Source organism: Mesoplodon densirostris, chromosome 1 (genome assembly GCF_025265405.1).
Source record: "Mesoplodon densirostris isolate mMesDen1 chromosome 1, mMesDen1 primary haplotype, whole genome shotgun sequence".
In the NCBI taxonomy this organism is placed as follows: domain Eukaryota; kingdom Metazoa; phylum Chordata; class Mammalia; order Artiodactyla; family Ziphiidae; genus Mesoplodon; species Mesoplodon densirostris.
This window is the reverse complement of record NC_082661.1, coordinates 74337118-74481296: the sequence shown is the minus strand read 5'-3', so window position 1 is coordinate 74481296 and position 144179 is coordinate 74337118. Positions and strand designations below refer to the sequence as shown.

The 144179-nt window shown below is 37.6% G+C and overlaps 1 protein-coding gene and 1 non-coding gene across 2 annotated transcripts; one reads left to right on the top strand and one right to left on the bottom strand.

The window, feature by feature from the left end:
• Nucleotides 1-25064: 25064 nt before the first annotated feature.
• On the top strand, nucleotides 25065-139059 carry DKK2 (dickkopf WNT signaling pathway inhibitor 2). The gene is made up of 4 exons (XM_060088377.1): nucleotides 25065-25286; nucleotides 133864-134014; nucleotides 135410-135565; nucleotides 137797-139059. Exons 1-4 carry the CDS (start codon nucleotides 25065-25067, stop codon nucleotides 138045-138047), a joined length of 780 nt encoding a protein of 259 aa, XP_059944360.1. The 3' UTR covers nucleotides 138048-139059.
• On the bottom strand, nucleotides 72292-72406 carry LOC132501224 (U5 spliceosomal RNA). The gene has a single exon (XR_009534197.1). It is a non-coding gene; the product is annotated as a U5 spliceosomal RNA (small nuclear RNA).
• Nucleotides 139060-144179: the final 5120 nt, after the last annotated feature.

Genomic DNA, 144179 nt, shown 5'->3' with positions numbered 1-144179 from the left:
CGTTGTTCCTCTGATAAATAAATTCAGCAAATACAGAAAGGCTGTTCTTTGGAATATTATGTACTATGTTTTTGTTTAACTACATTAATTTTTTTTGAAAAGATATAGCTGAGAATATATAAATTAATAACTGAATTTTGTTTATCTCTCTTCCTTATTTCCAACGTTTACTCTTTAATATTTTACTTTATAAATTCCCCAAAGTAACTGCATTAGAATGTTAATACTAAGTTTTTCCTATACTCATAAGAGAAAAAAGCAAGATACACACACACACACACACACATATATATATATGATTAATGGTATGACTGCATATTAATAACAACAGTAAAATAATTTTCTACATACAGTTTGGGCAAAAGGGAAAAATTGATTTTACTATAAAGAATTAAATTATTTTCTGAATAATAGCAAACAAGTGAGATAAACAAATATTTTAATATGTTTAAAATTATATTTAAAGTAAAATGATCTCTACATCCTGTTATATTACAGAGTTTAAAGGGACAGTCATGTTAGCTGTTGTTTTAAAGATGAGGTTAAGTTACTTGTCCAGGGTCACACACTAGTTAGTAGCAGAGTTCACCTGACTTGCAGACCAAGGTCTTGTTATTTTTAGGCAAATAAATCAGAAAGATACATTAGACCATGAACTGTCAATGCATTTCAGTTATCTCATTATTAACCATGACAACTACATAACATGCTATGTTTTGGTGCCCAATTTTTGTTAATTTTCAGTGCAAGGCCTACTAGAAATATGCAGAAAGTTACTGCTTTGTTTGTTTTTTCATTAAACATTTATTAAGCAGCATCAGTGTGCTGCATTGTGTTAGGCACTGAGGATACCAAGTGGCTGAAAACACACATGCCCTGAGAAGGCATGGTTACAGTAGAAGAGCCAGCCCTGTGAGCACATATTCTGAGTATTAAAAATCCTTTTTAATATTTGATGAAGAGTGCATTGGAGCAAGGACAAGTGATATTCTTGGAGTTGTCCAGGTTTAAGGAGATAAAACTTGCAGAGCAACATAACTGGACGTACCTGAAACCGTGAAATAAATCAGTCCGCACCTGAGATACTGTTTTCCTGGACTTGCTGCTCTACAGCCTCCTCTCATTTGTCCCTAGTAGATTCTGTGTTCTACACACTCAGGAATCCTGCCATGCACATTTGCAGCTCAGTGCCTTCGTTGTTCCTGTGGCCTCTGTCACCTTCCTCCAGTTCACGATTTCCTATTCATTCCTTAAATCTCAAGTCAAATAGCATCTCTGCTTGGAAGCATTTCTTGGCCCCCCAAAAGCTAAATTTATTACTCAGTCATTTGAAATGCTATATCTAGTTGAAGTGACCACTGTTATAAAACTCTGATATATCTACTTTGTTTTCTTGCGATTTTGCACTTTATTAATTAATTTCAATAAGAATGAATCCTAACGTTTTTCTAATCCTACAAATAACATGTATCTCTCTTTAGGAAAAAATATATTCTCTTCCTCAGAAATTGGATTGTAATAATTTAAACCGATGCTGGGTTGTTTCCTACAGTGATTATTTAAATACTCACCTCATAGTATGGAGAGATGGGTTGGTAAGAGTTTACTTCAGAGCTTCCTCAATTTTCTGACTTATTACAGGGGTGAGTCAATTCCTATCTCTCAATGTGGGCTCTGGGAGCCTTGATCTTTGTGTCACTGAGGAGATTGAGCATACAAAAGGCTGCAGGTAGAGAACAGAACATGTGCCTCATGGAATAAAAATTTTGAAGCTCCTTTAATCAATCTTTTTCTCAAATTTTTTTTCTGTGTTTAAACGTAAGCATAATTTCATGTTCAAATTGCTTTATTAATAAAATATTGTTATAATCACCTTTATAAGCTTGAAATACCACACAGTATAGGAACCCTAAAGTCACAGCAAGTATTGTACACTATATATTTTACATTGTTTATATTATTGACTGTTAATACGTCATCTGCCTCTTTCATCTCCTGAACTAATATCATTTACTCAATTGCCTCATCAGTACTCCTTTTAGTAGAGATTATTTCAATATGTCACACTTCAGAAAAAATATCAGACCTTTGAGAGCTTAGATTCTTTACTTTAGTTTCCTCCAAAATTGCTTTGTATATTAGGTCATAAAGATTTCCTAAAACTAAATCAGGCACATTTGATTTTATATGGTTACAATTTATTTGTTTTAGATAAATATTATAGATAGCTATATGAATATGTTTTGAATTATTTTATGATGTCTTGAGAAATTATATCCATTGTAACATCAGAAACAATTTTGACTTTTTCAGTTGATCTTACAGGTTAGTCGTTGATGTTTTTCCATTTCGTTTTTTCCTCCTGAACTTTCCAGTGAAACCAACATCTCTAAACAATTATCAGAGTGAATGTAATGTCTGGTTTGTTTCTAAAATCTTTATTTTGTTCTGAAATATATTTATACCACACACCTATGAATGTTATAGAAGTGATACTGTTGATTATAAACTTTATAAGACATAATGGACAGAATAATTTCAAACATGTCTAATCAAACTTCTAAGATACCTGTATTTTAGTTTACTCTTAATAGATACCAAAGTCCTCTGAATGGAACCCAAATCATGTAGTAGTACCCTTAAAGTATGAATTAATGATTCAAATCATTATTATTTCATAATGCTATGTCTCATAATTTTACCGTTTCCCCAATGAGAAGGAATATGTGTTTGCGTGGTAATCAGGATCATTTTTGTATTACTTTCAGCAACAGAAAAATTAACCCTTGCCTCCCTGTTCATATCCTTTCTGAAAAGTACCTGTGCCCATTGGAAGCTTCCATTATGGGGAATGGTGAACCTAGGTAGCTCCTTTGTACCAGGTGACTCTGCCCCTGAAGAGAACCAAGCAGATTCTTTTAGCCAGTAATTTGGAATTTAGAAAGATCAAACTGAGTGAATCATTCAGCTAAGAAAAATGGAGTACCAAGATAACAAAGAGGTATGACTGGAAGTTGGCTCTGAAAAAAGCCAAATCCAGCTACAGAGAGAGGACTGCCACAAGTCAGCAAAGAAGGGTGGTTTTCAGAAAGAAGCAGCCCAATGAAACAGAAGCACAAAGCTAGGCAAGAACAGGAAACGGGCAGTCCCATGAAAGGCAGAGGGAGTGGCCTGGTTCTCAGCTCTCAGGTCTGGGCTAGTGTGACCAAGCTGAGTTGTGCTTTTGTGTCTCACCCTCAGGTGCTATCAAGTTTCTTCTACCACGTGCTTCAGATTTTCTAATTGCAACCTAATAATCCTGAGAGGTATTTAAAAATCAAAAGGTATTTGTAAATTTAATAATACCTGAGAGGTATTATAAATCAAAAGAGTGGAAGAGATTCTCCTTACAGTTCCATTTCATATAAACTTACCAGATCCAAAGTGTGTGAATAATAAAATACATTTCAATCTGAAAAATAACTTTTTAATCTTAAGGTATATTTCCATATTAGGAAATCATAAGCAATTTTTTTCACATGGTATCTATCACACAAGCCTATCATGTCAGATGTTCTCTAGTAAATTCTCAAACATCTTCTTGGCCCCAGTCAAACCTGAACTCTAGCATGTGTTAAGCTTGAACTTAATGGACAGTATAGTTATTTGCTCAATTAACAAATGTCCTCTGTTTCTAGACTGGAATTTTTTCAACTTGTGTTCTTATTTATTCCAAATTCAGTATATTTTTATGTAGGACTCTTTTGACTCTGAGTGACAAGACCTCCTACCTTGAAATAGCTTAGACAAAAAGATAAACTTATTGGTTCTCATAATGGGATCCTCTAACATTAGATTTCAGGTTTGACTCAAACCATAACTAGTAATCTTTCTCTCTTTGTCTCTTAACTCTGCTTTCCCCTATACAGCCTACTTTCTTGAGTAGGTGCTCTCCTATCTTCCCTCCTGCCAGTTAAGAAATCTTGACAAAAGGAGAATGTCTCATTCTGAATGTTACCAGAGAATATGTGACCCCACTGCTAAGAATTTGCTTCTATGGTCAAGGATAGAATGCTCTGAGTTGCAAGGTCTGGGTCCTGTGTCTACTCTGAAGTCACATGAAGTAAGAATGGAGGAATGGGTAATTTCACCAAGGAAAACCAAGATGCTTTTACTATGAGAAGGACAGGTGGTGCTGGGAAACATAAGCAAAGATATCCCCTATATCTACCCAATATTTCCTATCTCTGTATTTATTCTGACTTTGCATTCCCACCCCAGTTATTATAGCTTTGTTCTTGTCAGTTATGGTCTGTTGACCTACACATTCTTATGCACTTGATAGTGCATTATCTTCCACATTGGATCCACCAATTCAAGAATCATTCATCCAGTGACAGTCTTAGGAGCTGAGACCTTTTATGTGATATGATTCAAAGAGTGCCTGGATATTTCCTTTTTTTCCCCAAATATTTCCTCCTACTACCTGACACAGAGATGTACTTTTTTGGATCCTAGGGGTCTTGGAGTTTTCCAGTTTTGTTTAAACACAAATATCCCCTTAGAGTAGTAGTAGCTTAAGCCACTCAGAGTTGGTGCTCTAGCAAGGATTAGCTGATGGCTAGTGATAAAAGTTTTCTGAGGGACAGTGTCTAAGGGAGATGGAATATTAGATGATTTTTGTTGGCACAGCATCAAAGATTTACTTGGTCTAACTTCACAATTTTCTTATGGTTATTCCAGCTCTAAGTCATCGTTTATACTTCTTCAACTCCAATGGAAAAATACAGATAAATTGTATCAGATGTAAGAGAAGAGAAAAAAAGTTACAAAAGCATTTATTATTCATAGATGTTTTTAAAAAATGAAGGGATTTCAAGTGCCAAACCACGAGGAAGACAAGACATGATAGCTATCCATCAGTGCTTGTGGAGTCAGATTCTGTGTCAAAGAAAGATTACGTTATTATCTTTGCAAGTTTTTCTGGTTAAAAAAAAAACTCATTCAATAACAGACGTTGAGATCATGAAAAATATTACTAAGTTCAAGTACAAAGCAATAATGTTTTATTGAATTGAACTGAAGAAGATTTAATTAACTCTTTTAACATTTAGTACCTTCCACATGCCAGACATTAATCTAGGTGTTTGGGCTACACTGATATGTAAAATAGACTGAAATCCTCACCTTCATTGAGCTTACATGTTAGTGGAGAACATAGACAGTAATCAACATAATAAATAAGTAAAATATGTAGGATAATAGAAACTTACAAATGCTATGGCAAAAATAAAATATAGAATAAATTAACAGAAATAAGGAAGGCTATGTGGCGGTAATGGTCCAGTTTTAAGTGGGGTAGACTTGACTGAGAAGATGACATTTGGGCAAAGACTTGAACCACTGAGGGAGTGAGCCATACGATGTTGGCAGGAGGAAGCAATGGGCAAAGGGAGCAGCCAGCGAGAAGCTCCTTGTGGGAATGTGTCTGGAAGGCTCAGCACCAAGCAGTGAGGCTGGTGTACTGGGAGTGAATGAACGAGGAGAAGAGTTGGGGGAGATGAGAACACAGAGGATATTATATATTTTCTACCAAAATGCTTGACTACAAATGGGTTGTATCCTCTGAGGTTCTAAAAGTTTAGCTATTACATTTTTAAATGTATTTTTCTCTGTAAATATGATTAGATTAACAAATTCTGAGCTATGGTCTCCTTTGGTTTGATGTTAGTTTTACCTATTTTAAATTTCTTCCATTTATAATCTCATTTTTTAAATAAATGTGAACTATTTCCTAAATTGGTGTTTCTCCTATGTATGTTAGTAGAGCATTCTCAAAAATGTGTTTTTTTGACCGGGCATGAGGGTGGGAAGCTGCCGTATGTGACTCTATGTAGCCACAGACTGGATGATGATAAAAAGGCCTTGCTGCAAAATATGCCTCAAAGTGGATAACTGCAAATAATCTCCCTCTCCCTCTAGTGTCCAAGAAGGAAAACGTGCAGACCTTAGCTGAGTGGAATTTGTTGGAAACAGAGCTTAAGTGAAGTCGAGATAAAGTTTAGTTTGGACCTGCCCACTGATGTGCTGGGCAACTGTGGACCAGTTATTGACCAAAATCTTAAATAAATGAAAAAGTCTGATGGCATCATTGTGAAGTAACTTAGTAGCTGATGAAATTTATTTGAGATTAGTTTTTACTATGTGTGTTTGGCATTTAGCAATTGTATATATAATCATTTCATAAGCATTTGTTAATATGAAACCCAGTGGATGGAGCTAAAGTATTTTGGAAAAAAATTACAAAACCAGAAGAGTCCCTACTCTTGATAACTATAATACATTTCGGATTTTCTGTCCTGAGTATTTATTCCCAGCCCTGCCTTTGCTACTAAATGATGCAATTTATGGCTTCTTTCTTCCAGGGACTGTGAATGCTTAGAGAAGAGCAATTTATTTAGTGTAAGCCTAAGTAAACACAAGAGAGCAGGTCTATGAAAGGAAATAAAATATTACATTCCAAAAATGGGTCTTATGCTTTTACTTGTTTCTTTTAGTGGTAAAGTTAAGAAATGATCATTTTTTTTTATTTGATAGAATTTTAGATCTTTTACTAATTGTTTTGAAGTAAAAAATGTTCCCCTTTAGGCCTTGAGTTCTTGCTCAGTGTTTCCTGGATATTAACAGTTATAAATTTTGTTTTTCTACCCATTTAAGTAATATGTGAATATAAGTATATCTTTACTCTTATGTAAACAAACAAAAAAAACAAATGAGCTATAAAAATTTTAAAAATATTGGAATGTATATAATAAAAAGTACCTTCACCAACCTATTTCCCTCAATCCTACTTCCCTTTCCATGGTGAAACCAACATATTAGGAGTATGTTTCATTTAAATGTTCAGCTTTTGTGCACACACACGAACAGAGTATGTTTTTCTGTATGTTATATGTTATATATGTTGGAGATATTTTTGTATGTGATAACTACTCATTTATCTCTATGGCTTTATCTCTATCTCTATATATCTATTTTTCTACTTATCCATCTATCCATCTATCCATTTGACTAATCTCTCATTTTTTTGTTTTTTAAATTTTATTTCTTTTTATATCTTTATTGGAGTATAATTGCTTTACAATGTTGTGTTAGTTTCTGTTGTACAACAAAGTGAATCAGCTACAAGTATACATATATCCCCATATCCCTTCCCTCTTGAGCCACCCTTCCTATCCCACCCCCCTAGGTTATCACAAAGCATCGAGCTGATCTCCCTGTGCGATGCAGCTGTTTCCCACTAGCTATCTATTTTACATTTGGTAGTGTATATATGTCAGTGCTACTCTCTCACTTCGTCCCAGCCTCCTCCTCCCACCCACACCCCCGTGTCCTCAAGTCCATTCTCTATGTCTGCATCTTTATTTCTGCCCTGCCACTAGGTTCATCAGTACCACATTTTTTAGATTCCATATATGTGTGTTAGCATATGGTATTTGTTTTTCTCTTTCTGACTTACTTCACTCTGTATGACAGACTCTAGGTCCATCCACCTCATTACATATAACTCAATTTTGTTCCTTTTTATGGCTGAGTAATATTCCATTGTATATATGTGCCACATCTTCTTTATCCATTCATCTGTTGATGGACACTTAGGTTGCTTCCATGTCCTGGCTATTGTAAATAGTGCTGCAATGAACATTGGGGTGCATGTGTCTTTTTGAATTATGGTTTTCTCAGGGTATATGCCCAGTAGTGGGATGACTGGGTCATATGGGAAAACTCTTAGAGGAAAACATAGGCAGAACACTCTTTGACTTAAATCATAGCAAGATCTTTTTTGACCCACTTTCTAGAGCAATGGAAGTAAAATAAAAAATAAACAAATGGGACCCAATGAAACTTAAAAGCTTTTGCACAGCAAAGGAAACCTAATCTCGCATTTTTAACATCACCTCGTAAGCCCCTTCTCTCCATCATTCGTCTCCACCTCTTTCTGCTCATCTGCATCAACCTCTCACCAAAGACTAACTTTCTTTCCTTCTTGTTCACAAGACAGAAAATATTACCCACAGATTCTGAGTTTGCATCTTCTTTATCAAGAACATGCATAAAGTTAGACTATTATTTTTAGTGTTAATTCCAAGTTTCACAGGGAAGTAAGGGGGTCACTGGCCCTATTAGATCAGATGTGACACCAAATCCAAGTACTGTGTGGCCAGAGAGGCAGATGGTGTTGTAGCAATATGACTGCCAGAAACCTTGTTCTGCAGCTGAAAGAAAGACAAATATTACATAATATCACTTACATGTGTAATCCAAAAAATAATACAAATGAATCTATATACAAAACAGAAACAGACTTACAGACATGGAAAACAAACTTACAGTTACCAAAGGGGAGAGGGAGAGGGGGAGGAAGAAATTAGGAGTGTGGGATTAACAGATACAAACTACTGTACATAAAATATATAAGTAATAAGGATTTACTCTGTAGCACAGGGAATTATATTCATTACCTTATAATAACGTATAATGGAAAAGAATCTGAAAAAAATATTTAACTGAATCATTTTACCATACACCTGAAATTAACACAATATTGTAAATCAGCTATACTTCAATAAAAAAAATTCACATACCATACAATACAAAAAAAAAAAAAAGAACTGTAGATGGGAGTCTGTTTTCAGAGAAAATGGTTCTCTGAGAAAGAGATGGGGGTCTAGGCATTCAATTCAATAAGTGACCACTCAGTGGACACTTAACTTCCTCTTAAAAAATTTAATTCAGGGGCTTCCCTGGTGGCGCAGTGGTTGAGAGTCTGCCTGCCGATGCAGGGCACACGGGTTCGTGCCCTGGTCTAGGGGGATCCCACATGCTGCGGAGTGGCTGGGCCTGTGACCCATGGCCGCTGAGCCTGCACGTCCGGAGCTTGTTTGCCGCAACCGGAGAGGCCACAACAGTGAGAGGCCCGCGTACCAAAAAAAAAAAAAAAAAAAATTCAGTTGTAAAACTTACCTCTCAAAGGTAAACTCTAGTATCAGTGGCATTATTTTGTATAGGAATTATCTTCTTATACAACTATTGATGGGACAGTCTCTTTTATTCTTCTCTAGCTTCTAAACCTGCATTACAGTTATCTATTCCATACTGTAAAATACAACACTTTGAGATCTGAATACACTGTTTGTTTTTTTTCCAAATTAAATCAGGAAACGTTGTCTGAAGTGTTATTATTGAAACAAAAAGTATTGTTGAAATTGGATGCCACCTAAAAAAAGTCAATACATGCTTATTTTAGATATATCTCCTGGTAAGAAATATAAATGGATAGTGGCACTGAAGCCAACTTGCCATGGCAGAAGCATTTAGAAGAGGTTAATTCCTCATGAGGACTTTAAGTTACATCTCTAATGTTTCAGTGTTTTCAGTTCTCTTGAAGAGTTTAGAAGAATATAAAATGATATAATCAATATTCATGAAGATACTTTGCCCCAAAGGCCACCTGCTTTTTTAATTGGAGATTTTGCCTTAAATTTTTTATTGCTGTTGCTGTTGTCACTTTTATTTATGGAAATTTTCAAAACTAAAAAAACAGAAGAGTATAATGAATTCATATACATACACCACTCAGTTTCAACAATTTCAAAACCCATCCCTGAGATTATTTTGAAGCAAATCCCAGACATAAAGCTATCTCATCTTGTAAATATTCTAGTGTGTATCTTTAAAAGATAAGGACTGTCTAAGAAAACTCATTTACAGAAACCATTATCACACCTTAAAGATTAACAGTAGCTCCTAGGGCTTCCCTGGTGGCGCAGTGGTTGAGAGTCCACCTGCCGATGCAGGGGACACGGGTTCGTGCCCCGGTCCGGGAAGATCCCACATGCCGCAGAGCGGCTGGGCCCGTGAGCCATGGCCGCTAAGCCTGTGCGTCCGGAGCCTGTGCTCTGCAACAGGAGAGTCCACCACAGTGAGAGGCCCACGTACCACAAAAGAAAAAAAAAAAAAAAGAAAAGCTCCTAAATTTATCAAGTATCCATCATATAATTTTTTCAATTTGTTTGCCTAAATCAGATCCAAATATCCATGCATTACGATTTTTTAATCTGTCTTAATTATCTTTCCTTTGTCATCCATTTTTCCTTGCATTTTGTTGTTGTTGTTGCTGTAGTTCATAAAAATTGAATCATTTGTTAAATAGAGTTTTGCACATGATCAGGATTTTACCGATTTCATCCCCGTGGTGCTATTTAATATGTTCCTCCATTCCCTATATATCTGAAAATTCATACTTCCATCTAGAGGCTTGATCGAATTCAGATTCAATTTTTTGGCAAGACAGCTTGTTAGGTGGTACAGCTGACCCTTGAGCAACTCCCGGGGTAGAGACACCAACCCTCTGCAGAGCTGAAGGTCCACATATAACTTTACAGTCAGCCCTCCTTATCCTTGGCTCTACATCTGTCAATTCAACCAAACTCAGATGGCGTAGCATCGTAGTATGTATTTATTGAAAAACTTTGTCTGTAAATGGATCTGTGCAGTTCAAACCCATGTTGTTCAAGGGTCAACTGTAATGTGTACTGCCATCAAGCAGCGTACCATATTTGGCTGTCTCAGTTTCTGTAATGTCAAACATTGATGATGATTGCCTAGATTCCATAACTCAGTAAGGATTACAATGATGATGATCTTCTAATTCTGTCATCATTTAACCCCTATATGAAGAAAATGTTTTGATAATTTATTTGGTTACCCTGAGGTATGGTGAGACTAGGAAAAGCAGAATAAATGCTTATTTTTTCTTTTTTTATCATTTTTAAAAACTATTAAGCTAGTTACTATGCATGGTCCCCTCCACCCTATTCCTGTCCTCCATTTTATATGTGTGGTGATTTGTCTTTATTATTTTTTAAATCATAAGCAAAGACAGATAGAGATACAGTTACAGATATATATTTTAACTACCCCTTCTTAATTAAATGATAGTACCCAATTTCCATCTTGCCTTTTTTCACTTAATGATACATCTTGGAGATCACTCCATTTAATATATTAAATATATTACTTATTCCTTTTTACAGATACATAGAACACTATTGTGGATATGTTCTGAGTTTATTCAACCAGTGCTCTACATATAGACATTTAGATTCTTTTCAAACCCTTGATATTACAGACAGTGCTACAGTAAACACCCTGTGTCAATGTATTTTTGCTAGCGTATCTTTCAAAAAGATTCCTAGAAGTGGGATTACTCACTAAGTCAAAGGTAAAATGCATGTGTAGTTTTACTAGATTGCCAAATTCCCCTCCATATGGGGTACTGTCATTTTGTATTCCCATCAACGTGGATGCTTGTTTTCTCACAGGCTTGCTGTACAGATATTATCAAACATTTGGATTTTTGCAGTCTTATAGATAAGAAATCATATATTTGTGTAGTTTTAACTTGTATTTCTCTTATTATGTGCAAGCACTTTTTCATATTTTCAAATGCCAATTGACTTTCTCTAAACTATGTTTGTATCTCTAGGCTATTTTTTTTGTAGAGTTGTTTGACTTTTACTTTTCCATCTTTTAGAAGCACTTTACACATTAGGGACAGTCACCATTTATCTCTGATATAAGATCCAATTACTTTTTCCTGTTTGTCATTAATATTTTATCTTTGTTTATAGTGATTTTTGCTATGAAAAAATGATCTTTATGAAATCAAATTTTCTAATCTTTTCCTTTATTACTTCTGGATTTTAAGTCAGAAGAGCATTTCCCTGGTTATGGAGGAATTCATCCATGTTTTCTTTTTACCTCTTGCATTATTTTATTTTATTTTTTTACATTTAAAATTTTGATCCATTTGGAATTTATCTGTGAGGGTGTAAAGAATAGATTCAGTTGTACCTTTTTAAAAATATATTATTATCTAGTTAAACTAATCATCTTTTAGCCCACCGATTTGGGGTGCTGCTTCTATCATATACTAAATGTCCATATGCAGTTGGGTATACTCCTGAGTTTTCTGTGGTATCATGTTGGTCTGTATGTCTGTTTATGTGCCAGTAACAAACCAATGCCTCTTTTAGAGGTTTTAATTTCTCGTAGATTTATCTCCGTCTCTCTAATCACTACTGTTCTTTTTCAGAGTTTTCCTGACCTTTCTTGTTTACTCTCTTGAAAGATTTTTAATCCAAAGAATTTTAAAAACAACTTTCAAAGAAACATGATGTATTTTTACTGAGATTATATTGTTTATTAATTCAGGCATACCTGACATCTTTATAATGTTGAGTCTTCTGCTCCAAGAATATTGTATTACTTTCCATTTGCTTAAGTCCACTTTTTTTTTTTATCTTTCAGGAGTGTTAGGTTTCAAAAATATATTTTTTGTACATATCAGGTTATGTTTAAACCTAAGAATTGTATGATTAGATTTTGGCAATTGACATGGGGTCTTCACTGCCTTTATAATGTCTAAACAATTTTTTCTTGTATATAAGGACTAGAGATGATTGAATATTAAATTTAAAAACTGATTCTTTAGTAAATTCCTTTTTTCTTTTTAGTTTTCCAGATATATACTTAACATTATCTGCAAATAGAGGTAGTTTTACTTTAACCTTTCCAGTTCTTATGGCTTATGCCTGATTGATTTCTGTTGCTCAACTGATGACTATTACCAATAGCACAGTGCTCAATAGTAGTGGAGATTGTGATCATCCTCGTCTTACTTCTGACTTTCTCATTTAAGCATCAAGTGATTCTATTAAGTAAAGATTCCAACTTTTGTAATGATATCTCTATCTCTATCCTTTTATCTAGACCTAAACCTATATATATACCTAGACCTAGACCTAGGCCTAGACTTAGACCTAGACAGTTGACCCTTGAACAAAGTAGAAGGGTTAGGGGCACTGACCATCTATGAAGTAAAAACTCTGTGCATAATGTCTAGTCAGCCCTCTGTATTCACAGTTCCTTTATATTCAAGGATTTAACCAACCAAGATCCTGTAGTACTATGGTATTTACTATTAGAAAAAGAATCCACGTATAAGTGGACCTGGGCAATTCAAACCTGTGTTGTTCAAGGGTCAACTGAATATATCTCCATAAATTCCCATTCTGTTGGGTAATTTTTAACATGAATAGTATTGATTATTGCCAGATGCTTTTTCTGCATCTATGGAGATGATTATATTAGTCTCTTAGCCCTATTACACTGATGGAGCATAAAAATGGATTTCCTAAGTACATTACATTTCTGAATAAACCCGCATTTAGTCATAGTATGTTGTTTAAAAGGACTGTTGAGTTTTGTTTACTACGACTATTGAAGATTTCTTCACATCCATATTCACAAGTGTTGTTCTCTCTCTCTCTCTTCTGTTACTTGTTACTGCATATAGCCATTATATAATACTGTGTGTCTCTCACTGAAGACCATCCTGTAGTCTAGGCTCTACAGGTAATTACATTTTTAGTACCACTCTTTATTTCAATATCTCCCCAGTCACTGTGGTTTTCTAAATCTTATTTTCTGGTAAATTTCTAAGGAAGGGCTTATGTGATAATATTCTCTGACCCGTCAGATTCACAAACCATTTTGTCTGGAACTTTTGTACATAAAGATCAGTTTACCTGGTTTCAAAACCCTTGGTTCACATTTTCTTTCTTTGAATATCTTAAATATGTTACTTAATTGTCTCCTAGTATAAAACATGGTTGATGAAAGTGACATGATCTTTTTGCCTACTGGCCAAAGGACTTTTTTTTTCAAGTTCAGTAGTTTAACTAGAATATGTTACAGGGTTGTCCATTCTGGGTTGACTTTCTCCTGTGTAACATTATCATATGTAATTTCAAATCTTTTGGTTCATGTTATTTTAGAACATTTTCTTAAATTATTTAGTGTTTGTTTTGTTACATTGCCTAGGATTCTTATTTGGGAAAACTATTATAAGTATGTTGAATCAGCTTTGCTATTTCTATATTTATTATTAGTTTTCTTGAACTCTTCTTTTTTCTTTCTTTCTTTTTCTTTTTTGGTCGCACTGCATGGCATGCAGGATCTTAGTTCCCAGACCAGGGATCAGATCTGAGACCCCTGATCAGATCTGAGCCCCCTGCAGTGGAAGCTCAGAGTCCTAACCACTGGACCACCAGGGAATTCCCCTTCTTGAACTCTTTTTATCTCTTATTTCTTGATTTATCTACGTCCCTCCTTTTCATCTGATATTTCTAAAGGTTCCCTTTAGGAGATTCATTCAGGCTTCATTTCTGAAATGAATTTTCTTGCTAAATATCTTTTCAAATCTTTCTTTTCTTGAAACATATTATTAGAGTTTTTCGAATTCTGACATATGATGTTCTTTGATAGCTTCAATTTTTTTCTTAATTTCCTTTAGTGTGTTCTGGAATATTAGGTTACTCTTTTTATGTGTTTACTGGGTATTGTTTTTGTTTGCTGGCTTGGTTTTTGGGTTTTGGTATTTTTTCTGCTTGAAGGTAGTGATGCTATTCCAATCCTTATTCTCTTTTTTTACATATTAAATTTATATAGGATTGGGCCACAGTCCCCTTTTGTTGCCCATTTTTAATTCAAATAAGTTTTTCTTTGCTCTTAGAGACAGGGTTGGGCCAAAATAACTTTTCTAGCTACATTGCTCCAGTACTCCCTCTTCGGTTGTTTTTACAGAGTGATTTAAAAAATGGCTTCATATTTTTGAGATCCATTTCCACCCTTTGCTCATTTTTATCTAGACTTTTTCTTTTGTCCTGATTGTTCTTGGCCTGCTCAATTTGGATTCTATTTCCAGAAGTTGCTTTTCATTGAGGAGCTTTGTTCCTTGATTTAGAGCCTGCAGAACCCATTCCCTCCTGGCTTTGTATACTATTTTCTGATTGGTTGATTTTTTTCCAATGAGGACCAGATAAAGATTTGAGGTTGTGCTTGTTCTTAGAGCTCCATTGCTTCCCCTCAATACAGTAAGTCCCCTAAATATAAACCTTCAAGTTGCAAACTTTCAAAGATGTGAATGTGCATTCAGAATGCAATCCAGTGCTACCGTGTCATCTATGACAAGAAAGAAAGAGCTGCTACCCAGACATCACTGGATGGTTTTTTCAAGAGGGTAGATAGAATTGAATCCAGCAAGGAACCAGACCCTGTGCCATCAGCATCAGGTGGGAGTGGAATTGCAGCTTGCCCTCCATCTCCTATTGCTGACGATCCTTCAGTTCTACCACCTCCCACCTTCTCCCTCCTCCAGTCAGTAACTCTTCTTTCCTGTTGAGTTACTGGATGGCAGCCCCTGTATGCCAGCTGTTGTACTGTACTACTGTACGTTTCAAGGTCCTGTACTGTAAGATTAAAAATGTTTTCTTTATTTTTTGTGTTTGTTTTTTATGTATTATTTGTGTGAAAAGTATGATAAACCTATTACAGTACTATATAGCCAATTGTGTTAGTTGGGTACCTAGGCTAACTTTGTTGGACTTATGAACAAATTGGACTTACGAACGTGCTCTTGGAACAGAACTCGTTCATATGTAGGGGACTTACTGTAATCTTTTTCACAGAAACTGATATTGTATGGGCCTTATAACTACTGATGATTTTGTTCACTCACCATGTTGCCTAATTATACTGTAGATGTTGTCTGTGTTTTTTGGTTTTGTTATCCTAGTATCTTTTTCTGGTTTTGTAAAGCAGGAGTTTAAAAACTATTCCATCATGTATTCCCAAACTCTACCTTCATAGTTTTACCTACAGACTTTTCAAATAACACTATCTACCCCCTTGTGTCAGGGGCTGCTTTATTTGGTGGATTATTGCAGGAAGTAGAACAAAGGGTAAAGTTAGGACAGAGGGAGTAAGGGGGGAAGCAGTTTGTTGAAATAATCTTTTAAAAAATCAAGACAAAAAGATGCAAATATTTTTACAGTGGTGAGCAGTCAAAGGAACTAACGGAGGGTTAAGTACTGAGGTCTTCAGATTTTGTTGCCTTTTTTTTTTTTTTTTTTTTTTTTTTTAGGTAGCCAGGGAAAGTTTGAGGATAAAGTGGTGGTAAGTGAGATTAAGCAGGTATTGTTTATTTCCAGTGCATTCTGCACATTCATGGGACTGCTAGCAACACTTTATTTGCCTTTGTTTCTGAGTGGTGTGGAAGAGTTTTTACAGCAGACTTCAATGTCACATGGGCAGCCTCTGAATAGGCCTTGACAAAGGAAGATGGCTCCTTGTGTATAGTTGGGTAAGGGGAAGATTTTTGATTTTATTTTTTTCAGTCTTGGCAATCTGAGATTTGAAAGGTATCACAACCTCTTCATTAGAGGGGTAGATGAATTCATTTGTCAGTTCTCTTCCATTTAATAATAGTGGTATAAGAATGGCCTTTAAAAGCGTTTCTCCAGGAAAGTTCCTTTGTAATAATCTCTAGCTCTTCATCTTTCTAACCATGGATATATGTGCGTTACTGCCCTCTGCTACATGAACTTAGACCTGTCTTAGTCTTGTAGACTAATAATAACTATGTAAGATCACTTATTTTTTTAAAGCCCATTTCTAACAGTTAACAGAAACTCTTATCAGAGAAAAATATCATGATGGGTTGCAATTTCCATCCCCCATATATATGGTCTCACTTAGAGGCACTACTTAGAGTGGTTTCCTTAAGGACATTTTAACATCAAATGGCCATTGGAAAAGAAATCAGTTGATCATGTGTGCTATATTCAGAAAGCGTGTAACAAATGAGTGACAGTGGACAAATTAACTTAAAATTAACAGTCTTAGATGTATCTACACTTGGCTAAAGAGAATTAACAGTGTTGGACTGTAACAAGAATAACTTTTGATCAGAACTTGTAACTGTGAGCATTTTTAATGAGTGAACTCCTAGAATTGTACAAACATATAGAAAAAAAATCATGTAATTCTGTGAACTTGAAAATGGTGCTTAAAAGATTATAAACCTATCTTGACTTTTCATGTTAGAAAGCGTCTCGGTTGGCATACCCCTGACTCCAGTGCTAGCTCCATTGTAAATTGGAAGGGGGAAAGTATTATAGAACAATAGGATAGCTTAAAATTTTGAATAATTCTATAACATGATAAGATTATATTTATATAATACATTTTGATACCTAAAAGGCAAACTGATCAAAGATTTAAGAATGTTATTTTCTTGTTAATTAAAATACACATTGGGGCCTCCCTGGTGGCGCAGTGGTTGAGAGTCCGCCTGCCGATGCAGGGGATACGGGTTCGTGCCCCGGTCTGGGAGGATCCCATATGCCGCGGAGCGGCTGGGCCCGTGAGCCATGGCCGCTGAGCCTGCGCGTCCGGAGCCTGTGCTCCGCAACGGGAGAGGCCACAACAGTGAGAGGCCCGCATACGACAAAAAAAAAAAAAAGAAAAAGAAAAAAAATACACATTGGTATTGGAGAACAAGGCTAACCCAATTTTAGAACATGAAAACAGTTGTTACATTCTAGGAGATATTATTTAATCTTAGGTATATACAAATCTGCACATATATTCTTGATACTAACAACCAAAATAGCGTTTTATGGATTTCAGGTGAGATCGAGCACATTCAGGGTTGTATGGCTGTAGACACATTTTATGGATTTCAGAAAGACCAACAACTAAAAACAAAAAACTAAATGACATTTGAACTTATTCTAACTCAGATTTCTTAATAATTTAAAACTAAGTGGTCAAAGTGCACATATATTAAAAAATGATTCCATGAGCAGTTTCAATGAAATTAGATATTCCCTCTGCTTCCACATATTTAGCACTGCCTTGAATTAATTAAAAGTACTGTGATTCCAAGTAACTATTAATTTACTGAGTAAATTGAACAAATCAAATTAAATAAATGGACAAATTAAGTTAGTAACAGAACAACTTGCTGATTGCTAGATCACTCTATTTTTGATGGCCGCTTCCTTTTTCTTTGATCTACAATTTCATTTTTGTATCATATATACTCCTGTATTTTATTGTTTCCATCTTTCATTAAAAAAGTGCTGTTTTTAAATGTAGAAATGATCTTATCTTCTTGGCAAATAGCTTGAATTTTTTGTGTTCTTTTTCAGGGCCCCAGTGGAAACTTGACAGTCACTTTCAGATGCAGTCAGCTGCATTCATATTTAGGCATAACACGCAGAAGAAGGTGAGGAAGTTAATATCATTAACACAGGTTAGAGGTAAAGTGGTAATAGGAAAATTTTTTAAATAACACTTTTAAGTGGACATATGACACATCTCCCACATTGTGTTCAGGAACTCTGGCAGAGTTCCAGAAATGTTACTCTTCCTCAAATGTTTTATATGCACTGTCTATAAATTCATCTATTATGGGCTGAATTGTGTGCCCCCTCCCCAAATTCATATGTTGAAACCCTAACCCCCAGTACCTCTGTATGAAACTGCATTTGGAGATAAGGTTTTTCAAAAGGTAATTTGGTTAAAATGCAGTCTTTAGGGTAGGCCCTAATCCAATATGACATGTATTCTTTTACTAAGAGAAAATTTGGACAAAGACAGACGGTCCGCCCCGTGAGATGAAGGCCATCTACAAGCCAAGGAAAAAGGCCTCAGAGGAAACCAAACCTGCTGACACCTTGATCTTGGACTTCCAGCTTCCAAAACTGTAAGAAAATACATTTCTGTTGTTTAAACCCCCCAGTCTCTAGTATTTTGTTATATCAGCCTGGGCAGGTGAGGACACCATCCTTATAGCAGAGAGTCTTTTTTTGGTTTTCTGCTCTATGATCATTCAACTTCCAAGAGGCTTTACTATATTGGTTGAAGCTGCAATATATGTACTCATCTACTTGTATTCTTGGTGTTATTTATAGCCCTTTATCAAGTGATTTATCTTGGCTCTTTTAGAGGAATCAGTGTTAAGTCCTGCTGCAGTGATGCAAAGCCACCTCCATTTTCTCTGGATGAATTCTTCTTTTCTTAGGTGCACTCCACATTGTTGCCATAACTGGGCATCTGTAAGTACAAATGAGGGCCTGCTGTGCTGCAAGTTACTCTTTGCTTAGTATTATTTTAATATTAGACATTGTTTTAAAGGCATGAACTAAGGCATACAAATAAGAGATAATACATGCAATACATGTAAAGTACCTAACAAGCTTAGCACAGAGTTAGCATTCAGTATATTTTGGTTATTATTATTTTTTTATTATTACTATATCTTCCAAGCCAGTTACCTTTAAAATTCCTTAAACTGATTGAAGTTTAATACTTTGAGTTTTTCATACCTCAAGATGTTTTTGAGCATTGGAGCCTATTCTCACAGTATCAAAATGTACGATCTATTGCAGAATGATCATTTGAAGATAAACTAAACACAATTTACATTCCCTGTTACCAAGCATGGTTATGCTTCAAACACAGATTTAAAATTGCCACTTAGGAACATATTTCCTTTGTTCGTGCCAATAGTTTTCCCATTATTTTTCAATCTGTGCCATAATTTGTTTTATAGTTGAAGTTTTTCTATGTTTACTACTCATAGTTTCAGATAACTGACCAGGAACAAACACATTTTACCATGACTGGATTAACTACCCTGCCCTTCTATTTTTTAATATGCCTTACTTCAAATGACCATATCTGACTAGAAAAATTGCCAGATTTTCAATAGTTTCCCCATTTGAGTAATGTTTGTTTTGGCAATAATCTGCAATAATAACAGGATAGAAATCAATCCATCTTGTTGGCAGGTTGAGTACTCATAGAGTATTTTGCCCAACTCATTGTTGCATCCAAATCTGTGTGGTTGATTAAAGCCAAAAAACCAACCAAAACAACCCTCCCCCAAATAAAAACAGTAACAAGATAGACACTTAAAAATTCATGTTGCAGGAGCCCTCTCCCATGAGGTCCTGTCAAAAATAACAGCAGTTCTAACTTCCTTGTCAGACTCCTACAGAACCCTGGAAATCTAAGGAAAAGAATTTGGAAACTACTGGTCTAGATTATCTACAGGTTGTGTGTTTTGTTGTTCAAGATGAGATTTCTTGCAATGAGCCTCTCTCAAGAATTAAACATACTTTCCAAACCACCAAGTATAGTACTCTTTCCAAAAATGAATCTTGGAACAGCCTGCCAGAGCTCAGCAGTAGGGGTATATGGACCACCAAGAAGGATATGCAGTGTATAGAAGAAGCAGAAACTGTGCATCATAAAGGGAAAGGTTTGGTGTTAAACGTTTGGGGATAATTTCTAATTTCAGTTCTACCTAAGGTCACCCATATGCACAAGAATCAACAGAAGTTTGTCTACCTGAGTTTCTGACTATATTCTTTGCATGCTTTTTATTAGTTGGGTTCAGTCTCTAAGGAAGGGATTTGTTTAGTAAGTTTCTGTCATTTGGGTGGCAGGTAAAGTATTGAGAAAATGACTGATGTGTCAAGGATCAAAAAACAAGCCATTGGCTAAGAAATTATGTTTCTGATTGATTTACTCTGAAATAACCTTGAACCATTTCACTTGTGCATGTTTGGGTCAAGCACAGCTAGCGCTTCAAATGTGAGTGACGAGGTCTTTTCTCATTCACTGGACCTGTTGTCCAGGAGATCAAGTCAGAAGAGAGTTAACAGGTGAAACTATGGCAGGGATAGAATAGGAGATGCAGTTTTTCATATCTGGTATGTAAATTAGTCCTATCGAGAGACACTAAAAATGTTCACAATACCAGTGCTAATACTCATTTATCACAAATTATTTAAAATGTAATTGATGCTAACACATGGTACTGTTTTTCCTTAGACAGTGAGAAACATAAAATTCTCATGTGATAAGATCCAAAGTGTGAGTCCTACTAGAATAGAAGACCAGGTAGGCTGGTTTACCATGGAGAGAGGAAACACACAAAACCATATATTCCAAATCCTTTAACACCGAAAAATGATGGAGATGTTTCATGTCCATCTTGTGTGAACAAGATGATTCGTGGGCCTATGGGACCTAATAAAAATTAATGTCCCTTCCCAAGTTTGCCAGAGTACTGTACTTCTTACTTATCTAAAATGACCCAAATGACCACATCTAGTGTCATTTCTCTGCATTTAACCACAAATGTGGGAATATTGTCTCCCTGTGTGCTGCTAAAACGTACATGTAACTTATGAGAAAAGGAAAGACCTGGGGGACATTCCTAATATTTTTATTCCCATAGTCATATGAATTCAATCCAGCTTGGAAGCTCCAGATACCCTGTGAGAGACTGAGATTGGAAGAATTCAGTGGTGGATGAGAACAGAGGAAGGCTAATAGCGGCAGCTCCTGAGAGGGGTAGAGGCAGATTTCAGTAAGTCAAGGCCTTCACAGTGGACCATAAGACTCACCATGGCCAAGGCCCTGACTTACTCGCTTTTGTATCCTCAAGGCCCTAAATTTAATAAATATACAGTGAATAAATGAACAACGGATAAATAGACTATTGTGGGAAGTGGTTACTAATGCAGGGAGAGAGAAAATAGGATGAAAAACAAGAATAAGGCAATGAGGTGTACACTTAGCTTACCTTGGCCCTAAGTATTCAGAAGGAAACCAGGACCCAGAAGAAACTGCTGAGTCAGCTGTGGTTTTTCTATGGAACCAAAATCACCCCACAGCTGAGGAGCAAAGAGAAGTGGGAAATTATGGCCAAAGGAGAAAGTGTCCACAGAGGCACTTTCTTCTGGACAGGAGGACCCTATCTTTACTTCTGTACAGTATTGCTTTTATTTATTTACTCCCTAATGATGTTTTGCAAAAGGCATAAAAAATCTATTTTTCCAAATAGAATATGAAGCTTGTATCTTCATACTTATGAAAACACACATGAGAAAACACATGTGGGATGAAAACAGTAATCCAAAGGATTATTTGCAGTTAGTTGATTTTGTGTACGCATACCTACTTGTCTGCATATGGGTTATGTGTGTCTGTTTCTGTCTTCTATACAATGTTACAGAGAGCATTTGGACCATGAATGAAATTAGTTCTTACCTCCTTTTTAGTCTAAGGTGTAGTTGTGTATGTTTTAGCATTTGATTTCGTAGTGTGATTTTGTTTTATATAAAAGGGACAATGTTTGTGAAAGTAACTTTCATGTGAACTTTGATTTTTAACCGTATTTGTAAAGTCTGCTTTTGGAACTTGTAGGGTCCTTTGTAAACCTCTGAGATAATCTCTTTATCCTGATATCTAGAGCTGAAGGGTTTCTTGAGAGTACATATACTGAATTGTACACTGTTCCTTTTTAGCATATGATAGGAGTTGGGTTCTGACTATGTGGTATCTTATTTTGGTTGGTGGTAAAGAAAGAGGGAACCAACAGAAACAGGCAAAGTATCTTCAGATTTTCTGTTGATTCATAGGAGTTTGTTCTTCAGCAGCTGGTGGATTCCCACACTCTTCAAGTGGAGGTAGAGTGATTTCTTGCTTACATATTTAGCTCTCTTTTCCTTTTGCTCTAAAATACTCTTGAAAAATATCCAAACCAGTAGGCTCCTAACTTAATTTTCTCCATTTCTCTCATGTTTTCTGTTTGGCAAATCACAATGAAGGCAAAAGATACACCTTTGTGTAAAGTCTAAGCATTGAATCCCAAGTACTTATCTGTAGAGTGTAAGTTAGTTTCCTTGCCCTCCACTAGTGCCTGGAATGCTTACAAATCCTTACAGATCCATTCCTGGGCATATTTTTAAAAAGTGAAAAAAAAATTTTTTTAACGTGAAAATCTCTACCCTGAGGAAGCACAAGGCAATCCAAAGATAAGAAAACATGCCTGAGGGTTCCTCAAGTTTTAATCACCTCTTGCTTGTGCATTCAAAAAGAAAAAAGTCATTCAGAAAATGAAGAATTCCTGGCAGACAGACAGAACAGGGCAGAGAAATATGCAAAGCTGGTGCAGCCTGCAGGAACCCAGCTACAAATTCACACTTTAGACCTACCTCAGCCCTTTTGGTGGAGAAGAAAGGAGTCACTAACGTTCTCCCCTAGCAACTGTTGACTGTATACAGCACTGTCCGTGCTGGTGTGTGCCAGGATCAGGTGTGAAAGCTGAGGAACTCAAGTCTGAAGATTCTAGAGCGTGTTTAGAAAGAACAGCCTCCTCCCCTAGCTATTAGGCATCAAGTTGTACTGCACAGCCTCGATTTCTCTGTGCACAGATGTTAGCGCACCAGAGAAGGAGAAATGCAACAAATTCCTAAGCGCTTCGGTTGCTTTGGAAGCCTTGGCTCTCTACTGCCGCCGAACTTCTCCAGTCCCAGAGATTGCCTGGGACAGCCCTCATCTCTGTCTACGGCAACGCTTCCTCGCCTTGCCCAGCGGCTGCCACTGGCGCCCCCAAGCGCCGCACACCCGCGCGCTCCAGCCCGTCTCTGAGCCTCTCTCCCACAGAAGCGAACCGGACCCGGGGAGCCTCGGGTCTCGCAGGAAAGGCTTCGCATGTCATTCCCAGAGGCTAAGGGGCAGAAAGCGGAACCTCCAAGACTCCCTTGCCGCCCCGTTCATTCCTGTCTGGGATTTCCTCTTTGCAAAGCGGGGAGTTGCCTGGGACAGTAAAGATGCCCGGTAGAGCTGTGAGATTCAAAGCTCGGAAGGTACTCAGGGGGCCCCCATTGCTCCCAGCTCCTCAGAGACGTAAACAAACGGTGCTTGTGTGGTGGGGAGGGGGACTGGAGGGTGAAGAGGAGACCAGAAAGTCCTAAACGCCTCTCAGAGGGGAAATAGGAGCATCTTTCCTCCTTCTCTGGTACTCTTCTTCCCAAAGCCCCATTTGGGTCGGTTGGGCACTCCCTGGCGCACCAATACAGTGCCAGTCTCACACATCCACTGGGAGGCACATGCTAAAACCCAACTTGAGCATACACAGACCATTAACGCCCAGATGCTCACTTCTTTCAGTCTTCTGTAGGGCTTTCCCAATGCTCCTCCAGGAGTCAGGGACTGGAGGTGGGTTGGCGAGGGGTGCTGGAGGTCCCGAAGCGAGGTGGCAGCTCGCCCCTCTCCACTTCCACATTTGCCATCCGTTTGTTTGCAAAGGTTCTAACATCTTCGGGAGTGGCTGGTTTTCAGGAATAATCAGAACCCGGCCTGTTCCTCTGGGGGTGAATCCCATTTCCTCAACTGCTGTCCGGTGGAAGGGCAGTGGGAGGGGGCGAGGGAGAAGCAGGAGGGGAAGCCGCAGGGAAAAGCGAAGACGGGCGGGAACGTGGGGGGTGATAGATACATTTTCACTCTTTGTCACTATTGAATTGGGGGCGGAGGAAAAAAAAAACATTGTGGGAAGCTATAAAAAGCAAAGGGGGCGGCGATGAGAGAGCAGACGCAGAGAGGGAGACCGCGTGGAGCACAAGACAGCTCCCAGGGCATCTAGGCGTCCCTGGCAGCGCTTGGCTGCTGCAGGGCTGTGAGCCGGAGAACAACGCTTCAGGGCGCCTGTGCGTGCGCGCGTGCGGGACCGTGGCTGGCCTCAGACCTCAAGGGTCTTGTCTGGGGGAGGTTCCTGATCCCTCATCTAGTGCCCGCTAACTTTGAAAAGGAGGACTTACGTCCTGCAAAGGTTGAGACGTAAGGGGTAGGGAAGGAAAAGAGGAGAGAAAACGCAACTGAGGCCGAAGGCGAAGGAACTAATGTGGACCTCTTGAGCAGTTGGGAGGAGGACTGGACCGCGGAGAACCGGGCGGGACCTCGGAGGTGCGGGGCAAGGAGCAACGAAAGCGGTGCGGGCCGTGGCGCTGGGGCTTCTTGCACCTCGGGTCACGCCTCCTTGGCAAGAAGGCGCCTCGCCTTTGATTGCTTCCAGTTACTGCAGAACTTCCTGCCCTGGCGGAGAAGCAGGTCTTGCTTGGGTCGCGCTCCCTCCCGGTCTGAGGCGTGAGACTGAGTTCACACGGTGCTGGGCCCCCAAAGCCAAGTGGGGTTGGGGGAAAACAGAGTCTCTTCGAGTCCCGGCTCCCCGCGCGTAGGGCCCCGTGTTGGGGTCCTCCCTCCCTCTGTACCCGCACCCTTGCGGGCTTTGCCCCTCCCTGGGGACCCCTCGCCAGGCGATGGCCGCGTTGATGCGGGGCAAGGACTCCTCCCGCTGCCTGCTCCTACTGGCCGCGGTGCTGATGGTGGAGAGCTCCCAGTTCGGCAGCTCGCGGGCCAAACTCAACTCCATCAAGTCCTCTCTGGGCGGGGAGACGCCAGCCCAGGCCGCCAATCGATCTGCGGGCACATACCAAGGACTGGCTTTCGGCGGCAGTAAGAAGGGCAAAAACCTGGGGCAGGTAGGAAAATACCCCCAATGCACTCTTCAGCCAGGAGAGGTAGGGACCGGCACGCTCGGACACTTCAGTTGCCTTTGCCCCCAAGTGCGCCCCCAGGTGTGGCGCGCAGGACGGCTGGGGAGGGGTTCGCAGATGCACGTCTACACGGGCGGGGGTGGCTGGGTGACTGCGAGTGCTGGCGGGTGTGGAGCGGGCGCGGGAGGGTACTTTTTCATCTTTGCTTGGGGATATAATGGGCATGTACGGAGATCTAGTGCGTACAGATGGGGGAAAGGGCCCGAATAGTCCTTCTCCACATTTAACACAGTGGATGTGGAGGATGATGTTAATAGCTAACACACAGCAACTGTTATGCGTCAGGTACTGTTCTAAGCGTTTTACATATGTTTAATCTTCACAATCCTATGAGCTGGGCGCTGTTTCTATCCCTATCCTGCAAATGAACAAACTTAGGCACCGAGTAGAAGCTCTTTGCCCACGGCACACAGTTAGTGTAAGTGGCAGAGCGGGATTTGAATCCGGACAGTCTGAGTCCAGTTTCTGGGCTCTTAACTGTTTCATTTCACAATCCGAAGCGGGAATTTACCGTTTTTCAGGTTCTCCTTCCTTCCCAGCCACTTTCTCATTTCCATGAAGTAAGGTCACATACAGAAAACTTCAATAAACGTGCATTTCTCACTCCTGGATATAAATCATCCCGGAGGAAACAAAATAACGAAGCGACAAAGGCAGTATCATAGTTACGGAGGACCAGGGTGCCTGGGACATAGCAAGGAAAACTCCCGAGGTTTATTTTCCAGAGGGAACTTTCCGCGAGCATCTTTGTTTCTCTGTCACACAGACAGATAGATTGACAGTCAGGCAAACAGTTACACAAACAGACACAGAGAGACACGAGTGCGCACACTCTGCACCCGTAGTGGCCAGCACACAGCGGCCAGGAGAGGGGGCCCTGCGGGCACTGGGAACCACTACAGCTCCCCCTTCCGCTCCTTTTTTGCGAAGCCAAAACCGAAAGCCAGTTTGCCAAGCAGCACGGGCACAGCCACAGCACAACTGTCAACCCGTAAAGGCGGCTCATTGCCCCACAGATCCTGGGTTTCCTTGTTTTATGAGAGGATCCTGCTGCAGCTGCTGTGCGCGCTCTTGGCGTCCTCCGCTGCCCCTGCCCCCAGTGCAGGCGGCAGAGCGAAGGTTGACAACCAAGGCCGTCCTGGATGGACAGCGAGGGAAGATTCTGCTCCGCTTGGCCCCCTAGTGCCCTCTCACGGGGAGAGTTTTGCTCGTTTTGCAGTTCCAGAATGCTTCCTGGGCTTTGAAATGTCAAACATTTCAGCTATCCTCTCAAAGGAATACAAAGCCTGCAACCACAGTAGTTCTTTTTTTTAAGTCTCAAGAGAAATAAACTATACATCTGCATACACACTACATGCATACATGTCCTGTGCATATTCTCACACATGTGTACATACCTCCATCCACACTTACAAGACCACTCTCATTCCGTTTTTCTCTTCCTTGGCAAACACCCTGCCATTTTCAATAGGAATGGACTTCTCTTAGAAGTCCATAATGTGCTGGGTCAAAGATTAGAATGAAAGGATGCTCTCAGTCCAAGTCATCAGATTTTTTTCTAAGGCTACTGACTTCAAATTCAACCTTGTCAGTTGCTGAAAAGAGCTGGGTTTAGTTTAGCCAAGAACAGAGGGATGGACCCAATAATCTTTGAGGTTCCTTTTGATTCTAATCCATGTACATTCTGTGAGTTTCTGCAAAGGGCTTTCTGTTTCCGTCACCACTGGGCCCTATAACACCTGATGTTCCTCAGTCAAGTTATCAGTTATGTCAGCACTGCCGCTAGCCATAGGGTTACATAGGTTAGACTGTGGGATGCATCCATCCCAGAACCTGGCTTATCCTTTATGTTTTGGTAGCATAGTTGCATATAAATATGTATAAAATATGTGTGCTTATTTTTCTATCTCTCCAAATATCTGCTCCTTAAAGAGGTTGTGACTCTGTTTCGCATGTCTTCAAATTGAAGATTGATTTATTTTATAAATGAGTTGAATTTTTCTTTTTTTTTTCTTTTTTGAGTTGAATGTCTTGTATGCTTTCCATAACTTAGTGGTCCTATGGAATATATTTCATTATATTTACTTAATTATAATACAGGATCCTTAAAATTTGACATTGGGTTTGTGAGAAAATTACAACTTATTAGAGACAATGTAACATAGAATTGAAACATTAGGTTGACTCACAGTAAGATAGCTGGAAAATAAAAGGATTATCTTTTGTATATTCTGGCTTCTCACTTGTTTATTGGGTGATCTAAAATGCGTACTATTATGAAGGAAGAAATAGAAAAAATCTTTCTTCTTTGAAGTAGAAAGAGGAATTGTTTGAATATTTATGGGTCTCTTTATCTTCTTTCTTCCACTAGTTAGGTGGTTACCAAAATTCTTAGTACTCTTATTTTCAATAATGGAATGGAAATTAGAAAGACTATTCAAAACAGAAGATGCCACATCCTTTTAAGGAGAAAAACTTTAGAAGCACAATGTAGCTGAACTGAATTTTTATCCATCATAACATGATTGATTGAGAAAATTTGTAAGTAAAATGCCAACTGATAATACTAGCTAATTATGTAGTGTCATCCTTAGGCCTAATAAGTCTGGTTGTCTCCCCGTCCCCAATCTTTGATTGATGATACTGAACTGTATGCATTTCAAAGGTACAGGAACCAGAGACTGTAAGATATAACTTCAAGTAGGCATATCAGAAACTTAGTCTTTGGTCTCCTTTTCCTTAAGTGAAAATGGAATAATGGTCTATTTTTCCTGATTTACTTTCAGAATAGAGAATTAAAATAAAAATTATATTGCAATTGCAGAAGAAATTACTGAATAAACTTAATAATTCATTAATCTACAAAAGTGAAAATGAGACTAAATTGGCGCCAAGGTTTTCTTGATTCACCATAGCTGATTTCATATGAAGAAAACATTCTAATTAGTAGGAATTCTACTTGTCCTGTCAGCAAGGTGAATCATTTGTAAATCACTTCTGGAGGAGTAGCCTTTGAATTTCAGGAAAGATTTAGAGGGTGCTCAAAGAAAATGAACTGTTCTCCAGGGTTGTTAAAATTCTCATTCTTAGGTTTGCTTTCAAAGATGCAGTTATGAGTTATGATTGGAAACTGACATCGAAAATTGAATTCATTCAGGTGAATCGATACAGAAGTAGCAAAAATTATTTTGCTGAATTATTCACATTAATATTTTAATTTGACTTTCCTTTTGCATCTATTATTAATGTTTTAAAATGTAGTGTGTGTATGTATATGGGATAAATTAGATTGTAGGACTGTTACTAACATATATATCAATATTTATATATCTCAATTTCTAAAGCAAATTTTCTAAATCAAAACTATTATTAAACAAAACATTCAATATTATGTGCTTAAATATATTCTGATTAAGTACACTGTTGTTCAACATCACCTCTGGAGCATGAGGTATCAAGTTTTACAGGCCACCTTAAAGACAGATTTTTAAAAAGTAAAGCAATTTATAAAATCAATTTACCCTTGAAATTAACAGTGATTTTTTTTTGAGAATGAAAAACCTTTGGAATGTGTTTGTAATAGCTTCTTTTAGTCTTTACTCCTTACTTTGTCTTAGACTGGCAGATTAATTTGAACACAATGCTGTATGATTTTGAAATATTTTTAAAAGTTAAGATGAGAACTGTGGAAAATAATTATATTTTAAAGGTAGATAGGCTTCCTGGCATGTGTCTCTAAAACGAAGGTGAAATTGGTAATGTAAATTCAGATTCCATTATTTTCTGATATAATTTTGATGCTTGAAGGACAGTGGTTTGGATGAAGTTATGTTGTGAGAAAAGAACGCTTGATATACATTGAAACAGAAGCTTGAGAACATTGGTTAGAGAACACTCATATTTGTATATTGCATTTTCTTTAATAAAAATGCTGTATCTATTTGTATGCACAAACACTCATAAATATGCTCATTGAAAAAACTATATACCCTATTTTCTGTAGGTGATTTCTTCACTTTCTAAAATTATCCATGGCTTTTTTTTTTTTTTAAACCCCAGTCCAACTTTCCCCTGCTAGAGGATAAATATTTGCTATCTCCTCTGGACATCAACTAATACTAAACATAACTAGGAAAGCAAATCAGTTTTTAAATTAAATTTTTCAAAATAAAAAATATTTGAAATAATCTACACTACACTACTTCTTTTCTTTCACTGTGGATAGTAGAGAATTGATGGTTGATACAAGTGAAAGTTACCTCGTGAATAGCAAGAAAAGTATTTTAATGATAATCTAAGTAGGGGCATCCATCATTTTATTTCTGTGCTAGAGGAGAGAGAGTAAAGGACAAGGTTACTTAAACTCACTCCAGCTGTGACTTTGACCCTACCATAGTCTTCTTTAGCACTCCCCTCTGATACATATTCCTTCCTGGGATGTTTCAAATCTTACAATTTTTAAAGTAGAGAAAGCAACGTAAGAGAAAGGTAACGTATATTCTGTTCTAGGAGAATATTGCCGCTTCCTCTTCTTTTCCCTGCACAATCGTTTTGTGTACATTAAAATGATCTGTTAAATTATAGAGGCCTTTATAATACTCAATATATTTACTATTTTAGACTCAGTCTCTTCTGGCTGTTCATTCTTTGGTATTGATGTAACATTGAAATGAATTACAATCTTATTTCTGTCTGTGACTACCTGAATGCCCTTTTAAGTCGTTTTATTTCATTATACCTCTAGTCACTTGTACTCATCCATGAAAAGGAGATAAAGCTGCTCCTAGTTTATTATTCAATCATTGAAAAGATTTATGCTATATTTATATTCCTCTTATTGAGTCATTTTTTAAAAAAATCTGAAGCAACCCTCAAAACAAAATTAATAATAATTAATAGATAGACTTTTGTGTTGTGTAGGATTGCTTTAAGATTACATAGAAAGATTAAATATGGAACGTATAAGAAAAGTTTAGTATTACTGTTTAAGGAAAGCAGAAGTTAATTGTTTTCTTTCTCTGTCCCCACTTTCTGGGAATGAGAGAACAACATATTTATCTCTAATTGTTGGGTTTTTTTTTTTTAGGATAAATATAAACCATTCTCCCAAACACAGAGGTCAACTGATATAAAATATGGGAGATTTTTTTTGATAGGAACATCTGTCCACAGGAGGAAAGTCACCATCCAAATATTTTAAATTGTGGCTTCCCAATGAGTCTCTCACGCTAACAATTTTGGGTTATTGCCCACTTCTTTGGGTTCGAAACAAGGAAGGAAAGCCATGAATAACACCAACATCTAATCAGGGTCCTCAGGGAGAGTTCATCCCATAAATCCTTGTCTTAGTAATGGTAAATTAAATCAGAAACCTTTAAGGTGGAAGGGATTTCAATATCAGATATAAATTGCTGTATTTTAATTCAGTTTATGCAGCACTAAAAACAGAATTATTATATTCTAACTTTTATCCACAACCAATGAACTTGAATAAGAGACTATATTTGTGGGATCTTAATACTAGCTTAGATTTATCCATGTGCTTCAAATAAATGTAGAAATAAAATCAGCAAAACACAAAAGTAGTAAATATTTTAAAAAGTTACTTATCTCTCTTCCATAGTTAGATAAAAGGGACAAATATGCATCAGATATCCTTTAAAATATATTACAGCATCTAATTTAATTGGTTGATTCTACTTATGTATTATAATTTGGCACACACAATAGCTCAAATTTAAATATTTCATTATCATGCAACATTTTAACTGTCCCAACCTGTCTAAAGCAAACAAATAAAATCAATGAATGAATAAGTACATTAAGTGGCAAAACAAAGCATCACAATTAGGGGGGAGAGACTTCTTAAAGTGGTGGATCCGTCCAAATATCTTCTAAAAAATGTTAGCTCTCCATATTATGCTTTACCATGTGGAATAATAATGTTCTTTCTTCCCAGGACTAGAAAAAAACAGTGATTTTCAGATATTATTTCCTTAAACTGGCTTGCAAATAGTTATAGCACACATCAAATTATAGTAAGAGGTTCCATTTATTGATTATTTACTCTGTGCCAGGCACTGCTCCAAATGCTTCATTTGAATTAATTTTTTAATTCTCTCGGCAGCCTTTGGAGCAAGTCCTAACATCATCCTTATTTTTATAAATGATAAAACAATAATTCTCCTTAGACACAGAGAGGTTATGCAATTTGTACAAGTCACACAGCAGTAAGTGGAGAAAGCCAGAATATGAACCTAAGCGATCTAGTGTCAGAGCCTGCATATTTAACTACCAGAGCATGCGCTACAATATGCTGCAATATACAATATGGATACAATATCCATACAGTGTGGACTTGAGAGGAAACATGGACCTTTATTTTATTCTTCTCTATTCTATTTTCTAATGACATGGATATAACTCTACATTCATTAAAACCATAGCAAAACCCAAACCCTGTGTTGATGCCAATTGCTACTCTGAGTAATCAAAGTATGATAGCAGTTCATGGGTACAAAAGCATGCACATAGTAGTACAGTAGTTTCATCTCTGCCTTTACTTGCCTCCCTGCCAGGGAGAATTCACTGTCAACAAGGAAAACACCCCTCTTTCTTTCTCTTACTCTTTCCCATTAAATTATTGCGTTGCCCCAAATAGAAGGGAATGCTATTGCATAGATCCTATTTTTCTCTTTTTTTCTCATGGTAACCACCATACAGTCCCCAGTACCCATCATCTTTCATCTAAATGATGCCACGTGCCCACTGACATCAGCAAAGTGGAGGCCTTCTCAATGGCTTCTCTCCAGTGGCTTGAAGTTGGTCTGGCTGGCATCCCTTACATTCTGATCAGATTGGGGGAAGCTGTCTAGGTTTAGAACCTGCTATTGCTTTTGTTTTTTCTTTACTTTTGACCCCTCCGAGCTGCCTTTCAGAGCATCAGTTGAACTGTAGCAACACTGCATCACTACAGCTTCCTAACAGAATTCCTAGGGGAATTTTTCCAAAGTTCAGCTGGCTAGCTTAATGTCTTTGGAAAAGCCATTTAACCTCTGGTCTTTTTTTAAAAATCTGTAAAATAGGATAACAGTAGCAACCATAATAGTAACAATACTCATGTTACTGGGCAACAGGGAGGAAGAGGAAAGTGCACTTAGTCATTGAACTGATGCCATTATTACTGTTACCATTACAGAAATAAGTAAGATCAAGTGCTCCTGCACGAAATAGAAAGTGGCTGCTTAATTTTCCCCAGCAAGATGGGAAGGAGTAACTAAATGAATGCATGTGATGTACATGAAGGAAACAAATGAACTCAGTTCTACCAAGGCCAAGAATTGTAAAACAGAACAAAGCAAGACAAAATACACACACACACAGACACACACACACTATCATGTTTCTTGCACTGATTGTTAGAATTTAAAGGGATGGTAAGTCAGTGCTGTCTTGTAAAACTTAAGCAAAATAGCACATAATTGAAAATTGATGAAATTGCACAGAAGCAAGAGTATAGCAGACTAAAAATACAACCATGGTAAGGAGAGGTCCTAAAAACTATGGCAATATTAGTTATTTAAACATGGGGACCAAAATAATTGAACAACATGTTATAGTCTGCTGCCAACAGCGTTCATTTGATATTCTCCAAAGTAAGACAGCCTATGCCAAGGCAAGCTTCTTGACACTTTCTGCACAGTGCTTGGAGCCCAAAGGGCTTGCTGAGAATTTGGAAGACTTATAACTCTCTTTGAGTGTCAGACTGTCCTGCTAAGAGGACTCAGAAATTTGGAGCTCATTATTCTCGTGCCATTCCCTTTACTTGTTTGTTTGTTTATTTGTTTTGAGTTCTTTTTTCATGATTCAGGTAATTTGGAAATATTTTAATAATGTTAAATTGAGAGTGAAAGTCATCTCATTGAAGTATGGGATAAAGTTCTTTTAACATACTGGATACAAACTGTTTGCCAATAAGAGTTTCTTTTTGGTAATGAACTAAAAAACTTCATTCAAGTGGGAGGATGGGGGAAATTGTCATTTAAAACCAACTGAAATGACAGCTCACGTTCAAATAATAGTCTTCACTTGCTCATTGTAACTTCATCTTAACCATTTGGAATTTGGCACTGTGAACAAGTGCTGTGTTAATTTGTCACTTGAAAGCCAAAGTCTTTTTTCCAGTAACCATCCTCTGTACTCTGTTGTCTTCTGTCTTTTATACCTAATATAGCCCCTTCCTTCTGTAATATTACATAGTTTTCTTTTCCTCTCTGGTTTGTTCCTCTTTATTTCTTTCACTGATTCCTCCACAACCTTCTGCCCATAAACGTGGGCATTCCTTCACATTCTCTCCCCAGTCCTCTTTTCTTTCTGTTCCGTGTTCTTTTCTTTGCTGATATTATTTCCTTCTTTGAAATCATTTGTCACATATGCAGATGTTCTTGGTAAAAACTCCTGAGCCCCCTTGCCTGCTCAACTGTTTTGAAGTCCTTGCAGAAACAAACAAAAAATCTCCATATCAAAAATTAAACCGTTTACGGTTAACTACAAATTGTCAGGAGTCAGGCAACAAAGTCTTTATGATTTCTCATTGCTATCAAAAAAGTCTGCTAAAAAGTGCCCCGGGTTAGACTAATGCAGGCCACAAGAATCAAGTCTGATTGCCCCAACTTCTCATGCTCTTTTCCCTTTCATCACTTACTGAACATGAAATAAACCTGTGTAGATTCCTATCAAGACAGGTGCTTTTGTTTCTTGAACCCTATTTATGTGAATGCTTTGGATGTAAAGGGCCTCCAGTTTTTTTTCTCTATGATGGACTTGTTACATCAACTAGTGTCTGATGAGAATATGAAAGTATCTATTATTTATGCTCATGAAATGTTACATATTATAATATGCAATACATATGTTAAGCAGTATATAATGTTTGTTTTTATAGCTTGAACTACGCACTAAAGAGTAATTTTTCCTACTTGCCATTTTATAAATAATTACTAATTTCTAGTGTAAAACGCTTCCTTAACATTTATTTACCACCTGATAGACTCTTAAAAGTGCTTGCCTCTTTAATAACTGAATAAGAGGATTCTTCAAATGTGCCTAATAATTATTAATCAAGAAGGAGAGCTTTATACAAAGAAACAAGAGAACCTTTTATCTACAAGTTTCAAGAACTTGTACGAGAGACTAAAGTGGGCATAGTTATAGCCGGGAGATACATTAGAAATCACCTAGTTTAACTCGCTCATTTTACATATGAGGGAACCAATTTAGGAGACAGTCATGATCTGCACAATGTACTACAAATAATGCCTGTGACAAAGGAACTTCTGCTGGAACTTGGATCTTCTGACTTCTAACACAAGCCTTTCGAATAATAACAAAGCTCTGTAGAAGAATTAAATTCAGTTGATTAAAAAACTGCTGGGAGATAAATTATAGGTAGAGCTCTTTTTTCAGCTCTAAATTTGTGTATGTCAAAATGTATTGGCAAAGAATACTATGTCATGATTCCAACGGTGTCAGTAGGATTTAAGCAAAATTAATGAAAGGATGTGGCTTTGACTATATTATCCTTGCTTGCTTTTTCATTCATAATACCTTAATAAGCCTGGCTAAAGAAAGTCTGTACCAAAGAAATATATTTTACATTGGATCAAGTACACATATGTATACACATACACACACACACACACCCTTGAAAAAAAAGTTTCAACAATAAATACTTTTAAGATGCAGTGAGTCTTTAAGTCCTTTCCTTCTATTCTACTCTGCACTCTTCTCTTGTTCTGTTCTCTTTGCTCTCTCTCTTTTAAATACTGGTCATTACTTATAGAAATGACGGATCAAAACCTGTAGTTTGAAAAACCACTGACTCATTTGCTACTGTCCTCACCCTGAGGGAACTCAGGGCATTATGCTCAGAGATTGGTAGTACTTGAGGAATCAGCCCCAGTGCAGGGAGATAGAAAGCGGAGGCAGGCGGGTTTTCATGGAGAGAAGCATCCACCATCTCAGACCTCTCCCACCTTCCCTTCTGCAACTGTCATGTCAGCCGCTGGCCTAGATGTGGTGGAACTCTTCATCTTGGGATGTGCCTAACCTCTGGCTCTCTCTCTACTTCCAGGAGTAACTGACTTATAACAATGCTGTGTTTGGTCCTTGAATGTTTCCTGTTAATTATTTTCCATGTTCATCTGTTATCCCACATTAGTATTGTTCTTTCTGGGTGTATGCCATGTGTATCATCATACTTTATTTCTAAGAATATGCAGTTGAAGATGGCTACAGTTTCTACATAATAGTGTCTTTCCCTATCTCTTTGCAAAAAACAAAATATTGTTTATTTGTATTACATCATTAGAGGTTATATTATGAAAAACAAAATTAAGGCCTTTCTACTCTGAATTTATGAAAGACAAATCTGAATTAGACAGAATCAACCCGAGAATGAGTTATTCGAGTTGGATTTTATGATTCTGGAATCATAAATTCAGTTTCTGTTTTGACAGATTGCCTTTATTTTTTTAGGGAAGAAAGACTGAAAGTGGAAGGTGTTTTTTGGTTTTGTTTCCTTTCTTTGCCTATTTGTCTTGATTTTCTTGTATTTCATCAAAAATTTCAGTACCAGTAGTAATTCTTCCACATTTCTTATTAGAACTTAGTGGTATTATTATAAGGATTATTATTTTTATTCTTGCAGGCTACAAACAGCCTGCTATTAGAATATCCTGCCTATAACATTCAAGAAGAGCCCTATGTGTTTTTATTCTATCATGTATGAGATGTGTTACTGTTTATATATTTTTAAAACATCTTGGAAAGGCATTATAAGGGCCTCAATAATAGAAGTAAATGTATCTTTAAAGCTCTAAAACTAAACTTGAGTGTCATATTTTGGGCACATTATAGGTTACAGGGTTCACAATGGATAAAGTTCAGAGAAATAGCCAATTATAAAGTCAAGCTGTATGGGTGTGAGATCACGTGAACTGTGACAGACAAAATATATTTTGCCACAAACTCTTCCAACAGGAAAGTGGGTATTTTTCAAAGCTGGTGAAAACATATTATTGTTTTCCTAAGTAGGCATTTCCTAATGAACAGTGTAGTAGTTCTGATCTTTCATGTTCCACGTGCAGGAATCTCACCCAAACATTTGTCCAAGCTAGAAACAGTCTAGGCTTCCGGCTTGCCATCCCTGCTCCTAGGCAATTATGCTCTAATTGATAGGATTCTACTTCTTTTTTAATATTGATCTCTTTTGTTGTTTTATTGTCATCCCAACTGCCATTGCCTTGATTCAGACCATTATCATTTCCCAGTGTAACATTACAATTTTGTGGTATTTTTGTGCTCCTCCAAACCATCATCCACACTACTTCTAAAGTGAGCTTTCTAAAGTAAAAATCCAATAAGGGTCCTCTAGAAATGTTCATTTCTAGAGAATGAAGTCTAAACTTCTCAACTTGGCACACAGTGTCATCAATTATCTTGTTTCTCTTACTTTGTCCCTGGGGCCACACAGCTGATGAGTGGCAGAGCTGGGATCTAAAGCCAAGCAGTCTTACTTGAGTCTGTCTACTTAATCATGCCATGCTGCATCCTCATGTAAACTAGAGGCCAGAGAATCCAGCTAGAGACTTTTTATTGGGATGTTTTAGAATTTAGATGTGATTAAGTTCTTCTGGTAAGCCAGTCAACTTGTTAATTGCTTACTTACTTCTTAGATGTATTAGATGCTATGATCACAGTCAGCAAACATTTATTAGACACATATGTTACGCTGGGCCCTTGGTATAAGTAGCCGTAAAAACAAGTGTAGTGTATTTGAGGAATCCAGTTGGAATTTTCAGGTTGAAAAGAGGATCCCAGATATTGTCCAGTTCAGGCCTCTATTTTCAATACAGTATGAGAGCTGAGCAATTTGGTGAGTTTTCCTTTTTTTAAAGATTTTTAAGGATGAATACTTGTATCTCTTAGTTATCTAGTTAACTTTAATTATGTTAAGAATGGGAACATTCTGCTCTCTGCTGTAAGTGAAGCATGGATAAAACAAAGCTGGCTATCAATCTCTAGGTAAAAACACTTCCTGGGCTTCCCTGGTGCGCAGTGGTTGAGAGTCCGCCTGCCGATGCAGGGGACACGGGTTCGTGCCACGGTCCGGGAAGATCCCACATGCCGCAGAGCGGCTGGGCCCGTGAGCCATGGCCGCTGAGCCTGCGCATCTGGAGCCTGTGCTTCGCAATGGGAGAGGCCACAACAGTGAGAGGCCCGCGTACCGCAAAAAAAAACCCCAAGACAACAACAACAAAAAACACTTCCTCATTAACAGAAAATGTAATCAAGCTATTTTAGTCATGTTTCATGGAGTATACTCTGGTTCCCTTGATGAACAGTCAGGATGCCCTGGAAGAGTAAGACTGTTTTCATCAGCAGTCAAGAAAAGGTCTGACATGCTAGACATTATGGTGATAATGTAAAGAGGTGGTGCCTGCCTTTTCTTTTCCAAATATTTTGGAAGGAATTAAATTTTGATTTTTTTTCCTTTGTAAATGCATCACTGCTCCCTGAGGAAGTCTGATCCTGGTTTCATTTACAAAGCACTAAGGAAACATAAGTGGAAAGAGGCAGGTTTACAAGGAATAAGAAGCATGGTAAGAAATAACAAGGTTGCACTAGTAGGAGGGTAGGAGTCTGGTGACTTCAGAACAGATGGTAGAGGGGTTGTATTAGGTAAAGTAGACAAGCTCTTCCTACAGGTAAGGCGGAGGAACAGAATAGAATGTGTGCTGAAATATATCAAAGCAAGAATGTGATAAATGTGCAAGTTTAAAATGATGTCATAGATTTTTTTAACAAGCATGCTCAAACATTATTTTTCCAAATTAGTCACTGCAGAAAACTCATTCCTCTGATATTGTCATTTAGACCTTTCTTTTGAAACTAATTCAGAAGCAGTTTACATGCTTATTTATTTTAGACCATAATTTTATGACCATAAACAAGATTATATATATTGACCAACACACCACATTCAAAATCCTTGGCTCTGAGTGGATTTGTGTTGTTTCCATAAACAAAATGTCCCACAGAAGGTGAGGACGTCAGTCAAAGAAATGTAGTGTACTTTCTGAAAACAATTCCGAAAAGTTCCAAAAGGCATTCTGAGTCACGGAGTCAGTATTGTGGTTATAATTATAAACGTTTCAGTGTTGATTGCTTTAAGGTGGTATACCCTCAGTTTGGTTGATAGTCTTAAAAAAAATCTGTAATATTATTTTGTAACCGGGTCCTCTCTATTAGAAGAACCTGGTCGAAATGTATGTAGCATGGTTACCGTTCCTCAGTAAACCATCATTTTCAGGAAGCAGTTAATGAGTGCAAACCAGTAGTACGTTCCCCACCCCAAACCCACTCTTCTCCTGAAAGAAGAGGCAGGAACAAATCATACTCAGTGCAATGCCATAGAGTCCAGTCTGGTGACACACATTACTTCATGTGCCACTTAGTAAAAATGCATGCACTGAGGCAAAAAAAAAAAAAAAAAAACTGTCATAAGTTATTTTTTTAATGCAAACATATCCTATTAAAGTTTCAGAGAAAAGGCTAAATGGCTTAACTCAGTAAAAATGTTTTGGCAATTGTTCAAAATTAATACAATGCTTCCAAAATGCTCTTTGGAAATCCTTGTAAATTTCCTTACTTGCCTATTTGCCCTACTGCTATCTTCCCAACACTCTTCAGAAGGAAATGGCTTCTTAACAAGAAAAATCTTCTTGAAATTACATTTCCAGTGGGGTCCTGGCCATACCAGCTGCAACACATTGTGACTAAATTTTAGTCTCTTTTGGTTCTCATTGTTAAAAACACAAGTGACCAACAGTCAGGTCTTGTGCCATAGCCACCCCAGTGATTGATTACAAATTGGACTGGAGTGTGTGTATTGGTAGAAAATATAAGCTTTTGACACAAAATAACAACTATATTTGATGTCCTGTCACTTAAAAAAATAAGACCAAAAAATATAATTCTGATTCTCAGTAGACATCAATAAAAAAAATTGTAGCCCAACCTCACCAGTAATTTTTTTTTTAAAAAAGTCCACTTCTGGGAGAGTCAGAGACTAGCTGGAGAAAATGCTCTGGGGGTGGGACCAAGATGTTCTTAATCTTCAAGGGCTATTTAAAATATCTTAGGGAATAAAGGCAGAGGGGCCAGAGCACCGGACAAATTATTGATTTCAAATCCCTGCTACCAGATTTAAGAATTGCACACTCAATGAAGAGCCAATAGCAATCACCATAATAAGATTTAATATAAGGATTTGAAGGAATGATAATCTGCAGCTAAGATGCATGGAAAGGAAAGGAAGAACATAACTGAGAGCTACTTGTGACTTAATCACAAGACCAAACAGGATAAACAGGCCAACCTCCAAATTGTATTCATTGCCTACCCATGGATAATGCAATCTGATATTATGTGTTGTGACTGTACACCTCCAGCACACTCCTACCAATATCCTACAGCCAGCATGAGAGTGGTTGGTACTGTGATTGGATATCTAGGCAATACAATGGGCCCTTGCTTCTAGAAGATAGTGCAACTAACATTTGTTGAAAACCTACTTTATGCCAAGAAATTTACATTAATTTCACTATATTAATAACATTAAATTAATTTTCTCAATACCCTATAGCATCTGTCATGTGCAGAGCACGCAGTAAATATTTGAGGTAGGCAGTTAGGCAGGAAGGAAGATGCTAGAAAAGTGACTCTATACATTATGAGCAAGCTCAATATTTGGTATCTGTGGTCCCGTGATAGATCAGCTTCAATAACTGTAGTTATTTGACTACAGTTTTAATATGGAAAAGTTTTACCTTGATGAGCAAAGTGGGGAGAACACTTAAGTTTCATTTTTTTTTTTTTTTGTAAAAGTGAGATTGTTTTTCCATACTGGCTTTTTTTTTTTTTGGAGTTTAACAACTTTATAGAACTGTGCATATAAACTCTGGAAACACTATTGAAGTCCTTGTTTTCTTATCTCTGAAGAAGAAACCAAAATTGCCACAAGCTTCAAGGGGAGTAGAGTATATATATTGATTAAAAGAAAAATAAACATTTTAAATATCTAATAATTAACTAATGGGACTTAAAGGTAACAATAAATTGCTAAATAAGGACCTAAAGATAAATTGTGGGAAATTCAGCCCCGCAAATTGCAAAGAAGTGAGTCTTACTTTATACTATTCTAGATGTCAGTTTTATTGGGGGGGGAAGACAATTAATACTAATTGTTCAATAGACTCTGGGTTGTCCACCATGTTTTCTCTGACCAGATTTTCATTAAAGATCAGGAAGTCAAGGTATGGGCCAAATGTCTCATTATGTCTTAAAGGGAATAGGGAAGAGAGATATTCCCTTGTTGGTCTGCTTGTTGCAAACCCAGTGACAAGAACATAGAGCATTTTTGGAATTTGCACATGCTTAACACCTGGAATATCCTGAGAGTTATGGTCATTCTTCATCAGTCACCAGAATGAAAAGCCAAATGCTGATCTGAAGGAGGACTTCTGAGGCAATTCTTCTGGAGCTAGCAGTATACCACACTTGTCATCTCTCAGACATAAGCCTTTAATCCCCTCTTCCTAAAATTGTTTATTTTAAAATGTGAGAAAGGCTAAGGATGTCACAGCTGAGTGGTGAGCTTTCTCTTTAAAGAATCCCATCCTTCAAACCCATCTTCGGCAAAGAAACTGGCATTTCATGTGCTGAGCAGACGGCGTCCTGCAGCTCTGGCCAGCCCGCATGTGTAGCTGGGCCTATCTGGCACACAGGTGTCCTGATTTGGACCTTCTTGAAATTCTGACACCACACTTTCCTCCATTGGGGAGTATGACTTGACCATGCTGTTTTCTAGTGACAACAGATATACTGGCCTAACAAGAACAGCTTCGACTAAGGTGATAACATAACCCTCTAACTCATATTTAGCTGAGACCCAGGGTACAAGGTTTGTTCTAGGAGTCTAGGCCAACTTTTTGGTTTTGATTTCCTTTTGTATATTGTGTTGTGTCATCCATATCTCCTCCTTTCACATCTTAGGATTTGGGGTACATCTCAGAAGGGTGAGAAAGTTTCTTAGAGAAGGAAAATACTGCTGTAATAAAGCTAAAAATTGTACATTATAAGGTAGTTTTCTAATAATAAATATTGAGCAACCACATTCCAATGTTAAGTAGTCTGCAAGGGTTTAAAATAAGCAAAGCTAGACAAATGCATTAAATTTTCATAGCATTTTACAAAAACTACTCTGAAAGTAAAAGATTTTTAAAATGCAGGCAACAAGGAAGAAATTTAGTTGCTGTCCCTTCTGCGTATTCTTTTGCATAATCATTTCAGTCACACCAAAAATATTTCTTAGTTCTGGGCAGAACCCAGATTTTTGTTTTTAATTTTGTTTATTTATTTTTGGCTGCGTTGGGTCTTCACTGTTGCACGCAGGCTTTCTCTAGTTGCGTCGAGCAGGGGCTATTCTTTGTTGCGGTGCACGTGTTCTCATTGTGGTGGCTTCTCTTGTTGCAGAGCACAGGCTCTAGGCACACAGGCTTCAGTAGTTGTGGCACGCGGGCTCAGTAGTTGTGGCTCACGGGCTCTACAGAGAGGCTCAGTAGTTGTGGCGCACAGGCTTAGTTGCTCCGTGGCATGTGGGATCTTCGCGGACCAGGGCTCGAATGTGTGTCCCCTGCATTGGCAGGTGGATTCTCAACCACTGCGTCACCAGGGAAGTCCAGAACACAGATGTTCTGAAGTTTTTTTTAATAAAGAAAGTGATATTTAAGAACTTTCCCATTCCTTTCCATCTTAGTAACAGCTGCCTCTAACACCTGCTTATAATGAATATGTCTGAGTCGGAAAAACATAAGGGGAAATAATGAGGGAAGTAGGTGGTATCATAATTTAGAGCTATAGATTGTGTTCTTGCCCTGACTCTAATTCTCTCTCACAAAACATAATTTTGAAACTGATATCTTATTTATTAAAAGCTACTCATTTTCACTCTAGTAGGTTCTACAAACTTGGTTGGGTCTGCATTTAGATAAGCAGATAAAATTACTCAGCTCAGCTCAAGAAGGATAAGTTTATTACCCAGAAGTGATTTTATCCCACTGTTTTAAGCTAATTCAATTATCACCAAGGATCTGAAAGGAATAATGTAATATGGAAGAGATATCCTGATTTTCAAAAAAGTGAAGGTTTATTCTATAGAATGATGATTGTGGACTACCTTACAAAGCAGATTATAAAATTAGGTACTTAGGGAAATAGATTTACCCAAGGAAAAAATACAGGTTTACTTAGAATAAATCACAACAAACTAATTTTATTATTTCTTCAGCATGGGAACTGGTCTAATACCAGTATGATGTTTAGTCCTTGCCATTTATAGCCATTTTCTTTGTGAGTTAATGACCTTTTGGCTTTAAATACCACTATATGCCAGTGACTCCCATATTTATATCTCTCAGCAATACTTCTCTCTTGAACTTCAGAATAATAAGAATAATGTGTTAACCTAACATTTCCACTAATAGATATTTCATACTGACCATATCAAAATCATCTTTTCCCTTTTCCAAACCTATTGCACCCATGGATTTCTTCATCTCATTTGATGGTAAGTCTCTTTTTCTAATTGCTCAACCAAAAAGGCTTGGATTCATCTGTAACTTCTCTCTTTCCCTTACACTCACATCCAGCCCCTCAGGAAAGCCCCTTAGCTCTGTCTTAAAAACATATCCATAGATCAATACAGGCATTTCTACAAAAGTATGAGTTGTCAGTAGCTCACAGAATAATGACTTAGGAATTTAACTGAGGCAGGACAAGATACATACAGGGCAGAACAGACCTTCCTAAGAAAATACCTTCATACAAACGTGAGAAACATTCATTTTATAGTCTAGGAAGTGTTTTATCTGTATACATCTAGAGTATTAAAAAATTTGGTATCCTAAAAACCAATTCAATCATCAAGTCTGCCATTGCCAGAGCAGGAAAAATTAATCAAGAAGCATTTATTGACCATACCCTATAAAAACAAAAGCATTTTGAAAATCCTATTATTTGTTAGACTGGATTCCTCAATCATTTTTTTAGTGACCAGACAACACCAACCCCATGTATTAGCTGTGCTTTCTTGATACTTTCCAAATGTTTTTTGGTTTTGGTTTTGGTTTTTTTCTTCCTTTTGGGGGGGGGTTCTTCTTTAATTTTTCTTTATGTTATAGTACATACATAGCTAGCAGATAAGGAGAATGATTTTTTAGATTGGCCATTATATTCTCTAATATCTTATATCGAGATGTGACTTAGTTTCCCAAACTCAAATTTTCAAATAACTTTGCTCTAACTTGACTCTTTGGAAGGGCAAGCTTTATTTATTGTTTAAAGGAAGGGGAAATGGGACTTCCCTGGTGGCACAGTGGTTAAGAATCCACCTGCCAATGCAGGGGACATGGGTTCAAGCCCTGGTCTGGGAAGATCCCACATGCCGCAGAGCAACTAACCTTGTGCGCCACAACTACTGAGCCTGTGCTCTAGAGCTCACGAGCCACAACTACTGAGCCCACATGCTGCAACTACTGGAACCCATGTGCCTAGAGCCTGTGCTCCGCAACAAGAGAAGCCACTGCAATGAGAAGCCTGTGCGCTGAAACGAATAGTAACCCCCACTCGCCACAACTAGAGAAAGCCCGCGTGCAGCAACAAAGACCCAATACAGCCAAAAAAATAAATTAAATTAAATAAAGTAAAATTAATTTAAAAAAGGAAGGGGAAATGATATCACACAAGAGGTATTATGATATTGTTATTATGCCATTTATCATGGTCTCAATTTTTATCATGAGTATTACATTTCTCTCTTTTGGTGTTTACTCATATTACCAATATGATTTATCTGTCATACTGGTACATAGACATTTGAGAAAAATTGTATTTTATTTTAGCTACTAAAAGTATTTTATTTTGCCAAAGTTTCAGGTTATTCTATAATCCCATTTACAGGACTTAATATTTATGTCTCAAGAGAGATGAAAAATATAAAGCTATATTAATTGATGCTGTGGTATTGACCAATTAACCAATGAAACAGACTAGAGAGCCAAAAAAAGATTGAGACATTGATCATTAAGAGAAGAAGGAACTGTTTAAAACCTGATGTTGGAAAAATTGAGTATCCATAAGGAAAAAACTGATATTGTAACACTACCTTACTATATACAAAGATCGATTCTAAATGAATTAGTGTTTTTATGCAAAAAGAAAAAAATTGAAAAACACTTAGAAGAAAATAAATAATATATATCTTTCAAATCTTGAGAAAGAAAAGATTTTTTAAGTAAGGCACCAACCAGAAAATAGATGATAAATTCGACTACATTTAAAGTAATACTGGCCTACCCAATGATACCATAAAGAAAGTAGAAAACAGGTCACTAACTGGGAGATGTACGCAGCACACGTAGCCAACACATATCTTTTTTTTTTTCTTTTTTTTTTTTTGCGGTACGCGGGCCTCTCACTGTTGTGGCCTCTCCCGTTGCGGAGTGCAGGCTCTGGATGCACAGGCTCAGCAGCCATGGCTCACGGGCCCAGCCGCTCCGTGGCATGTGGGATCCTCCTGGACCAGGGCACGAACCCGTGTCTCCTGCATCGGCAGGCGGACTCTCAACCACTGCGCCAGCAAGGAAGCCCCCAAATCTTTCATGACTAAGGATTAGTGTCCAGAATATTCAACAAATTCCTATGGATCAATAAGAAATTAAAACCAAAGTACACAATCCATAAAAATGGGGAAAAACACATGAACAGGTGCTTGACAGAAGAGTAATAAAATGGCCAATAAAACTTTGAATAGAGCTTCAGTATTAATTAGTAATTAAGAGAATGCAAATTAAGATATTGACTTTCCATTTTACACATATTGGATGATGAAAAATTAAGAACTTGATACTACCAAGTGTGTAAGAGAATATGTGGAATTTTAATATATTTTTTATGGGAGTGTAATTGCTACAACCACTTGACAATATCTTGTAATTCTGAACATTCCTATTTTCTCTGACCTAGCAATCCTACTCCTAAGGATATAACCCAGAGAAGTGTTTATTTACGTGTACCACAATATATGTATAAAAAGGGCTATAGCAGCATGGCTTGTAGTATAAAAAACCAGGAAACAACCTAGTTCATCAACAAAAGGACGTATATATAAATTATAGTAGAGTAATACTGTGGAGTGCTATGGAGCAGTGAAAAATAAGCTATAGCTAGAAGTGAGCACAAATAAAGCTTTGAAATGTAACAGTTATATTATTTATATATTATTTTCTTTAATACATGTTAATATTATATTTATAATATATAAATATTATGGAGGATACTGTTAATTTTAGAGGGAGTCAAGAGGGTTGGGATATAGGAGGTATACTAAATTGAGGCAAGTTATTGATATTGTTCTAGCTCTTGGGTTGGATGGTGGGTTCATAGTTGTGCTTGACAACTTTAAAATATTTAAATATATTTTGCATGTATCAAATATATTTTAGTACATTTAAAAAATAAAAATTAAAAGGTAATACAGAAGAGAGCTCTGAGAATCCTTGTATAGCTTAGGGATCATCCATTCAGGTGAGATATCTGCAGATGAGTGTTGAGAGAGAGGTAAATATCTCTCAGCATATCGTCTGAGATTATCATTTTAAAAATGATGTTTAGAGGCCGTATGTTGACACTGTGATAAACAGTATTAGGGAAAGTTGAGTAAAAGTAGGACTCAGACCTTAGAGAATGTAGTTAAAGCTTTTATGAGTTTCCTCCCTAACCAGTGATGAACCTCTTTCCCACTCTCACACATCCCCACCTTCCGGCATATTCCCTTGATCTATGAACCTGGATATCCCTCTGCTTACTCACCATCTCTGAAAATGTCAGATTTGGGGGTATTTTCTACCTAACCCTAATCTAGAAACATTTTTTTTCTTTTAGAAAAGCTTTCATGGCTTCAATAAGCAACCCCTTCTGCAAAACATGTCTCTATCTTGTTACTGTAACTTCCTAGGAGATTTGATAGAGATGAAATTACTTATTATAAATGAAGAGAATAATAATTTTAAGATCTCAACACTGAAGCTGACATAAATACTGGATGAATTTAATCACATTTACAGAAAATTTTTGCTGAACTGTTCTGCTGGGAATTTTATTAAATCTATTTGCTTTGTGGGTTCCTTGCTTGTAAAGTAGGTGATAATTCTTAAGCTGTACTAAAACAGGTGAAATATCTTTAAAATCTGTGTTTAAACAGCAATATTATTTATATGGGATATGAGATATTTCAGCCGTTCAGCTTTGGATGCATTTTGCCTGTTGCATTTGGAGAGTGTGATTAAAATGATTTTTATTATGTGAATGGTAAGTTATATCTGGTTAGCAACCTCCTGTTCTAAAGAGAATAAGGGTGGGTGCTGTAACTCTTTAAGAGCAAAAGAGAAAATTACTTTTTCTAATGTGTTGACATGAAAAATTGCCTTATGCCAGTGGTTATTAAAGTTTGGTCCATGGGGCTTCCCTGGTGGCGCAGTGGTTGAGAGTCCGCCTGCCGATGCATGGGACACGGGTTCGTGCCCCGGTCTGGGAAGATCCCACGTGCCGCGGAGCGGCTGGGCCCGTGAGCCATGGCCGCTGAGCCTGTGCGTCCGGAGCCTGTGCTCCGCAATGGGAGAGGCCACAACAGTGAGAGGCCCGCGTACCGCAAAAAAAAAAAAAAAAAAAAAAAATGTTTGGTCCATGAACTCTTGGGTATGTCCAGGACCCTTTCAAGAAGTCTAAAAAATCAAAACTCTTTTCATAGTAACACTAAGATGTTATTTGCCTTTCTTTTACTATGTTATCAGTGGTGCAGAAAACAATGGTGAGTAAAACTGCTGGTGCCTTAACATGAATCAGTGTAGTGGCACCAAACTGTGCTAGTAGCCATTGTATTCTTCACCAACATACTCTTAATAAAATTATACATACATACATATGTATGCCACTTTCCCTTAAGAGAGTCCTTGATGAAGCAGTAAAAGTTAATTAATTTAATTACATCTTGAGTACATATCTTTTAAGCATTCTGTAAAATGAAATAGAAAGTATGCATAAAGCACTTTTGTTGAATCTCATTATACGACTGCAATACTTGAGTTGCAAGTTGAATTTGCTGCTTTTTTTTCAGGGACAGCAGTTTTTTGTTGTTTTTTTTTTACCCAAAAGAATGACTGAAAAACAAGCTGTAGTTATTCAGACTTACCAAGTTATTTAGCAAGTGTTTTCTCAGAAAGAACAAAGTGAACCTGTTAGTTCAAGGAAAACAGTTCATGATATTTGTTGCCACGATAAGATATGAGCTTTCAAGGTCTATGTAACTCTACGAACCAACATTTCCTAAATTATCAATGGATGATGTTGCAGAATGATAGTGCAAAGTAGACCGAAGGTTTTTAATGTAATAGAGTATGAAAGTTTCATTAATATGGCTTTGGATTCTATACTGCAACTAACCTTTAAGAAACTACCATCTGTTGAGTTTTGTTGTAGTAATCAAAGAAGAATATTCACAATTATATGAAAAAGCTATTAAAATACTCCTCCCCTTTCAAACTACATACCTGTGTGAAGCCAGATTTTCTTTATCTAGTTCAATGAAAACAACATATCACAAGAGATTAAATGCAGAAGCAGATAAGAGAATCTAGCTGTCTTCTACTAAGTCAGACATTAAAGAGATTTTCAAAAATATAAAACAATTCCATGCTTCTCACTACATTTTTCTTCTGTTTTAGAAAATATAGTTATTTTTCAGAAAAATATAATGGGGTTATATTATTATTTTGTAATGAACTAATAAATATTATATTTTAAAAAGTTTTAACTTCTAATATGGTCATTATGGATAGATATCACAAACATAAAGAAAAGCTTTTGGGGGTCCCTCAATAGTTTTTAAAATTCTTATAGGGTCCTTAGACTCAAAAGTTTGAGGACAATTCTCTTTTGCAAATTCTTGGTCTTTCTCTTCCAGTGGTTAGGAGCAAGGTAAATAGAAAACTTTCAGGAGTTTTAGAACTTAACAGAACTAGAAAGGCAACTTGATCCACTCTCTTTAAGTTCTGAGACTTATCACCTCTTACTAAAATTGAACCCAACATTTATTCTCTTAACCAATATTTTTTGAGAGCATTTTATATGACAAGTATTGTCCTAGAACTGGGAATATAGAGAAAAGACAAATGCTCCTGTCCTCTCTTAGAAATGTTATTTAAATTAGATATTGGATTTAGCTTAAATTGATAACAGTGAAAGATTGTGTGAAAGTAGTGATGTGTATTTTGTCAACCGAAAAATAAGACCATTGCTGTAAGGCAACAAAAGCATTTATTTGGGGTCTTAAGAATTGCAATTCTGGAGACACAGAATCTGGTAGAAACCCAAATGTACTCTCAGGAGGGTTCAAAGGCGGAGGGTTCAAAGGCAAAGGGTTTTTAATGGAAAAAGCAGGAATCTGACATAAGTCATACTGCAAGAATTATGATTGGTGCTGGCCGACTGGAACCATTTTTGTCTATACTTGATTGGTTGCTAGAGTTGTTATTATTTGAGAGTCTGCTGTGTAAGTGTTCTTTCAGGATACTGTGGCCCAGTTCAAAGTTCATGTTCCATCCAGGTGGAGACATGCATAGGTCCACTTCCCAGTGGCCTCCTGGCTCCATTTTAGTGCTCTCTTGGCATTACAGGCTCCATTTTATTCATTACTTCACAGTTTAGTAGATATTTCAATTTTAAAAATAGGAATAGAAGTATTATGTATTTTTATTGCCTAATGACTCTCATATTTAGGTGTCTTAATACAGGGTTAACCTGTACTTGGAAAGGGAATCATTGGATAGTTTATAGTTTTTAGTTGATGAGGCTTTAACCAACTAAAAGCACACAAGTGAGTATAGATGTTGTGTCGTTATTTGTTTCCCACCTTGTAAGAAGGTAGCCTACTTGCAGGTAAATCAAGTCATTTAAATGGAAGGAAAAAAAATCTACAGGGTTTTTTCTTTGCTTTGCTTTGTGTGTGTGTGTGTATGTGTGTGTGTGTAAAAAACATCTCATTTAAAGCGATAAAGTGATGGTGCACTTCACAGATGGCAAAATGCTTTGGGATCCTTAGAGGAAAATAAATCCTTTTGAAGTACAAACTTGAAGAATTGAGGAACAGTCACCTGGGGCCAAAATCTTATTCTCTGTAATTCGAGAAGAATTCCCACAGAATTACAGAGATTTAGAAACTGGTTAGCAAGTACTCATTTAAAGAAAAATCTCTGTTATCCAAGGAGCCTAAAATTGTTTTTTTTTTGCATAACAAAATGTCTTAGTCCACTTTGATACTGATTCAAGAACGTCCCTTCCAATGCTGTCAAAGTGAGGGCTTGCATATTTTATTAAAGTGACTTACTTGAAAAATGTTGCTGTCCCTTTGCCCTCCCCCAGCTGCAAGATCCCCTGTTGAACCATGATTTCATAAAATTAATCTGAAATAAAATTTCTTTTTTCCTTTGCTCTACCCCTTCCAGCTGCAAACTCCTACCCTGCTTTGTGCAATAATTAACACATATGTTGAAAATAAGAACTCATCTTCACCCCTCTATCCTTCCAGCTGCAGATTTCTAGCCTTTTCTTGGTTTTTTCAGCTTTTTGTTTGTAGTAGTATCTCATAAATACAGAACAGGTTCAGATTCTCTGGTATGTCTTTCCAAACCCACACTGTTGTCCTGACTCAGTGGTTCTGATTGTTGCCAGTGGAGATTAGCCCAGGCCCTTCCTCAGTTGCAACATTGCTTTTCAATTCCACTATTTTTATTTTATTTTTGAATTCTCCAGTCCTGAAAACATTACTAAATGACCATTAGCCAAGGAAGGGCATGTTATAACTTTCTAGTATTGAAACTAAGGAGAATTTTTTTTCTATGCTTGAAGATGATAGACATCCTACCTTTTGAACTGATCCCTTAGTAGGTAATCTAGAATTCCTTCATGTTAAAAATGTTACATATATAAAAGCATTTCAGTTGTTGAGAAGATATATTTGGTTCTACTTTGATAATCCTTGATGTTCATGTTCATTTTCATTTATCAGATTGCGAACAGAAAATTCTCTGTTATTTGGCATTTTATGAGAATACATTACAAATAATCAAATATTCCTGATCACAGAGTAATGAATTGATATATCTGTCCAGTTTTGATTATATTTGTTCATCATCTTTCTAAACACTCTTGAAAATGTCTGTTTAGTAAAATATCAAGTCTAGGAAACCCTTCTATGTTATTACTACTAGTAACAATTTTATGTGACTTATAATTTTCTTAGACTACTAAACCCTCAAACTTGGAAACAACTATAAGTCTTACTTGACACTAAATAAATAACTTGAAGTGTAGAGAGTGTTCGGTTTGCACGTGTGTGTGTGTGTGTAAGATGTTGTTGTGTGTATGAGACATTACAGGAGCTTTGGCCTCTCCCTTTGTTCCTCCACGTTCTGGCTGGAGTGAGCTTTCAAAATTGCAAATCTGATGGTTTCTCTCCCTTTTAAGATAAAGTCTAACTGCTTTAACATGACTTACAAGTCCATGACTTATAAAAGTGCTTATCTTTGCCTAACACTTGGTGCTTCTTCTTTTTCCCATTACACATTTTACTTGGGTAACTCTTGCTCATCCTGCAGACTTTCCTGACCTTCTCAAGACAAACTAAGATTCCTACATGTTCCAATAGCACCCTGTATTTACTCTCATTATAATTGTTGCTACTGTGAATATTTTTGGTCAGTAGTACCCCTCAGTCCCCATTTCTACTCAAACTGAAAATCGTATTTTTCACCATTGTGTATCTAGTGTCTAGTACAGACACAGAGTAGACGTGTAGTAAATATTACTTTAATGAATGAATAAGTGTTGAATTATAAATCTTTTAAAGTGTCTCTCAAACATGAAACGTGATTCCATGTTGCTTTTTATGTAGTCTACTTAGTTTTTAATTAGTGGTAATTAGAGAATACCTATTTTCTTTTATCCTGTTTTATCAGAGGCTGAAACATAAGCAGGGCGATTACTAATAGAGAATATTGGAGTTGAATCAAACAAGGTGCAGCCAGGAAAGGAGTAAGGGTCAGGAGATGAGATGGGGGTCTAGTTGGGGAAGTTTCTCATTCTGAGAGTTGATGTTTCCCAAGGAATCAGCAAACCTGTATAATGACATGCAATCACCTCCCACTGTTTACCTGAGTCTTAGCAATATCAAGTATGTCATTATATGTCTATCCTTGCCGTACAGCATGACTTCATCAACTAGTATACCAACTCCTAAACTTAGCTACATACTAGAATTACCAGATGTCCCGGTTGCACCTCAGAACAATGAAATCTCCTGGTATAAAATCCAGGCATGGTTAGTTTTTAAAGCTCTTCAGGTGATTACAGTGTGCAGCCAACTTGAGATCCACTGACCTTGAAGGTGACAACAGAACTATTGATTTGGAACTATATTAAACTCCATGAGCATGCTCAAGGAAGGGCATCTTTGGGTTAGAAAATCACCTCAAGTTGTGAGCCATAGCACCACCATACTTCAGATATTTGATTTCTTCTCAAAACATTTCTTATTTTGTAGTGGTATAATTTAAAACTCTATTTAAAAATACTAATGGAGTCACTCTGATTATTTTCAGGAGTGCTGAAATAAATGGCTACTTTGACAAGAAAAGATCATTAGTACATATGAAAAAATAACCTGTTTTCTTAACTTTCTTAAGCCTCTGCTGAAAAAAAGAACTTAAATTTTTCATGATCATATAAAGAGAAAACAGAGCCTCTATTACTTTTGAGTCCATTGACACAGAGGGCATATTAAAGTTCCATGCAGGAGCTTAAATTTAAGCACAAACTTAAGGAAAAAAAAGCACAAATCTTCTGTCTTTTTAAAATGAATTCAGGATCATTCTATCATTCATTAACCTAAAAAAGCAAAGTTACTGTGTTAGTTGCTCTTTCAAGATATATGCATCCATTTATTTTATCCATTAGCTCTGAAAATTTGAAGTGAAGTTCTATTTTAAAGAATGTCTTCTCTTTACAACATCTAAAACACTATCCTTTTGAAAAGTTTTCACTGTTTGTCAATGTTTGATATATTTGTCTTATTAACACTCCTTATTTCCCTTCACTTTCTCCTCCAAAATAGCTGCATTTTACTTATAACCAAGGAAGGTTAAAATTTTGTTTCAGTTTGCTCTCAAAATACTATACTTCCCATTCAAAATTTGAGAACAATATTTTTGCCAAAAGGATCGTATGTAACAGTTGTATGTTTCCTTAATTTTCACTTGATTTGCTTTATACAGAAACAGGACACAAGCCAGAGATTGTCACCTGCCTTTTCACTTCTTTCACTGAAGTCAAATTGGAAGGTAGAGAGGGTAAGTGCAGGGGAGGGGATGAGCAGAGAGTAAACAGAAAAGGGGAAACCACCTGCCCTCAATTCGGCCATCAAATGAATCTCACAGAATTTAACACTTGACAAATACTGTGCACTTAACATGATCTTGGAGTCACTAAAGATTTCAACCAGACTCTAGAAATTTGATTCAGGCAAACAAACCTTCTTGGTTACCAAAAGATAGTTTGCTGAAGGTATTCTTTTTCCTACAACCAGGTGCTGCTAAGCATGGAAAGAGGAGCTGAGACCAGGGAGGACTCCCTCCCCGGGGTTTAGTTAGGTGTATAGAAGAGTGGACTGCTTTGAAACGTTGTTATGTTGGAATTCCTCCTTCCGAATCATGCTGTAACACCCTACCCACATTACCAAAATTATATATTGAGCCATGATGATCATTAATAACACAGAAAAAGCTGCTTGTTTTTTTAAGTCATTTTAATGCGAGCCCTCAAACCATTACCCTCCAGCCCTTTAATTTTTATTTCCGACATTTACCTTCCAGCTCATTAGCTACATTCTAGCTCTTTGATTACTTTCTTAGCTCTTTAGTTTTTATTTCCAACATTTTCTTAAATGGTGGAATTGTCTTTGAAGCCACGACTGAGTTTTACACAGAAGGGTGTTATTTATTTTAAATTCCCATTGGCATTACAATTCTAGTTTCTGTATAGTTATGCTGTTTTAAAACAGGAGACCATCGTCTTCTCTGAGGAGTCTACCCAGTGATTCTGGTAAGCTGCCAGATGTGGGAACTCACTGCTCTAGAAACAAAAGTATTTATTAAGTGAGACTGAAAAACTTCTTGTTAACTAGTGTAGCATAATCAGTGAAACTCTACTGGTAATTGTAAGATCATAATATAATTTGTCTAACAGTGTCTGAGCCCATTAGAAACTAAAACCAAAATAAAATAAAAATCTCTGCATTTTATCCTCCCACTTAAAAAATACTTGAAAACAGCTTCTACCTCTTAATTGAAAGTTCAGAATAATAATGCAAACAGGCTACAAGAGGTGTAGAGGTGAATTAAGGAATGGTGCACATCAGATACCATAGAAAAAACAAAGAATGCAATGATGTTAGAGCATCATCAAAATATCTCCATATATTTGGGGAGAACTGTGTTGAAGGCATCAAGAAGGAAGAAACAGATCTTCTAGGTCTTTCTGCCATTGCACATTTTTAAATTTTCTAATTTTTGTTTTCTCTTGCTGCCGTAACAAATTACCACAAACTTAGTGGTTTAAATCAATCAAATTAATTATTTTATAGATCTATATGTCAGCAGGTCAACACTGGTCTCATTGGGCTAAAATCAAGGTGTCAGCAGGTCTGAGTTCCTTTCTAGAGCTCTAGGGGAGAATCCATTTCCTGGACTTTTCCAGTTTCTAGAGGTTTCTCACATTCCTTGGCTCATTGGACCCCTTTCTTCCATCTTCAAAGCCAGAAACAGACGGTTAAATCCTTTCACATTGCATCACTCTGAAACCTTTTCCAGTTTTAAAGCTCTATGTAACTGGATTGGGCCGGCCCAGATATTCCTGAATAATCTCCCCATCCCAGGGTCTTTAGTATCTGCAAAGTCTCTTGTGTCATGTGAGATAACGTACTCAGAAGTCCCAGGTGTTATAGGATATGGACATCATTGGGGGGACATTATTCCTCCTATAACATGTGTGACCTTTAGGCAGTTCTTTTGTACACCCCATCTTCTATAAGTTTATTAAATTATAGTATTATATAGTGAGTGAGGTCAATTTTAAAACTTTAGTAAAAGAATTTGTTGGCAACTGCACATGACTTGTGGTTAATGGTAGAATAGATGTTAATAGATTCTTAATTGGAGCTTTGGTCTAAATCACCCTTGAAAATTTCTTAGGCAGACATCATTGTGAACCCTAGCATAGGTCTATCAATAAAAACCAATACAATCCATTTTTTTCTTCATTACTGGAAGTGATCACTAGAATTGTGATGTGTATGAGCATCAGATACAGTAGTTAATAGATGAAAGATGTATTTGTCTAAACCCTTGAATCACAGTGAAGTGAAATACCACGATATCACAATATAAGAAGCACTCTGAAACTGAGTAATTCAGTAGCATATTCATATACCCAATCCCTTACTCACTCTGTTATACAATTTGGAATGGTGGGCTTAATTAAAATTGGTCTCTCTCTTGCACTCTATTTTATAGATTCTTGCTCTCTCCCAATCCACATAGTATTATGAATATGTTATGCTGAACCATGTTGCTTCATCACTTCTAATTTTGACCATCTCTCATAAGAAAATAAATAAGTAAAACAAATAGGGAATATGAATTCCATCCCTATGCGTTTCCCACCCCCCCATCTTGCAGTTCAGTTTGGAATGCCAGACTTACACACACAACTTCTTAGAGCGGGTATCTCAAGTTATAATGTGCATACAGATTACCTGGGCATTTTATTAGACTGCAGTTTCTGCTTTAGCAAATCTGGGGTGGAGCCTAACATTTTGCATTTTAACAAGGTCCCAAGTGATGGGATGATGATGGACCTAGTCTGAGACAGCTTAGTTGTACCCTGCTGATGATTTGTTGTTGCCATGGTAACCCCACCAGCAGGAAAGGAAGCTGCTGGTTCAGGCATCTGGCATATATGCTTGGCCAAGAAGCCAAGGGGGCCAAGCTACTATCTGTGGAACTATGACTGAATGCCTCTAAGTCAGAATCCTGCCAAGGCCGAGCTTTAGGGCAGTGCCACCAAGCCTCGATCCTCCTATAGCCTTTGGCTCAATGACAATGAAGGCTGCTGGGCTGGGATCCCGAGGCCTCTCTAGCCAGCTACGGGAACACTGGGAACATGAGCACGTTTGTTAGGACTAGAATAATGGTAAACTATGCCTGGGCAGAATGAAGGAAACTCTGGTGGAGATCCATAGCTGTCCTGTGCAGAACCTTCTTCTGACTTGCCTGCAGGAGAGAAGGACTAAGCCGTCCAGGAGCTGGTTCCCTCTGAAGTTTCTGTCAGGGTAGCAGGCACACACGGCGTGTGCCATGTGAAGAGGAAGGCAGCAATCTATGAGCCAAGGACGGCTAAAGATTGTCAACAACCACCAGAAAAGACAAGGAACAAATTCTCCCTCAGCACCCTCAGAAGGTGCTCTCCGAACAGCCCCTACCTGTTAAGTAACAAGGTTTTAGTGGACTTGAGCTACGGAAGAGCTCACTATCAATCTATCCCTAATCCTGTAGGAGGTGGCATGAATTAGGTACTATTAATCATTTATGGAATGTAATAACTTATCTGACACTATGCTAAGCATTTTATTTATGTATCTAATTTAACCCTCACAATGGTGACAAGAGCTGGGTATTATCCCCATTTTACAGAAAAGGAAGTAAAAGCTGAGGAAAGTCAAATGATTTGTTCAAGATTACATAGTTTGTAAGTGGCACAGTTGAAGTCAAACACATCTACGTTATTCTAGATCCTGGAATTTTAATCACTGTGCTATGGTAACTATTTCAACAAGGAGTAGACCCAGAACCCCAGGTCCAGAGGTTAGACTATTAGAATGAGACTGATTTTTAATTTTTCATACCATTTTTAGGGCGTGCCAAATTTGCTTTTGACTCAACATTTATGTGATGACTAGTGGTTTTTCTCTTCCTTTTTCTCTCTTTCTTTTTTCTCTTCTTTTTCTTTTTGGCAGTAGAAGTCATTGAGCCAGCAAAGCAGAAGCATGTGAAGCCCTCCAGCAGATAAACATTTTCCATTCACATTTTGAAGAGAATAAAAAAACCAAATAAAAGAACCCAAATGGCAAACACTGTAAAGCCATTCCTTCATAAAAATAAATTTTTGGTGAAGAGGTCTTTCATTTGGAAATTAGATCCAGCTTCTGCTTATGGAAAAAGCAAGTAAAAGGCAGGGAGAAGAGCGGTAGGTCTGCTAACTATACAGCCACACGGTGATACTCTGAGTGCCAGGATACAAAAATGTAGACTTAAAAGATCTGAACAATTTGTTTGCATATCTATGCACTGTGAAATCAGGCATTGTGAAGAAACAGTGTCTTGTAGCTAGTTTAGAATGATATAATTCAGGACAGATTTTTTTTTCTCCAACACATGGTTTTGAAATCAAAGATTTTTTTTTTCTTTGAAGCAAGATGGAAAAGTCATTATGTACCGAGTGCAAAAAATTAAGTGCAGAGTAAGATTTTCATGGTAGGTAACATTTCACTTCCTGCTTATCTTTGATTGGGTGAGTATATTTCTTGTCAGCAAAGACCAGAGGGTTTTCCAGGGCTGAGGTCTGCAGTAATCCACTGAAAGTAATGATGTAATGATAAGGCTTTCACATTCCGAAGGACAATGATTTTTCTCTGTTGTGAATTAAAATGTTTATTTTTTCCTAACTGTTCCAGAAAATTTCTTTAATGCATTGTTATATGCCTTTCCTTATGGAAAACAAATAACTTTTCATTCCTTTAGGTTAAAAAAATAACAGTCCATTCTTTTGTAAACACAACATATTGTACTTTATGAGCAAGACAACGCACCAAATGGTGTGAAAGGTGGCAAGCCATGATTCTCTGCCCTGTGTGATCTTAAAACCTGCAGATAATCTGAGATAAGAAGGAAGAAAAAGAAAGAGAAGGTACGGTTCCTACTGAGCAAGAGATACCTCCCAGGTTAGGGGCTAAGAGCTTTAACGATATTATTTAATCTTCACAGCAATCAGTACCAGTTAATTTAAACCCCAGTTCTGTTGCCTTAAAAAACCTATTTCCAGGCTTCCCTGGTGGCGCAGTGATTGAGAGTCCGCCTGCCGATGCAGGGGACACGGGTTCGTGCCCTGGTCCGGGAAGATCCCACATGCCGCGGAGCAGCTGGGCCCGTGAGCCGTGGCCGCTGAGCCTGCGCGTCCGGAGCCTGTGCTCTGCAACGGGAGAGGCCACAACAGTGAGAGGCCCGCGTACCTCAAAAAAAAAAAACAAACAAAAAAACCCCCCAAAAAACCTATTTCCTTAATCTAGTCTTGAAAGTACGAATATCATCATATAAGAGTTAAGTTGCTTATTTAGAAAATTCTTAGAAAAGGAAAGCCTTTAGGATTACGAAGATCTCTATTAATTTCCTAGGGTGGCTTTAACAAAGTGAGTGGCTTAAAACAGCAGAAATTTATTCTCTCACAGGTCTGGATGGGAGATGCCTGAAACTGAGGTGCTGGCAGAACCATTCTGCCTCTGAGGGCTCTATAGGGAAGGATTCTTTCTCTTCTGATGGCTATTGGCAATCCTTGGCATTCCTTAGCTTTGTATGTTGTATAGATTTACAATGCTGGAGAGTTGTAAAGCCTGGTTGCACTGGGGCTTTATATTTCTAGACAGAGCATAGGTTTTTTGTTTTGTTTTGTTTTTAGAAGAGAGAAGAGCCCTGTCCATATGATATGGGGAAAAATCAAAAGAGGTCAGTCCTCAGACCAGTCATACTTGGGTTTTCTCTCTCAGGAAGCTTCAAATCTACGATCTTAGAACCAGCTGCAGTTAGTACATGTCAGGTAGTTGTGAAACGGAGAATAACTACTTACCTCAACTCTCACAGATTTTGAAGGTAGTGAGATCTAAACTTCCTAGCTGTATGGCCATGGACAAGAGACTGAATTCAAATTTCAGTTTCCTCATCTGTAAAACTGAGATAATATTCAGTGCAAGAGGATTTTATGAGACAGTACATTTGAAGAGTCTAGCAGATAATGGACCATTCATTATCTTTGTCCTTTGACTTATGTGGGTGCCCTCTATCTCAAAGGGGTCACAATTTAGGAAATCTGGTACAAGGCCGCCTCTGTTAGCATATGAAATAGGAAAAATAGTCAGATGAAAAAAGACTAGCATACAGAAAGACACCGAATAGTTACCAAATAAACTGAGGTACGCAGGTATAAACTGCCCTTTTTCTCCTTGAATAGAAGCCTCCATCCTGAGTCAAGTCTCAGGTGCTAAAAGCAGTTTAGTGTCCAGTGTTGCAAAATGGATGGTACAAGTTTTGCTTAGATTTAAAAATCCGTAATCATTTTGTCTAAATCTTATAAGCAGCATTCTTTATTCTAATTGAAATGAGTGCTATATTTTTGATGAATTAAACAGAAACACTGTAACTTAATCTCTAGCCATTAACATCACTTCAAAACTGTTAAACTGTGGTTTTCCAGTCTGTTAATGCTAGCAAAGAAAAATCCATAGTAAAAGCAAATATGCCATTAATCAAGGACCATTCTTCTTAAAAGTAAGAATTTATTAGATATACAGCAAATCTTAAGTCCAATAAGTAAGTTTTAGTGGGTTTTTATCTTTGATTATTTATAAAACTGTGCATTGTTTTAAAACATTTTGGCCTGTTGATGTTTATATTTTCATTTTATCACCCTTTACACACTTTCCTTTTCTGCAAATCTGTTTGCTCTTATCTCTTTATGTATTTCTTTTCATATTACATATTTCATTATCACGTTTATTCATTTTCATAGTGATAAGGTTTCAAAACATTCCCCTTCCTTTCATAGGCACACTTCTTTCTACCAGAATTATTGAAGAGCTGAACTCTTACCAATTGAAAATACTCCAGTTTATACTTAAAATTTACATTGTACATATGTCTATACACTATTAAAGTAAGAAGATGAAAAATATGAAAATTTGACTTAGATTTTTTTAACAAGCTATTTGTTTTTTATGTAGCCATATACTTTCGAACTAAAGAAATAAAGATTGAATTAGAAAAAGAAGTCCCCTAAAAAAAGATATATACATATATATGTATATACATACACATACACACATATATATATATATTTAAAGATTTTCTTTATAAAGTAGGATCACATCTAATGCATTCTTAAAACCCTAAAAGATGCAGTGACCCAGGCCTTGTGCTAGGTGATTTACGTATTTCAGTTGTGATTCTCATAGCAACTGTAGAAGGTAGGTTTAGGATTATCATCAGGGAAGTAAAGTAACTTGCCTAAGGACACAAAAGCTAAACTCTGAGGCCAGGTTATTAATCCAGGTCTTTCTGATTCCAAAGTTTGTATGCTTTCCCTGCAGCCAACTCCTGATTTTTTTACCCTAAAGAAACTTAAAGTGGATGGCTCTGAGGAGTTACTTTATGCATCTTGGTTAACTCAGTGACCCTCACTTTTAATGTTTCAGTTGTTCCTCTGAAAGTTTCTCTGATAGTATTCAGGAAGCTATTTTTATCAGCTGCAAAATCACATAATTATAATCAATTTATGTGATTATACTTTGGATTTATTGCCTCAAATGTAAGCTTTCTTATATGGTCATCAATTTGAAGTACTATTTAATGCTTTCTGTAATTAGTACAAATAAACAGATTTCTCTCTCTAAATAACACATTAGGACAGTTTTTCTGATTAGCTATAGCTATTTGTTTATGGCTCATCTTCCGAAAATTTGACAACAAATTTATTGAATATACACTTGTGAAAAGTATTATTCATATTTTGTAGAACTGTTCCCTTTACATGAGAATACACTGAAGATTTTCTTTTAAAATTACATCACTATTCTCTTTTGACTAGAGCTACTGTGTTAAACGAGACTTATTGTAAACTGCTTGGTGGCATCCATCTCAGAGAGCTGCCCTTTACTGGAATAAAGGAAGGGAGGTAAACATACCTTTATGCCCTTGCATAACCAAAGTGATTACAGTACTTTGTCAGAAAAATGTGGGTACACTTAATGTACTCTTCTTCCAGAAAAGATGCAAGCAAAATAACTTGTTTGTGGCCAGACAGAGGGCTACAACATTGTGAGACTGAAACAGAATGGACCAGAAAAACTCAGTACATTCAAAATAGATCAGAAAATATGATTCATTTATTTCATGGAAAAACAGGATGTCTTGATAGGTGAGAAGGAAAAAATGTCCTATTTGCTTAAATATTTCAAGTTCTCTCTGCCAGTTGTTTAGCATTCTCCTCCCTCACCTGCTTAAATGTTCACAAAAAGGGTGTTTCATATGCTGAACAATCTCTGGATCATCCTTGTTCTTGAACAGTCCTGACAGCTTTAAGACTGTAATTCTAGAAACAGGAGCCTGATATTAAGCCTCTGGACATGCTCTCCATTATTTCCTCCCAAAGAAAACAATAGCTCGGTAACATTACACTCTAATGGAATCCATTTTCACTAAATATGTACATTTAGTCAGATGCAGTTTGGTAGACCATAAAAGAGAAAAAGAAGAAACTATTTAACATGAGAAGGGCAAGTATTGATATAATGCCCATTAAAAAGTGTCTGAGTAACTGATTAAACATACATACGTAATTGCAGACATGAATATTTATTTCAATACACCTGAGTCTTGGAAAGTTTTGAGAAGAAATATCAGTATTTAGCTACCAGGACCTTTATAATGGATGTTTTGGTTTGTGGACTTGCTGTGTTCCTGTCGTCCAATAATTTTTTTCTGTATGAAATTACAAGGAAGATTTTTCATTGGCATGGTAAAGGAAGAATTGAACACTAAGGAAATTAAAAAATATATCTCTTGAGTGTCTGGATAGCTGATCGCCCCCAGATAAACTTGTTGATACTCTTGGTAATTTCCTATATTTCAGGAGGAATTGAATCTGTTTGCATATTGACATTATATGAAAAATATGATCTATATATTCCCACCAAAACATGTGGCATTTGGCTGATAAAAAATCTGAAAACCATTTCAGAGGATGAACAAATAAAATAATTGAAACTTTTAACCTGGAAAGAATGTCTAGCAATATTTTAAGTGCTGATATGGAGGTGCTACATGTCAGGACCCTGTGCTAGATGCTGAGGATACAGAAAGAGTTCTTGTATTATATAGCTAGTGTGATGGAAACAGTTATTCTTTGTAACTGAAAGAAATAACTGGGACTAATGGTTAGGTAGGCATTACAGAGATTAAACTTGAATTTTGTTTAAGGTAAAATTTTCTAAAAGTCGGAGATTTTACGAAAGTAAATGGGCTGTTTTGTGTTATAGAACTCTAGGAATGTTCTAAAGGTAATTGTGTGCCAATTTGTAGGAAATATTTAATATATATTAGTATATAAATATGACAAAACTTCCTACGTTTCCTCTCAACTCAATGATTCCTTTTCAAAATCATATGTAATTTATTATTAGTCAAAGTTAACTCAGAGTTAACCTTGGCCTACAGAAAAAAGCTAAACTAGATGTCAGACACTTTTCAGAGAAGCAGGGAAACCTACTAGTTGTGTTCCTGTCACAACTGCCTTAGAAAGGAGAGGGCCAATCTTGTGCAGCTGTTTTTCCTCATCTCACTGGTTTTTAGACTACAAAAAAACAGGCCACCGACGGACCTATGAAAACCTGTCTCCATCCCATGGCCCAGTAATTTTGTGTGTGAGGTTAATCACTAGATCCTGCCCTTTCTTTGATGTCTTGGAGGGTGAGGGTAGTTGTAGTTGTGGCCTCCAAGATCTGTCAACTTCAACATCCACCTGATTTTCATAATTTACCATAGAATTCTGGGCTCGAAAGAACTTCATTCAAAAACTTTTCTTGATAGCATATTAAATTTACAATCTTACAAACTTAAAATGAGAGGTGTTCAGTTACCTTTCCTGAAAATAGAATGGAATCCTAATCAGAGCACTGGAAACAAGAGATCTCTAAGTTTATACTTTTTTCCTTATAGTTGCATATTCTCTGTCTTCCATAAATTGAATCATAGACTATTTTTCAAACCTGATCTACAAATCGTTGCAGTTGGGGCCAGCTTTGTATCTGAACACTTATCATTTAAGAGATTCTGTGACTCTGAAGATCTGGAATGACATATAAACTTTGTCTCTATACATTCTATTTGATTTTCATTACAAATGAAAGCTTTCCAAAGTAGACTTTTTTGGCTTTTTATTCTTCAGCACTTTTCCCCCACTTTAAGGAATATTACAGAATTAAGAGTTTGGGACAGATGGCTAATTAAGTAAAAATATGGAAGTAAAATTTCTTTTGCATTTCTCATGGCTAAAGGGTACTTAAAGGTACATAGAATCCTGTTCCATAGTGACCTTATTCTGCACATGAGAATGATTTGTTTTCTCTCCTACATTATGTAGGCTCATGAAAATTCGTATTGGTGAATTTATTTTTTAAAAATTTCTTCAGCAAAACGTGAATAAGCAAGAGGAAAATGAATTCATTCATTCTTATTTCATGAAAAATAATAGAATATCCATTGAGGCTTTTATCTATTCTGAAAGTGAAAAAAAATGTCAATGAGTGGAACACTGGTGAAATTTCTGAGTAAAGTTTAATTTTAAATTATAAATTTTTATATAAAGTACTTGAAGTAGGAAAAAGAATTTCAGAACTCTGGTCAATATATTTACAATAATGTCTATAGCTAAAGAAAAGTGAAATAAAAGGATTAACAAAAATACTATACATTTTAATTGCTGACTTGTTAATTCTCAAAAACGTTGTCTTAGAAAATGACATTAGGACTATAATGGATCTCAATATAATATTTAATATGAAATACTGGAAACAAAAAAGAGAACAAATTGGATTATAGGAAATTAATATTTTAGGTAATAATTTTAGTTTACATATAATTAGTACTGTTAATGTACTAATTATAATAGTATTATAATATTATAGTATTAATAATATTATCTATAACAAATGAAGCCAGGTTTTTTGATAAAATAATATACCAATCCTGAGAAATTTTCCATGGTAGAATAACAGCATATTTTACTAGAAAAATAAATGAGGAAATAACTCCTACTGTCTTTTAAGCTGTTTGAGCAGTTAACTGCATGTGTCCATGTGTTGGCCAAACAAGAGCCCTTGTAGTACTTGCTCTTGTGTCAGCTCTTGTGTCACTCAGCAAGACGGTCCTCAGAGGAGCACTGGGACTTCAAAGGAGAGCAGCTGGGGGACAGATGAGGCGAGTGGTAGCCACGAAAGGGTTAATTTGGTAATTTCCTTAGCAAAGTGTCTTCTTCCCTGGCAACTTTCCTATTATTTACACAAAAAAAGTCATGGTGCTGAATTATAAGAGAAAAAGAATTGGTCTCTAACCTTCAAATTATTTTTCTTCTGCAATATCTGGTTCACTCAGTATAACCCACTCTTATCTAATTCAGAATTATTATAAACTTTAATTGTGAACTTGTTATGAGGATCATCTGTGAGTGTGTGTGTGAGAGAGAGAGAGTGTGTGTGTGTGAGAGAGAGAGAGGGAGATCGTTTTGGAAGAGGGATGGATCTGTCTAAAACTTGGACTGAAATTGTGTAAATGAACTCAGAAAATTTATCTTAATTGAATGTAAGCAAACCTTCAGGTCTGTTGTGGCCACATTGGTCTTTGGAAATAGTCTGCAATGCAAGGGCATTGCATGGCAAACTCATAGCTTGGCTTTTATCCTCATGAGGTCTTAGGTTGGTAACAACCTGGGGATAAAGGAAGCTAAATGGTCCCACTTGGTGAGAGAGGAGGAAGGTATGAGAACTTAATAGTGGAGAGGCTGCTAAATACAGTGTCTGCTGGCCGTTTCCATAAACCACAAAATGCTCTTTAAGTTCTTCAAACCAAACTACTTCAACCACTAGATAAGGTTTCAATGCATGATATTATTATGCTGCAGCCTTTTTTCCCCCTTCCAAGTTAATATCCTTGTTTTGATTTTGGCTGGGGAAGTTCCTTTGTTGGTCAGCCACAACATTTCCATTAATTCACATAAATTCCCCATCTCACAATGCTTGCCAGTTTTCTCCCTGCCCAAACAGGAGAGATAACATTGGCAACATTGCATGAAACATCTAAAATTAAAATTATTTCTCCCAGAGCTTCCAACCACTGGATTGTGAATAACTTCGATATTATTCACAACCTTCCTAATCAAAGCAATGAACTTGGGAATACTTTTTATTTTACCTAGGAACTAAAAATCTTTATGATATTAGAAATTATTTATAGGTTTTAAAAAATAAAGGGGTACCAGAATTGCTTCAGAGATTTCAAAGAAATCTAGCTTGCCTGTTTTAGCTGCCCGGAGCAGTGATCCCTGAGAGCTTATACGGCATCCCCCTTCAATTCCTAACATTACGGAGTTACCCAATAGGCTTCACGGGCCTAATCCGGCAATCTAATAGTCACCAATCCAAGTGGCCAGTATATTTACTAAATATCGATCAGGTGTGAAGCAAATTGGTCCTCATAGACACTGTGGCAATGATTACGTAAGTAAAGTTAACTAGAATTTCACAGTTTAAATAAACTAGAGAAACTAGTCTGTTAGTAGAATGATTAAGAACCTCCATTTATTGAGCATATTTTACCATGTATCAGGCATGGGCTAAGTACTTCATAGACACAATCTCTTGAATTACTGACAACAACCAGAGAGAGAAACATTAGTTTAAAAATTTTACAGATTTTTGGGCATTGCTCCTTTAATCAATTTGCCCAAGGGTACATGGTCACCAATGGAAGAATCAAGATTTAAGCAAGACTCTGAAGGCTAGGCTCTGAACCCTTGCTGCTCCATGCTATTTTTTTTTTTTTTTTTTTTTGGTACGCGGACCTCTCACTGCTGTGGCCTCTCCCGTTGCGGAGCACAGGCTCCAGACGCGCAGGCTCAGTGGCCATGGCTCACAGGCCCGGCCGCTCCGCGGCATGTGGGATCCTCTCGGACCGGGGCACAAACCCGTGTCCCCTGCATCGGCAGGCGGACTCTCAACCACTGCGCCACCAGGGAAGCCCCCTCCATGCTATTTAATTGAACCCTGCTTAGCCAGGCTTTGGGAAGAACGGAAAAGAATAAACTTCTTTGCACTTGAACCGTTTTCTGATTGAAAGGAACCCAAAGAGAGAGCCATACTGTTTCTGTGCAGTATCCATATGAGATATCCATAGCTCCTGAAAAGGTCCCCATTCAATCCATATGCAACTCTTTCTTTCTCAGAGGGCACAGGAACACCTGGTGAGGTCTCATTGAAACAGCTATGTGATATCAATGATAGCAATAAGCCCAAAGAGATTTCATCTCTGTCAGGCACTGTTTTAAGCGCTTTCCATGCAGTATCTCAATTCCACCTTCACAGCAACCCTATGAGGTAAATTCTCATGTTCTGGGGCCAGAGTTAAGTGGGGGTTGGGAGGAGATTTTTCTACTCAAATATGTGTGTAAACGCTACCTACTGTATTCTCTTTTTAATGATTCACAGTTCACATTAGCCTAGTAAAGGCTCTGAGAATTTCTGCAGTAAAGAAACTTATCTTTGTTCTAGCCAGAGTATTCAAAATTTATTTTAATATATACTCCTATCGCCACTAACACCTATTAACATGCCACAGAGTACAGATTGAGGACTGCTGTTCCAGGTCTTCAATAATAGCCTGAATTCAGAAGCAAAACCATGGGCAAATCTTTAATGGCTAGGAGGTGGGGAGGGGGGCAGCCCATTGGAGAGGAGTGTTACTCCAGTGATTCTATAGGCCACACCAGGGACACTGGGCTCAGGTGAGCAAAGCTGCATTCCACCTGCCAATTAGAAAGTTGTTTGCCAATGCAGAAATACATAGAGGGAAAGTCTGGCGCTTAACTACAGGTTGGCACTCGACCCAAACCTTTGAGCATTTCTGCTATTTCCTAATGCAAATCTTTCATCTAATGATCTGGTGATTCCATGGCTTAGGGCAGACTAGCACCATGAATGTAACTGATGATAACAGGATAAGTCTGTTCAAGCTGAGGTAATCTTTTTACATTTACTTGTGAAAATTGTTGGTATTTCACAGCCTGCTGCTTAACTCAGGACTCTGGGGAAAGGTTTAGCAAGTGATTTAGATTCAAAATCCTGTCACCTTTCTGGCCCCATGGGATCACTTTAGAGTTTAGCATCAGGACGGAGACCAAAGGAGCCATGCAAGGTTGGCCATGGAAACAACTGGAGTTAGAGGATCCAAGTGGCAAAATGAGTAAGGGAATGAACTATCACTGGAGTTCAGGGTTTGAAGCTGAGGATGTAGAATGAATGGTTATGAAGCCTTCAAAAGTTTGAGCCCCGATGAGGAACCTCATTGATGGGCTGGATTTGGAAAGATACAGATGAAGAAAAGTCGTATTATGATATACACATGTGTGTACGTGCATCTGTACACGTGTGTATTGGAGGCCAGAAGAAAATAAGGAGTCAGTATGGAAAAAAGGACTGTGGCAAACTGGGCCCGTGTTCTGAAGATCGCAAGAACTTGATCTGGCTGCATGACAGTGCTCATAGGAAACTTTAGAAATATAGGTTAAATTCAAGTTATGGGGTTCTCTGAAGGTCAGGCCAAAAATTTGGACTTGTCTTGGTAGTCAAAAGAGAGCCTTGAAGGTTCTTGAGCAGTGGGATGACATAAGAAGTGGTGTCTTAACAAGAATCATCCACTGGTGCTAGGCGGGGTAATCTGGAAAGAAAGAGAGGAGACAGAGGGCCATACAGAGGCATGGGGTGCAGCAGGATGAGGACCTGGATTTGTACTGCAGTGGAATGGAGCCAAAAGGAGGGATTGGAAGGATTATTAAGTATAAGGGTGAAGACAGCTGTAGAAGAAGATGGGCGTCCAAACCTGGGTGATTCCTGAAACGGAGGTTGAAATAAGTAACTCTGAACCACATTTTATCTATGCAGCACATCAATTTTATCAATACACTGAATAATTATTAATATAAACACATTGTTTCATACCAAAAAAACTGCCATTTCAATAATTGTAAAAATTATTTTCACAAAAATTTTTCCTAATCCATTGCAAAAAACTGAAATGTGCTCTCATAATTTGTGAGACTATATCAATTATTTTTCCCCAGTGGTATCCACCATGGATTGATATTGGAAGGGCATTCTTCCTTTGCATAAATTCTATACTCACAGAGAACAAAACTTTTTAATCTAAAAAAGAAATAATCTGATGCCTATTCTATTAACATCCTGCCTTCAAAGTCTGTGCCATAGATTTCAGCTTCCTCGTGGTCATTTTCTTCTATATGTGCAGAAGGGAAAGAGAAAAAATAGATCTTTATTTTGAACATTGAGTATATTTTCCATGTGTGCTTCCTGATCCTCTTCAACCTGTTTACTGCACCAGGAGGCTGACCTACAAGAAATATGTCAGGGGTACCCTCGTTTCTGGTTCCCAGTTGAGTCTGGCCATCAGAAGAGACCAGTCAGGAGACTGTGTGGTAGGAGGAGATGCTGTGTTTTGTTGGAGACATTCCCCTGGCCCCACTCTGCCTTCAGTGACATCATGTTGTTAGCTTTCATTCAGTCATGATTGGAGAATTTATACCATGGCCATGAGCACATGTTACAAATCAGGGTTTTCATTTTTGGAACGTCAGGTTACCTGCATGCTCCTAGAGGTGTGTGGTTCCAGGCACTTATGCCTTTTGTTCCCTTTGTACTTGGCCATCTAGGCTGGCTATGTACCTTAACCAAAGGTATATGGAGGGGACTGTCTCCACATAGCATCACTATTCAGGTTTCTGCAACCACCACTTCGTCTTCAGGCTTAAGAGACATAATGGTTTCCTGCCTTGCTCACCTCAGAATCCTGCACTTTCTCTTTTGTTTCTCTAAACCTGTACCATCTAACATGGTAGCCACCAGCTACATGTGGCTATTGATCACTTGATGATGTGATTAACACAACAGTGTAACTGACGAGTTGAATTTTTTATTTTATTTAAAATTAATTAAATTTAAATTAAAAAGCCAGAGACAGTATAAAACATTTTTCCATTAAACAGCTTTACTATCTTAGTAGGGCTATATTTTACTTGAGAATTTATTATTTAAACTGAGATGGACTGTAAATGTAAAATACACACCAGATTTCAGTGACTTTATTTATTTTAGTTTTGGCTGTGTTGGATCTTCGCTGCTGCGCACAAGCTTTCTCTAGTTGCTGTGAGCAGGGGCTACTCTTTGGGTGTGCGGGCTTCTCATTGCGGTGGCTTCTCTTTGTTGCAGAGCACTGGCTCTAGGTGTGCAGGCTTCAGTAGTTGTGGTATACGGGCTCCGTAGTTGTGGCTCGCGGGCTCTAGAGTGCAGGCTCAGTACTTGTGGAGCACGGGCTTAGTTGCTCCGTGGCATGTGGGATCTTCCCGGACCAGGGCTCGAACCTGTGTCCCCTGCATTTGCAGACGGATTCTTAACCACTGCGCCACCAGGGAAGTCCTTCAATGAGTTACTATGAAAAAAAAAAAAAACTTACTAAACTTTTTTTATATTTATTGCATGTTAGAATAATATTTTGGATAGGTTGGGTTAAACTATATCATTAAGATTAATTTTGCCTGTTTCTTTTCACTTTTTTAATGCAGTTAACAGAAAATTCTAAATTAGTATGTGGCTCCCACTAATGGACATTCCTGCTGTAAATCTTGCCCACACTACTGTAAATAGCCCCTTTATATTCTTCAAACACACAGCTTTAATATGCCACCAGTTTTGACTGGTGGAACCAAAAAACTGTGACTAATTTTATTTCTTGTGAGTTAAATCACCACTCTGTTTTTAAAGAGAAAAAAAATAGGCTTCTTTGGGGGGATACATATATTCAGTGGGCACTATTAGCTCGGTGACACTTGGCTTTTAATGTTTCCTAAACAGTTTTTACAGTGTGCTCTAGAAGAGTAATCCTCAAAAATGTTTCCGGAATGGAAGGAAGTATTAATATTGTTAAGTAGCTATCAGATGCCAGAAAATTTTTTGATAGATTATCCAATCTATCCAATCTCCCAGACCACATTCCATTTCTCCCGCAGCCCCACGGGTAACACTTTCAAACAGACCTAGAAAAGACCATAGCTCACAAAACTTCCATGAAAAGGAGCTTCTAGCGAAGGCTTGTCAGGTCACTTGCAGGAAGGCAGAGACAGAGGTTTGGTGGGATAAATCAAGCTGGTCTGGGCAGGCTGCGTTCTGCTGAGCCCACCGCCAACCCCAGCGCAGTCTCACCCCATCCTTAATCAGAGTGCTATGTGGACCATTAGACAGTCTTGCTTCCCCTTAATGACGCTGGGAAAGGATGAGGATGTAAAGAGAGGCTCAGAGATGTAAACTGTACCCAAATCACAAAAGGGACGAAGGTCCTTGAGCTTGGGGTTGAAAACATCATAGTGCTGCCCCCATTCTTATTTTCAGTCTATGCATAATTTGATCCTCCTGCATTTGACTCTGACCTACTCTGTAATTCTTCATGGGAGTTTTAAAGTGATGTTTACACACATGTTAGCAGTTGTTGCTTTGGACTTCACTGTATCCTCCCTAGCTAAATGGGTGTGAAATAAATATGTTTTTAAATGCAAGTAGGGACTGTACTTGAACCCATGTTAATTCTGGAATTGTGCACAGCTGTGTGATATTAAACACTAAAAAGGGAATTACAGGAACCGCCAGAATCACTGCAAAATTGGTCATGGTTTTGTATTCCTTATTTAGTGTAAGGAATTCTTTGGGTGCATAATAAATAGTGACTATCTGATTAAATGTAACAAAGAAAGGGATGCTTCTTCCTTATCCATTTTATATTTTTGGTCTGATCTAATATGACTGTGTGACCATCTAGACATGCTCTCATCTAAACTCTTCTGAAACTGAAAACAGAGGCAATGTTACTTGGGGATTAAAAGAGAGCTTGGAAGCAGGCAGGCCTGAGTTCAGCTGTGTTATCTAGATGCTGTATGACTGTGGCCTAGTTCCTATACCTCTCTACACCTCAATTTCCTTGTCTGCAAGAAGAGGGTAACAGCATAGCAGTTAGAGTTCTTCAGGTATAAGCAATATAAACCAACTCTTAAGCAACCTATACAAAATAGTTTTTAAGAAGGAATTTATTGTAAGGATATGAGAAAGCTGAAATAATCAAATGAAGGAATGAACTGAGCCTCAGAAGAGCATGAACCCATGGCACTCCAGGGTTCTAGAAAACAAGACCTTTGGGGCCTTATTAGGGCACCTCAGCCAAAATAAAAGACCTCTTACAAAATTTCATCCTTTGGCTTTTTTACTCAAGATGCAAACTCCCAGAAAGAGTCTGAGTGGCCTAGTTTAGGTCCTGCCTTCCTTTCCTTGATGAAGGGAGGGCAGGAGAAGGAAGGGTGCCCCCACTGACAAACTGTAGTAAATGAGGGAGGCTAATTTCTTAAATAAAACATCAGGGTGGTGTTACCAAGGAAAGGGATATGGGTACTGGACAAGCAAAAGAAATGAAGTATTTTGTATTCTCTTGACTTATAGAGTCATTATGCTGTTCAAATGAGATCACTGACATAGGTACACACAGTAACAGTACATATAAATTGTCAATAAAGATAATTTTAAAAAATTATCAATAAGAAAAAATTCATAATTTAGTTTATTCTTCTCATTATGCTCTCAGAGCATATTTTAAACACACATGCACACAAACAGAGCAGTCCCTTAGATTTTACTAACGGGGGTATTATAACAATTTGCTAACTAGATAGATATATATGGAAAACAAAATAAGTAGTAATTATGTCCCAAATAGTTAGCATGCAATTATTTAATTAAAAAATCTGCCTTCACTTTTTCAAACATAAGCCAACAATAAATCCCACGCCATCTATTTTAGTTATGGTAAATCATAGTCATATGTGGTCGTGATTATGGCTAATTGTGGGATAAAGGATTTAATTTTAGAGTATGAATGAAATACACTCTTGTTGACATTTATGCATGACAGTCTTGGAACAATAGGGGAAGAGCTAACAGCCATGTGATGTAAATCCCCCTATAAAGAGAATAATAAAGAACATTTAAATCAAGGATTCTGATTCTTAATGATGGTACTGATGATTATAGAAGCTTGGGCTCTCCACATTTAGAATGCACCAGCTGCTTCAAATTAGAGAGACTGTAGACTCTTCTGACGTGGGTTCATTGATGGGGTGTGTGTGTGTGTGTGAGAGAGAGAGAATAAGTCTTTCCAGCTATGTGCAAACAGAAAGTCTAGAACACTTCCCGGAACTTGGTCTACAGAGGAAAATATTCTGTGGTAAACTGCTATCCCACACTAAGATTGCGAATCTACACTGAAATTTGTAACTTTTTAAAGAACATTAAGAGAGATTCTATTTACACTTGGCCTGAAATTGCTTATGAATTGAACGAAAGTGCCAGAAACTTAAAAGGAACCAACTATATTTATTATTTTTTTTCAAACTTCTGCTTTCACTTCACAATAATGTCTTCCATTAAAACTAAATGATTAGCACCTTAAAGCAAGGCCTCAAACAATTAACATAAGACTCGAAGTTATTTCCCTCATTGGAAATTTTTAGTAAAAATCAAAATATTCATTCAATATCAAGAGGAACCAGAGAATGCCCTCTGCTTCTATAACACATCTCTAGTAAGAGAAACTCCTGCTGCACTACTACATAGTGTCAAGATATAATGCCTGTCAAAACTTCTCATGGGGCTTCCCTGGTGGCGCAGAGGTTGAGAGTCCGCCTGCCGATGCAGGGGACACGGGTTCATGCCCCGGTCCGGGAAGATCCCACATGCTGCAGAGCGGCTGGGCCCGTGAGCCATGGCCGCTGAGCCTGTGCGTCCGGAGCCTGTGCTCCGCAACAGGAGAGGCCACAACAGTGAGAGACCCGCGTACCTCAAAAAATAAATAAATAAATAAATAAAACTTTTCAGTGACTTCTGCAAATAAATATGGGTTGAAGGAAATTTTAAATTGCGCCATTTTATAATTGTACTGTGTGCAGTACACTCTTGATATTGAAATCACCCTTTCTATTCTGGAAATATCTTAACATTCACACAGTGACTCGGAGCTACCATTAGGGGGAAACGTGGAGGAAGCTTGGCTAACTGGGATCTATTGATTCCTTTCAGTGTATTTTTCATTTCAATTATTGTATTTGTCTTGATTGTTCTTTATATTTTCTTTGTTAAAAAATTCTAACTGCTGGCTCTGTACATTCGTTCTCTTCCCAAGTTCTCTGATCATCTTTACGATCCTTATTAACTCTTTCTTGGGTAGACAGCCTACCTCCACTTCACTTAGTTGTTCTTCTGGGGTTTTATTTTGTTCCTTCATCTGGAACATATTCCTTTGCCACCTCATTTTGTCTAAGTTGCTATTGGTATTTTTATGTATGTGGTAGGTTGGTTATATTTCTCAACCTTGGCGAAGTGGCCCTCTGTAGGAGGTGCCCTATGGGTCCCAGCTGTGCACTCCCCTCCGGTCACCCAAGTTCTAGGGGTTTCCCCTAAGATGTGTGGGTCCTTCTGTGGTGGCAGGCTGACTTTGTGGGCAGTCTGATAGGCTTGGTTGGCTCCTAGTCTGGTTGGTTGCCAGGCCCTGTCTTGTATGGATGCTGCTGGCTGCTGTTTAGCAGAGTCTGGTTACAAGGTGGCTGATTGCAGAACCCTAGGGGGCCCTAGGACTAGTGCTCGCTCACCAGTGGGCAGAGCCAGGGTGCCCGAAGACCCACTGGCAGGGGAAGCCAGAATGTGGGATTAGTGCCAGTCTACTGGCAGGCGGAGCTGGTTCCTGGAGTCTGGCTACAGGACCCAGGGATCCCAGAGCTTGTTTCAGCTGGTTGGGGTGGGGAGTTCCTGACACAGTTGGGTATGAGGTCTGGGGTGTCCCGAAGGTGGTGAGGTGGGCCAGGGCCCAGCTAGTCCCAGGGTATGGTCTGGCCTGTGATGCAGGATCATAGTTTTCTTGCTTCTGGTGTCTGCCCCTGGTGGGTGAGGCTGGTCTAGAGGCTTATGCAGGCTTCCTGTCGGGAGGGTGCCTGCCCACTGATGGGTGGAGCTGGGTCTTAGCCCTCTGGTGGGCTGGGCCATGTCTAGGGGCATGCCTGGAGGCAGCTGTGGGCTCTTTAATGTTTAGGCAGCCAGTCTGCTGATGGGAGGGACCATGTCCCCACCCTGTTAGTTGTTTGGCTGAGGTGTCCCAGCACTTGAGTCTACAGGCTGTTGAGTGGGGTCAGGTCTTGGCACTAATGAGCCAATATGCCAGGAGTGTTCTCGCATTTTAGTGTTCCCCAGTATGTCTCCCGCCAGTGTCTATGTCCCTAAGGTGAGCTGCAGCTCCGCCACACACACCTCTCCAGGAGACTCTCTAAGACCAGCAGGTAAGTCTGGTGCAGGCTCCTATCAAATTACTGATTTCGCCCTGGGTCCTGGTGTGCATGAGATTTTGTGTGTACCCTTTAAGAGTGAAGTCTCTATTTCCCCCGGTCCTGTGGGGCTCCTGCAGTTAAGACCTGTTGGCCTTCAATGCCAAATGCTCTGGGGGCTCAGCTTCCTGGTGCCAGACCCCCTGGTGCCAGATCTTCTGGAGCCAGAACCCCCCTCGTTCTGGTCCCTTCTTTATGTCTCTAGTTGTAGAAGATCTTTTATGGTAGGTTCCAGTCTTTATCATCAATGGTTATTATGCGGATAGTTGTGATTTTGATGTGCTCGTGAGAGGAGGTGAGCACAGGGTCTTTCTGCTCTACCATCTTGGCTGCTTTCTGATCCAGCATCAGCGGGGATCTAAACTGAGTCCTGATCAAAGACTCAGGTGGGTTTTGTATTGTATATTTGAATATCTGAGTGAGATTCCTTTCCTTCCTCATTCCCTCCCACCTTCCTCACTTCCTTCTTTCCTTCCTCTCCCCCTCCCTCCCTTTCTTCCTTTCTTTCTTTACTTAAATGTTTTGTGATAATTATAGATTCACAAACAGTCATAATAAATAACATAGATTTGCTGTACTCTTTGTTCAGTTTCTCCCAGTGGTAACAACTTGCAAAACTGTAGTACAAGATCACAACCAGGATAATGACATTGATATAGGTCAAGGTACAGAACATTTCCATTCCACAGGGACCTACCATGTTCCCTTTTATAGTCACATCTACTTCTCTCTTGCCCTAATTCTGTCATTTCAAGAATGTTCCATAAATGGAGTCATACAGTATATAATCTTTGGAGATTGGCTTTTCTCACTCAGCATAATTTTCTGAAACTTCGTTCAAGCTGTTATGTGTATCAACAGTTCATCCTTGTTATTGCTGAGTAGTATTCCATGGTGTGGATATACCAGTTTGTTCAACTATTCACCTGTTGAAAGACATCTGGGTTTGTTTCCAGTTTTTATCTATTAAGGATAAAGCTGCTACAGAAGCTTGCATACCAATGTTCATAGCAGCATTATTCACAATAACCAAAAGGCAGAAACAACTCAAATGCACATCAACAGATAAATGGATAAACAAAATGTGGTATATATATATATAAGCATGGAATATTATTCGGTCTTAAAAAGGAATGAAATTCTGTATATGCTAACACATGGATGTACCTTGAAAACATTATGCTAAGTGAAATAAGTCAGACACAAAAGGACATTGTATAATTTCACTTATATGAATTACCAAGAATAGGCAAATTCACAGAGACAGAAAGTAGCATAGAGGTTATGAGGGGCTGAAGGAGAGAGAGAAATAGGGAGTTATTTCATGAGCATGAAGTTTCTGTTTGGGGTAATGAAGAAGTTCTGGAAATGGAGAGTGGCGATGGTTGCACAATATTGTGAATGTTCTTAATGCTAGTGAATTGTACACTTAAAAATGGTAAATTTTATGTTATGTATATTTTACTGCAATTTTAAAAAAAGAATATATAAGAATATATAACAGAATATATAACAGAAGTCTTAATTTCTCTGGGCTGAAAGTCCAGGATTGCAATTGTTGGTTTGTATGATAGTTACATTTTTGTTTTTTAAGAAAATGCCAAACTGTTCTCCAGAGTACTATGCATTTTAATTCCCATCACCAATGTGTGAGTGGTCCAGTTTCTCTGCATCCTCACCAAAATTTGGTGTTGTCACTAATATTTTTTTAAATGTTAATCATTCTGATAGGTGTGTATTGCTATCTCATTGTGGTTTTAATTTGCATTTCCCTAATAACCCATCACGTTGAACATCTTTTCAGATGCATTTTGCCAATTTATATATCTGCTTAGGTGAAATATCCCTTCATGTCTTTTGCCTACTTTCTAGTTGTATTGTTTGCTTTTTTACTGTTGACTTTTGAGAGCTCTTTGCATATTCTACATACTAGACCTTTCTCAGAGATGTAGTTTGCAAACATTTTCTACTACTCTGTCACTGTCTTTTAATCCCTCTAATAGCTTCTTTCATAGACCAAAAGTTTTAAATTTTGATGAAGTCTGATTTATCATTTTTTCTTTTTGTGGATAATATTTTTTTGTGTCGGGTCTAAGAACTCTTTGCTTAGTCCTAGATCCCAAAGTTTTCTCCTCCTTTTATTTTTTTCTAAAAATTTTATAGTTTTACATTTACATTTAAACCCATGATTTATTTTGAGTGAATTTTTGTAAAGGTATACAATTTAGGTCAAGATTATTATTATTTCCCTTATGGATAACCAATTGCTTTTGCACCATTTGTTGAAAAGAGTATCCTTTCTCCATCAAATTTTTTAAGTAACACTGAAATCATGCCTTTTTCTTCCTCCCCCCCTCCCTCTTTTTGGCCACTGCTTTACATTATCAACAGTTTCTTCACTGTAGCTGCTTTTCTTTCTGTAAACAGAAGTTTTGGCACCTTCATGCTATGAAGTTTGATGACTGTGTGTATGGAAGGCACAAATTTATGTTCTCCTATATATTTATAAAACACCTAAATCAGCATTTTGCTAGCCCATTTTTGTACTTTCATAATCTTCATGTTAATTAATGAGCAAAAGAGAGATGGAGACAGGTAAAACATTCCCGTCCTCTCTTTGTTGTACAATGTACTCAGTGTCAGCAGCCTCAGTTCATCTGGGTTTATTTCTATTCTGGTGTATTAGGAGCACCAGAAACTTGGGAATGAGGCACAGGTGACTTTGTAGTTAGCAAAAGTGGTGCTGAGAGCAGTAATTTATGCAAATAGACCGTATACATTCCTTCTTTCCTCCCTCCTTCCCTCTCTCCTTCCTTCTATGAATAGTTAATAAATAACTGGGAATAATATGTTACACAAAATAGACAGGTCTTTGCTTTCATAGAGGTTTTATCCTAGTGACAGAGGAAGAAGACAAGTAAATAGATTAAATAATCACAGATTAGAATGAATGCCATTTTATAAGGTTTTATCATTGTCATACACTGAAATACTTCAAACCTTCAAATATTAGTTGTGTTGACTGTGATAATAGAATTATAAAATGTGTCATTAGAGTGATATGCTTTGATTCATTGACACTATTTTATTGATTTGCTCAATATTTATTGCATATACCAACATTGTGCTAGTTGCTGCTATAATCCCGAAGGAAAAAACTTCATAAGTTTTGATTTCCAAGAATTTATAATTTAGCTGAGGAGATAAGAATATACAAAAACAAGTGTCATATAAAGAGAATGAATGATACATGAAAGTAAAAAAATGGCAAGAGTTCAGTGAAGAGGACCGGTCCCTTCCCTTGGGAATAATCATGGAAAAACATGGGTAGGCAACATCGTAAAGCTGGGCTTTGCAGCCAACCTTCCTAAAGGAAGACAGGATTTCAAGTAGTCAAAGACCATGGAGGAGGCAAAGGGTAATGGAATGATGGCCGTAAGAAAGGCTCAGCGTGGAGAGAAAACACGACTCCTCTGTTTCAGAAATGATACAAAGACCAGTTTGACATCATAGTTTAAAAAGTAGGAGATTCAAATACAAAGGAAACAAATGCATGGCAATGCATTTTGAATGCTAGTGGAGAGATGTCTATTTGTACCCTGACCCTATACTCACAACAGCTTCTAAAAGAATTCAAACAAAGATTCAGGCTTGAAAGAGGATGGAAGACTGTTTCCATTTGTGTAATAGCTTTTAAGATTTTAGACTGAATAATGAATAAAGTGTAATGTTTTATTAAAAAAATTTTATTTTTCAAATGAAAGGCTAGAAATACTTAACTAATGTGTCAACATGAAATCACAATAATTTGACTGTTATTTCAATTTACTTTAAAAAGTAAATTCAGACCATACCTTCATGAATCCACAGGGCACAATTTTACTTTACTCTGATTCCATCCATTATTACAATATATATTCCAATATATTTTGCATCAGCAAAATTATGAGCAGATCCTTCTTACCCTGTTGCTTTTTTCAATCGGGCAGCATGTTCAAGAGTTGGAGTCCTGACCTGTATTGGATCCTTGCTCGGGTCACTTAATAATAATAATGTTTATGTCATGTTGTTGTTGTAAGGATAAAAGGAGACCAGGTATGCGAATTTTTTTAAAAATTGGTATAGTGCAAGTTTAATATTATTAGATAATAAACTTCATGATGGCTTAGACTGCCCTTCATATATCTTTGCATTCTCCGAGTGCCTGCTGTGGTACCCGGCACACAGCACTTATTTACTATCAGTAGCATTATTGAAAATAGCAACAATACCACAGTACATTTATTTGCCTGTACACATAGAGTCTGTTTTTACGTTTGTTGATGAATAAATGAATGTTCTATGAACTTGTTTATAAAGAATTTATTATGTAATTATTCTATTTAATCATAGTGAACCATTCAGAATAGAAAAGTCATATTACTTGTGTCAAAGAAAACATCACTCACAGAATTATTACTTGTTATACTTCTGGGATGATATATCTAGTGTAATACTGAATAAAAGTCAAATTACATGTGTTCTACTGGCTTCAGTTTATGTTTAAGCAGATATAATATAGTCAGTATATAACATGCAGAAAAGTTAAGAAGTTTAAACTAAATATTTAAACTTAATTTTTGATAACATGATTATATATGTGTATATATATAAACATAAATATATCTATAAGTATATACCTATATATGTAAATACATAGATATATAGATATTACAGATATACAACCATATGGTCTAAATTGAAATTAATACTGCTAGTGCCTCAGAATGTGCTGAGTTTCAAATCACATTGATAGTGAAACAAAATAAACATGTATAGCTATAAAGCAATTATGTTGTTAAAATTAAAATTTTATTCCAGAACTCTTACTGCATTCTATATGGGAGAAGCTTTCTGTAATACAGATTGGTGTAGCAGAAACTGTAATACAACTACCAAAATGAAATTTTATGTGTAGGGTTGTGGATGAGTAATTTAAGACTTGTGGTAGTAAAGTGACTAGTTTCATATATTGTCCCCTTATGAATCTATTTGACCATTTGTAAAAGTCTTATGTGGTTAAATGTCCAGGTTTAACAAAGAAACAAACACCTGGATACTGTGATATATGAGAAAAGACAGAAACTGCATCTGTGCACAAGGGCAGCAAGTTTAAGTTGGTAGTAAGTCTGTGAACAGCACGGCATCTGCTGAGTGTGTCACACACTTAGCAGAGCAGATCCTGAACACGTGCAAGTCCTCGTGGCTTTGGTCAGCAACAGTGTCCAACAGTGATATGGAGCTCCTTCTAGGATAAGTCACAAGTGTGTAATTTACCATGGAGTGGCCTATTTATGGTACACAGGAGGATACCTTGCTGGTTGTTTTTTTCCAGAGTTATTAAATCTTAGCAGCAGTTAAAATCTAGGATACTGTATGACTTTACACAAGATGACAGGATGCTTCCTACACTCTTCCTGTCTTTGAAAAAGTGATATTAAGTAGTCTAATCAGAACTCAAGGAATGGGAATAACATGAGTATTTGAGCCAGATGAACTTGCCTTCAAATCCTGGCTCTTTATTTAGCTTTTTTTGGCCCAAGTTTTAGTCTTTTTGTACAACAGACAGAACAATATGCACCTTGTATGGTCATTTTGAGTATTAAATGAGATAATGGATGCAAACCTTCAATATAATGCCCAACATCTATTAGATGCTCACACTCCCTCATCCTTCAACATCACATCTCCTTTCCATTTCCTATCGTCCAAGGAGAAACTAACAAAAAAAATCTTAAGAGTTTTATAAATTTTCAAAGTAAAAACTTTGAATGCTTTCCTGTTGAAAATTGATGCTGATTCATATAAAAAGAATGCAATAGCTTCTGAGATATTGGTACCTATAAGAAAAAGCCAGCAACTGTTCTAAGAACTTTATATATGTTATTATTTTAATCCATACATTAATAAATATCCCATCTGGTAGATATTATTCTAAGCATTTTGCATATGCTTATCATAACAATCATGAGGAAGAAAGTACCAACTTACTTATATTGGCCTTATTACAAGAATACAAGCTCAGCAAGAGGAAGGCATGTTTAACAACCACCTTGTATTTTAATGTTACTTTGCTCTGCACTTAATACGCAGTCAAGAAACATTAGTTGATTGTTCTTTGAGAACTTTCACTGCTAAACCCAGAACGATGACAGTATAGAGACTCCATTTCCCTGATCCAAGTATTAACGAAGAAGCTCTGAGCAGTAAAGATTTATCTAGTAAGCGAAAAAGCAAGAGTCCTGCTTTGTAATTTGTGAATAACCTTGATAAAGTTCAAACCTTGTGAACTGGTTTGTTCATTTATGTAAAGATGGGGTGGAGAGGTGGGGTAGGGGGTGGGCAGAGAAAGAGTGAGAGAGAGGGAGGAAGGGAAGGAGGGAGGGAGGAAGGGAGATGACAGTTCTCTAAATCCTCAAGTGTTCGAGATTACTAGCGAATTACTCTTGAAGTACTCAGATTGCATTTCAGGAGTTGCGCTGAAAAAAGGTGTATTAGCAAAAAATTTATTATGGCATGACCAGTCTGAGACCCTTACTTCTCTGAACCTATTAACTAGCATCACAAAGGAATGGATGTTCCATTACAATGGACTTAGAGTACCAAAGGGAGTAGTGTTAGGTTGCTACATCTGGATTATTTTCAGGGGTGGAAAATAAAATAATGAGGATACCAACTGGGCCACCCACTGCAAAATGTGGGTGACCAAATAAGCCAACGGAACCTCTAATGAGTATTTACTCCAAAGGACTCTGCATGTAAACTATTCCCAGACTGATGTGGTGCCAAGCTTAGAGGATTAAGTTTTTCAATGGCTTTTGTTGGTCAGCAGCCAAGGCATCCAGGAACAAAGGAGGGGGTCTCCTTATTAAACATATCAAGAATATTACTTTCAGACAAGAATGCAAAGAATGGATCAAAGAACACCATAAAATAGATGGAAGACAGTAGAAATAAGTAACAACAGTATCATTCATACTCTGAGTTCAGGGTGATTTTGTTTAGTTAGGGCATTATTTTTCAGAAGACTTTAAAGCACTGCTTAACATTTATGTGGTCTGGCCTACATTATAGGTAGTTGTGTACACGTCTTTGGTTTTGATGATCTGGAGGGCAGGAGTTTCCTCTGCCCTGTCTCATGAGTGCGCCATTAATCTTCTGGTTCTTTCTTCTTCCAGCACTAAGCAGAGTATAGGTATAGGTTGTTTAAGAATTATTTCTGAAATATGTTAAATTGAATTTGCAACCACTATTGCTTTAATAATATAAAAAACATGAGGAGGAACATATGGTATTTTAAAAAATTTTTTTGTTTTTAAGGAGAGGTAAATCTGTAATACAAAGAAATTGCATGTCTAGAGGGAATAGCTCAATATCACTTAGAAAGTTAGTGGCTGGGTTTATCCTGACTTAGGGATCTTGTATATCTCAGACTAATCAAAGCCCCCAAAGCAATGCAAATGACAGAGTACATATGGAAAATCACATTCTCTGTATGTTTACCCAGAGAAAATACAAAGCAAGAAAATGTTTGCACACTGTGACAAAAGTCAGTGCTAGAACAGATTCTAAGATGGCCACCCAAACAAATGTTTACTTTTGTAAAGCAAAGCAAAGCAAAACAAAACCTAATTGGGTATTTTAAAAGTCTGAAACGTAACAGCAACACTTACTTGATTCCTTTTTTCTGTTTCCAAATAGTTAACATTTTGGAACATTTACCTTTCTGATCCTTCTCAAAGAAGTGGTCAATTGCATTTTATAGCAAGATTTCCTAAGAGACATTGTCAAATGTAAATCTTGGCCACCAGTTTCTCCCTCTTTAGGCACAAGGTAGCCACATGGGTATTCATAGTTGGCCTGCAATCTTGGAACTGCACTGTATGGTTTAAAGACTTTTCCGATGATCAGCATTGCCTGTTTTGCCACAGTCCTAGCACAGTCCCTCTTTTCTAAATGGACTACATTTGCATGCTTGCAGTTATACACATATTCAGAAAGCTTCCAAAATGTTTGTTTGTTTATAGTCTTAATTTAACAATCTTATATAGTGCCAGAAAATGTTTTCTGTGAAGTAGATAGCAACATTATCCCTAGTTCATAAATTTGAAAACTGAGGTTAAATAAACTGTTGAAGGTCATGCAGCTCAAAAGTGGTAAAACTGGGATTCAAACCCAAGCCACCTGGCTCAAGCACACTAAAGTTTGACCCAAACTCAAAAACACATGTTCTAAGGAAAATAATAATAGTGGTTGGATTTTCATGAAGTCCTATCCAACTCAATATCCCTGGAACTGTATGGTATGTATCTCCCTCCTTTATTTCACATCCAGCTCCATAGTAGAAATAGGAAGTTCTCCAGGTCTTATGCCCCCCCCCGGGGGGGGGGCGGTCCCATATAGTAGATTTGAGAGGAAGGTTGGAATTATAGAGTGAAGGAGATTTCTGACCAGTTTACACTCCTGGGGATATTTCTGTGCTCTCGAGGGCTCCCTGTCTTCCTCTTGTCAGCTCCTTTCCTTTGCTACCACCAGTAAATTCCAAGTTGCTTCATTTCCCCTTACTTCAGAAGGCAGTAGAATATTTCTCAACCTAAAGCAAGCAAAGTGTATCAAAAACTTTTTTTTTTGGCTGCGTTGGGTCCTCGTTGCTACTCTAGTTGCGGCGAGCTGGGGCTACTCCTTGCGGTGCGTGGGCTTCTCATTGCAATGGCTTCTCGTTGCGGAGCACAGGCTCTAGGTGCACAGGCTTCAGTAGTTCTGGTGCATGGGTTCAGTAGTTGTGAGTCACGGGCTCTAGAGCGCAGGCTCAGTAGTTGTGGCACACGAGCTTAGTTGCTCCACGGCATGTGGGATCTTCCTGGCCCATGGCTCGAACCCGTGTCCCCTGCACTGGCAGGCGGACTCTTAACCACTGTGCCACCAGGGAAGCCCGTATCAAAAACTTGTAAAGTTTCTATTGCCAAGGGGCAGAAAGAAACAGGTTGAAAGTATGTCAGAAGGGAAAACATATCCCTCCTTTCTTTTTTTAAACTAAACTATCCTTTCCCCTCCCCACCCCATCATTTAAACACTACAATTGGTCCAAGTTATGTAATTGATTTTCAGAGTAAAGCTTTTTTGGTGTGTAATTCTGGAGTCAGCATGGTGCTGAATTTCTGAGGGGAGGGCTGGAACACATGGAAACAGATATATGAGGAAAGGGGGGCCTTAGCACTACTGAGAAAGTAGGTCCCAGGAGTGATGGAGCTCAGGGAAATAGTCCTGGAGAAGGAGAAGTGGGAGCACGTGGGATGGCTCCAGGCTGTGTGAGACGAGAGGGAAGAGGGGTCCCAAACCAGAGCCTAAAAGTTTGAGCAAAGGCAGAGGAAGGAAAGCCAGGCTTCGGTTCTCAGCAAAGATCATGAAACTGCTTCTCTGCAGTAATTGACTCCTGAAGAAAAAAAGAATAAAAAAATAAAAGCATAAATCAGCCTCATCCTCCAGGAACCTAGCACTCAACTTAATTCCAGAAAGGAGTTGGGATTTGTTTTAGGTCAAATGCTGCAATTTCTTCTTGAGTACTTTTGTTTTACTCTGGGAGTGTCTCTAAGTTGACTAGTCATGCTTCTGTGAAATCCATATTGGCAACATGGGAAAGGGAGGAAGAATATGACCATATATCTTGAGGGAGTGTCTTTTTATCTTCTCTTCAGTGGGGGAGTCAATAATATTAACTCCTTTTCTCTTAACCTGAGGGAACTACAACCAGAGCCAGCTCTTCAATTTTCTGTAAATCCCATGTGTGACAAGGGTTCAGGAATCTTGCCAACACATTCAAAGCCAAACTGCCCAGAAAGCCATATGGAAAATGAAGACTCAGTGACCTCATTATGTTATGCAGAGCATTTTGTGCATTATGTATTTCTGCTGTCTGGTGGGCACACTGTTTCACAACAACTTTAATTAAAAGTAAATATAATATTTGCAATAAATTTAAGAATATGAAGCAAGGTCCCATTATTTAGACTCTTACTTTAAATCTTAATCACAATCAAGATCTCCTTAGTGGAGAGAAAAAAAAAAGATTTATGTGTATGTGCGTGCGCACACACATACACTAATATGCTAGAGAGAGGGCTGGTATGGTTGAATCACTTTAAGCAAGTTGCTAAACTATCCCAGCTTTATTATCCCCATCTATAAAAACAATAACAACCAAAATGAGACAAGCTCTGTAAAAAGTTGAGAGCGCCACAGTGGATGGGGGCTCGATTTGACTTAGGTATCTCCAAATCTTGGACCTCTACTACGTCTCACTCTCTGAGGTTTCCTTCCTTCCCTTCTTTCCTCCCTCCATCCCTTTCTTCCTCTCTTCTTCCTTTCTTAACATGTATTTATCAACTCTATTAAGTGCTATCTATTGTGTTTGAGGTAATTAACAAAATCCCCAGCAGAGGAGAAAGATCTGTACCCTAAGATGGATGCATCCTCCTCTTTAAAATCCTTATGTAACTTCCTAGTACTTTTACAATAGAGACCAATATCTGGGTCATGGCTTAGCAAGCCTCATTTCACTCCACTGCCATCTTGTTCTCATCCCTCTGGACACTTCGGCCTTCTTTTTCACCAGGCAGTCTCCTGCCACAGGGATTTTACACAAACCATTTCCATTTTCTAAAACTTTTCCTCAGAATGGCTCTCCCTTCAATTTGTTAACTCACAGGCACCCTTCAGCCCTTCAGCTCCTCAGAAGAACTTTCTCTGACCCGTCATCTGGATGAGGTTCTTTTGCTGTGTGCTTCTATAGCACTGTGCCACATTTACTTATCTAAGCTTATCATATTTATTACTCTCTCCTCTACCAAGCAGCAGGCTCCATAAGAGCAAACACTGTGTTTGTTTACTTCCACCATTGGGAAGCCAGAGCCTCCCACAATCCCTGACCTATGATAAGTGCTCAATATTTATTATTTGAATGAATGCATTGAATGAGTGAGTGAATCCACTAAGGAACTTCACTGTACTCATTTCTTGTCCCTATCAGTTATTGTAAAGCTTTATATAAAGCAGTCCCTTCTTTAAATTAAAAAAAAAAATTGTGCACTTCTCTATAATACAAATGGACTATAATAATGAAGATAATTCTTTGAAGACAGTGCCTTATTGTGACCTTTCTTGTAATCTATTATTAACCAGAATCTGCAGCTGAAGAGCCGGGTACTTCTGAGACAGCCTCCAGAGAATTATGACTTCCAGGCTCTTCATTAAGATGCATATTGTTTAAAGAAAGAAAGAACCCTAGAGGCTTACAATATGCTCTTTCAAACACGACTATTTGCGAACAATGGTCAAGACATTTAGTTTACTTCCTAACAGATGAGGTTTAAATAAAAAACACACATACATTCTTGGGAAAATTTAAATGGTTGAGAATTTAGAAGAGATGGAGAGTTGGCTACTAATGAGAAAACCCCCAGGAAATTGATTAGGTTGGTATTCAGTTGCAGCTTTTGTGACTGGAGTTGAGAGTAATGCTACATAAATTTTGGCCTATAATGCATATACTGACATAAGTTCCATTGTGTGTAAGGCATATGAAAATAATGAATGAATTTCTTTAAACTCAGAGTCTGATATTATATCACAAAAGACAACTTTTACTGGAGACATTATATTGGCTACTGTTTTTTGGTGAGTTGTTGTGTTAAATTACTAGTTGGTCGTTAAGTCATAATTTTAATCAGCTTAGAATATAAATTATCCATGACTTACTACAAACATCTAAACCAACTTCATTTGAAATTATGTATGTAAAATCCTTTACGTTTTCCTAAATTATTTTTATATCTTAAATTACTATGTGTATCACTGGATTTTTCACTGGCCTTCAAATATAAACAAGAACTTCTCAGTGGTATTAATATATTTTGGAAGAAAATTGAAAGAATTATATAAACAATTAAAAGCAAGTCAAGTAGGTTACATATATTAAATCATATTTTTGGTGGGATGCTCCAAACAGTTTTTATTCCTTTCTAATTGGGAATACCTGTATAACTCTTGGCTTTGACATTCTTGGGAAACCTATTCCTGCCAAACTTTTAGAAATAACTCATTAGGTTCACAAAACTGTAGCTTTAACACAATGGTTGACATTACCTATGCCAAGAAACAAAAAAGAAATACTAATTATCTGGATATTAGCTAAACAAGATAAAGGTATATTTCTATTTTATGTCTTCAAAACTGCTTCTTAAGTGGTATTTAAATGTCAAGAAATGAAATTTATAAGACATAAAGTACATGAATATAAGAAAAATGTGGAAGGAGTAAGATTCCTTCTTTTACTTTTATTCTATTTGAAATCAAGTTAGGTTGAGTGAAAATGAATAGTTAGGGTTTTCCAAAGAAACAGAACCAATAGGAGAGAGATGTAATATATTTATAGATATAGATAGATACATAGATCTATATGTGTGTATATATATATATATATATATATATATATATATATATATATATATATATATATATATATATATATATATATATCTGGCTCTATCTATTTATCTCCCTATCTCCCTGTCTATCTCCCTATCTTCCTATCTATCTATCTTTTAAAAGAAATTGGCCCACATGATTGTGGGACAGGAAAATCTGAAATCTGTAGACTGGAACCTCAAAGAGTAGACACTGCAGTCTTTAGGCCGAATTTCTGCTTCTCTGGGAACCCTCAGGTTTTGCTCTCAAGGCCTTTCAACTGATTGGATGAGGCCCACCCACATTATCGAGGGTAATCTCTCTTACTTAAAGTCAAATGATTGCAGATGCTACCACATCTACAAAATACCTGCACAGGAACATTCAGACACATCAATGTTTGATTAAAACACTCAGTATATTAGCCTACCAAAGCTGGCACATAAAACAAACCATCACAGACACCAAGTTGCTTATTAACCTCTAACTTTATCTGCCACTTGCCAGCAATTTAATTGATATTCTTAATTTAAATTTCAAAATGAAGCAGTTTTGAAAACTGTGGTATTTGTGATAATTAACTTTTCTTCCTTTAGTTTCTCATCCTTTAGTCATTTTGTTGAATATTGGTACATTCATCTGAGAATCATAAAGAGAGAGTAAATAAAACTTCCTCTATCCATCCATGCACTTAATCAGTAGGTCAAGTACACAAGACCCCTTTGGCAGTCTGGTGAAACTTAGAGAACCTTCTCAGAATAATGTTTAAATAACGTAATGGGGGGGTGCCTTCAAGATGGCAGAGGAGTAAGATGTGGAGATCACCTTCCTCCCCACAGATACATCAGAAATACATCTTAATGTGGAACAACTCCTACAGGACACCTACTGAACGCTGGCAGAAGACCTCAGACTTCCCAAAAGGCAAGAAACTCCTCATGTACCTGGGTAGGGCAAAAGAAAAAAGGAAAAACAGAGATAAAAGAATATGGGCAGGACATGCACCTCGGGGAAGGAGCTGTGAAGGAGGAAAAGTTTCCACACACTAGGAAGCCCCTTCACTGGCGGAGATGAGGGGTGGCAGGGGAAAGCTTCGGAACCACGGAGGAGAGTGCTGCGACAGGGGTGCAGAGGGCAAAGCAGAGAGATTACCACACAGAGGATTGGTGCTGACCAGCATTCACCAGCCTGAGAGGCTTGTTTGTTCACCCACTGGGGCAGGTGGGGGCTGGGAGCTGAGGCTTAGGCTTCAGAGGTCGGATCCCAGGGAGAGGACTGGGGTTGGCTGCGTGAACACAGCCTGAAGGGGGCGAGTGCGTCACAGCTAGCCGGAGGGAGTCTGGGAAAAAGTCTGGAACTGCCTAAGAGTCAAGACACCATTGTTTTGGAGTGTGCAAGGAGAGGGGATTCAGACCACTGCCTAAACGAGCTCCAGAGATGGGCGCAAGCCACGGCTATCAGCACAGACCCCAGAGATGGGCATGGAATGCTAAGGCTGCTACTACAGCCACCAAGAATCCTGTGTGCAAGCACAGGTCACTATCCACACCTCTCCTGCAGGGAGCCTGTGCAGCCCACCACTGCCAGGGTCCCGTGATCCAGGGACAACTTCCCCAGGAGAACACACAGCATGCCTCAGGCTGTTGCAACATCATGTCAGCCTCTGCTGCCGCAGGCTTGTCCTGCATTCTGTACCCCTCCGTCCCACAGGCCTGAATGAGCCAGAGCACCCTAATTAGCCTCTACTTTAACCCCGTCCTGTCTGAGTGGGGAACAGATGCTCTCAGGTGACCTACATGCAGAGGCGGGGCCAAATCCAAAGCTGAACACCAGGAACTGTGCAAAGAAGAGAAAGGGAAATTTCTCCCAGCAGTCTCAGGAGCAGTGGATTAAATCTCCACAATCAACTTGATGTACCCTGCATCTGTGGAATACCTGAATAGACAATGAATCATCCCTAACTTGAGGCTGTGGACTTTGGGAGCAACTGTAGACTTAGAGTTTGCCTTCTGCATCTAGTTTGTTTCTGGTTTTATGTTTATCTTAGTTTAGTATTTAGAGCTTATTATTGGTAGATTTCTTTATTGATTTGGTTGCTCTGTTCCGTTTTTTATTTTATACATATATATATTTTTTTTTCCTTTTTCTCTTTTTCTGAATGTATCCTTCTTTGTGTGATTTTGTCTGTATAGCTTTGCTTTTGCAATTTGTCCTAGGGTTCGGACTGTCCTTATTTTTGTTGTTTGTTTTTTGTTTTTTTTAAGTATAGTTTTTAGCGCTTGTTATCATTGGTGGATTTGTTTTTTGGTTTGGTTGCTCTCTTCTTTTTTTCTCTTTTATCGTTTAGTTTATTACTTTAAATTTTTAAATTTTTAATAATTTTTTTTCTATTTTAATAATTTTCTTCCCTGCTACCATCCTCCTTCCTTCCCTCTCTTCTTTCTTTCCCCTTCCTTCCTTCCTCCCTCCCTCCCTCTGTCCCTCTCTCTCTCACCTCTCTCTCTCTCTCTCCCTCCCTCCCTCTCTCTCCTCTCCTCTCTCCCCTCCCTCCCTCCCTCTCCTCTCTCTCTCCCTCCCTCCCTCTCTCTCTCTCTCCCTCCCTCCCTCCTTCCCTCCCTTCCTCCCTCCCTCTCTCCTCCCTCTCTCTCTTCTCTCTCTCTCTCTCTCTCTCTCTTCTTTTCTCCCTTGTATCTGAGCCATGTGGCTGACAGGGTCTTGTTGCTCTGGCCGGGTGTGAGGGATGAGCCTCTGAGGTGGGAGAACCAAGTTCAGGATATTGGTCCACCAGACACCTCCCAGTCCCATGTAATATCAAACAGGAAAAGGTCTCCCAGAGATCTCCATCTTAATGCTAAGACCCACTACACTCAACGACCAGCAAGCTACAGTGCTGGACACCCTATGCCAAATAACTAGCAAGACAGGAACACAAACCCACCCATTAGCAGAGAAGCTGGCTAAAATCATAAGTTAATGGACATCCCAAAAAACACCACTGGATGTGGTCCTGCCCACCAGAAAGACAAGTTCCAGCCTCATCCACTAGAACACAGGCACAAGTCCCCTCCATCAAGAAGCCTACAGAACCCACTGAAACACCCTTACCCACTGGGAGCAGACACCAAAAACAATGGGAACTAAGAACCTGCAGCCTGCGAAATGGAGACCCTAAACACAGTAGAGTTAAACAAAATGAAAAGACAGAGAAATACACAGCAGATGAAGGAGCAAGGTAAAACCCCACCAGACCAGACAAATGAAGAGGAAGGCGGCAGTCTACCTGAAAAAGAATTCAAAGTAATGATAGTAAAGATGATCCAGAATCTTGGAAATAGAATGGAGAAACTACAAGAAATGTTTACCAAGGACCTAGAAGAACTAAAGAGCAAACAAACAATGATGAACAACACAATAAATGAAATAAAAAATTCTCTAGACGGAATCAATAGCAGAATAACTGAGTCAGAAGAACGGATAAGTGACCTGGAAAATAAAATAGTGGAAATAGCTAGAGCAGAACAGAATAAAGAAAAAAACAATGAAAAGAATTGAGGACAATCTCAGACGCTTCTGGGAAAACATTCAATGCACCAACATTCGAATTATAGGGGTCCCAGAAGGAGAAGAGAAAAAGAAAGGGACTGAGAAAATATTTGAAGAGATTATAGTTGAAAACTTCCCTAATATGGGAAAGGAAATAGTCAATCAAGTCCGGGAAGTGCAGACAGAAGGAGAAGAGAAAAAGAAAGGGACTGAGAAAATATTTGAAGAGATTATAGTTGAAAACTTCCCTAATATGGGAAAGGAAATAGTCAATCAAGTCCGGGAAGTGCAGACAGAAGGAGAAGAGAAAAAGAAAGGGACTGAGAAAATATTTGAAGAGATTATAGTTGAAAACTTCCCTAATATGGGAAAGGAAATAGTCAATCAAGTCCGGGAAGTGCAGAGTCCCATACAGGATAAATCCAGGAGAAACACACCAAGACACACATTAATCAAACTATCAAAAATTAAATACAAAGAAAAAATATTAAAAGCAGCAAGAGAAAAGCAACAAATAACATACAAGGGAATCCCCATAAAGTTAACAGCTGATCTTTCAGCAGAAACTCTGCGAGCCAGAAGGGAGTGACCGGACATATTTAAAGTGATGAAAGGGAAAAACCTACAACCAAGATTACTCTACCCAGCAAGGACCTCATTCAGATTCGATGGAGAAATTAAAACCTTTACAGACAAGCAAAAGCTAAGAGAATTCAGCACCACCAAACCAGCTCTAAAATAAATGTTAAAGGAACTTCTCTAGGCAGGAAGCACAAGAGAAGGAAAAAACTTACGGTAACAAACCCAAAACAATTAAGAAAATGGTAATAGGAACATACATATTGATAACTACCTCAAATGTAAATGGATTAAATGCTCCAATCAAAAGACATAGACTGGCTGAATGATTACAAAAAGAAGACCCGTATATATGCTGTCTACAAGAGACCCACTTCAGACCTAGGGACACATACAGACTGAAAGTGAGGGGATGGAAAAAGATATTCCATGCAAATGGAAATCAAAAGAAAGCTGGATTAGCAATACTGATATCAGTCAAATAGACTTTAAAACAAAGACTATTACAAGGGAAAAGGACACTACATAATAATCAAGGGATGAATCCAAGAAGAAGATATAACAATTGTAAATATTTATGCACCCAACATAGGAGCACCTCAATACATAAGGAAATTACTAACAGCCATAAAAGGGGAAATCGACAGTAACACAATCATAGTAGGGGACCTTAACACCCCACTTTCACCAATTGACAGATCATCCAAAATGAAAATAAATAAGGAAACACAAGCTTTAAATGACACATTAAACAAGATGGACTTAATTGATATTTATAGGACATTCCATACAAAAACAACAGAATACACTTTCTGCTCAAGTGCTCATGGAACATTCTCCAGGATAGATCCTATCTTGGGTCACAAATCAAGCCTTGGTAAATTTAAGAAGACTGAAATCGTATCAAATATCTTTTCTGACCACACTGCTATGAGACTAGATATCAATTACAGGAAACAAACTATAAAACATACAAACATATGGAGGCTAAACAATACACTACTAAATAACCAAGAGATCACTGAAGAAATCACAGAGGAAATGAAAAAATACCTAGAAACAAATGACAATGAAAACACAGTGACCCAAAACCTATGGGATGCAGCAAAAGCAGTTCTAAGAAGGAAGTTTACAGCAATACAAGCATACCTCAAGAAACAAGAAACATCTGGAATAAACAACCTAACCTTGCACCTGAAGCAATTAGAGAAAGAAGAACAAAAAACCCCAAAGATAGCAGAAGGAAAGAAATCCTAAAGATCAGATCAGAAATAAATGAAAAAGCAATGAAATAAAACGAAAACCTGTTTCTTTGAGAAGATAAACAAAATTAATAAACCATTAGGTAGACTGATCAAGAAAAAAAGGGAGAAGACTGAAATCAATTAGAAATGAAAAAGAAGTAAAAAGTGACACTGCAGAAATACAAAGGAGAGATTACAAAAAGCAAATATATTCCAATAAAATGGACAACAACCAGGAAGAAATGGACAAATTCTTAGAAAAGCACAACTTTCTGAGACTGAACGAGGAAGAAACAGAAAATATAAACAGACCAATCACAAGCACTGAAATTGAAACTGTGATTAAAAATCTTCCAACAAACAAAAGCCCAGAACCAGATGGCTTCACAGGTGAAGTCTATCAAACATTTAGAGAAGAACTAGCACCTGTCCTTGTCAAGCTCTTCCAAAATATAGCAGAGGGAGGGACTCTCCCAAACTCATTCTATGAGGCCACCATCACCCTGATACCAAAATCAGACAAAGATGTCACAAAGAAAGAAAACTACAGGCCAATATCACTGATGAACATAGTTGCAAAAAATCTCAACAAAATACTAGCAAACAGAATCCAACAGCACATTAAAAGGATCCTACACCATGATCAAGTGGGGTTTAACCCAGGAATGCAAGGATTCTTCAGTATACGCAAATCAATCAATGTGATGAACCGTATTAACAAATTGAAGGAGAAAAGCCATATGATCATCTTAATAGATGAAAAAAAGCTTTCAAAAAAATTCAATACCGGTTTAGGATAAAAAACCATCCAGAAAGTAGGCATAGAGGGAACTTACTCAACATAATGAAGGCCATATATGACAAACCCACAGCCAACATCATTCTCAACGGTGAAAAACTGAAACCATTTCCACTAAGATCAGGAACAAGACAAGGTTGCCCACTCTCACCACTATTAATCAAAATAGTTTTAGAAGTTTTAGCCCCAGCAATCAAAGAAGAAAGAGAAATAAAAGGAATCCAAATTGGAAAAGAAGTAAAAGAGTCACTGTTTGCAGGTGACATGCTACTGTACATAGAGAATCCTAAAGATGCTACCAGAAAACTACTAGAGCTAATCAATGAATTTGGTAAAGTAGCAGGGTACAAAATTAATGCACAGAAATCACACTAATGATGAAAAATCTGAAAGAGAAATTAAGGAAACACTCCTATTTACCACTGCAACAAAAAAAATAAAATACCTAGGAATAAAGCTACCTAAGGATAAAAAAGCCCTGTATGCAGAAATCTATAAGACACTGATGAAGGAAATTAAAGATGATACAAACAGATGGAGAAATATACCATGTTCTTGGATTAGAAGAATCAACATTGTGAAAATAACTATACTACCAAAAGCAATCTACAGATTCAATGAAATCCCAATCAAACTACCAACAGCATTTTTCACAGAACTAGAACAAAAATTTCACAATTTGTATGGAAACACAGAAGACCCTGAATAGCCAAAGCAATCTTGAGAAGGAAAAATGGAGCTGGAGGAATCAGGCTCCCTGACTTCAGACTATACTACTAAGCTACAGTAATCAAGATAGTATGGTACTGGCACAAAAACAGAAATATAGATCAATGGAACAGGATAGAAAGCCCAGAGACAAACCCATGCACATATGGTTACCTTATTTCTGATAAAGGAGTCAAGAATATACAATGGAGAAAAGACAGCCTCTTCAATAAGTGGTGCTGGGAAAACTGGACAGCTACATGTAAAAGAATGAAATTAGTACACTCCCTAATGCCATATAGAAAAATAAACTCAAAATGGATTAAAGACCTAAATGTAAGGCCAGACACTTTAAAACGCTTAGAGAAAAACAGGCAGAAACACTCTATGACATCAATCATAGCAAGATCCTTTTTGACCCACCTCCTAGCGCAATGGAAATAAAAACAAAAATAAGCAAATGGGACCTAATGAAACTTAAAAGCTTTTGCACAGCAAGGAAACCATAAACCAGACAGAAAGACAACCCTCAGAATGGGGGAAAATATTTGCAAATGAAGCAACTGACAAAGGATTAATCTCCAAAATATACAAGCAGCTCATACAGCTCAATATCAAAAAAAAAAAAAAACAAACAAATAACCTAATCCATAAACGGGCAGAAGACCTAAATAGACAGTTCTCCAAAGAAGATATACAGATAGCCAACAAACACATGAAAGGTTGCTCAACATCACTAATCATTAGAGAAATGCAAATCAAAACTACAATGAGGTATCACCTCACACTAGTCAGAATGGCCATCATCAAAAAGTCTACAAACAATAAATGTTGGAAAGGGTCTGGAGAAAAGGGAACCCTCTTGCACTGCTGTTGGGAATGTAAATTGATACAGCCACTATAGAGAACAGTATGGAGGTTCCTCTAAAATCTAGAAATAGAACTACCATACGATCCAGTCATCCCACTACTGGGCGTATACCCTGAGAAAACCATAATTCAAAAAGAGTTATGCACCGCAATGTTCATTGCAGCTCTGTTTACAATAGCCAGGACATGGAAGCAACCTAAGTTTCCATTGACAGATGAATGGATAAAGAAGATGTGGCACATATATACAATGGAATATTACTCAGCCATAAAAAGAAACGAAATTGTGTTATTTGTGGTGAGGTGGATGGACCTAGGGACTGTCATACAGAGTGAAGTAAGTCAGAAAGAGAAAAACAAATACTATATGCTAATACATATATATGGAACAAAAAAAATGTTTCTGAAGAACCTAGGGGCTGGACAGGAATAAAGATACAGACGTAGAGAATGGACTTGAGGACACGAGGAGGGGGAAGAATAAGCTGGGATGAAGTGAGAGAGTGGCATGGACATATATACACTACCAAATGTAAAACAGATAGCTAGTGGGAAGCAGCCACGTAGCACAGGGAGATCAGCTTGGTGCTTTGTGTCCACCTAGAGGGGTGGGATAGGGAGGGTGGGAGGGAGAAGCAAAAGGGAGGAGAGATGGGGATGTATGTATATGTCTTAACTGATTCACTTTGTTATACACCAGAAACTAACACACCAGTGTAAAGCAATTATACTCTAATAAAGACGTTAAAAAATAAATAAAATAATAGGACTAAAAGGAATACCATTTATATTTAAATATGATTAACCAACTTTGTGATATAACAATATATGTTTTTATATATTAAATAATAAGATCTATCTGTAGGTTTAATAGGTACCACAATTTTATTTAATTAATTAATTGTTTTGGCTGTGTTGGGTTTTCGTTGCTGCGCGCAGGGTTCTCTAGTTGTGGATAGTGTGGGCTACTCTTCATTGCAGTGCGTGAGCTTCTCATTGAGGTGGCTTCTCATTGTGGAGCACAGGCTCTAGGCGAGCAGGCTTCAGTAGCTGTGGCACGCGAGCTCAGTAGTTGTGGCTCGCGGGTTCTAGAGTGCAGGCTCAGTAGTTGTGACGCATGGGTTTCATTGCTCTGCGACATGCAGAATCCTCCCGGATCAGGGATAGAACCCATGTCCCCTGCACTGGCAGGCAGATTCTTAAGCACTGTGCCACCAGGGAAGTCCCTGTCCCATAATTTTAAAATGGTGATGAAACAGTATTTTGAGATCCAGAAATGACTGTAATGTGATATGAAGATATCTGTGATTTCTATTGTTGACAAAGTCACAGATACTGCTAATACCACTGTGATCCATGTGTACATTTACAATTCAAGGACGTGGAGTTGGAGATTAGTGAAAATAAAGATGTTATGCTTTCCCAACCAAGTTCAGAGACCTCTGGTTAAGAACCAGTCCACTGTTTGATGAGGGAAAAAAAAATGGTTTAATCAACTGAGACTTGGAGATTACCTATGGATTTAATTTCTCAAGCTTTGTCCTGATGAAAAGAACAATAGCAATAGCTAAACACTTACAGCAATTAGTAAGTGCCAGACATTGTTTTAAGTGCTTTAAATATGTCACATCACCTCATTCTTAGAAAAACTTTATGAGGTAAGATTTTACAGAGGCACAGAGACGTGAAGTAACTTGTCTAAAGTTACACAATTTTGTAAGTGATAGAGCCGGGTCCATCATGGTCTTTTAACTATTGTGCTATATAACAACTGGTTTCTTTGTATTTGCCTGAGTTTTGTGGCAAATGATGGAAGGGCAGGATTATGTGAGACTTTTTTCCAGTACAAAAAGTTATGAAACATATTTTAAATATCTATAAATTTGCATAGGGGGTTTATTATTGTCTAATTTATAAATTGTTGAAACTAAATTGTTAATGTCAGAAGCACAAGAAAGGGAAAACTCATGCTTCCAAAAAAAGTCTGTGACTGTTAACTGTTACCAGATTGTTTTTTTCTTTTTCTTTTTTTTTTTTAGTACAAGCTGTTGGTGGTTACAAACATTAGAGTTTGAAATTTATTTATAAGGTTAAAACATTTTAAAATTTATTGTTGTATGTTTGTTTGACTCTTTTGGAATTCTGGAACCACTCTGTTGTGAAAATGTCAAGGTCTTAGAAATTTTAATAAGATTAAAAATTTAGGAAAATTAACATGGTGTTAAAACATGGCTAATATAATTAAGTATTAAATATTTTTCAACTCTAAAAATTTTGCAAAAGAGAAAACCTACAATATGTACCAACTTTTCAACAGGGTCAAAACACTTTTTTTTTCTTTAAGATTTAATGAATTTAGGATTACTATTTTAGAACACACAGAACCTGAGCCAACTCTTGATTTTCCAAAGAAAGGGGAGGTGAGATGGCATGAGGATTCATATGCAGTGTCAAGCCAAACTTAGTATTTAATATTAATATAAACCTCTTTTATCAAAATATTAGTTAAGCTTCTAACAAGTAGATGAATTATTTAAATGGAATTAACCTCTTCATATATTAACTTGGCAAAAGAGAAAAATTTAGATAAAAAGAGAGAAAAAATCAGATGCTTGGATCCCCCAAATATGCATAATTATAATGAATAATAAATATAATTGACCATATGATTAAACTGTTTTCCTCAAGTAGAGCAGGTGTATGACAATAGAATGGAGAAACCAGTAGGAAAGAAGAAAATAGGAAAAATATAAACCTGTCCACTTCATTGTTCCTTTACAGTTTAATAATTATTGCTAAGACTCAATAGAAAAAAATTATTTAATTAATTAGTTGTAAGCATTTTTTCTAATTATAAATTATAACTAATGTGAAGGAAAGTTTGCACATTTGAAAATAATATGAATGTTAATATGAAACATACTGAAACTTCAAGCGGTGTGTCTTAAGGCTAGTTGACCATATATTTAGTGAGACATAAATCACTGTTTACAAAATAAATTTATAATGGATATCTAGACATCTAAGTTCTTCTTTCTATGCACGATTAGTTTTATCCTTTTTTTTCTAAGTTCATACCCCCTCAGTTCAGTTTTCATGCCAGTAAGCAAATTGTTTTATAAATTGATGACATCTTGAAAAAACTCAGATTTTAAGCATTTTAAAAATTACTTGAGCTTCATTGTGTTTGAGCTTAATTGAATATCTATACACTCTATGGTAAGAAGGGCAAATTGGTGTCACAAGGGGCAAAAATATTTGTTGAATGAATGAATGAATGAGTGACTAAAAGTGATCTTCTGTCAATGATAACCTTTTCAATATCCTTCACTTTTGACAATATCCTTACTGTTGTCATAGATTTGTGCATATTTTGTGCTTATTCTTTATTAAGCATATTCCGTAGTTAAAAACAAAATTGAAATTCCCATTAAAATCTGACTATTATGTTCTAGGAATGAAGTTACGTATGGGAATTTTACCAGTTGTAGGTCTAGGTTCCACTTAATCTCTGTATCCTCTTAAGAAACCTTTGAAAAAAATAGGCATAAAGAATCAAGTAGACTTCCCAGAAAACTGAAGAGATTTATATGACAGGGAAAGGGGTAATTTCCTTGCATTGAGTACTGCAAGCCAATCATTGCTTAATGGCACCAAAGACCAATTTTCTAGAGTCCTTGAGAAAGAAGAGTGAGATCAATCAAGAACATAAACTTGGGGTTTCCCTGGTGTCACAGTGGTTGAGAGTCCGCCTGCCAATGCAGGGGACACAGGTTTGTGCCCTGGTCCGGGAAGATCCCACATGCCGTGGAACGGCTAGGCCCGTGAGCCATGGCCACTGAGCCTGCACGACTGGAGCCTGTGCTCCGCAACGGGAGAGGCCACAGCAGTGAGAGGCCCGCGTACCGCAAAAAAGAAAGAAAAAAAGAACATAAACTTATTGGAGTGGGAGGCAATCAGGCACTCATAAAAACAGCTTAATGTAATGAAATTTTGTGATGTGGATACTTGCAAAATTTAATTTCTATCCACCAGGAAAATCCTTTTATATGTTTGGAATATTTTTCCACACAGACAAATAAAATCTTTTTTTAGACATCTTGTGAAAGTCAAATACAGTGATTGGGCATGTTTTTTGATTTTCCAAAATGTTGTCTGCTTGATATGATCAACTATAAAGAAAAGAAATATAAACGTGTCTGTATTTAATGTCATTTTTTCATTTCTTAATTTTTTAATAATAACCTTTCTGGTTCATTTTGTTTTATTTAAGGAATGGGGAGAACATAAGGGAAATAGAACCTATTAGGCAGGACGGCAACTGGTTGAACTGGATACCAAAAATTAAAAGCAGCTGTGCTCAAGCACATAATTTTTGCCCTTCTTGCTTAATTAAAATTTTACCAAATTATATCCTTTAAAAATGATGCTAGCCATGTGTCCATGAATTTAGACTTCCTTCACAGGGCCTACCAAATATTCAGCACAGTAGGACTATTTTTTTTTTAGTTTATATGTCTGGTTTTGGGGGAGGTATAACATAAATGGGAGATTAAGAGTGACAATATCACCCTTGTTTCTTGACTACTGGTACAAATCTTGTAAAGTATAAGTAATGCTCAATCCAAGCATATTCTCATAGATCTCAGGTTTGCATCTTTTTTTTTTTTTTTTTTTTTTTTTTTTTTTTTTTTTTGCAGTACGCGGGCCTCTCACTGTTGTGGCCTCTCCCGTTGCAGAGCACAGGCTCTGGACACGCAGGCTCAGCGGTCATGGCTCACGGGCCCAGCCACTCCGCGGCATGTGGGATCCTCCCGGACCAGGGCACGAACCCGTGTCCCCTGCATTGGCAGGCGGACTCTCAACCACTGCACCACCAGGGAAGCCCTGCATCTATTTTTTATTGATCCTTTTAAAAAGAATTGAGATTAGTATTGATACTTGAGCTTGGGATAATTAGTATTTTGTTAATAAAACTCTCAACAAAGGTAAAAGATAGTACAACAGTCCATTCCAAGAACCCTGTATATAATTTATATATCTAATATACCTTTTTAATATACATTGTCATGTTATCAATCATTTCTATCCCAGGTCACAGAAATTGCAAAAATAAAGTTTTGCCATGCAGACAATTCTGAATCAATTCTCAGTTCTTTTACTTCAGTAGAAGTGGTCAGCTAAATTTTTTGAAGAGTTCTCGTTCTTTTTTTTAAATGCTAGTAGATCATCATATTAACAAATATGGACTACATTCTCTTACTCTTTAGATTAAATTGTCTCTGCAGTTCAGAATTCCTGTATTCAATAATTATTCACTGATCCTCCTCTATGTACCAGAAACTACGTGAACTTGCATAAAGAGATGAGCTAAACACCTTACTTGCTCTTAGGGAAATGTCTAAACAATTAGTAGGTTGTGATAAATGCTGCAATAAAGGGAAATGAGCTCTACTGAGAGCAGGGGTGGGCGTTCTGTTTCTGGGGTTGGGGTGCAGGAGGAGGGCATCAAGGAAAGGGTTCCGCCAGAGGGGTAATATTCACTTAACTCTTCACTGGGCTATGTTGCAACTTAAATGTGGGATTTCCCTTTTTATCGGTGTTCTGTAGTTAATAACAATAGCTTACTACCAAGCAATGTTCTTCATTTGCTCCCTTTGTATTTCTGATTATGGCAAATAAAACCATTTTGCATATCTAGGGTTAGCTGCAATTCACCAAAGGTTTCCATGGTACATCAGATATTTGTTGACCTTTATTGGAAAAAAGTAATAATTTGCTTCTCCTTTTGTATTGTTAAGCATCAAAAGATGAGTGGTGGTGAATTCATGGGTGGTGTGTTGATACCTACTAGACGTGATTCCATAGGAGAGAAAACACTTATCCCACAGACACACTCTGGTGTGGTGGTTCCCTTGCCAGCCCTATAAAACCTCCCCAGGTGTCATGCTCAAGCCTAGTAAGTGGAGCCAGCAATGAGCCTATTTTAAAAATGTGTTCACCTTACATTTGCTTTCAGAGAGTTTCAGCTATAGAGAAAGTTTACCTTTCTGACTTTAGAAGGATGGGTAGGAAATATGGGTAAGAAAGAGAAGCAAAAAAAGCCACTCAGCCTTCATTTTGGAGAAAGGCATGAGTATAACATTAAAAGAGAAAATAAAACCCATTACATTTCCAGTAAGTTGCTATTTTAAGAGATAATTAACATTAGAATTTAGTATACTAATTTAGCATCTTGTTCATTATTATTTATGAATAAAAAAATTTCCATTGAGAAGTTCCACTGAGAAGCAAAGGTGCCTCACTGTGCAATTTCCCAAGTCTCTCCAATTGAAACAAAGTAGTGTTATTAATTATGAACTTGTGGGGTCATATTCCATAATGCAGAAATCTCTCCACATTGTCTGGAAGTGTTTCCATTCCAGTTTCTACAGACACGGCCATCTAACACTGATGGTGGTTTCGGTACACCATGAACTGCCAGATACCTGCTTTTCTCTGTCTCATAAAAATGAACATTTCTCAAATCTGATTTAGACTGTCATTGAAATAATGGAGTGGTATATTAAAGAATGTATTGTTCCTTAAGATGCAATTACAGAAGCCATCTCTCTTTCCTCTCTTATTTTGCTATGATAAAAATAAATTTTTAGGTAGTCCAAATAGAAAATATAAGGAAGTGATGATAATATTAGGCAAAATGAATCAAAAAACAAAACAACTCAAAACTTCAAAATTCATATGCACAGTCCTAGGACTTTTAGATAATAGCTAACCGTCTAAATCTTGCGTCTGTGAAGTTTTAGCTGGCACAGTGGTGACTTTGGCTATATACGGAGGAGGAGACAACTTTTCATCATTCAGGTTATTTTCTATTTTAGGGATTTTACATAAATCAATGAAAATGATAACACTTTACAACAGTTACAATGTACTTTAAGTAACAGGTTATCTCCTTTGACCACTCAATGGTGTAGCAAATAGAATAGTAGTTATTATTATACTCATTGTGTATTTGTGGAAACTGAGGCTTGGCTGATAATTTGCAAAAGATGGTGCTCACACTCATCCATAACTTGGATTTTCCTCACCATAATGCATAGCAGGACTTTGACAGCCTAAGAAAACTAGATGTCAAGAGCTTAAGATAAATAAGCTAGAATCATAAACTGAGTACAGATTTGAAGTCTAAAATATTTAATTTTATTACCTGAAACTGATAGGGTTGTGCTACATTATCATAAGTTCTATGTCCCATTATTCTGTGATTCTGGAATGTCAGAGGAGGCTAAAGTATTTCCCTTTCTGCAGGGAACACTCTGAATCTCTCGCTCCACTCTTCACTGGGCTATGTAGTGACTTAAATGTAGGATTTCTGTTTTTATGTGAGGGACTGCCTCACATGAACACAGGGAAAAAAATCTCAGTAACCTCTGAACTTCTGACGGAAAGGAAGGAAAGATGGGAAGTCTCAAAGTTTTCCCTTTTATCTACTGAATGAGGCAACTCTTCTATAACCTTGAAAAATCATCAGAATGTAATTGATCCTCTAAGTGGTAATGGTTAAAGCCTTCTCTGTCTCACATTTTTCTTTATTAAACATTTGTTACTTTGTTCTTTTTATATAGAGCAAAACCACTGGAAAGGTATGAACAGAGTTTATACCAGAAGGGTATCCAGCCACCTCTTTAAATTTGTGTTACAAATGTGTTTTTGTCTGTTTTATTTCCATAGAGAAAGGTGAAGCTCAATCCCCCCTTTGGAGCAGTGAACATAGTGATGGGATGGCCAGCACTCAGTGCTGGTTGTCCTGGTAACAGCATCTCAAATCTTACACTAACATCTGGTGTTCTTAAGTTTAACAGCTGGTTGTCTACAGAAAAATTTGAACAAGGAGTTGAAACACAAATGGGAATACCATAAAATAAAAGTAGTTACCTAGGAGGAATACCAAGAAATAACTAAGCTAAAGCAGGAAATTAGATGCAACTTGCAAAACACAGAAATATCAGGGATTAAAAAATGGATAAAAGATAATGTTATCCTGAAAAAATAAAATGAAGATTTTGTTTTAAGTTCTTCATTATTCTTATAAGCAAATTGACATGTTGGAAACATGAAAGGTCAAGATTAAATTTTGGAGAATATGGCCTAACAGGCTGTTTTTTTGAACTCTCTATAAATCCTAACAGAAGTGGAAATCTTAGTGCAGTTAAACCTTTTGAGAATTCTTGGTAAAGTGTTTGAAGATGAGAGAGAAAATACTCAGGATTTCTCCTAGAAGTGGTTGATCAATAGCTTTTAACTTCTCATTTCTATTCATAGAATTACACATTATCATTATAGTCAAAGGATTTGAGGCTATTCTTGTTTTTGAGAAGGTAGTTTTTTATGGACTCTGAATACATATTGACACTGAAGTAGTACTTATTTGGCCCACTGATAAATCATAATGTTAATACAAATAAAGAATTTTGGCATCAATATTACTCTTCATTTTGAAGGGCACAGGGTCTGATTATTTACAAAAAGTTGTTAACAGAGTTAGTGATAGCTCTCCACCTTCATCTCTTAAGTTGGAAAGTTAATTAAATTCTCAATTACTATAGTTAAAAAAATGTCTACTATACCTACTCTCATACTGGGTGATATGAGAATATTTGAAATAGAGATAGGTCCTTCCTTTCCTATAAGGAAACTGGCCAAAGCTAAGCAGAGACTTTCTTGTGGTTTAAGATAATCACAGTTAAATAAAACTGGGCTAATAAGAGTATAAAACTTCTGAGTAGATTTAATAGGCAGAACCAGGACAACTAGATAGGATTGGAAAGGGAATTAGACTTTTACTTGATGTAGAGAAGAACAGTTTAGGAATTCGTTTCCAAAATGGAATAGACAGCCCCTTGAGGTCATCATTCCCTCACTGGAGCCAAAGCTGGATGAGATGCTGAATAAAAGATTCACGTTGAGTTAAATAAGGGCTACACTCACATCCAAATCTAAGATTTAGTTTTGTTGTTTAGTCAACACCACACCAAACATGTAGTTATATCCAAACATGCATTTTTGTTTAATGGCGTTTAGAAAAAATAAGCAAATTACTGACTGCATTATTTTCTATTTAATAAAAATGTTTTCCCAAATGATAGACATATCAATTATTTTTTCTTAAGAGCCATATTTTTGGAGAAAATTTTAAAACACTAATAATTCAAAAGAATAATTAAGTCTCTGACTTCCACCACTCAGAATCAAGAGCTTTTAAAGTTTTTCCATATGTGATTAAACATTAAATGTTTAACAGTTTTAACTTTATCATTAAGAATGCTCTGAACACTGCTTCCCTTCCCTCCCTCTATAATCTCATCCTCTACTCCCTTAGTTACAAGGTTCTGCTGGTCTCCTTTCGAATTTTTGAGCCACTCCAAATTTTCACATTTTTAGGGGACGTTTAAAGAGAAATAGGAAAGTCAGGAGGAAGAGATGGTTTTGATTGAACTCTAGTGAGTGCAGATGTAAATATGCAACAGTTAGGATGCCAGAAGAGACCCAGAAGATGTTAGGCGGTGAATGGGAAATGTCATTATTGTTGAGAATGCTATCTATAGAAGACAGTCAGCCATAGAAGTGGATAGAATTCTGGAGTGAAAGATTCTACAAAAAAAAAATAAAAAATCTGAGGCCAGAGCTGTTTAGAATTACTGTGTTAGAAAGGTGAGGGAATGAAGAGGACCCACTTAAGGTAAGGTGAAGAACCAGGATGATGAGTGCTAGAAGCTAAGGAGGAAATCACTGTCCATAAAGGACAATCATTTCCTTCAGAAAGAGAGAGAATGACATGATCAAGGATAACCCTTTGAATCGAGCTTTTAGAAGGTGAAGTATGACCAGGGGTGAATGATGAGTTTCTGCACACTGGTAATGTCAGATCTCAGGTTAAATGATGGATTAAGGAATAGATTAGCAGCCAGAAACAGAAGACTACATGTGTAAACTACTCTTTCAAGAAATTTACCAATGAAAGAGAGAATGCGCATAGACAGAGATTTTTTTTATTAGTAAAGAATAATTTAATCATTTCTATAGTTACAAAAATGTCTTAATAGATCTATTTCCACCAGTTACTTTTTTTTTTACATCTTTATTGGAGTATAATTGCTTTACAATGGTGTGTTAGTTTCTGCTTTATAACAAAGTGAATCAGTTATACATATACATATGTTCCCATATCCCTTCGATCTTGCGTCTCCCTCCCTCCCACCCTCCCTATCCCACCCCTCTAGGTGGTCACAAAGCACCGAGCTGATCTCCCTGTGCTATGTGGCTGCTTCCCACTAGCTATCTATTTTACGTTTGGTAGTGTATATATGTCCATGCCACTCTCTCACTTTGTCACAGCTTACCCTTCCCCCTCCCCATACCCTCAAGTCCATTCTCTAGTAGGTCTGTGTCTTTATTCCTGTCTTACCCCTAAGTTCTTCATGACATTTTTTTTCTTAGATTCCATATATATGTGTTAGCATATGGTATTTGTCTTTCTCTTTCTGACTTACTTCACTCTGTATGACAGACTCTAGGTCCATCCACCTCACTAAAAATAACTCATTTTTGTTTCTTTTCATGGCTGAGTAATATTCCATTGTATATATGTGCCACATCTTCTTTATCCATTCATCCGATGATGGGCACTTAGGTTGTTTCCATCTCCTGGCTATTGTGAATAGAGCTGCAATGAACGTTTTGGTATTTGAATTATGGTTTTCTCAGGATATATGCCCAGTAGTGGGATTGCTGGGTCATATGGTAGTTCTATTTGTAGTTTTTTAAGGAACCTCCATACTGTTCTCCATAGTGGCTGTACCAATTCACATTCCCACCAGCAGTGCAAGAGTCTTCCCTTTTCTCCACACCCTCTCCAGCATTTATTGTTTCTAGATTTTTTGATGATGGCCATTCTGACTGGTGTGAGATGATATCACATTGTAGTTTTGATTTGCATTTCTGTAATGATTAATGATGTTGAGCATTCTTTTGATTTGCATTTCTCTAATGATTAATGATGTTGAGCATTCTTTTGATTTGCATTTCTCTAATGATTAATGATGTTGAGCATGTGTTTGTTGGCAATCTGTGTATCTCCTTTGGAGAAATGTCTATTTAGGTCTTCTGCCCATTTTTGGATTGGGTTGTTTGTTTTCTTATTATTGAGCTGCATGAGCTGCTTGTAAATTTTGGAGATTAATCCTTTGTCAGTTGCTTCATTTGCAAATATTTTCTCCCACTCTGAGGATTCTCTTTTGGTCTTGTTTATGGTTTCCTTTGCTGTGCAAAAGCTTTTAAGTTTCATTAGGTCCCATTTGTTGATTTTTGTTTTTATCTCCATTTCTCTAGGAGGTGGGTCCAAAAGGATCTTGCTGTGATTTATGTCATAGAGTGTTCTGCCTATGTTTTCCTCTAAGAGTTTGATAGTTTCTGGCCTTACATTTAGGTCTTTAATCCATTTTGAGCTTATTTTTGTGTATGGTGTTAGGGAGTGATCTAATCTCATACTTTTACATGTACCTGTCCAGTTTTCCCAGCACCACTTATTGAAGAGGCTCTTTTCTCCACTGTACATTCCTGCCTCCTTTATCAAAGATAAGGTGACCATATATGAGTGGGTTCATCTCTGGGCTTTCTATCCTCTTCCATTGATGTATATTTCTGTTTTTGTGCCAATACCATACTATCTTGATTACCGTAGCTTTGTAGTATAGTCTGAAGTCAGGGAGCCTGATTCCCCCAGCTCCATTTTTCGTTCTCAAGATTGCTTTGGCTATTTGGAATCTTTTGTGTTTCCATACAAATTGTGAAATTTTTTGTTCAAGTTCTGTGAAAAAATGCCAGTGGTAGTTTGATAGAGATTGCATTGAATCTGTAGATTGTGAGTCATTTTTCACACTGTTGTTTCTTCCAATCCAAGAACATGGTATATCTCTCCATCTGTTTGTATCATCTTTAATTTCTTTCATCAGTGTCTTATAATTTTCTGCATACAGGACTTTTGTCTCCTTAGGTAGGTTTATTCCTAGATATTTTATTCTTTTTGTTGCAATGGTAAATGGGAGTGTTTTCTTGATTTCACTTTCAGATTTTTCATCATTAGTGTATAGGAATGCCAGAGATTTCTGTGCATTAATTTTGTATCCTGCTACTTTACCAAATTCATGGATTAGCTCTAGTAGTTTTCTGGTGGCATCGTTAGGATTCTCTATGTATAGTATCATGTCATCTACAAACAGTGACAGCTTTACTTCTTCTTTTCTGATTTGGATTCCTTTTATTTCCTTTTCTTCTCTGATTGCTGTGGCTAAAACTTCCAAAACTATGTTGAATAAGAGTGGTGAGAGTGGGCAACCTTGTCTTGTTCCTGATCTTAGTTGAAATGCTTTGTTTTTCACCATTGAGGATGATGTTGGCTGTGGGTTTGTCATATACAGCCTTTAGTATGTTGAGGAAAGTTCGCTCTATGCCTACTTTCTGGAGGGTTTTTAATCATAAATGGGTGTTGAATTTTGTCAAAAGGTTTCTCTGCATCTATTGAGGTAACCATATGGTTTTTCTCCTTCAATTTGTTAATATGGTGTATCACGTTGATTGATTTGCATATATTGAAGAATCCTTGCATTCCTGGAATAAACCCCACTTGATCATGGTGTATGATCCTTTTAATGTGCTCTTGGATTCTGTTTGCTAGTATTTTGTTGAGGAATTTTGCATCTATGTTCATATGAACATAGTTCATATGAACTAATGATATTGGTCATTAGTTTTCTTTCTTTGTGACATCCTTGTCTGGTTTTGGTATCAGGGTGATGGTGGCTTCGAAGAATGAGTTTGGGAGTGTTCCTCTCTCTGCTATATTTTGGAAGAGTTTGAGAAGGATAAGTGTTAGCTCTTCTCTAAATGTTTGATAGAATTCGCCTGTGAAGCCATCTGGTCCTGGGTTTTTGTTTGTTGGAAGATTTTTAATCACAGTTTCAATTTCAGTGCTTGCGATTGGTCTATTCATATTTTCTATTTCTTCCTGATTCAGTCTTGGCAGGTTGTGCATTTCTAAGAATTTGTCTGTATCTTCCAGGTTGTCCATTTTATTGACATAGAGTTGCTTGTAGTAATCTCTCATGATCTTTTGTATTTCTGCAGTGTCCGTTGTTACTTCTCCTTTTTCATTTCTAATTCTATTGATTTGAGTCTTCTCCCTTTTTTTCTTGATGAGTCTGGCTAATGGTTTATCAATTTTGTTTATCTTCTCAAAGAATCAGCTTTTAGTTTTATTGATCTTTGCTGTCGCTTCCTTCATTTCTTTTTCATTTATTTCTGATCCGATCTTTATGGTTTCTTTCCTTCTGCTAACTTTGGGCTTTTTTTGTTCTTCTTTCTCTAACTGCTTTAGGTGCAAGGTTAGGGTGTTTATTCCAGATGTTTCCTGTTTCTTAAGGTAGGATTGTATTCCTATAAACTTCCCTCTTAGAACTGCTTTTGCTGCATCCCATAGGTTTTGGGTCATTGTGTCTCCATTGTCATTTGTTTCTACTTATTTTTTATTTCCTCTTTGATTTCTTCAGTGATCACCTTGTTATTAAGTAGTGTATTGTTTAGCCTCAATGTGTTTGTATTTTTTACAAATCTTTTCCTGTAATTGATATCTAGTCTCATAGCATTGTGGTCAAAAAGATACTTGATACAATTTCAATTTTCTTAAATTTACCAAGGCTTGATTTGTGACCCAAGATAGGACCTATCCTGGAGAATGTTCCATAAGCACTTGAGAAAAATGTGTATTCTGTTGTTTTTGTATGGAATGTCCTATAAATATCAATTAAGTCCATCTTGTTTACTGTATCATTTAAAGCTTGTGTTTCCTTATTTATTTTCATTTTGGATGATCTGTTCATTGGTGAAAGTGGGGTGTTAAAGTCCCCTACTATGAATATGTTACTGTCGATTTCCCCTTTTATGGCTGTTAGTAATTGCCTTATATATTGAGGTGCTCCTATGTTGGGTGCATAAATATTTACAATTGTTCTATCTTCGTGGATCAATCCCTTGATCATTATGTAGTGTCCTTCTTTGTCTCTTGTAATAGTCTTTATTCTAAAATCTATTTTGTCTGATATGAGAATTGCTACTGCAGCTTTCTTTCGGTTTCCATTTGCATGGAATATCTTTTTCCATCCCCTCACTTTCAGTCTGTATGTGTCTCTATGTCTGAATTGGGTCTCTTGTAGACAGCATATATATGGGTCTTGTTTTTGTATCCATTCAGCCAGTCTCCTTTTGGTGGGAGCATTTAACCCATTTACATTTAAGGTAATTATCGATATGTATGTTACTATTACCATTTTTGTAATTGTTTTGGGTTTGTTATTGTAGGTCTTTTCCTTCTTTTGTGTTTCTTGCCTAGAGAAGATCCTTTAGCATTTGTTGTAAAGCAGGTTTAGTGGTACTAAACTCTCTCAGCTTTTGCTTGTCTGTAAATGTTTTAATTTCTCCATCAAATCTGAATGAGATCCTTGCTGGGTAGAGTAATCTTGGTTGTAGGTTTTTCTCCTTCATCACTTTAAATATGTCCTGCCACTCACTTCTGGCTTGCAGAGTTTCTGCTGAAATATCAGCTGTTAACCTTATGAGGATTCCCTTGTGTGTTATTTGTTGTTTTTCCCTTGCTGCTTTTAATATGTTTTCTTTGTATTTAATTCTTGACAGTGTGATTAATATGTGTCTTGGCGTGCTTCTCCTTGGATTTATCCTGTATGGGACTCTCTGTGCTTCCTGGACTTGATTAAGTATTTCCTTTCCCATATTAGGGAAGTTTTCAACTATAATCTCTTCAAATATTTTCTCCGTCCCTTTCTTTTTCTCTTCTCCTTCTGTCTGCACTTCCCGGACTTGATTGACTATTTCCTTTCCCATATTAGGGAAGTTTTCAACTATAATCTCTTCAAATATTTTCTCAGTCCCTTTGTTTTTCTCTTTTTCTTCTGGGACCCCTATAATTCGAATGTTGGTGCGTTTAATGTTGTCCCAGAGGTCTCTCTCTGAGACTGTCCTCAGTTCTTTTCATTCCTTTTTCTTTATTCTGCTCTGCAGTAGTTACTTCCACTATTTTATCTTCCAGGTCCCTTATCCGTTCTTCTGCCTCAGTTATTCTGCTATTGATCCCTTCTAGAGTAATTTTAATTTCATTTATTGTGTTGTTCATCATTGCTTGTTTCACCTTTAGTTCTTCTGGGTCCTTGTTAAATGTTTCTTGCATTTTCTCTATTCTGTTTCCAAGACTTTGGATCATCTTTACTATCATTATTCTGAATTCTTTTTCAAGTAGACTGCCTATTTCCTCTTCATTTGTTACGTCTGGTGGGTTTTTATCTTGCTCCTTCATCTGCTGTGTGTTTTTCTGTCTTCTCATTTTGCTTATGTTACTGTGTTTGGGGTCTCCTTTCTGCAGGCTGCAGGTTCGTAGTTCCCATTGTTTTGGTGTCTGTCCCCAGTAGCTAAAGTTGGTTCAGTAGGTTGTGTAGGCTTCCTGGTGGAGGAGACTAGTGCCTGTGTTCTGGTGGATGAGGCTGGATCTTGCCTTTCTGGTGGGCAGGTCCACGTCTGGTGGTGTGTTTTGGGGTGTCTGTGGACTTACTATGATTTTAGGCAGCCTCTCTGCTAATGGGTGGGGTTGTGTTGCTGTCTTGCTAGTTGTTTGGCATAGGTTGTCCAGCACTGTAGCTTGCTGGTCGTTGAGTGAAGCTGGGTGTTGGTGTTGAGATGGAGATCTCTGGGAGATTTTCGCCATTTGACATTACGTGGAGCTGGGAGGTCTCTTGTGGACCAGTGTCCTGAAGTTGGCTCTCCCACCTCAGAGACACAGCACTGACTCCTGGCTGCAGCACCAAGAGCCTTTCATCCACATGGCTCAGAATAAAAGGGAGAAAAAGTAGAAAGAAAAAGGATAAAAGAAAATAAAATAAAGTAAGATAAAATAGTTATTAAAATAAAAAATAATTATTAAGAAAAAAATTTTTTAAAAAGTAAAAACACAACAAACAAAAGAAAGAAAACGGATGGATAGAACCCTAGGACAAATAGTGAAAGCAAAGCTATACAGAGAAAATCTCACACAGAAGCATACACATACACACTCACAAAAAGAGGAAAAGGGGAAAAAATAATAAATCTTGTTCTCAAAGTCCACCTCCTCAATTTAGCATGATTTTTTGTCTGTTCAGGTATTCCACAGATGCAGTGTACATCAATTTGTTTGTGGAGATTTAATCCGCTGCTCCTGAGGCTGCTGGGAGAGATTTCTCTTTCTCTTCTTTGTTCGCACAGCTCCCGGGGCTCAGCTTTGGATTTGGCCCTGCCTCTGCATGTAGGTCACTGGAGGGAGCCTGTTCTTCGCTCAGACAGGACTGGGTTAAAGGAGCAGCTGATTCGTGGGCTCTGGCTCACTCAGGCCAGGGGAAGGGAGGGGCACGATGCAGGGCGAGCCTGTGGCGGCAGAGGCCGGGGGGACGTTGCACCAGCCTGAGGTGTGCCATGTGTTCTCCCGGGGAAGTTGTCCCTGGATCCTGGGGCCCTGGCAGTGGCGGGCTGCACAGGCTCCCCAGAAGGGATGTGTGGATAGTGACCTGTGCTCGCACACAGGCTTCTTGGTGGTGGCAGCAGCAGCCTTAGTGTCTCATGCCTGTCTCTGGGGTCTGTGCTGTTAGCCACCGAGATTTTGTTTTAGTAAGAGAATTTTGCTAGGGAAAAACAATTTGCTAGTAGATGTGGAGAACTAAAGATACACTACTCTTTCTAACTAAACTCTCACTAGTCAAACTCAGGAAAACAATATATTCAGGTAGTGGGCCAAACTTTTACAAGAGAAAGGAAAAAAAAGATTAGAGAAATAAGGGTCTACAGAGCCTAAATTAGAGAGCAGCAGGAGGGAAAATGACCCCGTTAGTGCTAGATGTGCAAAACCATGTTTATAAAAAATATCCATTCATTCATTCATTTATCTTTAAGCATATATTATATGCCAGGCACAGTTGTAGATGTTGGAGATACGGTCACAAACAAAGCAAAATAAAAAATCCCTGCTCTCATGGTGCTTAAACTTCAGTGAAGGGAGAGACAATAAACAAGCAAATGATTAAAATAAGCAGCATGTCAGAGGGTGAGAAATGCTATAGAGAAAAATAAAGTGGTAGAGGAGCTGAGGGAGCAGTAGAGCGAGATGTCACGGGCGGCCTCAATAATAAAGTAAGCGAAGACTTGAAGGAGAGGAAAGAGTGGGCCAGGTGGCTCTCTAGGGAAGAGCCTTCCAGCAAAGAGAAGAACTGGTGCTGGGTCCTAAGTTTGAAGATGTCTGGTGTGTAGGAATCATAGCAAGGAGATCGGCATGGCTGGAGTGGGGTGAGTAGTGACAAAGAAGCACAGGGTCAGCTCATCTCAAACAGAAGGGGTTCAGGCTTTTGTGTGGAGATGCAAACCCAGTGGACAGTTTTTAGTTAGCAACTGACAGGATTGATCTTCCATTTCAACAGGCCCACTAAGGCCGCTGTGTTGAGAATAAAATGGTGTAGGAGACTTCTAGGATGGCAGAGCAAAGATGGAAGGCATGGAGTGGAGTGGAGCAGTGCAGATGGTGAGAAGAGATTGGATTCCAAAAACACTCTAAGGATAGAGCTCAATGGATTTGGTGATAGATATGAAGTTAAGAGTGAAAGAGAGAAATACAAGGCAACAAGGCTTTGGCCTGACAACTGCCATTACAGACTTGCCATTTACTGAGATGGGGAGAACTTCTGTGAAAAAGAAATAGAATAGCATTTGTAATATTTTTTTGAAGATCTCCAAAGGATCATCCCTATCTATATTGATTTTCACAAAACATATTACCTACTGGGACCTTTTTCACATTCCAATTTGGAAATGAACTGAAGTTTTGCAATTCAAGACATGTTTTACACTGTGCAGAAGGCTCACACCCAAGTTATTGCTTGTAAAGCACTTAACACAGACCATGGTCTAGTAAACACTCAATAAATATTATCTATTATTAGAATTTTTTGTAGTGTCAGGCTATTGAGAGGTTGATGCTATTTCATATTTATCAAAGGTTTTGTCTAGATCTCGTTTGTTCTACTAGATAGAAACAAACAATAAAAGGAAGTAATATCATATTATTTCTGTAATGCTAAAGAAACAGGTTAATGACAAGTAGCCCCTGGAAAATGGGCAATTTTTTAATTAGTTGCAACAAATAGCTTTTTCAAAACAAAGTTGTTTTTTTTTTTTTTTTTTTTTTTTTGCGGTACGCAGGCTTCTCACTGTTGTGGCCTCTCCCGTTGCGGAGCACAGGCTCCGGACGCGCAGGCTCAGTGGCCATGGCTCACGGGCCCAGCCGCTCCGCGGCATGTGGGATCTTCCCAGACCAGGGCACGAACCCGTGTCCCCTGCATCGGCAGGTGGACTCTCAACCACTGCGCCACCAGGGAAGCCCCAAAACAAAGCTTTTTAAAGGTGATTCCCTTCATTATGTAGATGGAAACCAGAAGCCCACAGATGTTAAGTGATGTATTCAAAATCTACATGCTGATATGCAAGAGTCAGGACTTGAACCCAGAATTCCACCTCCCAGTGCTCAGCTATTTGGACCACAACAATATTATCTCTTTTGTTTGAATCCAAAAGCCATTTGTACAAAGATTCTATTTGTTTTCAAGCAACTGCTTTTATATTCATCAGAGACAAAAAGCTCCCCTCCTCCATTGTTTGTGCCTTTATTTTATGTATGGATAGAAAATAAATAGAAGTCATAAAAATGTGACCAGAGCTGTCATCTTTTTACCCAAAATAAGAGTCCAAATAGCCACCCCACACACAGAGCAGAGCTCTAGAAATGTGTAATTCAAGTCACCTGGTACCATGGGCTCCGCAGGTGTTTGTAACACACACCCTTTACTGGTAAATGGTTTCCTGGTGTTTCATTTAGTCCCAGTGTCAGTGCATAAAGAAGGAAATCTCAGACATCAAAGGAAGAAAGAAGATGAAAGGATCCCAGCACTTTAGAAACAAGACATTGTCAGCTCTACCGTTTACTCCCCAACAATGCTTGTCCATACTCAACCCCAAGCAAAGTGACTGGGAGAGCGTGCACAGATCTGGTAGGCAGATGTTGGAATATATGTTGGCTATATTGCCAGTTGTCATCTATACACATGTACACATGTGTAGGGGTAGGGCAAAGAAAGTGGTTGGGGGTTGATGCTAAAACACTGGCATCGACTCCTGCAGAGATGCAGGAGAGGAGTGGATGCCCTTATCAGTGCTTCTAAGACCTTTTGGTGTACACAGACTAGGACACTGGCAGGAAACCTTATGTGTAACGATTGACCTGTGTCCATCATGTCAATGAGATAGGTTGCTTGAAGCTATATATCTAGTAAGTGCCTCAAGTAATACTAAAAGAAGCTCTCTTACCTTTGATTTTAAGCAAACTAATTCATTCAACATTAATGACTATACCATGCCAGGCACTGTGTTTCAGACCCAAGATAGGAGACACCTCTAGTTCTGGCATTTTGGAAGTACAAATTGAAACAGTTTAATAGTTTCCTCAGCCATGCTGGAAGGGCTTAACTAGTTAAGTAAAAGGACTGATCTTCAGCAAGGAATAAGACTAACTTACATAATGATTTTAAAGCTGATACAGTGCTTTTACGTACACATTTTCATTTTGATGTTGATCCAGCCAATAAACCTGTGATGTAGAGAAAGTGGACACCTCCTATAAGCCTACTTTGTTTAAATATACAATGGTCCTTGGTTGAATTAGCAAAACCTATAATTAGAAAATAGGTGAACAGGCAACTCAGTTTAGCATGATGGTTCTCAAAGTATGGTCTCCTGCAACATCAAGTATCACTGGGGAGCTTATCAGAAATGCAATCTCTCAGGCTCCGCTCTAGACTTAACCAGAATCTTTGAGGCTGGAGCCATGCAATCACCTCTAGGTGATTCCATGCAGGCTAAAGTTTGAGAACTGGTCTGGTAGAGAATTTAGAGTTAGAAAAACTGGGTTCTGTTTCAGGCTCTAGCACTTACTAACTGCAGGCCACTTAACAGTCTCTGATTAGGCTTCCTTACCTACAAAGCTGAAGTTGATAATGCCTACCCACACTGCTTAATCTGTACGGTGGGCAGAGGAGGGGTATTTTGGAGTGATGAAAATGTTCTGGAATTAGATAGAGGTAGTGGTGGCACAAGACTGTGAATGTACTGAATGCCACTGACTGACTTTTAAAAAAATGTTTAATTTTGTTATGTGAATTTCACATCAATAAATTTTTTTTTTTTTTTTTTTTTTTTTTTTTTTGCTGTACGCGGGCCTCTCACTGCTGTGGCCTCTCCCGTTGCGGAGCACAGGCTCCGGACACACAGGCTCCGCGGCCATGGCTCGCGGGCCCAGCCGCTCCGCGGCATGTGGGATCCTCCGGGACAGGGGCACGAACCCGTGTCCCCTGCATCGGCAGGCGGACTCTCAACCACTGCGCCACCATGGAAGCCCAATAAATTTTTTTTTAAATCCTATTCAACTCACTTCCCAACTGAATGAAAGAATGTGTGTGAAGGCTCTTTGCCAATCAGAAGGTGCTATACAGATGTGGGCTTATAGGAAGGCTGTTCAGAAAGTAACTTTCCTCAGGTACTTTTATTTTTCCTGAGAAACAGAGAGCCCTGTCATTTAGATAGACATTTAGCAAGTGTTGCCAAACAATGTGGCATTTTAAAGAAAACATTTTATTTTTATGGTACCTTTCAAACAACTGTCAAGGGGTGAATTTGAGGTAGGCAGAGGGGAACACCAGCTGCAGCTGATGTGGTTAGTATCAAGAGATACAGTCCTACAACTACAGGTCATACATGCACCCAAGTTATCCCCAAACTGAAAGTACACGAATGTACTTAGAAACTTTTCACTCAGTCTGGTATCAATTCTCTTCTCCTTTGTTTGCTCATTCCAAGATAATGGAGTTCCTGTGTGATCCCTGAAAAGATGAGTTGAGAGTATGTGTACTGCCACTACCTGAGTTTTGACTACTCACAAAAGCAGTGGCTTGTTTCTATCCTATATGAGTCTCTCGAGGGCAGTGACCATGTCTTATGCATCTGTACCACCCCTAAAATGCCTACATTAGTAGCACTTTAGTAAATGTCAATGTATGACAATGGCTTGAAATGGATGTTTTCCTGTAGGGCTCCTGGGACAATTTTTCACTACAGAGATTTGAGGACCAGAGGCTGAAGCACTAATTTATAAATCCAGTGATGTCATGGCTACCACCATATGGTAGATTGTGAATAATCCAGTTTATAGAAGCTCATAAGTTTACTCACATTATCAGAGGTCTTGTCAGCCTGATGCAGTCTTATCCGAGGTGGCCTTGATTTCAGCTTCTCCAAGGCGAGGATGGAATCAGGAGAAGGACAAAATTTTGATTCCATGTTGTCAAGATGCTGCCTGTGCTTTTTGTGTGGAACCGAGTGATTTCAGATTACGTTTGTAGTTGGCTGCTCCTTAAAGATTTGTTTTAGAGTTCTGCCTACGTTGCAGGAATTCTTTAGTGTTCTTTTCATGGAAATTTTTATACATACATGAAAGTAGAGAGAATAGTATGAGTGAACCCCCATGTGCCCATCCCATAGATTAAACAGTTTTTAACTCATGGCTAACCTTGCTTCATCCACATACCCCAACTCATCCTCACTTTCTGCAGAGCATTTGAAAATAAATCTTACACAGCATGTTATTTCATCCACAAGTATTTCAGTTCTTTTTTTAAACTTTAATTTTTATTGTATATTGGAGTATAGTTGATTCACAGTGTTGTGTTTCAAGTGTACAACTGATTCAGTTATACATACACATATTTCTTTCTTTCTTTCTTTCTTTCTTTTTCTTTTTAAAAAGTGTTTCTTTATTTGGCTTCGCCAGGTCTTTGTTGCAGCATGTAGAATCTTTTCAGTTGTGACACGTGGGATCTAGTTCCCTAACCAGGGATCGAATCCGAGCCCCCTGCATTGGGAGTGTGGAGTCTTAACCACTGGACCACCAGGGAAGTCCCTCTATTCTATTTTAGATTCTTTTCCCATATAGGTTATTATAGAATATTGAGTAGAGTTCCCTGTGCTATATAGTAGGTCCTTGTTGATTATCTATTTTATATACAGTAGGATGTATATGTTAATCCCAACCTCCTAATTTACCCTGCCCCCATGTTTCCCCTTTGGTAACCATAAGTTTGTTTTCAAAGTCTTTAAGTCTGTTTCTGTTTTGTAAATAAGTTCATTTGTAACATTTTTCTTTTTGATTCCACATATAAGTGATATCATACGATATTTGTCTTTGTCTGACTTATTTCACTCAGTATGATAATCTCTAGGTCCATCCATGTTGCTGCAAATGGCATTATTTCATTCTTTTTTATGACTAATATTCCATTGTACATATGTACTACCTTCTTTATCCATTCCTCTGTTGTTAGTTTGCTTCCATGTCTTAGCTATTGTAAATACCGCTGCAGTGAACATTGGGGTGCGTGTATCTTTTCGAATTATGGTTTTCTTTGGATATACACCCAGGAGTGGGATTGCTGGATCATATGGTAGTTCTATTTTTAGCTTTTTAAGGAACCTCCATACTGTTCTCCATAGTGGTTGTACCAATTTACATTCCCACCAACAGTGTAGTGGGGGGGGGGGCCCATTTCTCCACACTCTCTCCAGCATTTATTGTTTGTAGCCTTTTTGATGATGACCATTCTGACTGGTATGAGGTGATATCTCACTGTAGTTTTGATTTGCATTTCTCTACTAATTAGTGATGTTGAGCATCTTTTCATGTGCCTTTTGGCCATCTGTATGTCTTCTTTGGAGAAATATCTGTTTAGGTTTTCTGCCCAATTTTTGCTTGGGTTGTTTGCTTTTTTGATACAGAGCTGCATGAGCTGTTAGTATATTTTGGAGATTAATCCCTTGTCTATCACTTTGTTTGCAGATATTTTCTTCCAATTTGTGGGTTGTTTTTTTGTTTTGTTTATGGTTTCCTTTGCCATGTAAAACCTTTTAAGTTTAATTAGGTCTCATTTTTTAAATTTTTGTTTTCCTCTTCACTACTCTAGGAAGTGGATCCAAAATGATATTGCTGCAATTTGTGTCAAAGAGTGTTCTGCCTATGTTTTCCGCTAAGAGTTTTATAGTGTCCAGCCTCATATTTAGGTCTTTAATCCATTTTGAGTTTATTTTTGTGTATGGTGTTAGAGAATGTTCTAAATTCATTCTTTTACATGTAGCTGTCCAGTTTCCCCAGCACCACTTATTGAAGAGACTGTCTTTTCTCGATTGTATATTTTTGCCTCTTTTGTCATAGATTAATTGACCATAGGTGTGTGGGTTTATTTCTGGGCTTTCTATCCTGTTCCATTGATCTTTATTTCTGTTTCTGTGCCAGTGCCATACTGCTTAGATGACTGTAGCTTTGTAGTATAGCCTGAAGTCAGGGAGTCTGATTCCTCCATTCTGTTTTTCTTTCTCAGGATTGATTTGGCTATTCAGGGTCTTTTATGTTTCCATACAAATTTTAAAATGTTTTGTTCTAGTTCTGTCAAAAATGCCATTGGTAATTTGATAGGGATTGCATTAAATCTGTAGATTGCCTTGGGTAGTTTAGTCATTTTGACAATATTGATTCTTCCAATCCAAGACCATGGTATATCTTTGCATCTGTTTGTGGCATCTTCGATTTCTTTCATCATCTCATAGTTTTCAGAATACAGGCCTTTTGCCTCCTTAGTAGGTTTACTCCCAGTTATTTTATTCTTTTTCATACAATGGTAAATGGGACTGTTTCCTTAATTTCTCTTTCTGATCTTTCACTGTTAGTGTATACAAATGCAACAGATTTCTGTGTATTAATTTGTATCCTGCAACTTTACTGAATTAATTGATGAGTTCTAGTAGTTTTCTGGTGGCATCTTTAGGATTTTCCATGTATAGTATCATGCCATCTGTAAACAGTGCCAGTTTTACTTCTTTTCCGATTTTTATTCCTTTTATTTCTCTTTCTTCTCTGATTGACGTGGCTAGGACTTCCAAAACTATGTTGGATAAAAGTGGCAAGAGTGGATATCCTTGTTTTATTCCTGATCTTAGAGGAAATGCTTTCAGCTTTTCTTCACTGAGAATGATGTCATCTGTGGATTTGTCATATATGGCCTTTATTATGTTGAGGTAGGTTCCCTCTTATGCCCACTTTCTGGAGAGCTTTTACCATAAATGGGTGTTGAATTTTGTCAAAAGCTTTTTCTGCATCTATTGAGATGATCATATGGTTTTTATTCTTCAGTTTGTTAATGTGGTGTATTGCAGTGATTGGTTTATAGATATTAAAGAATCCTTGCATCCCTGGGATAAATCCCACTTGATCATGGTGTATGATCCTTTCAATGTATTGTTGGATTTGGTTTGCTAGTACTTTATTGAGGAGTTGTTTCTTTAAGAGAAAAGAACTTTAGAAAAATAACTGCAATACTATTAATATTATCAAAACTTAGAGTTAACAGTAATTCCTTAATATCATTAAATATCCAGTAAGTAGAATTCTTGAATGTTTACAATTTTGGAAATTATCAAGGAAAAGTGATTACAATTGAAATTTGTAATGTGTAATGAAGACCAGTGCTTGGTCTTTATTTGTCTGTAAATTGACACATCGATAATGTGCTTAGGCAAATTGTGAAATCATTTTGTAAAAAGCACATCTGCAAAATATCTGTAGTTTCTAGGAGCCTGTTATTTTCAGGGTCTCATGAAAATATGTGCAGTTTGTAGAGAAGCTCTAGCAACTGTGGCATCTGTTAGCAGGAGGAGTCTTTCTGGCTGGTGAGATGGTGAATTTAAGGATCTACGGCTGGGCTGAGGTTATGTGGAGAGTACTGAATTCATCCTCACCACACCCAGGTTATGCACCCAAATTCCCAATTTTTGTGTTATTTTCGGCAAAGTCTGTCCTCAGTGAAAACCATCCTGCTCTATCACTGGAAATACATTTTTTGCCTGTGATTGGGTATTGGTTGAGAACTTGGCATTGAACCAGCCAGACAGCAGGACATGGGTGTATATTATTACCCCATCTCTGTACATCCAAACATGTTTATCTAACAATGGAAAGACCTCCTGCAGACATTACAAGGACAAGATGTATAGATGTTAAATGAACTTCTCTGTAGAGCTCTCCAAACACATGTTGGCAGTTGTGACAGAGAGAGTTAATTTGTTAATACTTAAGAAATTCACTGCTTTGAAGGCAAATAGCTCTATGCACAGTTACTGTTAAATATTAATAATAACTATTATTATATAGTCAGTAACTGGCTGATTACTCTTTTAACTGATTCATTCTATGAAACTGTGTTTTAAAGAACTGTGATTTCTTTTTGGAAGGTTCCCAAAAAGCAGGACTGGACTTTTTAGCAAATTTGCTGTTATTTATTAATGTCTAAGTATAAGAAAGGCATCCTGATGTTTCTTGGAATCATCATTTGCAAGCTGTAAACAGCTTTCAGTGTACCATTTATGAAAGTACAGCTCCAATTCTCGTTACTATGGGATAAACAGTATTATTTCAAGAGCTCGTTCTTGGCTTTTCCAAAACATCCTGTTTAAAATCGTAGGCAGAATTTGATCAGTGTGTATTAGTCAGTGCTGTGCTCAAGCAGAGGAGATGAAAAGCAGTACATGACCAGATCCTTATGCTTTTTATCCACCCTCAGAAAAGAGCCTGGCGAGTGCTGGGTTTTGTAATAAAAATCACTTCATCCGATGTTAATGTGGAAACAACTTGATTTGTTTGGGTGAATAAAGTTCTGGTGATCTCATTTAAACCCGGGAAATGTTATAGTCAGACTGTAATCCATCCTATCTGATACCTGCTGTGCCCAGGTGTGGCTGTGTCTTTCCTTTCCTTACAGAACAAGGGAATCCAATCACTCTAGTCTCTAGACTGTGCAGCTAAAGTGTACAGGAGTCTTATAGAGACTTAACCTTTTCAAACACACAGTGACATCTCTGCTTGGACTCAAAACATGTAACAAACATTTCACTTAGGAAATTTGACCTAGAAGGTAGAGTTCTTATTTTTTTCCTTTTTGCACACGCAATAGGCTCATAGAATCTTTCTACAAATACCAAATGTGAAACTAGTTTAAGCTGAATAAGTTCTTTGCAAATTTCTCTTTAAGTTCTTAAACTTGGGAGCAGGGCCTGAAAAACGTATGGATGTCCCCAAAATTCTGATGTGTGGGCATAATGAGGGGAGTTGTTAGGTGTATGTAAGAATTGTAGACATGATTTGAATTGAATTTGGTTCATAACATAGACACGCTGTCCACATTTTGGGGTAAAAATTGACATGCCAGTGAGATTTAACTAATTTAACATGGTGAGAACCTTGTTTTTAACTCAATTTGTTTAAGATCATAAACAAGTTAGACATTAAATAAATGTTTTGGTGGTGGCATTCCATGGGGTGAGCAATTTGGCAAGCATTAGTCTTTGTTTTGTGCTGGTTGTTATATCGCAGTGACGAAAGTGTATCAAGAAATTGAATCCCTTTAGTATTCCACCTACATACCTTTAGGATGTTTAAAGGAAGCCATCATTAGTTGCTCACCTTTTTGCTTCTTTACAAAAATATCTCATAGTGGTTGAGGTTAACTAGGAACACTATCAGATATGACCTCCAATAAGAAAAATATTGAGAGACAAAGGCAAAGAAAATTTATAAAGAAGTATTTAGGGTGGAATGTCAACAGGTTCATCTGATCCTCAGAAGTACCCAGTGTCATAGCTCCCACCCACCAAGAGGCTTAAACAATTTCCTGAGGACAATTAGGAAAGAGATGAGATACAGAGTCATTACTATGAATGGCTGCTAGGACAGCATTATTGCTGTGATAGAGACCATCAATACCACTTAGATATAAAGAGCCTACTTTTCACTTTAGATAATTTATATGTGAAAAATATCATCAGTTATAGGACTGTAATATAAAGGAGCTGATGATAGCACTTGAAAATGTGAATCTGAGGCTCAACATGAAATATCTGCAGCCAAGTTGCTGGTTGGAAAATTACTCATCAATCAATTTTCTTTCTTTTTTTAAACACATATGGCGTCCTAAGTTAAACAGTTACAGGTTACAAATGATTTATGTAGGACTTAGCTGATTTTTAAAAATCTATTTCAAAATATATACAAAATCATCTCTTGATTTTCAACTTCATTCCTTTTACCATCTGCTGATGGGTACTTATATGAGCATTTTTATCAAATCAATGGTACAAATTTCAAACCACTGTTGCAACAGTATCTCATTCATTAATTCATTACTGGACAAAATGTGGAACGCTAACTTATTCCACATGACCATTGGAGAATATAGACATGAAAGATGATTTCCATAATCAGAGAGTATAAAGAAGGCAGAGGAAGAATCTAACAGAACATGATCTGTATCATGGGACAAATAAGCATGAGGTGTTAGCAGAATGAAGGTTAAATTGGACATCCAAATCAGCTAGGAGTGAGGAGCTGCCCATAAGGTTTCCAAAAAGTGAAGTTACTTGATATAATCTCTGAATGAGTTGGAATTATTCTGATGATGAAGTGAGTGGAGGAAAGGTATTTGTGGCAGAGGAAAAATGTTTGCAGATCCATAGACATGAGGGTGTGTGGCTGACTAAGGGATGTGCAAGCAGCCCCTATCACTGGAATATATAATGCAGTGCTGGCTGGGGGGTAGATAGGGGTCATATGCCATTCTAAAAACAGAAATATTTTCTGCTCATCTTCATTGCTACAAAATTGCCTTCTTTGGTTAAAACAAACAAACAAAAACAAATGGGATAGATTTCAGATAGCATCCCAAACATAGTTCCAGAAACACTTTACTGCTGCATGTGAGGGAAAAAAATTTGAAAAAAGTATAGGATTTCAGATTGACCCCAGTAAAGTTGTATTACAAACTTTATTAACAACTTGGCTGATGAATTTTGATTTGTTTGTCTAGACTTCCTTTTGACCAAAATAGCACTTGAGTTGTGTTGAGGCAGGACATATCTACCCCAATCCCTGGGGTGATCCTTGCTTTCTTAGCTGCGCTCCACTTCTCTTTCCCACTCTCCCTCCCACATCTCACATTTTAAAGCCCCATATTTGCTGAAAATTCTGCTGGAATGTGAGGCCAGACACAGAGGTGTTAAAAAGAGTCCAATGCCAGTACATCTGGGGATCCTTAGGAATGAACAAGGGCCAAGAAAAGGAGTAGCAGAAATACAGAGGAGCATACTCTTTGCAGGGTCTGGAAGGACCAGTGGGATGAAGTGACTTAAGCCCTGAGACATGATTTCATTTTTTTCATCTAGTAACAAATCATCTGATCTCTCTCACACTTTTGAGAGTGTCCTGGTCACCACAGCAAGCAGATATACAGAGATGTGGGTGGTGTGGGGGGACCGATGTCTTCTATGTGTTTTCTTTGAGATTATTAACACATTGAATATGTCATCCTAAATGAACCATATTTCTGAGGCTGAGGTTTGAACACCAAGGTCACACAAACCAACGCATCTGTCATCTGGCTCATAATTTCCTTCCTTTCCAATCCTCTAGCAAAGCATTTAAATAGAATTTTTTGATAGAAGATTATAAGCCAATCAGTGATGTCTTTATGCCATATTGTTCACTAGAAGTAAATTTTCTTTGTCCTTATGTGCTGACCGTCCCTTCCTCCTTCTACAGAATAAGAATTTAAATTTGTTCACGGGGGCAGGAGGCTGAGAAGTAAGACCACATATGTATCAAGATATTGACTATTTTTTGGAAAAATGTTTTATTTTAATAAACAACATATGGTCATATAATTGCTATTATCTGACACTAAAAATAGAAATACTCTCCAGGTTGGCACTTTTCAACCCAATCGTCTTGTGAATACCTGAAATAAATGAGTAGCCTTGGATATTGTAATTTCATGTGTCAGGAAGTCAGGCAATAATTCCCCTGGATGCTTTAAACCTATGATTATGTTAGAGACTCTGAGACTGATTCAAACTCTCTCAAACATTGTCCTGATCTTTGGAACCCAGAAATGACAACATAGGTGTACTTAAGAGTGCTCTTTGCATGAAGAACTCCTATGTGAGATCTGTCTTATCAACTGAACATTCCAAATAAATAAAAATGAAACACAGGCATGCAGCATAGGTCCCTACCTATTTTACAGGTTATATAAATATCAGCTTAAAATACCTAGGGAAGGAATCAAACTGGAAAATGGGAAAGAATAAGGATGGTAAAATAACTGATTATATGAGATAACTCCTATTCCTTTCTCTTGGTAACAGACAAGCTTAGTAACTTACACAAACTTATCTTTTAGTAACTCATCCAAAGTTCAGGAGTTGAAGTGCTTCATCCTGTTGCACATATAACTTGCCTCTTGTCCCTCTATATCTCAGGAGTGTGTAATATCATAATGATTCTAGTCCATGACTCTTCATGGACTTACTGTTTATTTTCCTCCAAATGGCAAAGGCAGAAATAGATTGAGTTACTTAGGCAGAGTTCTGTGTTAGACCTGTGAGCCACCTCTTCGCCCTACTTTTTTTAATCAAAAGGTTTCTTAGGTTTCGATTCAATCTCTGTGGCTATTGCTATTGCGTAAACCTCTTGCTCCAACCTTCTGGGTCATCTTTTGAGACCGTGCTTCATCTCAAATGTTTGCTTCTCCTCCCAGCACACCTAGAGGATAAAATGCTGCCTGCTTTCTTATTTATGACTCTAAATTTAAATGGTACATTTTATATTCTCAAGCAATATTTACACAGGACTTAAAGTAGTTCTTTCTTAAACAGAAATTGAGTATTTTTCACTGCAAATGAATACTGAGGGCTATATTTTGCTGTGCTTTTTTCCATCTTCCCAACTATAAAAGAGCAATATTTTCAATTTTATCAGCTTCCATCAATTGTTTCCTCAAAAATCAGATTAGAATATGGTGAGAGGCCATTTGTCTATTAGTCTAGCCTAATTCTTAGAAGAAGTAAAAGAGAATTAAATGAGATTAGAGAAGCATAAAGTTTGTACATTTTATACTAAATGAAATCAGCCAAAGCAATAAACATTAGGTCAATTAAATAACTATTGGAACAATGGATTGTTTATATGTGTGTGTGTGTGTGTGTGTGTGTGTGTATGTATCATTTGAATGTTGCATTGATGGTCTTATTCTGCTAATAAGATGACATTTATGAAACAAAAGAGAATTTTTAATCACGAAACTTCAATCTGTATTTTTGATACATTTGCAAGAAGCCCTGTCTCTAGGAAACCCAAGTTCTTCCAAGCCTTCCTAATATGAAAACCATGAGGCATAAAATTAGCAAGTAATAAGAAATTACACTTTCAATCTCAAAATATTAAAGTTGTCCCTCGGTGTCCACAGGGGATTGGTTCCAGGAACCCCCACTGTTGCCAAAATTCAAGGATGCTCAAGTCCCTTAGGTGAAATGGCTTAGTACAGTCGAGCCTCTGTGTCGGTGGGTCCCATGTCGGTGTGTTCCACGCACACACACACACACATGCCACACACATCTTCATGGAGTTCTCATGTTCTCATTTCTAAACCCATGATATTATAAGTGAAAACTTACTCCAACTAATGAAACATTTTAAATTCACAGGTGTTTATGTTTGGACACAGAAATCTTTACCAACATTGACCTACTCTATAATCATAAAGAAGGTCTAAACGGCAGTTTGAAAGTATGTTAAGTTTTCATATCTACCTGTACATCAGTATTTGAATTTTCAATGTGCTTTTCATTGGAAAGGAAAATTTGATGCTATACAAAGAATAGAAAATAATAAAATCATACATCATCTATTTATCATACTTGATACAGTGAGGAAGAGTATTTGTTTTGTAAAGACCAACAGGATACACGATGCAAAGAAAATTGCAAAGCTGTACACCGCCAACACGACACAGGTGTACACCACATGAGGATATGAAACAAGCCAGCAGTAATGGGTGTGTTGACAGCTATGAGTCCACACTGTGTTTCTCCCAAAGTGCACTGGTGTGTTTATGTTGTTACTTTACTTTTTAATTTGTTTTAGAAATCCTCAAGCCCACTCCTAAACACAGTGCTAAGTACTAGGAGTGAAGATGAACCTGCCTGGAAATAGTTGTTGTCAGTGGGTCTCTTAGACTCATATTGATGTTAGGGAACCAATCCCCCCCTTAGACCCATATCTATCTGGGAGGTACTACGGAGTTCATATCTCACGTAGACCAGACACTGTCTGTATAAAAATGTATAAGAGCATCTTTAATCTTTGCAACAATTCTATAAAGCAGTGTTTCCCTATCTTACCTTATCATATAATCACCAGGACAGTATTCATTAAAAAATATAGATTCCTGGACCACATCCAGTCCTACAGAATTAGTCTCTATGAGGAGTCTGTGAATAAGTAGTTTTTAAAGACACCTCATGAGATTTTTAAGATTAGGTAAGGAGGGAAATGCTGCTGAAGGTAGTATTATATCCATTTTATCAAGGGGGAAACGGAGACTCAGTTAAGTAACTTGTACAACAAATTAACTGTGAAGGCATAATTCAAATTGCAATATAACTCCAAATTTCTTCCTACCATGTTACCTTGCTGTAGGTCATGAGGTCAAGCAAATATGTAAGGCTACAATGAAAATTCTGTATTATAGACATTCAATTCTGGATTTAAAAGAAAACATAAAATTGGGTAGTTTCTTCCTCTGTTTTGGTTAGGACAGTTATACTGAACCAACTGCAGAATTATAAAGGGCTTCATAGTTATATGTGGAGTATAAAGGGCTCCAACCACTGCTGCCAAATTACTCTGGAAATGCTTTTTGAACATGGGATAGAAGTGTTCTGTCCTATATATTCCAAATGAGGGTGAAATGGACAAAAACAAGCAAAAATAAAAAGCCATGTACTGTTTAGATTTCTTTAGGTGCTGAGACCATATGGGAAGGGTTCCTCTTCCCATTCACCCCATGATCAACAGCAGTAATGGACATGTTACAGTTGAGAATGTGGTCTATGTTCAAAGTAGAGAATTCCCTGGAATCTCTTTTCTGCTTAATGACATACAGAGAACAGGGTGAAGCAGCTGAAGTTGGAGAGGACCCTGCCTTTATTTCACAGAATTATTGTTTCTTAGGATTTAAATGAGGCTTTCTGAATACATTGGGGAGGTCAATGAACCCCTGGCAGAAATCTGTCATTCCTAATTTATAATCCAGGCAGTATTTGTAGAAATTCTCTCAGTTTTGAACTTTTATATCAAAAATCAAATGTCTAACAAACTTAGCCTTGAAATGAATATGTATAAAAAGTATTCAAAGGTTTTCCACGGTGTGCACAGCATGAATTGTTTTAGGGAATCAATTTCCAGATCCTCAACTTCCATGGTTCTTTTTCTTAGAATTGTCTGGAATATGCCTGTGTTTACAATAAGTCTTTTGCTATTTTATGTGGGAAAAAAAGCAAAACCGTCACGCATTCCAAACCTTGATATATTGCATTAGCCAGAGGTATAAAATCCACTTTTGGATGAAAAACTAAAATAGAATTTGGAATATTGGTTTTAACAAAGATATTCTTAATGGTTGATCAGGGCACCCTAAATGTACAAAGGCACTTTCTTTCCTTCTCTTATCTTCTTCTTGGATTGATCCCTTGATCATTATGTAGTATCCTTCCTTGTCCCTTGTAACAGTCTTTATTTTAGTCTATTTTTTCTGATATGAGTATTGCTACTTCAGATTTCTTTTGATTTCCATTTGCATGGAATACCTTTTTCCATCCCCTCACTTTCAGTCTGTTTGTGTCCCTAGATCTGAAATGGGTTTCTTGCAGACAGCATATATACAGGTCTTGTTTTTGTATCCATTCAGCCAGTCTGTGTTTTTTGGTTGGAGCATTTAATCCATTTACATTTAAGGTAATTATCGATATGTATGTTCTTATTGCCATTTTTTAAATTGTTTTGGATTTGTTTTTGCAGGTATTTTTTCTTCCCTTCCTCTTTTGTTCTCTTGTGATTTGATGACTATCTCTAGTGTCGTGTTTGGAGTGCTTGTTCTTTTTTTGTGTGTATCTGTTGTAGTTTTTTGGTTTGAAGTTCCCATGAGGCTTTGATATAGCAGTCTATATATATATACAAGGTTGTTTTAAGTTGCTGGTCTCTTAATTTCAAATCCATTTCCCATTACCTGCATTTGTGCTCTCCTCTTCTCATGGTTGCTGGTTTTGATATCATACTTGTATGTGGATGATTTCCTACTTTTACTGTATGTTTGCCTTTACTGGTGAGCTTTCCCATTTGTGATTTTCTTGTTTCTAGTTGTGGCCTCTTTTTTTTTTTCCCACCTAGAGAAGTTTCTTTAGCATTTGTTATAAAGCTGGTTTGGTGGTGCTAAATTCTCTTAGCTTTTGCTTATCTGTAAAGCTTCATTGAATCTGAATGAGAGCCTTACTGGATAGAATATTCTTGGTTGTAGGTTTTTCCTTTTCATCACTTTAAATATCCTTCTCCTATTACTAATTTTTAAAAAGTGAATCTTGGCCCCAGTTGGAAAGTTCTGGATATAGAACATTCAAAATAGTTGTTATGACTTGTGCATTTTAAAATTTAACTGAATGTCTTCTAAGACTAACTTGTTCAAGGAAGAATATCATCTATTGGTAAATATGTTGTGATTTATTTTAGGATCAGGATGCATTTAGGATCAGGCTGCGTTGATCAATATTTTATTGAATCATGACAAATTACTGTGAACTTCACCTTATAAAATGTTTAATGTTATATATCATATTAATAAAACAAACTTAAACTTATGCTGAAACATTTTACATGTCAAATGCAATGATACATGTTTTTCAAAGTTAGTTTAGGGGTAATGCAGCCAAAACATTTGTAGATCACAGAACATAGTTGTTAGTGTCTGGATCATAGCTGGTGTTCAATAATAAAAGCTGAATAAATAATTATTGATTACTGAATGAATACCCAAGCAGCCACCCTAAGAACCTATGGCACAGAGCCAGAACACCATGAAATATCTGAAAATTTCCTCTCAAATTTAAAATAGCTCAATTCTCCTGGCCTTAGGTTCAGGAATCCTCAAAGATGCATCTAGTAAACCCCTATCCCCTAGAGGTAATTGTGGACAAAGGAAAAGATCAAATTGCATAGCCTTTGGCATGAAGTGTACAACTGCACATTAGCCGGATTGAGTTATATTTCCCTGCACCTCCTGCAGTTGCAATGTTCGGGTTTGAGTTTGAAATGACCACCTTAAAGGATAGCATATTTTGCATGCTCACTGAAATAAAGATCTATCATGTGGAATGCCATGACAAGGGAAATTACTCTTTAAGAACCTAGAGGACACCAGTGTGATCTGGTTTCCCAAATGTAATTGCCAACCCTTTGCTGTGCTCTCTTTAAGACCCCAGACATGTTCCAATCCCCAGCCCTTTGCTGCTACCTCCCTCTGTCCACTTGCCTCAAATGTTTTTCATTCCCACAGCTGGGTTGTCCCCCACAGGCTTTCTTCTGCCTGCCCAGCTGATGACGTTTTTCTGGCTCCAGAAAACTTCAGAGATTGTTACAAACAGTGCTTACAGGGGACAAAGGATTGTCCCAATTAAAACAACAACAACAACAAAACTAGGACAGTCTTGCAAGAATCCGAATGGGTGGGTAGCCAACATGAACATTTTATGTTGTTTCTCTCTTCTTCATTCCCCCCATCATTAAACAGGAACATGTCATTGTTTTGAAAGCCTGGGAGTTAAACTAAGGTTTTAGCTGTGGCCAAAGGTCTATTGAATAGTCAGTGCTGCTGAGACACCTGAAACACTTTTTCTCCTTTCATAATCACTTCACTGTTGCACTGGGGTGTTCTAAGGGATGGGCAGTAATTGGAAAAAAAGAATAAATTCAGCCCTAAATCTAAGTCTTGATTTAACAGGCCTTTTCTCCCTGAAGTTTTAAGAATAATTGAAAAAAAAAAAGGCTCAATTAGTTTAAATAAGATGCAGTAACATTTTATTTTGTTCATTAGAATATTATTTATCATTATTTGCATGATGGGATTTTGCTTATAACTCTGATTACACTGAGTTTAAGTGGACATAAAACCGTTGTCACAAAAATGGAATGAGAAGATGTTGTTTACAGTCTTGTGTTTTCCGCCAGTATTCTGTTTTTTCCAACAGCTGCAGCAGGACATGCTGTTGGTATTTGGAGGCTTCTAGAAAGAGAAGTGGCCAAGTTTATTTTCCTAATCTCTAAATTCAGCACATAGGTCACCACTCAAACACCTTTTCTATGTGTGCATTAATAGTCATTATTAAATGCTCTCAGTCACGACACCTTACAAGGCGGCCTAAAAGACAGGGCAGGGCTCTGATCCCCAAGTGTTCTGCCACTGAGCACATGTGATTTATCTGCAGAAGTTACTTAACCTCTCTTCACTTCATTGTTAAAACTGTAATAAATAAAGGTTCTAGATTAGCAAAAATATCCTTTATACTAAAAAAAGAAATGCTCACTTCTGACAGACTTATTTTCAAGCTGTGTCCAATGTGTTCACTCTTATTTTAGTCGTGTCATGGTGGTAATAACTAGCACTGCTATTTATGGGAACAACTGTATTTTTAGCCTAGAAAGGGGGTTGGGCAAAACTTCTTTGTTTTTTGGCCTGATCATGGACAGCTCTCATGTTTTCTTAATTTATGAACCATCATCTGCTATTATTAGATATCACAAATGAATTTACCCCCTAAGTGTGACTAAAGCTAAGTCATGAATGATTCTGCATGAAGGCAAGTATTCCTGGATGCTCAGGCAACCAAATTTCTGATTCAGTTTTGGAACTTTTAGTACAGGAGAGGCATGTATAAAGTCTCTCCCTAATTCTTTCACTTGATTTCCAGTCTTCCACACAGACTGTCATTGTTCCTAAACTCAAGTAAATGAAGAACCATAAAAATTGACTATTAATAATTTCCATAGCAGGTTAAGAAAATCAGTCTTATTCATTTATAAAATAAGTACCAGGGAAGCATATTATTATTATTTTTGTTAAATGGAAACTTAAGACTAAGGTACTCAAATGTAAAAATCATCATTAAATGGGACCTTTGGAGGCCAAAGTAAAGTATTTTTCCATGGGAAAGCTTCTTAATGACACTTTTATTAATGTATATAATTCCTTTCAGTGGTCTGTTAATTGCCACAGGTCACTTCTTCAGGATTCTCCATAACTGCTTTAACTATGTGCTTTTCTTTCCGTCTCTGTCTCTGTCTCTCTCCCAATCTCCCTCCCTCCCTCACTCCCCTGCCTAATATGATACCATTTCCAGACATGTTAAAAGGGTTAACGTAGGAAAAACCCAATAGCAAGCTGCAGAGCCTCATACTTGAGTTGAAAACTCTTTACTAAAAAACAATGCATTAGGCTGAAAACATGAGAATTGGTATTAATGGGTCAGTCATATTTTCTCCTGTTCTGTATTCTCTTGCTAACGGTTACACCAAGGGAAACTTTATGGCTGACTAGATCCATCCTGGGGGAACACTGATTTCAGATGTTTCTGAAATATCACTTGCTTTCCCTAAACTTGTTTCAATCAATTTTTCTCATCCATTCTTGATTTTATTCATATATAAAGGCTGTTTTTTGGAGCCAGGAGTTCCATAAGCATACTAGAAGCTGTGTAATATAACCTCTCATTTCAATTATTAAAATTTATTTTTTTATCATAACACTCCTCTTAATATTATGTTCTGGGATTCCATTCCAAGGACAAGTTCACATTAACAATAACCTTCAATTTTTAAAAAAATCCTGCATACTTTTTCTGCCTATATCATTTATATTTCAAGCCAATTAAAAGATATATTGGAACATAATAAAACTACCTGATATTTTTTCTCTTCCCTCTAAAAATTGGTGAGAATTTTACTGTGATCCTATTCACAAAGTACTACTGTGCATATTACTTTTTGTAATAGCATCAAATATTTCCCATCTCAAGTATTTTCCGTTTCAATATTTTCCATTTCCCACCAACTGAGAATGGGAAGACTATGATGTGCCTTCCACAATTTTCTGCGTAAATGAACTGCTACTTTTAGCAAACAACTTGCTTTCTACCATACAGGCTAGTTTTTAGGAATGGAATCAAGTATTATTCTATATTCAGAATCCCTTGAGGAGTCATTGTTTGAGTTGAATTGCACATGATGTTTTAGGTGGCATGTGTTTACTTCCATTGAAAGAACATGTCTTATTTTTGAGGAAGGAAAAGAAACTTGTGAGACATCAGATGTTTTTTGCAAAACAATTTGGTGAAATAAATGTAAATGAATCAGAAACATATGAATTGTATTTCAGTTAAAATTAATGGGTTTAAGTATGAAGGCAGTAAAGCACTCAGGGGGGAAAGAGTGTAGCAGGTCGGGAAGTGACATTTGTTTTGTTTTCATCCGTCTTGGACTCTTGAAAATGGCCTAATACTCTGAATTCAACCTCATTCAGAGTCTCTCTTAAGTCTAAAGATGGAGTTATAGAATGGGACAATAGTATTCAAATTAATTTTATAGCTTTATCTGGCTTCAGTTATAATGTGGGTGTCAAACATTGCCACTGTGCAATTTTTCAAAAGCACTTTCAGTTTGAAGTTAGAGGTTTTTCTATTCTCTTCTGAGGGTAAACAGTAAATTGTAATGATGCTAAAAGTGTATTTTTTTTCATAGAACAACAATGCAAAGTTTTCAGAGTCACATATCAACTTCGTATTTATTTCCTCTTTCTAAGATGAACAGATCTAAATGGAAAACACGGGGCAGAATGCATACACACGTACGCAGGAGAAGGGCACAGGGAGAAAAGGCGATGGAACAGAGTGAGAGAGAATGAGAGAGGGGGAAAGGAATAAGCAATGCATGCAGGGGTGAGGTCATCAAGCCTCATTTCAAAAGTAAAGCGCTCAAACCACACTACTTATTTTAGTGTCACAAAAATTTTATCCCGTAGTTTTATAGTCATATCATTTATGCTTGCTTAAAAACAGCTACATAGCTTCTTTTTATTTTTATATTTTTCAATTTTTTAAAAATGCATTACTCTGACAAGCAGGGAAAAAAAATGAACTACAAAAAAAAAAAAAGGACTTACAAATAATTTTCCCTGTCAACATGCCTCAAAATGTGAGTACTGTACGTTTGATGTGTGGTGTGATATTTCAGTGTCTCAACTCTCAGTCTCTGAAAACAGGGACATTTTAAGTGTTCCAGTAACTTGCAAGAGACAAGGAGTATATAACTGGATTGTGTGTTTATATATATATATATATATATATATATATATATAATATATTCTTTTGTTTTTGAGATAATATATGACACTGCTTAAGTAGCCTTCTGAACATACAACTTGGTAGAGAAATGTAGGAACAGAAGTCCTTTCTGTATAAGTTGAAGGTACAGTAAACCATAGGGCTGTTTTGTGTGTTAAGAGCCTGCTGTTTTGTTTCCTGAGAACATGATGTTGTATATCAGTCACTGGAGTTCAGCGTCTCTCTGACCACTCAGAGCTCTGCTGCTGCTTACCACTGAGTTTGGAATGAAGATGCTGCTCCTTGATTTCTTTGTGCCAAAAGGTTCACTGCTTCAAGCTCTTCTTAGAAGCGTCTCCCCTCTTTGCTCCTCTATCTGTTCCATAATTGGGCAGGAGATGTGTTTTAGCTGCTACCACAGCCCTTTGTTGCTTTATTTAACCTTCTCCTCATCCTAGTTTAGTGGATAAAAAACGGAGTGGCTAGGCTGTTTCATTTACACCTTAAATCAGTGGCGATATAACATTTAGAACTGGTTTTGAGCTCCCAGAGTCACTCTTTAGGGCTCTACTAATCAACATAAAGTCTAAATCCTAACCTCTAATTTGTGTCAATGAAAATATATGAATAGTGCCAACTTTATCTTCATCACCATCAACAGTAAATATTTATAAAGTCCTCAATTAAGTAACTTACTGTGTAATATCTCTGCTGAGCACATTATTACAATGGTATATTTCCTTTGAGGAGGGATAAATTGTGATTTATTTTCCATTATGATTTGGTGCAGTAACTTTTTGTTACAAGATCTCATCTTTGCTTTTGGTGTTGTTGTTCCACTTCATGACAGGCCTACCCTTGTAGCAGTGATAAGGAATGTGAAGTTGGGAGATACTGCCACAGTCCCCACCAAGGACCTTCGGCCTGCATGGTGTGTCGAAGGAAAAAGAAGCGCTGCCATAGAGATGGCATGTGTTGTCCTGGCACCCGCTGCAATAATGGTAAAGGTCTCGCTCCGTGTTGAAGGGCCTCTTTCCTTTCATGTAGGAGGCCTGGCTACCAAGTTAGGCTGCCTTCTCCTTAGTCAGACTCCTGAAATGTAAGGAGCCTTTCAAAATTGGCAGGAATGGGATCAGAGTTTAGATATGTATAAGATTACCTGGATTCCCTCTCAAATCTTAGTTTTCCTGGGCTCTGACCATCTCCTATAATCTATGCTGATCTAGGATTTGCCGTATTGAAATGTTGCATATAAATAGCTAGATGTTCTATTCCACTAAACACTTAAGCAAATATGTGCAAAGGAACCAAAGAAAGGAACATGCTATGATTTAGCAATACACTTGTGAATCTGTTTTCCATTTCCATACTAGTTTCATACTTTTACTCTTATACTCAAGGTGTCCTTTTTTGTGTGTGTGTGGTACACGGGCCTCTCACTGCTGTGGCCTCTCCCATTGTGGAGCACAGGCTCCGGACGCGCAGGCTCAGCGGCCATGGCTCACGGGCCTAGCCGCTCCGCGGCATGTGGGATCTTCCGGGATCTTCCCAGACCAGGGCACGAACCCATGTCCCCTGCATCGGCAGGCGGACTCTCAACCACTGCGCCACCAGGGAAGCCCCCAAGGTGTCCTCTTTTGAAGGCCCTACCCCGTGGCATGCACAAATGCTGATGGAGTAATTGGTTCCTCCAAAAGGAGACACAGGAGTCTATTCCCTGGCCTTCACCCAATCTCAATGAGCTTAGAGGCAGACAATTCAGCATTAATGATAAAATGAAGAACCACCAACAACACATAGTAAAACCATTAAATAATTGCAGAAGGTGATCAGAAACATACACTTAGTCATACAAAACAACATAATCAGGCTCATATTCCTATACTTATTCCTGACCTCTGGGCATAGTCCTATTGGAAGTACCCTGGACAAGAAGAGGTGAAGGGAAGAAGACCTCATACCATTAGAGGTGTTTACAGTGTAGACAAGGATTATACTGTTGATTGAAAAAGGAACCTTGATCTTTTTCTGATCAGATGTCTGATTAGACAATTTTAAGGTATTAAGAGCTAATAATAACTTAATACTTTACTATGTCACTATTCTAAGCACTTCACATGTATTCACAGTAATTTAGTGAAATGAATTCTGTTTTCATCCTTATTTTTGCCCAAGGTCACTTGGTCTTGAGGGTGGCAAGATTCAGATCAAGAAAGCCTGGCTCAGGACCAAACTATTCAATTCTCAGTCTGGACAAATATGTAAATAAATGAATAGATGAATGAATAGACAGATGATAGATAGATGGCTTCATACCTCACATCAGGAGAATACTTGGATAAGAATCACACTTTAGAGAATTGAATAAGTCTAACTGATTACCTGACCATCCCCAGGCATCTGTATCCCCGTCACTGAGAGCATCTTAACTGCTCACATCCCAGCTCTGGATGGCACTCGGCACAGAGATGGAAACCACGGTCACTACTCAAACCACGACTTGGGATGGCAGAATCTAGGAAGAACACACACTAAGATGTCACATATAAAAGGTAGGGATATCTGTAGCTCTATGTTTACTTTTTCTTGTTTTATAATGAAGTAAAAGAAAAATATCGATAATTAATTCCATTGGTTTTGTGTGAAATTTGAAAAAAAATATTGGGAAGTTACTTTAATAGCAAGATTTTAACTGAATCTCTTAATTCTTAATTTTGAGGATGCTAGAGGTTTCTTAGAGATCTTAAATTGTTAGAAAATACATATTACAAGAATTGCAGTACCCTAATTAACCATGCCATTTTCTGAACAGCCTTTTTACAGGATGTTTAGAATAAATCTTTTATACAAGCATTTCTCTTCTATATTCAAGCATAAAGCATTCCAAAAAATGGGAAAATGTTTGCTGCCATATGATTAAATCACTAAGATTTAGAGTCTTTTTCTCATTTTTTCAGATTCAAAAATTGTATTTCACTTAACAACCAGATAATATACTGCACATAAACCAATTTACCAAAAATAATTGAGATTATATATGCCCATAAAATGCCCTTCCTTGTGTCAAAATATTTGGGAAGCCTAATCACTAACAGTAAAATTTAAAAGTATGAAATTATTGAACCCAGTTACTAATAGTAAAATTTTGAAAAATAGAAATACCTATATTTTTTTGTTTTGAAATACCTATATTTTTAAAGGAAGTTTTTGCAAGTGTATTCTGTGGAGCACTATTCTTTCAAGACGTTCTGTGAATGAAAGAGCCCTGTGTTCAAGAGTTTTGTAATAAGGTATCTCCCCATTTCTGGAACTTTATAATTAACATTGATATACTGAAGTCCAGCAATGAGGAAAACTGGTTAACTTTTTTAAACATTGTATTTCCCTGGTTTACTTGACCACAAAACCATTTCCCCACATTTTCACCTTCTGCAGAGCTAGTATCCTAGAGAATACCTGACCTATTAGTCCAACCTGGAATACTAATGGTCAAATCAATAGGGCTAAAGAGACTGACAATTCCTCTTCAGTTATCCCTTGTCTACACCCCCTGAAGGCCTAAGTGCTTTATCCACATCTCCTATTTCTAGTCCACCAAATTCACATGCATTTGTTAGTATTTGAGTATCTTTCTTTATTCTGACAGATATCTATGTCACAGTACAGTTCCAAATTTATTGCTTTTACCTAATTATATGTGGAATTTTCTGATGGCAGCCAGTAATAAATCTTATACAACTCAGCTAGTGAGTTGCATCCACATCACACAGTGGAACTGGTGAGCCAAGTCTGTCCTGCCGCCATTTTTGTAAATAATGTTTTATTGTAACACAGACTTGCCCATTCACTTAGGCATTACCTATGGCGTTTTTTATGATACAACAGCAGGATGAGGAGCTGTGACACAGATCACATGGCCTAAAAAGTTTAAAGTATTTACAATCTGGCAGGTTACAAAGAAGCTTGTTGACTAGTACTTTTTTATAAAGATTACACATCAACGCAGCTGTGACGTGTGGGTGTTCTTTGCTGTCTTGATTGTTTTTCTGAATTAAATACTCAGATTTGGGCTCCTACGTCATTTTTATGATGGGTTCTTGGTTGACGCTGAGGCTATCTGCCCTTGCTCTGCTCCACTCTGTATCTCAGCTTTTTATGGACTTCATTTCCTGGGCTCCCCGTCAAGATGGCTTCCGACCACATGGGTTTGGCTGTGGTGAGACTGAGAGGTAGAGGAATGGAAAAGCCAACAGATTCTCTCTGCCTCGGGTAGTGTTCCTGGCAGAGCTGTACCTCATTGGGGCCTCAGCTCCTGCCAGGTGGGCCTGTTGGGATTCCAGTTCCCGCCCTTGCCCCATTCAGATACCACCAGCTCCTTTGGATCCTCCAGACTAAATGTGGTAGTGGCTTCCTGTTGTGTTGCTTTACCATCCTCTGGTACTTCTTAGCCCTGCCACTCACTATCTATGTGACCAGTTCTCTGCATTAAATATCTTCTCTTTTGAATACTCAGAGATTCTGTGTTCCTGGCTAGATTTTAACTGATACATGGTCTTTAGGAGTCCCAGACAATTACAGCCTTCTCCTTGAATCAGAGTTTGTTTACTCTTTCCAAGAAGATACCAAATTAATTAATTTGAAAGCAATTCTGTTTACTTATTTCCACTCACCTAGCAAACAAAAAAAGAACAGAGAAATATCTAAAAGCACACCATGCCAAAGTAAAGAGAAGATTTTTTTTCTAAAGTGTCATGGTAAAATCTTTTGGTCATCATCTCCATAGGGCATGAAGGAGACCCCTGTCTACGATCATCAGACTGCACTGAAGGGTTTTGCTGTGCTCGTCACTTCTGGACCAAAATCTGCAAACCAGTGCTCCATCAGGGAGAAGTCTGTACCAAGCAACGCAAGAAGGGCTCTCACGGGCTGGAAATCTTCCAGCGGTGTGACTGCGCAAAAGGCCTGTCTTGTAAAGTATGGAAAGATGCCACCTACTCCTCTAAAGCCAGACTCCATGTGTGCCAGAAAATATGACCGCCTCTGAGGGAAGAAAAGCATCACTAGCAGACTGTGAATCTGTGTATTTAATACATTATAGCATGGGGGCAAACAGATTTGGATTTCAGAAGGGCTAAAATGAGGAATGTCATAAGAATATAGATCACAGAAAGAGAAAGAAAATGGAGCAGATTAGAAAGGGTGACAAGTGTGGTACAATCTGTGTTTCCACCATGCACCTTGTTTATGTAAATAATGTATACATTTGTGAAAATGCTATGACTCGAAAAAAAAAAAACCAGTGAAATTACTGACGAATACCATGTGACTTTCCAGCAGTTTAGGTTGTGCTAGAGGATCAGTTTCCTTCACATTGGTGATTGATTGCCTATAAAAATAACCTAAAAGCCATATTTCTCTTTTAAGTTATACTTTAACAACAAATTACTCCCCATATATCCTGGCATACAATAGACTCTAAAACATGAAAAGAGTTGTTAAATAGGAAATGAAAGCATGGAGCAGAGTTAATTTGCAACACAGAATCACCTTTTAATTTGGAACACTACTTCTAACCACTCAATTAAAGACCTTCGTAGATGATAAGAAAAAAAGCACTTGATATTTTCCAAATAATATCAAAATAACCACAGGTCTTTTGTCTAGTCCTTCAGAAAAACCAAACTCGTTTTTCCTCAGACTGCTTATTTACATTTTTCAAAATTTTAATTTCACTTATAATTAATAAGAACCAGTATAATAAGACAAAAATAATCCATTCAGATTCTAAAGGATCTAAATTGCATCTCTCTTGATCGTATGTGATTCCTACCCATTTTATTCTCCATATTATACACGTTATTTGTGAATAGCACGAAGTAGAATTTTCAGATTGTCAAAGTTTTAAGATGCCCAAAATAAAAGTTACTAGATCACATTTTTTAAACCTTTGGCACTCCCTATTTTTGATAGAATTGGACATTTATTCTTTACATACTCTGCAGTATAGTAGGGTAAAGCTGATAGAAGAGACGAGCTACATGTGTCCTGCACTGAAGCACAGCAAGGAAATAAATAGGGAAAATGTTGTCAAGTGTCCAGGTTTGGGCAACACATAGATCGTATGTCTGAAGCACAAACTCACTTTTCATATTTGAAGCCCAAGGCTGCACAACCTAAATGGAAGTTTTCCATGGGATTTGCTATCAAAATATTTACTACACAGATGAGTTCAGCGTGAGTTAACTACTTGACCTCAAAATATTTATTTTCTATTTTCGAGGTCCTAAAATAATCTTTATATGAGGAGGTCTCATTAAATGGACTCCAAGGCAGGTAGGATAGTAAGCTTCCATTGCCCTCGGTAAGCTTCTTTCTAACTGGCTGGCACCATCTGATTTTTTCTGCACCAGCCTCTCTCTGCAACAGCTGTTTCTTTGCCAAAGAAACAGTTTCTGTTTTCTGCAGTCATTGAGATTAAAAAAGTATAAATGGAATAACTTGTAAAGTGTACATTTTGCTAATCTATAGAAACCACAGGTTCTAAATTCTTAGAATCCATTTTATTACTTTTTTACTTTACTCAGTTCTAAATATTATGTCTAGAGCATAAAGCAAAAAAGTTATCTTATAGTTGTTACTTTTGACCTTTACTTTTATAGACCTTAAGTCACTCCTTAATTTTCTTTTACTTAAATCCCAGTTGCAGTCTCACATTCAAGTTCTCCCAGTAGAAACTCAACCTGAGCCTGCATGTCTATTAAGAATTTCAGCTTCCTACATACATTTACAAGTATGATTAAGATTTACATTTTCCCCACATGTCTGTTAAAACTTCTTATTAGCTAATCTATCCAAGAACCAAAGTCTGTACACAAGCAGGTTTCTATAAGCTTGGCAACATGAAAATGGAACATTTTAGTCAAACACTTCTTATATAGCAATCTGGTTTCTGCATTTTTTTCCTTATGTACATCCCTTCAAAAATTATTATTTGAAGTAATTTATTTACAGGAAATGTTAATGAGATGTATTTTCTTATAGAGATATTTCTTACAGAAAGCTCTGTAGCAGAATATATTTGCAGCTATTGACTTTGTAATTTAGGGGAAATGTATAATAAGATAAAATATATTAAATTTTTCTCCTCCAAAAATTGAATTCAAACTTCCTTGTGTTTTGCTTATGGGAAAAACTTTTATAGAATCATAGATTCTCTGAGTTCAAGTGGACTGGGTCTGATGTTGCAGTCTTAGTTGAAATCCTTTGGATGACATCACCATGAGCTGATCCAAGGCAGTTTTACTACTCCTGAAGGTGCTTATTTCATGGCAGGACAGCTGTAATTGTTTGTTTGAAAGTTCTTTTTTCATTAAACTAAAGTATCCCAGCTTGTGCTTACCACCCATTTATTCTTACTTTGCCTTCTGGAACATTTTAGAACACAAACTCTCCAAAAACCTCTTTAAAACACTTGAAGTCACCTACCATATTTCCTATAATCTTCTCTCCAGGTTAAAATTTCCCACAATAGAGATGCCAACATGCTTAGGGTATTGGTTCATTCCTCTATGGCATAAAGAAAATACAAAATATCTTTATCCCTATATAGCTATAGACTGGCCCTGCGTGAACTAAAATCTACTTCCTAGGAAGGTCTTTCCTCTGCTTCCTGAATACAAAGATGTCAGGAGTGTTTCACAAACATTATTCACCAATTATGAGACCAGGAGTGGTTGCAAGAGTCCATGTTGTATAGAGATGTTAATGGGCTGGAAATGTGGGAAATAAACATTCTGTGACATAGTGGAATGGACTGAGTACAGCTATGGCAGCTTAATGATGCTAAAACAGTCCCATAGCTAGAGGTCATGGTTGAAGACATCTCAAGCACTGGTGAAATAATTCCCCACATTATTCTAATTAGTCACTTAGTATATTATTAAATAGTTATCCATTTCTTCAAATCGAGAACATTTATATTTCCAAGTTACAGTATATTTTTAGATTATAACAATCATATCAATGATATTTTTCTTTTCCACTGAGCTCAGTGAGATGCTCTAGAAGTGATGAATTGTCCTGATTTCCCTTTTTTAGCCAAGAAACAAAATACCCTATATAGCCTCAGGATTTGAGGAGGGGAAACAATCCATTACACCTTTCTCCTTCCCCAAATTCAGACCATTTGAGAAAAAGGTTAAGAAAGAAAGGCAGATGACAGATTACCCTATGGCTGATAAAGTCAATATTGGAAAGTGTGGCATGTATCTGTGGGCAAGAGGACACCAGAAAGAGACAGATTCTGTGCCCCTTCTCAGGCAATGCTAGACAACATCACTTCTACCTGTTGGAATGCCCCTGTAAAACTTACCATCTGGATAGGCACAACAGAATGATACACTTTCTTCTGGAAGTTAGCGCCAAAGAAGAAGGGTAGAGAAAGGACAGAACTATGCATTTCTCATCCAATAATCTCATTTGAAATTCTCTAAAACTGGATAATTCATACCACATGAAAGGAGTGAGTGAGGGATGGAGTTGAGAGAAAGATTATTATACACTCCACATTAAACTAACATGAAGGATTAGAAGACCCTCTCCCCATATTATTCCCCAGATATTTATATTCTTAATCAATTGTACATAACCCTTTGTCTATGGTGAAGATATGGGTTTTAACCAAAATCTGAGAAGCTACTAGGGTAGTACATGATGAGGTCATTTCCCCAATGCCAACACTCCTTACTTATGGATCCTCTCAGGACCAGTGGCAAGCAATTGAGATTTTATCCCTAGAAAATTGTAAAATGGATGAAAATAGTTCACTAACTCAATCAACCCTAGGATCACACTACACTCAGGACTGAAAAAAGAAATAACAAACAAAAAATCCCAACAACCTCCTCTTTCTTTTTGCCATCAAAACTATGTCCATCATATTATCCAGTACAGTCAATCAGAGGTTCTGTAGTGAGATTACATAACACATGCATATCTAATATTAAAATGTATAAAAGCACTTCCATCATAAAATTCTGACAAAACAGACATGCCACACTTTTGAATATAAATCCTCTTCCATTAAAAAATCCCTGGAAGAAATGAAAGTACAAAATTTAAATATTCTTGCATGTTAAAAACGAAATAAGTTGAAGTCCAGAGAAATTATTCTATATTTGCTATCTTGAATGGACAACATAGAAGAAATGGACAAATTCATAGAAAGGTACAACCCTCCAAGACTGAACCAGGAAGAAATAGAAAATATGAATAGACCATTCAAAAGTACTGAAATTGAAACTGTGATTTAAAAACTTCCAACAAAAGTCCAGGACCAGGTGGCTTTACAGGTGAATTCTATCAAACATTTAGAGAAGAGTTAACACCTATCATTCTGAAACTCTTCCAAAATACTGCAGAAGAAGGAACACTCCTAAGCTCATCCTACGAGGCCACCATCACCCTTATATCAAAACCAGACAAAGATATCACAAAAATAGAGAATTATAGGTCAATATCACTGATGAACAAAGATGTAAAAATACTCAACAAAATACTACCAAAGTGAATCCAAGAACACATTAAAAGGATCATTCACCATGATCAATTGGGATTTATCCCAGGGATGCAAGGATTCTTCAACATCCGCAAATCAGCCAGTGTGATACACCACATGAACAAACTGAATAAAAACCATATGATTGACCTTCAAGATGGCAGAAGAGTAAGACATGGAGATCACCTTCCTCCCCACAAATACATCAAAAATACATCTACATGTGGAACAATTCCTTCAGAACACCTACTGAACATTGGCAGAAAACCTCAGACTTCCCCAAAGGCAAGAAACTCCCCACGTACCTGGGTAGGCAAAAGAAAAAAGAAAAAACAGAGACAAAAGAATAGGGATGGGACCTGCACCTCTGGGAGGGAGCTGTGAAGGAGGAAAAGTTTCCACACACTAGGAAGCCCCTTCACTGGCTGAGATGGGGTGGGGGGGAGGAGGGGGGCAGGGGTGAAGCTTCGGAGCCATGGAGGAGAGCGCAGCAACAGGGGTGCAGAGGGCAAAGCAGAGAGATTCCTGCACAGAGGATTGGTGCCGACCAGCACTCACCGGCCTGAAAGGCTTGTCTGCTTGCCCGCTGGGCCAGGTGGGGGCTGGGAGCTGAGGCTGGGGCTTCAGAGGTCAGATCCCAGGGAGAGGACCAGGGTTGGCGGCGTGAACACAGCCTGAAGGGAGACAGTGCACTGCAGCTAACCAGGAGGGAGCCCAGGAAAAAGTCTGGAACTGCCTAAGAGTCAAGAGACCATTGTTTCAGAGTGAGCAAGGAGAGGAGATTCAGAATACCACCTAAACGAGCTTCAGAGATGGGCGTGAGCCGCAGCTATCAGCCGGACAGCAGAGACAGGCATGAAACGCTAAGACTGCTGCTGCAGCCACCAAGAAGCCTGTGTGCAAGCACAGGTCACTATCCACACCCCTCGGGGACCCTGTGCAGCCCGCCGCTGCCAGTGTCCTGTGATCCAGGGACAACTTCCCCAAGAGAACACACAGCATGCCTCAGGCTGTTGCAATGTCATGCCGACCTCAGCCACCACAGGCTCAACCCACATTCCGTACCCCTCCCGCACCCCAGCCTGAGTGAGCCAGAACTCCCTAATTAGCCTCTGCTTTAACCCCATCCTGTCTGAGTGGGGAACAGATGCCCTCAGGCGACCTACATGCTGAGACAGGGCCAAATACAAAGCTGAACCCCAGCAGCTGTGAACAAAGGAGAGAAAGGGACATTTCTCTGTGCAGCCTCAAGAGCAGTGGATTAAATCTCTACAATCAACTTGTTGTATGCTGTATCTGTGGAGTACCTGAATAGACAATGAATCATCCCAAAACTGAGGCGGTGGACTTCGGGAGCAACTGTAGACTTGGAGTTTGCTGTATGTGACTGACTAGTTTATGATTTGTATGTTTATCCTAGTATAGTTTTTAGTGCTTGTTATCATTGGTGGATTTGTTTATTGGTTTGCTTGTTCTCCCCTCTTTTATTACTTTTTAATTTTTTTATTTTAATAATTTTATTTTTCATTTTAATAACCTTATTTTTCTTTCTTTCTTTCCTCCTTTTTTTTCTGAGCCGTGTGGCTGACAGGATCTTAGTGCTTCAGCCA

Coding starts and splice junctions, on each gene's coding strand:
- DKK2 (XM_060088377.1), top strand. CDS start 25,065: ATGGCCGCGTTGATGCGGGGCAAGGACTCCTCCCGCTGCCTGCTCCTA. Junction 25,287..133,863: donor AGGGCAAAAACCTGGGGCAG/GTAGGAAAATAC, acceptor ACTTCATGACAG/GCCTACCCTTGTAGCAGTGA. Junction 135,566..137,796: donor TAAGATGTCACATATAAAAG/GTAGGGATATCT, acceptor TCATCTCCATAG/GGCATGAAGGAGACCCCTGT.